The 136,432-nt window shown below is 42.3% G+C and overlaps 1 protein-coding gene across 1 annotated transcript; it reads right to left on the bottom strand.

Moving 5' to 3' along the window:
- Positions 1-28,678: 28,678 nt before the first annotated feature.
- On the bottom strand, positions 28,679-116,473 carry LOC130473750 (rho GTPase-activating protein 39-like). The gene is made up of 10 exons (XM_056845333.1): positions 116,440-116,473; positions 61,758-62,156; positions 42,173-43,487; positions 40,373-40,925; positions 37,211-37,300; positions 34,272-34,345; positions 32,914-33,113; positions 30,610-30,701; positions 29,637-29,806; positions 28,679-29,292 (listed from the first exon to the last, which is right to left on the bottom strand). Exons 1-10 carry the CDS (start codon positions 116,448-116,450, stop codon positions 29,098-29,100), a joined length of 3,099 nt encoding a protein of 1,032 aa, XP_056701311.1. The 5' UTR covers positions 116,451-116,473; the 3' UTR covers positions 28,679-29,097.
- Between the last annotated feature and the right edge of the window lie 19,959 nt (positions 116,474-136,432).

Here is a 136,432-nt window from a genome sequence, read left to right as displayed (position 1 = left end):
CACTTGCCCTATGGAGTGACGAAGGCAATTTCAAGTGGCTTCTATGTAGCAGCTGTATTTTGAAGCAGCCCTCAGTCTAAGAGACCACAAGATTTACAGAATGCCCCTAACAGAGAAGAGTGTGCTGCACAAATGCTAATATTTTACAGATCTATTGTTACCTGATAATCATGCAGTATGCATCACTAGTAGCATACCAGGAAGAGAACTGAGGGATCCAAGTACAGTTTTCAAGCTCTATGAAATCTACGCATAACTAATCTGTAAGTGTCTTTGCTAGCTTTTTTTGGGGGGGGGGGCTTCTAGCTGAAGAGCTAACACAGTGCAGCTTTATTAGTTATTATGAACTGCCTGCAAAACTCAAATCCTTGAACAATAGCTTCCCCCCAAAAAAACTTCTAGATCTTTAGCACATGAGTAAGCTGGGACATAAAATGTTTTTCTCAATTTAGAGGCCCACTGTGAAAGTTCAGTGGCTTGTGTGTTAGTCAATATAATGAAATTCCAGTATCTCCTATATCTAAATGCTAATTTTCTCCAACAGGACAGAAAATAGGTTTAATTGCCTCAACATTTCTTTGTATCATGTGAAATGTTTGTTATGTCAATAAAGGTACCTGAACTGAACTGTATCAGGTTTACAGATTTGTTTTTAGTTTCAGGTGGACTTTATATATGGCTTAACATATATAAAGTAACTTAAAAAAACACAATCTGAACTAAATTACAATTTCCTGTCAAAATCTGAGACTTTACAAATGTAGCATGTGTATATGAAAAAACTGCAATAAACACATTAAGTATACTTTTTAAAAGGAATCCATTAGCAATCAGTATAGTATTAGAAAATATACTGCATAGACATATCAATCTTTCCTTCTTTATGCAACATTGCATTTTCCAACACAACCATGTCAAAAAATAACAATTTATCAAAACTTGCAGTTTTGCAAAGATCAGAATAGTCTCACATCCAGCCAGTTTCAACTATCAGTACTGCTTTGCTAACCATTTTACTAGTTTACATGACTATCACAACAAGGTGATAACAAAACCCTTCCAAAACAACCCACCATCTCTCCAACAAGATCAGTTTGATAAGACACGGTTCTCATACAGCAGAAGACTAACAACGTATAGTCACATCTCAGATAACACAAAGAAACTGTCCTGTTTCACCTTCTCCACAGACCTAAAACCCACTGGTATTCCCGCCCAGGGATACAGCAGGTAGCACCTCATGGGACATTGATAGGCCTGCCACATCAAGTTTTAACCCTACAGAAAGCAGCCTGAAGCTGGCCTGGAACCTGGGTTGAAACAGGTGGAGGTAATAACTGCAGAGGGTACCCTGGGTGGATAGGGATTGTTAATAGCATGAGTTGGCTGTTTTATGTGACTGAGCAATTAAAGTGACATGTAATTCCCTGGTATTGGTTTGTTGGTTCTGAAGAAGAGGGAAAATTGAGATACCTTAATGGGGGAATGGTTCCTGGTTGTGAGGCTTTTACATAATTTGTGATATACATAAAGAGCACAATGTTAAATCCTGTGCTGGTTGTCTACCAACGAACAGCTTCCTCATTATTACAACAGCCAGCCACCCTCATCATGCACTGCCACCCTAATTCAAGTGCTGCTAGCCTTGTGCCTCCCTCCAATCTCCAGCAGACATACATAACCATTCAATAGCACTTCAAGGACATGGAATTTTCTGCATGATACGGGGCTTGAACTGGGGACTGGGACCCACTATAGCCACAAGGTTATTTTGGACATGTTCTGAGACACTCCTAGCACTTATTTATAAACAGTTATGCTCCAAGGTTCCTCTCTCTACATTTGAAGACTGTTCTTTGGCTGGGTATCATGTTTTATGGGTTTTTTTAATTTATTGCAACTTACCCTGGCAATCAGCTTAGGAATGGAAAGATGGGAAATAAATGTTTTTAATAAATGAACACATATTACATAGCCAAGGGCACCCTGACCTTCCATGGAACTCAATAGATGTAGCTGACCAGACCACCACTTCTGAACAGGTTCTCATACCTTGCCTGAGCAACAGAATACTGAGACCATAGACCTCCAACAATCTAGATGAAGAAGGTCCCCTGCTCCTTCCCACATACCAGTATGTGAATCAGGGGAGGGTCTCTGAATAGCTGACATATACTTTCACGCAGAGGGGACTTGCAGGTGCACACTCCAGCCAAAGCCAGCATTTGGAGATGCACAAGTGTATTTGGTAATGAATAACAAAAACTGAGATTAAGGTTTGCATGTACTTTATAAATTTCTTTCAAATGTACTTATGTACTAAATGCAGCTAATCTTGAGTGCGCTAGCAGTCTGTTAGGTGTGTAAAATCTGGACTTCATCGACTAGTGATGTATAGATTTTTATCAGTCTGGCCAGAGAAGTTTTCAGGACCCTGTTGTAGATACATGGGAAGACAAAAGTATGTGTTTTCATGAACTCTGCTGTACACTTTACATAGATATGAAGAGCTCTATAATGAGCTAATATGCCACTCCTTCTCCCTGGTATGTTCTTGAGATATCTGTAAGAAATGTTGGCTCAGCACACATAGATCACTGTGGGAGTATATTCCTATGATAAACAATGAAAATTCAAACTGATAGGGTGTTAAGTTCTAAAATGTGGCCAATGCATCAGTCACTGTAAAATCTATCTTGAAACACAGGCTGTGTACAAAGGCTATGGGAAAAGGTGTGTGTGTGTGTGTGGGGGGGGGTTGCTAGTACTGTTAGAACTCACTAATGATCCCAGGAAGGGTACATGAGAATAGGCGAGGGATGGTCCACATGTTTGAAATTTAGGTGAGTATACAGGGATTTTAATTCTTGGCAAATGTGTTTGTCAGAGGCTTTTGTCCAGAATAGACTGGAGAAATTCCAGTACTTCCTTGTTGTCTGAGTATGGTGACAAATGCTTGTGGCAGCTGCAAAGTCATCTATGCAATTGGTAGAATCAGTTTGTGAGGTTCAACTGGCATCTATGTATTTTCAGTAGTTATTATTCTGTCTCCTGATGGAGAGTCAGAGCTGTGCTGGATCCAGATGGCTAAATGGACTCTTGTGCAGTGGGGCTGTAAGAATCAGCCTTAGTTGCTGGGTGGTCAGCTGTTCTACTACCAGATTATCCTCTGCCTTCACGTTTTTATTCTTCTCAGGACCCTGGCCAGCAGTGATATAGGAAGATGTCTAGCCAATCCCAGGTGAACGTATCAACTCCTTCTGTCCTTTTCAAAATAAATCTGAAAAGTGAATACATCTGAAGAGTCTATTCAACTGCCTGAGTGTTGTCCTCCAGTCCCTATTGTGTTTGAGAATAATAAAAAATACAAAGTAGGCACATCAGGGCTTGTGCATCCAGAAAATGCAGAATGGCTTGAAGCATTACAGCATGTTTATGAGGCAATCTTGATCTCAGGGATGGAACAAGCCTGCTGTGAAACAGGTAGAGGAATTCTATGCACCAGCCTTCCTTGACTTTATCACTCACTGATGTGTGGATATGATCACCCTGGCTTGATGGTGAAGATTGAACTGGTCTCCCACCAATGAGTCGTTGGGTGCTATTCTTTTGCTGACAGATGGTTGAGGTTGCTGCATTTGATACAGCCAGATACAGAGGAACAGAGTCTTAGAGGATAATATACAATAAGACTGGGCAAGAAAGATAGAATTCATCCCCTGGTCATTCCCCTTCATTATCCCTAAAAGGCAAAGCATATACTTCTGGATCTTCAGAAAAACAGATTCTCTTTACAGCTTGGTTGGAAAAAATAGAGAATTGAGAAGACAGCTCTGGCTTCATCTGGAGGAAAAGCTGTGGCCTATAGCTTGCTCTGTAGTGTGGATTGTGGTATGCTGTCTACATGGTTGTGTTTTTTGGGGGGGAGGAGACGGGCAGCAGGGAAGTAGAACAGAAGTCTTACATCTGCAAACTCTGGACTTGCTCATGGCTTTAAGATCTTTCCAATCGACTCCCTGAAAGAGTGGATTATACAGATAAATGCTGCTGTGATAGGCCCTCCAGTGGCTGACCGGGGTAGCTGCAGTTTCTTTCCCTGTAATGAAAGAAGTATTGAAAAGGAAAGTGCTGGCAGATTACCAGGCCTGAGGCCTGTCTAGCAACACCATGGCAGGGGAGGGTTACCTATTTCTGAATGGGTGCCTCCCACACTTAGGAGAATAATGGCAGGGGTTGTTGCAGCGCTGACTCTGTCTTGCCCTGGGGCTACCTCTAACTAACCAGCCCTCGTCAGATCTAGCAGCAGTAAACAGCTCTTGCTGAGAAGCCTCACAGATGGCTGCACTGTGCTGCAGCTCAATCAGCCACTGCACCCTCTCAGTGCTTGAGAGCACCTTTGCCTTGGCAGACCACTGTGGGCAAGTCAGGTGGCTGAGCTGGGCTGGAAGCAGCATCCCCCTTTGGCTATCTGCTGGTTGGCTAATGAGCTACCTGGGCTGTCCTGTGAGGTATGCCACTGAAGTCCCAAGGAGTTGCACCAACTGGACAAATGTGAGGTTAAGCTGCTCCAATCTTCCTGTCCTCACTCTGTCTCTCTTTTTAATAATTTTCTTTAGAGGTGGCTAATGGGCCAAAGAGAGGACAAACTGAGGGCAACTAAGCAGAATCTCCAGAGATAAAAGGAACTAAAAATAAAGCACAAGGTTCTAGAACAATGGTTCCCAAACTTTTTCTGGCTACCACCCTCTTCCATAAACTCATCCCCAGTGTCCCCTACCCTTTAAAAACCATTAATCAGAATCGTGGTTTGCATGACCCATAAGGGAGATAGTAACAATAAAATTCAAAACAGTAACAATTAATTGCATTTTTATTCAAAATCCAATTAAAACTTTTCCGTTTAATTTATTCAGCAAAACTAAAGAACTTGACACTGTGATACCAGCTTTTTAAAGTCTCAGTCATTTAGCAAGAATTTTAGATACCACATTAACTGTTCAGTAAATTCTTCAATGCGATAGACGGGCTTAATGAAGGGACACCAGTTTCCCAATGTCTTGTTTAAAGTTACTTAGTAGGAGTCTTAAATCACTACATTTAGTATTCTGGACTCAATTTCTTTGCTTGGAGAGAAGCTGGATGACCACACTAAAACCATGTTCCACTAAAAATTCCGATAGTTTCCACCAGATTTCAGTGCTATGCAGAGGAATAAAGGAGTGCCATTTGCCAGCATGGTGCCATAGCCTAGTCAATCATAAATAAATGAACAACACAGTTGAAGGGGCCACCTCCAGCACACACACCCCACTGACCCCTTGCCTCTGAGCACCTCCCTAGGTAATCCCACTGTCCCTTTTGGGAGCCACTGTTCTAGAACATCTGGAAAGAAGGCAGTGGAACCTAGCTGCACAGCAGACATGTCAAGAACTGGGATGATCATTTTAAGTTGTTTAGCATATATAATTGTACTGTTGTTTCGCATATTTATGAAATTTTGGAGTATAAATACCTTCATTTTCTATAAGAAAAGTGCAAACTTTTCTCAAGTACTGTACTTGCAACATTGCTGCACACAATGCTACTGCCACATAGGTACCTTTAACTTTTGCCCCCTGAGAGGTAGGAAAAATAAAAGTTGGAAGGTACAAACCAAATTCTGTAGTAACCAAAAGAAAGTATTAATTTGACAGAAATTCTCTCACAGAGTAACAATAGTTCACAGTGGGTAGCCGTGTTAGTCTGTTTGCAGTAGTCAAAAAGGGCAAGAGTCCAGTAGCACCTTAAAGACTAACAAAAATATTTTCTGGTAGGGTATGAGCTTTCACATTCTAGCTGTATCTGAAGAAGTGAGCTGTGGCTCACGAAAGCTCATACCCTACCAGAAAATATTTTTGTTAGTCTTTAAGGTGCTACTGGACTCTTGCCCTTTTTGACTAGAGTAACAATAGGTAGGACTCCCAGCATGTTTGGCTATTAAATTACACTTCACAATACTGAAAACACTGAACTCTTTAATTATGTATGATTATTAAACACATTATAGCATATTAATTGTTGCAAAAATTATTCACATTTAAACAAACGGGGGTGGGGGCTGAAAATGTTGTATATGTCCACATTGCAAGAGTCTCTCTCTCCCCCCCCCCCGGTGCTACCAAAAAAATTTCCGCTGGAAAAAATGAAGGCGTCTTCAGACTTTTTCAAGCTATACATTTTGAGCATGAAAAACTTTGCTTTAAGAAGTATTTTACTCATTCTAAAAGAGAAAATATTTCATGAGGTTTTTTCATTGCTTCCCCAAATTTTCCATTGGAAAAACTGGAAATTGCTCCCCCCATTTTTCTGGGTTTTCATCTCTCTGCACCCAAAAGGAGGCACAAAGTTACATGGAAGGAAAGGCTTCCTGTGGCAGATGGACTCTCCCCCCCCTTCAATCTGGTAGTGTTGAATGCCCTGTGGTGGAGAACTCTGACTTCTTCATTGGATTTCAGGAGTGTCTGCTTCTCCATTGCTTCATCATCCCAATCTGATCTGGAAAATTCAGGAAGAGTTGCTGTTTTACTCTAATGATAGTTCTGGCCCGCTCCTAAATCCACACACGCAGATATCCTCTCCTATTACTCTAATGGTAGTGTTTTATTAACCACAGTGACCAGGTTCTCATGCAGCAGCAGGCTGAATACAACAGCATATGAAAATTGCCGTGCACTCACAAACAGAAAACATTATAGGTGTTGGGTTGGAGGCAAAAAGATAAAGTAAATTCAGATGAATGGAGCAAGAAGTCTGAGAAACAGTGCAGTAAGCAACTCTTAAATCCCTACACACTCAATTTAGTGACTATGTTTCATACCATTATTAACTGCAAGAACAATTAAAACTGCATGCACTTCACCTCTACAACTTTCATGCCCCCAAAGGAATGGTTAATCCAAAGTAGAAGTGGTGACTGTCCATGATCCATGATACAATTATAACCACTTGCAAATTAACAAGTACTACCATGCTGCATTTAAACACATTCATAAGACAAGTAAAGGCAATTACTAAGTAGGATTAAGACACACTATTGCTACTATGATTTCAAATTAATCAATCCTAGAAACATGGTAAAAATAGCATTACTGATGTGGCACTGTTTCTGTGAAAGATCCTTCTTACACTAGATAGGAGTTTGGATCCTACAAACATTAACCTTTCCTGCCTTTCCCCACCAGTCTTCTGAAAGACTGATGCTTAGGGTCACAGGACCCCTGGGAACAAAACACTGTATCAAGGAATAAAGGGGCTACTGTTACCCTACTCCTACTCCTCCTCCTGGCCTTATGACCCACCTGCAAGAGAGTTGGAAGTCACTTTTGTGTCCCAACACACAATCTGAGCACAACAGAATTCAGCCAAAAGACAACTTTTTGCTGTGGCATGTAAGTGGCACATTACCCATTATTGCTATGATGTGTGTGTGTGTGTGCTGTCAAGTCACAGCTGACTTATGGCGACCCCTTGGGGTTTTCAATGCAACAGACATTTGGAGGTGGTTTGCCATTGCCTGCCTCCATGTCATGACCCTGGTATTCTTTGGTGGCCTCCCATCCAAGTAATAACCAGGGCTAACCCTGCTTAGTTTCTGAGATCTAATGAGATCACACTAACCTGGATCTATCCAGGTCAGGAAAATAAGTATATAGACATAAGGAAAGATGGACGCGAGGCTTGAGGGTGCACAGCCTTGCTAGGAGAAAGGGGAGCCTGTTCACTTTTTTTTTTAAGGGAAGGGCAGGTATGTGCTTACAGGGTGCAAGAGAGCACCTTGACCAAAGAGAAGCAGATTTAAAATCAGATAATGTTCTTGAAATAACAATATATAACTGTAAGGGAGTAAGCAGGGAGCCAACCTTGTGGCACTTCCGGGTACCAGAGGAAGAGGGAAAGTATCTCACACATAAGGAATATAACAATTAAACCAGTAAGTATAACAGCACAATTATAAGAAGAATTACACTCTTCTAAATCCACTGGGGGCTTAGGAGGGTCCTTAGGATGGCAGTGTAAGTCTCTTGTAGCATAACTACTCACAGTTCTGGCAGCTAATTTCAGCTTTCGTAGAAGACACCTTGGAGTACAACAAAAAACTGCAGAATTGGTATAACCCGAGACCACTGCAGGATAGACAAGTAAGCCTGCACACAAAATTGGATTCAATGGAAAAGCTCACTAAAGAATTTCGTATCCTTTCTTGCCTTCCTGTTCCCCTGTCTGCTTATTTGTCCAAGAAGCCTCTTTGATATTAAGGGGAACCCTTGTGATGAAAATGCACCACAGTACAGAGGACTGCAGAGAGAAGGGGGGAATTGGATTAGATTGCCTACTTCATCCTTCAACCACTGGTGAAGGAAGAAGGCAGCAGCAACTTAACCTAGAGAATGCAGGTCAGAACTATTCTGTCACCTTCTTCTGCAAGCTCTTCTACTGGATCCTACTCTACAGATAATTACATTCTACAACACAACTATCTACTCTCTGGAAACTTATCTATGCTCTTTGAGACTGCATGGTAATATTTCTCATGTGTTGATGAACTGTATCATGCTACTAATGTTAAGCAATTGCCTTTCCAGTTTGCTTTTTCTTTCTTGTTCTGTCAATGCTTGTCTGTACTTTTTCATTAGGGTGTTATTTCCCCACCCCAACACAAAGCAGATCTTACCCAAATACTAACACAAAAACACGAGACACATTTTTCTGCTGAAAATGAGCAGCTTTGTGTATGCTGCTTGGATGGGAGACTACCTAGGGACCAAGATGAACTACAGAAATGAAATCCCCGTGTAAAAGGCTCAATCTGAGACCAGGCCAAATTTCAGGATTGGTCTGATTGTTACCAGGTATATCTCATGGAAAATATTTGTTTTCCACATCCTAGTTTAAAATGTTCTATCAACATATGCCAAATTGCAGTGAACTAGTTCAGTTTGTTACACAGTCATACTGTGATTGCATAAAAGAAAAGTTGAGCAAATAACAGTTGAGAAAATGAAGAGCAAAACTCTGACAAATGCTACTATATGCAATTAATACTTAGCATCTGCTTGTATGAATGCATGCTCTAGGGTTTTTTAAAAGATATATAATACTGATAACTGGAATCTCTTATAACAAGTAAAAACAAAATTCAATGTAGCTATGCTCTTATTTTCTGAGTTAATTGTGGCACCTCTAAATGTTTTAGCATGAAGTCATCAATATTTCTGGTTTCCCTCTCTCTTATATGTTACATCATCTTTCCTACTCACCTTTTCTTTGCCATTTCAGCATAATATTTTCTTACTGTATCAAGTGCAAGGCACGTGCCTGATCATCCAACTAAAATTATGGGATTGCTTGTATTACGTTGGCATTAGGTTTCAGCAATCAAGCATTTGTGGCAATATAAATCTAATATTTATGCTAATTCAAATTAGCTAGTGGTCATTATTTAGTATATGATCCATAAGCCCAAACATATAAACCAAACGCATGGACGGATACAACGTAGATCAGGGGCTTGAAATGGGGCACAGCTTCACTGTATTTGATTTTTATTTCACTTCATTTATGCCTCAGTGGAGATATGAACCTAGGTCTCCCAAATACTAGTCTTACACTCTAACACAGGAGTGTCAAACATGCAGCCTGCGGGCCGGATCCAGCCCCCGGAGGGCTTTTCTCCAGCCCGCAGAGCCAAGGCAGCTAGTCCCCCTTTCCCCCTCTCCCGACCTTTTCTGGGCTTCCTGGGGCCGGATCCGGCCCTGCGTGTCCAGCTGGAAGCCTTCCCCCCTCCCTCACCGGGCGCACACAGGCCGGAGCGGCCCTGCACGTCCAGCCTGAAGCCTTGACTTTTCCCATGTCTTTTGTAAAGTTTGTATCTCCAGTATCTGGCATTACATTTTATGGTATTTATTTATTTATGTGCACATGGCCCCGCCCGACCAAGTGACATTTATGTTATATCCGGCCCTCCTAACAAATGAGTTTGACATCCCTGTTCTAACCACTACACTAGGTCTCAGTCAAACAATTAAAATGTTATTCTTGCTAAAGGCCTTAACTGAAGAATTTTTTTTTTAAGGAAGGCACAGGGCCTAAGAAGATATCTAGAGAAAACTACATTTTGTATTTTCAGTCAATGATTTCAGCTACTGATTAATTTGAAAGACTTATGCCCTACTGTAACATAAGTAAAAGGTGACAAGTAGAATCAGAAGTCTAAATGCAGCATTCCCACAACCTGCATGTGGAGACAAAGAGAACAATGATAATAACCAGCATAAAAAAATAGAAGAGAACAAGAAAAAAGGAAGAACAAGAGATCTGCTCCACAAGATCCAAGAATTCAAAGTGAAATTTAAAGCATGGTTAGGTATGGTGAAAGATCAACATGGAAAACATTAACTGAACAAGACAAAATAAAGAAAAGATAGGAACAATAAACTAAAGAACCATACAGAAGAGATGAAAGCATGACAGACTCCTTCCAAAAAGAAACTTTTGAAGAAGAACCTACAGTTTTTAGAAAGTGAAGTGAAAACTGCACTGTGAACAACTGGGAGAAACAAATCACCAGGAGTAGATGGGATAGCAATAGAGCTATTTCAAGACACAGAAAAGGAGACCATCAATATCTTAACAAGAATATGCCAACAAATTTGGAAAACAAAACAGTGGCCCACAGACTGGAAACGATCAATTTACATTCCAATTCCAAGAGAGACGTCAAAGACTGCAGCAACTATCAGACCATCATGTTAATTTCTCATGAAAGTAAAGTGACGGTCAAAATCATACAACAAAGACTTTTACCATGTATGGAATGAGAAATGCCAAATGTTCAAACTGGATTCAGAAAAGGAAGAGGCACTAGAGCTCATATTGCAAATATATGTTGATTGCTAGAACATATGAGAGGATTTCAGAAGAAATCAGCTTAGGTTTCATAGATTACAGCAAGCTTTTGACTGTGTGGATCATGAAAAGTTATGGTTGGTTTTAAAAGAAACTGCTGTAACATCTGATTGTTTTGATGTGCAACCTACTTTGGACAAGAGGCTTCTGTTAGGACAGAATATGCAGAAACTGAATAGTCTCCAATTGGCAAGGGTGTTAGACAAGGATGTATTTTATCTCCTTGCGTGGTGTAGTGGTTAAGAGCGGTGGTTTGGAGCAGTGGACTCTGATCTCGAGAACCAGATTTGATTCCCCACTCCTCCACATGAGTTGCGAGGGCTAATCTGGTGAACTGCATTTGTTTCCCCACTCCTACACATGAAGGATGGATGACATTGGGCTAGTCACACTCTCTCAGCCTCACCTACCTCACAGGGTGCCTGTTGTGGGGAGGGGAAGGGAAAGTGATTGTAAGCCAGTTTGATTCTTCCTTCAGTGGTAGAGAAAGTCAGCATATAAAAACTAACTCTTATTCTTCGTATTCAATCTATATGCAGAACGTATCATAAGAAAAGCTGAATTAGATTTAGATCAAGGTGGAGTGAAAACTGATGGAAGGAACATCAACAATTTGAGATATATCACATTACTGGCAGAAAATAGTGAAGACTTGAAACAACTACTGATTAAGTTTGAAGCAGAAAGTGCCAAAACTGGATTACAGCTGAGCATCAAACATAATCACTACCAGGAAATTACAGAACTTTAAGGTTGACAATGAAGAAATTGAAATTGTTCAAGATTCTGTATTCCTTAGCTCCATCATCAACCAAAAGGGAGACCACAATGAAAAAATCAGGAGACTGAGAATGGGAAGGGCAGCCATGAAGGAGCTAAAAAAGATTCTTAAGGGTAAGATTGTGTTGCTGGCAACCAAGATCAAGGTAATTCAAACCATAGTATTACCCATTTCTGTGTATGTGTGTGAAAGTTGGCACAATGAAGAAAGCTGACAGGAAGAAAGTTGATTCACTTGAAATGTGGCATTGGAGGACAGTTTTACAGATACTGTGGACCACCAAAAAGGAAAATCAGTGGGTTCTAGATCAAACCAAGCCTGAACTGTCCCTAGAAGCTAAAATTATTAAAATGAGGCTATCATACTTTGGTCACATTATGAGAAGACCAGAGTCACTGGAAAAAATAAGAACGCTAGGAAAAGTGGAAGGCAGCAGGAATAGAGGAAGAAATGAGGAAGATGGATTGAAGGCCACGGCCTTCAGTTTGTAAAACCTGAGCAAGGCTGTTAAAGATAGGACATTCTGGAAGTCCTTCATAGGATCACCATAAGTTGGAAGTGACCTGATGGCACTTCTCTCTCACTCACACACACACCACTATCTATTTATTCTCTTCCATGTACTTTAAAACTCTTTAGTGGCTTAAAGAATTGAGTATGTGAGCGCATCAATGGAAAGTTACAAACTCTTTGATTTTTAATCACACAAAACACAGGGATTTGCCTAATTATCTTTACAAACTTACCCTTACCTTTACAACTGACTGAGTGATTTAGAAATACCTATACATTAGACCAATATGCAGAATGCACATTACAAGTTGCACAGCAGGTGTTCATAAGGTTTCAGAAGCATTAAATATACACTTCCTGTAACATCAAAACAGAGTTGTCCTCATTAAAATTCCCTTCCCCTTTGTAAAGAACTGATGAAGGCGCTATTATCTGATTTACAAGCTTTGCATTCTACCATGAAACACACACTTGTGCTGATACCTTATCTTCAAAATAAAAGATACCGTTTCAATGGAATAGCATTAACAACTGACAAAAATCTGAAAAAATAAAGATAGTTTATAAGCACATTGTACACAAGTCAACAACTGACTTCTGGCGACCCCTAGGGTTTTCAAGGAAAGAGATGTTCAAAGGTGGTTTGCCACTGCCCGCCTCTGTGTAGCAACCCTGGTATTCCTTGGTGGTCTCCCATCCAAACACCAACCAGGACTGACCCTGCTTAGTTTCCGAGATCAGACTAGCCTGGGTTATCCAGGTCAGGGCATAGCATTAACATGGAAAACTAAAGATAGCGTATACGCACAGTGAACACAGCAAGTCTATTGCCAACACTTTTAAAAGCCCTTCTGAGTCTATGTTCATTCAGTACCTGAAAGGTGTATTTATTCTATTCTATTTCACAGGCAACAAAACTGCCAAAAGTTGTACACATCATTCTATTTGATTTACCTTGCCATATTTAATACATCTAATTCTACTGAAACTAGACAGGATGGAGGTATCCACATAAATGCACACAAGTTCTCTACTACATTCTATTTTCAACTGACATGAACAAAAGAATTAATTCACATGGTGCACAGTATGTATCTTTGGTGAACCAACATTCACCAGAAGGCCCTGCAAACATGATGCCTGTAACCAACATTAAGAGAAGAACTGACCTATTCAGTCCCTACAAGCCCTAAGGGTAAGCCATTAGCAAAAAAAGTTACATAACTACAACCATCTTGCCAGTCAAGAAACTAATATATACTCTCAGATTCCTGCAATTCATCATTACCATTCTTCACTCCTACTGTTTATTGCTACTAGCCAAGGGATAAACAACTTTCAAGCATATCACTATGACATGGCAGTAGTTACCGTCACTCCTGGATTATGTTTTCTGTTTCTCTTTAACCCTGAGACTAACAGAAGTCAGAACATTTAAATCAGTGGTTCCCAAACTTTTTGGGCCACTGCCCCCCTGGTTCCACAAACTCAACCCCAGTGCCCCCTACCCTATCCAACAACACAGTTGAAGGGGCCCACCTCTAGCGCCCCCCTGCTGCCCCCTTGCCTCTTAGTGCCCCCCTATCCCACCGCCCCCAGGGGGTGGTACTGCCCACTTTGGGAACCACTGATTTCAATGAACCAACCCAATTCGGTTGTACGTACAGCCCCTACCTATGCATGTTTACTCGGAAGTAAGTCGCGTGGTCGGCTTACTCCTAGCTATCCTTTTTTGGGGGGGGGGGGAGGCTTGCAACCAAAACATTAACTTCGCGTTATTTCCAGAGGCGGAAGCCTTAATGGCCATTTATGCATGGAAGGTTTTGCCTTGAGTTTGCCGCTCTCTAGATGCACATTTTCTCCATCCAAATTCTCAAAACTCTGCACGGGGGGTTATTGCTGAGTTTTGAGGATTGGGGGGGGGGGGAATGTGCACCTGGAGAGCGGCAAACCCAAGGCGAAGCCCCCCCCCCGTGCATCCATGGCCCATATGGCTGGATCCCAGCCGGACGCCCTCTCCAAAAAGGCCGCGTGGTCAACTTGGCCGGGGCAGAACCTGGGCGCCAAGAGCAAGGTCACGTTATTTGACATCCCTAGCAGAAACGCAGCATCCCTGTCCAGCGTCCCCGCGAGGCGCGCCTGCCCCTCCGCTCCCTGCCGCCGACGGGGGCCGGACCAGCGTCCCCAGCCTCCCGACGGGCGGGGGTGGGGAGGAGAGCCACGAGGGGCCCCGGCGCCGCGCCAAACGTGGGAGCCGAGCACGCGCCCCCACCCCCACCCGAGGCGGCTTTCGGGAGCCCCCGCCCACACCCGCCCCGCCCCCGCCACGGAGGAGCCATACGGACCCACGGGGGGGGGGCGCGCTAGGCCGAGCTCCTGGCGCCAACGCCATGCGGGCCACAGGGCCCGGCGCGCCGAGCGGGGGCCGCGGGGGCGGTTTCAGGGGAGCCCCGCGGCCCCTCGCGGACACAACGGGCTCGGCGCTGAGGGGGGGGAGAGAAGCGCCGCCACCCCCGCCCCGGGACCCTCCCTCACGCAGCCCCGGCCGGTCCCCGCCCCTCTCCGCCTTTGTGAGGAGGCCGCGGCGGTTAGGCTTTCGCGTCCGAGGCCGGGCCGCCCCTCCCGCTTCCTTCAGGGGACCCGCCGCGTTCTTACCGAGGGCTTCGTATTGGGGGCGGGGGAGACACGGGCGAGCGAGGAGCTGCGATTCTCCGCTCCTCGAAGCCCACCCGGCGCCACCAACCGAGCAGCGCCACAAAATGGCCGCCACGACTGCGGTGCCGCTCGCTCGCCCGCCCGCCGCCGACCGCGAGCGGAGGGGGAGGGGGTCCTCCGGGGGGCGTGGCTGGGCCGAGGGGGCGTGACTTCCAGCGAGCAGGGCGGCGGGGGAGCTGCCTCTGGCCAGACGCCCTCGCCCTTCTGCCCGGGGCGAGAGAGAAAAGGATGCTGCTGCTGCCGCCTCTGGGCTCTTGGCCAGCCAGGGATACCTATGCCGGGAAGTCTTAACTCTCAGCGAACCAGAAATCTTGATCCACACGCCACTGCACCGGCTCCAACGCATTTAATATTTCCCAGTGGGTCGCCGTGTGAGTCTGTCTGCAGTAGTAGAAAAGGGCAAGAGTCCAGGAGCACCTTCAAGACGAACAAGAATATTTTCTGGTAGGGTATGAGCTAGCTGTGCTCACGAAAGCTCATACCCTACCAGAAGATATTTTTGTTAGTCTGTAAGGTGCTCCTGGACTCTTGCCCTTTTCTACTACTGCATTTAATATTATCTCCCATAAACTTTTAAGCTCATACCCTACTAGAAAATATTTTTGTTAGTCTGTAAGGTGCTACTGGACTCTTGCCCTTTTCTACGACTGCATTTAATATTATCTCCCATAAACGTTTAAGCTCATACCCTACCAGAAAATATTTTTGTTAGTCTGTAAGGTGCTACTGGACTCTTGCCCTTTTCTGCCACTGCATTTAATATTATCTCCCATAAACTTTTAAGCTCATACCCTACCAGAAAATATTTTTGTTAGTCTTTAAGGTGCTACTGGACTCTTGCCCTTTTCTAAGACTGCATTTAATATTATCTCCCATAAACTTTGAAGCTCACACCCTACCAGAAAATATTTTTGTTAGTCTTTAAGGTGCTACTGGACTCTTGCCCTTTTCTACTACTGCATTTAATATTATCTCCCATAAAACTTTAAGTATACAAACACGTTAGGTTGATAACGGCGTGCGGGTCTCGAAGTCAAATCCGAGAAAGGAGAACGCAATCCGTTTAATGGCTTTTATTAGGACCAGCCAAATGGCTCAGGACAGTTTGCCAGCTAGACCTCTGATGAAGAGTTCTGGAAAACCTGAAAGCGTGCCCACCGTTGGGTGGCATTTAGTTGGTTCTAAGGGGGTGGGCTAGCCGGATCTTGGAAACTAAGCGGGGTCAGCGCTGGCTAGTACTTTGGGTGGGTGATGACCAAGTAAGTCTAGTCCAGGGTTGCTACACAGAGGCAGGCAATGGCAAACTACCCCTGAATGTCTCTTGCCTTGAAAACCCTGCCGGGTTTCCATAAATCAGCTACGACCTCCCTCTTCCATCCTCGGTGTAAGAGTCAGGCAGATCCTTGAAGGATCCACCCTGCCTGCCAGATGCCAACATTAGTGTCTGCTCCTCTCTCCAGAGCAACCACGGGTGGGCGGGTTGGGGTAAAGCAAGAGCCCCCCAACAACAACCACTTCAAAGGGGCGGGGACAAGCCTGGTATTGTACAAACAGGTCTGAGGTGGGGGGAGTAAACAAAGTTCAAGAACAGTTAGCGCTGACAGACAAGCCAGGAAAACCTGCTTTTTCTCAGGGATTGATGCTACTGACAGGTTGTAGTACCTCTCTTCCTGAATTTTTTGTAAATTTAATCATCACCTTATTATTCTTTAGTTTGTTACAATACATTTTGAGGTCCTTCATGTCAGGAAACATATAAATAAATAAATAAATACCTTTCTGCACGCTACCCAAGAAAGTAATGCTCAAAGCAATTAAGAGGGGTTGGCTAGGATCATCAGGAGTGGAAAGCCCATTTAGCCTCTCTGCCAATGATGTCCCTCAGCACCAGTCTATCTCTTCTTCCATGTACATTAACAACTACCATTCATTTAGGGAGGGGCTGTGGCTCAGTGGTGGGGCATCTGCTTTGCATGTAGACCTCCCAGATTCAGTTCCCAGTATCTACTGTTAAAAGGATCAGGTAGCTGGTGATATGAAAGACCTCTGCCTGAGACGCTTCCGAGCTGGTGACTCAGTTTCATGTGTTTATGTGGGCTTAATTCCTACAGGGAGGAATAAAACACTGCATTAAAAAAACAATGTGGGGGGGAGGGATGACCTGCACCATTTGATACATGGTGACCTAGTTACTACTGACAAGAACACCACTATATGAGGGAGATGAACCTCCTTTCCCACATAAATCCTTTCAAAATTGCAGGAAAGGGGAAATGATCACATGATTCACAACACGAACTGGAATGAGGAGGAGGAAAGGAGGCAGTGCAGAGTGCTGAACATATCTAGAACACAGCTCCCAGCTTTAGAAGAGAGGAAAGTGTCCCTTACTGCCTAATCAGGATCTGAAGTTCGGGTAACAAGAGATAAGGCCAAGTTTGGAAAAGGAGTTTTTGTTGCATTCTTGCTCTGTTCATGGCAATGGTCCCACTGGGGAGAAAAAGAGTTCTCTATCCTACTTCCTTGCCAGTCAATTCATTAATTCAGTTACTACTGAAGCTGGCAGAGCAAGTGCTGGATCAGGCCAGCTTCACCACCTGAACAGTGGGTGAGAGCACTATTGGGGAAAGGATGGGGACTGTCCAAACCTACTTTACCTATCATATTTTGACAGGTCTTTAGGTAATACTACAATTGTCACACCATAGTTCACTACCTACCGACACAAACACGGTCACACAGCCCGGATAACCTACAAGAACCAATGAACTCTGACCGTGAAAGCCTTCGACAATATTTTAAAACATACCTTTTTATTTATTATAATTATATCCCATACATAAGATACCCAAGGTCTGATTAGAACCAGACCTACTTAGCTTTGGCACGCTGGCTGCATTATGTGTCCTTAGAGTAGGGATACCTAACAGTGTTGAACCTGTGGGCATATCTGGGACTTTGAGAAACTGAGTGGGTGCCTCTACAAAATGACTGCCATTGGGGAGGGGCTCAGCCAATAGAGTTGCCAGCCTCCAGGTGGTAGCTGGAGACCTCCTGGGGTTACAACTGATTTCCAGGTGACAGAGATCAGTTCACCTGGAGAAAATGGCCACTTTGGAAGGTGGGCTCTATGGCATTATACCCCACCGAAGTCCCTCTGCTCCCAAATCCCGCCCTCCTAAGTCTCCACCTTTCAAATCTCCAGATATTTCCCATCCTGGAGATGGCAACCCTATCAGCCAACCACAACATGACTGTCATGTGGGCTGGGCTTATCCTAAAATATTGGGAGTTTTCAAGCCAAGGGTCCTCATGGGGACACCTGCTTCTGAATGTGCCTTCTCAGCAGACATTAAGGTGATACCTCCTAGGCTCTTGTGAAGTACTTCCTGCTTCAGTGGAGGAAAGTAAAGACTGGCTCTTTGCTTCCGAAAAGAGATGCTTTGGACAAGTGGGTGCCAGGAAACACATCAATGGGTGGCATGGTGCTGGGGGATCACTGCCTCAACCATACCCCTTTCCCACCATTTAACCATGTGATTGTTAATACAGTACAGCAGTTAAAGGGAGGTAGGGGATAATTAATCTATACTAAATAATCTTGATTATGCAGCCTGATTTTGTGGTTTCAGAGGGTAGCTGTGTTGGTCTGTAGTGGAACAGTTACATTCGAGCCCAGTAGCACCTTGAAGACCAACAAGAGTTTCAGGGTGTAAGCTTTCAAGAGTCAAATCTCCCTTCGCCAGACACAAGTAGAAATGGCAGTCTCTGAGTCCTTTTATCCTAATTCGAAGAAGGGAGGGGTGTTGTGAAGAATGCTTGTAAAGGATGCAAAGGTACAATGCATATTGCTCCCAAGCATTTCTCCTCTGCTCTGATTAAACTGAATACAAGGCAGCTTACAGAATACAAAAACAGTGCAATCAGGCAGCATAAAATGTCCAATAAGCAATTCAACAGGACTAGGATTATAGAATTAGAAGCACAGCAGAGTCCATTGATTTCTTAGTTTAGTTTTACCTTACTAAATTGCTAGGTTTTCCTTATTTATCTTCTCATAGATTTATGGATCAAAAATGTGTTTTCTTCCTCATCTGGGTCAGTGGGCAGGTTCAACAGACATGGCTAATGCCTTCTTCCCTGGATCTCTTACCAAGCTCCTCCAGCTCCCGCTGTATTCTGCCAGACCACAGGCATGTCTGTTCAGAATTTTGCTAAGTATTTATCTGTTTAGTGAATTATTATCCCATCCTTCCCCCACAGAGCTCCTTGTGGTAAACTCAGTTATCCCCTCCTCCCATTTAATCCACACAACAACCCTGTGAAGTATATTACGTCATCCAATAAGATTCATGGTAAATGGGGATTTTAGCACAGGTCTTCCCAATTCTAGTCCAACATGGTAATCACTAGACCATGTTGCTATCGTTTTATTTAAGATATGGAAATGGGAAGGGTTTTTATTTTCTTTTAAAATCCAACTACTTAATGTCTGTCAGAGCTTTCTTCAATATTTTTCTCCCTTCCTTATATTTTTCTTAAGAGAGGACAACAGGGTACAATTCTAACTCATGTCCAGTTCTTGGGATCCAGCTTGAGAGAGAGAGAGAAAAAAGTGTGGCTGCATATAAAACCTTTTCTGTCAGAAGAAAGGAATGTGATTATGAGCCACTTTGAGAATCCTTAAGGTAGAGAAAAGCAGGGTATAAAAATCTACTGTTCTTCTTCACCTCGCCTTAACATTGGCTACAAGATCACTGAATCGTACCTGATGCAGAGAGGAGAAAATATGGAGTTGTAAAGCTTGTGCAGTCTCCGTAGATGCAGTGGTCTAAGTTGTTTCTTACTCTGACCACGGAGTGGCAGTATTTCATTGGAACAGACCCTTTGTTTCCATCAAATATCAACAGTGCTATTAACTGAAGACCCTGATTTGGATAGCCTAGACTAGCGTGATCTTGTCAGATCTCAAAAGCCCAGTAGGGTCAGCCCAGTCAGTATTTGGATGGGAGACCATCAAGGAATACGAGTCGCTACATAAAGGCAGGCAATGGCAAACCACATCTGAATGTCTTGGGCAAGTTACAGCTCTGTTAGAGCTCTCTCAGCCCTCCCTACTTCACAGGGTGTCTGTTGTGGGGAGGGGAAGGAAGGTGATTGTAAGCCAGTTTGCATCTCCCCTAAATGGTAGAGAAAGTTGGCATATAAAAACCAACTCTTCTTCTTCTAAGCAGTGCCCATTGCCTTCACAGATCAGCATCAAAGTTTGAGCTTTCTAGAAAGTATACCTCCATTCTGTGTTGTATGTGTCAGTGTGTCGATGATGGACTATGTACATGGGCAGAGAGACCCTCGGCTTTTCTTATCACCTCACAGGTGGGGGGATTGAACAGATAACAGGCCCCATGGGGTTGTGGGTCCAGGATACTTTAGGAGTAAAAGGAACTGCCGGAGAATTTTCCGTGGGGAATAAACTAGCCAAAGGAGGACTAACCATTCTCTTCTGTTCAAAGAGTACCTTGCATTAAGGTCGTTGGAAGTATGAAGAGAAACACTGTGATGTCTGACTGGTGGATTAGGCTTCCTGGTGTTCTCCAGTGTGCCCTCTTGGAACAGTCCCCGTACACTACAATAGGACTGTGTGGACCCTGTTTGAGATTTCCACCATGATCCTTAGTGGCTGCTCTAAGCGACAGTTTGGATGTAGATGTAGTGTGCTGTGACATGCATACCCCTGCATTATTTCTGGGGGATACGTGCAACCTAGTATCGCATTGTGATTCTGAGGCTTTAAAAAAAATGAGGTTAGGTTTCAGATTGCTGGCTCTGTGTATTTACTGTTGGAAGTGAAGGATTTTGTGCTGTCTCTTAACCCCAGACTTCAGAGGGGGACTACAAGAGAGACAGAGAGATAGATAGATCAGGACACTGAACATCCTTCTTTTCTACTGCTCTGTTGCTATCCCTTTGATGTGTAGATTTCTACTCTCAGGGAATCTTCCTTTCTTCCGCCTTTTACACCTTCCCTCCACACTTCTCTCCGTCTTGGCACCATGAGGACAGGACATGCACCCTGCATCTCTGTCCATCCTAGATAGACTAGATTAGAATCCTATCTATACTCTATCCAGTCCAGAATGGAGTTCCGTACACTAAAGCACTCATTAGTTTTGCAAAGATAAGGAGGCTCCGTATGTAACTCTTGTTTCTTAGCAGCTCACACAAACCAGATGGTACTCTGCTGGGTGTATGTGCCTTGAGCACTCTGCTAATCCCAATATTTACACCAGGCTAGGTGTATCCATAACAAACAGAGTATCAGGGGTAGCAATTCCTCCTTAATTTTTGTTGGCTGCTGCTGTGGCCCTCATTTCCATTGCAGGCAACCCTTTGAATTAAAATTTCTGGTGTGACAGACATTATTGAACTGTATGTTAATTTGGAAACCATCTCGATTGCAAGAACATGTCAGCAATTGTCCTATTCGGAACCACAAACCACAGCAGGAGACGAAGTTGTCCAAAGAAGCTGGTTTACTGGTCGCATAGGTTAACAGAGCAAAAGAACCCAAGACAGCAATGGAGCAAACTGGCTTGCACAATAATATATAAAAGCAGTGAAAAAAGCATTCAACAGTACAGTACAGCTACATGAGATTACAGATTACAAATACAGAGGCGCCGCAGTTCTCACGGGTTACTGTCGGCTTCAAAGAGACCAAAAATGCAAAACAATCCTTGAAGGCAAGCTGGTGGGAAAACGAAACTAACAGTCCTGACAGAACAGTCTGTTCACAGTGGCCAACCAAGTGCCTCCAGGAAGCCCACAAACAGGACTACTGCAGAAGCATTATCCTGCCTGTGTTCCAAAGCACCTAATATATAGGCATGCTCCTCTGATCCTGGAGAGAATGGGTACGCATCATGACTAGTATCCATTTTTACTAGCAGCCATGAATACCCCTCTCCTCCATGAACATGTCTACTCCCCTCTTAAAGCCCTCCAAGTTGGCAGCCATCACCACATCCTGGGCCAGGGAGCTCCACAATTTACTATGAATTGTGTGAAGAAATGCTTCCTTTTATGTTTTGAATCTGTCACCCTCCAGCTTCAGCAGATGACTCATGTCCTAGTATTATGAGGAGAAAAGCTTCTCCCTGTCCACTCTCTCCATACCATGCATAATTTTATAGATCTCTATCATATCTCCCCTTAACCATCTTATTTCCAAGCTAAACAGCCCTAAGCATTTTAACTGCTCCTCATGGGGCAGTTGCTCTAGACCCCTGATCATTTTGGTTGCTCTTTTCTGCACCTTCTCAAGCTCTGCAATATCCTTTTTTAGGTGTGGTGACCAGAACTATACACAGTATTCCAACTGTGGTCTCACCATAGATTTGTACAAGGGCAGTATGAGAGCAGCAGTCTTATTCTCTGTTCCTTGTCTAATTATGGCCAGCATGGAATTTGCCTTTTTCACAGCACCCGCACACTGGGTTGACATCTTAATAGAGCAATCCACTACCACCCAAGATCCCTTTCTTGGTCTGTCACTGCCAGAACAGATGCCATCAGTGCATATGTGAAGTTGGGATTTTTTTGCCCCAATATGCATCACTTTACACTTGCTCACATTGAATCTCATTTGCCATGTTAACTCCCATTCTTCCGGTATAATTTTATGTTCTTTGCAAACTTGGCCACTTCATTGTTCACCCTGACTCCATATATTTTTTTCTATCTAGATCTCCTGGCAGTGCAGTAGAGGTGTTGAACCACTGCCTGACTCTGTGGTTAAATGGCCAAGAGAGAACAAATTGAAACTTAATCCTGATAAGATAGAAGTAATGTTAGCTGGGAAAACTGAATTCTGAAGGACATTGTACTTCCCATCTTTGATGGAGTTCAGCTGACCATTGTTGGCTTAGTTAAGAGCCTAGAGTTTATATAGGATGCAGCATTACTTCTGGAAAAGCAAGTTAACGCAGCTGCAAAAAAATATGCTTTCTTTCAACTGAATCAAGCCTGGAAGATGGCCCCCACCTTTACTCAGCCAGTCTAGTAATGCACAGATCCGTGCAATGGTAACATCGAGAGTAGTCTTTTGTAATGCACTCTACATGGCTCTGCCCTTGAAGTTAACCCAGAGACTTTCAGTTGTTACAGAATGGTACAGCTTGGTTATTATCAGGAAGTATACAGGGCATGTACATTACAACTATTCTGCAGTCACTCCATTGACTGACCATCAGCTATTGGGCTCAGTTCAAAGTACCATCAGCTACAAAGCAGTACTGGCCTTGGACCCTCATATCTGAAGGTCTGCCTCTCCTCTTGTGTTACACCACAACAGCTCTGACCATTTGTTCAGGGCCTTCTAAAAGTGCCACTCTGCAAATGGCCAAGATCAACAATCAACCATACTGTGAGCGGTGAGGGCCGTAAAAGGCTGGGGGTGGACATTTGCCCATGTTCTCATCTTTGTTGTTGCCTGCAATAACCAGACTGGGGATGCCAGCCTCCAGGTGAGACCTAAGGATTCCCCGGAATTACAGCTCATGTCCAGACTACAGAGATCAGTTACCCTGGACAAAATGGATGCTTTGGAAGGTGGACTCTGGCTTTGTACCCCGAGATCCCTGTCCTCCCCAGGTTCGATGCCCAAATTCCCAGGAGTTTCCCAACCTGGATCTGGCAACCCTAAACCAGAGGCCACCAGGTGCAGCAGTAGCAGTTTCATTTTAAACTACAGACCACTCTGCCCCGTGGCGCAGAGTGTTAAGCTGCAGTACTGCAGTCAAAAGCTCTGCTCACGACCTGAGTTCGATCCCAACGGAAGTTGGTTTCAGGTAGCCGGCTCAAGGTTGACTCATCCTTCCGAGGTCGGTGAAATGAGTACCCAGCTTGCTGGGGGTAAAGGGAAGATGACTGGGGAAGGCACTGGCAAACCACCCCGCAAACAAAGTCTGCCTTGGAAACGTCGGGATGTGACGTCACCCCATGGGTCAGGAATGACCCGGTGCTTGCACAGGGGACCTTTACCTTTACAGACCACTCTGGTTATAGAGAGACTCTTTCAGCCCAAACATAACAGCTTGCTTGGCTTCCTCTTCCTGGCCTTCCCCTCTGCCACACAACATGCCTCTTTTGTCTGCCAGCTCCATCCCAGGTTTGCAGAAAAATGTGAAATCTTTAAAAAACAAAACAAAAAAACATTGGGGGAGGGGCTGGAGATCACCCAGAATTACAATTGCTCTTCAGATGACAGATGACAGTTTCCCTGGAGAAAATGGTTGCTTTAGAGCAGTGGTTCCCAACCTTTTTTTGACCAGGGACCACTAGGACTTGCAGGGACCCCAAGGTTCAAAATAAAAATTCCGAGAATTTGAAAATAAACTTTAATCATAACTGTTAGTTAAACATTAAACTTAGAATAATATTTGAATATATATTTTTATAATAGAGAACTTTTAATTGAAAATATTAATTTATTTTGGGTTTATAACTTTGTTTCGCGGACCTTAATTTAGTTCTCGCGGACCCCTGGGGGTCCACGGACCCCTGGTTGGGAACCAGTGCTTTAGAGGGTAGACTCTGTGGCGTTATACCTGCTGAGGTTGCTTCCCTCACCAAACCTTGCTTCCCAAATCTCCAGGAATTTCCCAACCTGGAGCTGGCAATCCTAAGGAGAGAAGAAAGCTGGAAAAGGTAGGAGTCTATGGCAGCTTTCAGAAAAGGGAGAGGAAATAGTGGGGGAGGGGGAAATGAGATGCTTCCAGCAAGTCCTTGAGGGTTCCCGCTTGTCAAATCTAATATGCTAAACTCATTAAGATTTCAGTAATTCTAATCGCGGTACATTGTTAATTTGATGTCTCCTCATATTGATTATATGGGTCTACATTGCACTTATTAGAGGTCTCTTCATATGCATTGTTATCAATTTACACTGTGTAATCCGCTTTGAGTCTCATTGAGAAAGGTGGAATACAAATACAGTAAATAAAACAAACAAGCACAAAAGGGACCAAGAAACCCACTATTCGCTTCCCTCCTTTGTGTGAACTGTTCATGCTCTGCTTCCAGTTGTATTACCCCAAGACTTCTGGATTTATGCATAACAATACGGTGAAGAACTCTGTTCAAGGCTTTTTGAGAGTCCGAGTATAAAATGTTCTCCCATATTCTTCTGCTTGTACCATTCTCAGAGTTCTAAAAGGCTGATGATGAACTTACCTTGCCAGAAGCTGGGGTGAATCTTCTTCAGTAAGTAAGCCTTGTTCTTCAAATTTATTAATAATTCTATCTTTAATAACTCTTTTCACTTATTTACCCAAAACAGACTTTAGGCTAAATGGTGTATTATTTCCTGCCTCCACTGCTCTTTTGATGTTATGCTGGCTACTTCCAATTATCTGGTTTAAAAGTTGCTTTTTTTAGAATGTTGGTGGCATTACCATGCAAACAAAAAAACTGTAAGCAGTATTGGGTGGTTAAGTGCCAGCGAAAAAGATTGGTTTTGCTGTTCCCCAAGATGTTCCTGACCAGATCAAGCTGTAGATCTCATAAAACCCATTTCCTCTGCCCTTTTGTCCTGTTGCATCTTTTGGATTTATGTAGACCTTGCAATTACTTACACTGTACATAGCTCCTGGGCCAGTAAGACTTGGAGGGCAAGGACCAATGTTCATACAAACCTTTTGGTATGCGTTTACTATGTTTGTAAAGTAGTAAGGTAAGCGCTGTGTTATAAGCAAACTGCAGCTGAGGGGCCATAGCTCAATGCTAAAGAATTAGGTCTGCATGCAGAAGACCCAGATTAAAAGATAAGGCAGTTGGTGATATGAAAGGCCTCTAGCTGAGATACTGGACAGTTGCAGCCAATCAGAATAAACAATACTGCTCTTGAAAGATCAAGGGTCTGGGGCTCAGTATAAGTTAGCATTATGTGTTCAAAGAACCATAAAATGGTCTAAATTATTAGCAATTCATAATGGAATGGTAAAATATGTCATTTGCCATAACACACTTGGATCCAGACAATTCTGGTTTGGAGAGGTGAAAAAAAGCAACCTCCAGTAAAATCATTTGAGTTATGAGTACACTGGCCTTCACTGGCATAGTTAGCCTAAAACTACATGTTGATTAAACAGATTACAAAAGGATGCTGAAGTGAATGATTAAACCACATTATGCTTAATTATTCTTTAATGACAATAAAGAACAGAATGTTTTGCTGATTCACATTTACAAACATGTTGGCAAAAAGAAAACAATATCCAGTGTTTTTAGCCTATTTTACAGCCCAGGAGGTGGGGGAGAGCATTAATATAAAACCATCTGTTTATGCTTGTGCTATACCTAAGTGCCAAGGGGAATTTTAATCATTACCTATCATATAGTTGGCCATCAAGTTTGAATCTGGGAAAAGTATGCATCCAGAAGACATCCTCAAACAGGTTCAAAAGGACTTTGTTTTATGAGCATGGGTTGTATGGCCTGTTGAATATTGCTCAGCATTTCTTATTATAAAAGGAAATATTCATGCAACATATAGGTCACCCTATTGCTTAGCCACAAACAGGGGCAATTTTCATGTCCACAGTCTACTGAATGGATACTTGCTCTGAGTGAAATAGAGAAAAAGTTATTATATTAGCCTTGTAATAGAAGCAGGACTAAGATATTCCTATTCTAGCAAGGCCAAGGAGATTTTTCAGCTATTTTAACATTTGATCCTATGCACGTTTACTTAGAAACAAGTCCCACTGAGTTTGTAAGGCTGACTCCCAAATAAGTGTGTTTAAGATTGCCTCCATAAGTATCTGGCACAAGGAGAAAGGTCCCATTTCAGATTTTTTTCTAAAGGGCACTGGCCGAATTCTGGCAGAGGAACCTGTTTGGATAGCACCCAGCTCCTCAGAGTAATCATGCTAATCTACTTCATAAAATGCAGCTGTTCCTAAGAAACAGCATAGAGCACCCTGGACATGTCACAGTGAATGCCTGAATCATATTGGCTCAGCTCAGGTGCAAACTACAGGTTTTGCAGAGATGTGCAGTTTCCATTCTTGTCTCCTTGGTAACACGTAGCTGAAAAAACTTTGGGACATAATATCACACAGACGTTTCCCTAGCCCCCATGAGTGGCAACCAGTGAAATGAAGCAGGGGGTAGGGATATGTACACAAAAAAGTCATGTCACACTTTTCAACTCTGGGGAAATGTTCATCTCTACATAACCTGCAGTTTGGGCCTTGGAGAAAGGACTCGCTTGGATATTGGGAATCAGCATTTCCCAGATGATCAAGCGTAGATGTCTTGATAGTTGAATGGAAAAGATGCTTAATCTCAAAGGATAGCTGGGGAAAAGGCACACTATAAGGGTAAAGAGTAATGGGGGCTTTGGCATTACCATCTACACAGAGTTAAAGAACCTGACTTTATAGAACTGGCTCAGACAGGGAAACAGTAGCAAGTCTTTATTCCATATAATGAGATGGTATAGTCTCCTAAGACGTTTCACAGTGTATGGAGGTCAAAGGGAAACACGCATTCCTCTTACCAATAAGAAGACCACATCAACCACTGTTTCAATAGTACTAATTCCAAGATCCATCAAATTGTCACTCACCCAGAAAATGGCTTAGCACTGGCTGGAAGAATGAATAATCTCGACTCCATCTTCCAAGAGATCTGTCTAGGGTCTAGCTAAAGGAGCTATGGCTGCTTGCAAGTGACACAGGAAATGAATGTGGGAGGTTCCTGTTTCAGAAAGGAGCAGCAGAAATGAGGGAGCAACCCCCTCCCATTTAGTCAGCGTGAATCCCACTGACTGAAGACCATGGGGCAAAATGGTCAGAGGAGCGGAACCTCAGTGGGGAAAGAACAACTTGTTAACGAAAGGGTAGAAAGGAGCCCAGAGTCGCACAGTGCATGTTGCTCAGCATCCTTTCCTCATATCAGGAGACCATGACTCCATACCTTTCAGACTCTCCAAATAAGCCTGAACAACAAACAGAAAACCAAACGCAATCTTGAGGTCAAAGAGTCTTTGGAGTGCTCATGCTTGTTCTCAGTAGTTACTCGATACCTGATTTTAACCCTTACTGGAACAATGAGAAAGGCAACAGAAGCACCGACTGCAGTTTACTAAGTAGGAAAGTTCCATTCTGGAAGTTTTCACTATTTACATTGCTGTGACTTAGCTGTAACTCAAAAGGGACACAAAGATCTCTGGCACAAATAACCAACTGGCACACTGGGGTAAAAAGATTTAAACAGAATAGTATAATATGGCAGGAAAGGAAAGGGATACACTGTCTCTTTTCCAAAATGTTTGCTGTCTCCCAAACTCCGGCCCAAGACATTTTTTACCCTTTTATAATATTGATGTTGACCTTGGCCTTCAACTGAGCTGCCTGCTTGGTCCTTTTAATCTGGACTGAGCAGTAAAAGTACTCCAACATGAGGACAGCAAATGAGGATTGCAAACCACAGCCAACCCTGAGCTGCAAAACTGAGCCTTTGGTAAGAGAGGCATCCTTAAAGATGTAAAAGGCAAGTGGAGAAGGATGCAGCCATCCATGTGAATAACAAAGCTGGCTTGTGCAGGTTTGCTCTAAGGCAGGATAGGCGCTACAGTAACCTGCCATTCCTTCTGAGACTGAAGCATAACTGGTTTAGTAACCAACTTTCAGGTGGGGGAGCAAAATCCCAGTACCTGAGAGCAGTTAGTTCTAGGGGTAGGATCCCAATAAATTCCACTTTTAATGTGCAGCGGATTCCCAGTGCATGGCAACACAGCTCAACACTGGTATTTTGTTTAAGCAGGAGCCTATCTGCCTTCGCACTCCATCTTCCCAGGAATATCTCTTGAAAGTCTTTCGGAGTGCCCTCAGAGCATGGGCTGGGAGTTGGCTTGCTGATGCCTCCCTACTCTTTCTGGTATGATCGTTCACTTGCATTCCCGTGGGCCTCCTCTGAAATCATCAGCATGGTTGCTGCAGCCAAGAAATGTCTGTTACAGCAACAGAAACAATCACAGGAGCCTGGAGACTGCAGAGCGGAAGGTCCAAGGTTTACAGAAAGTAATATCGGCAAGAGTTCCTTGCTCCCTTCATACTTCCACGATCGAAGCCAGCCCTTCACACCATGCCTTTGACAAAGTTGGTGTCCAAGTGCACTATTAACATGCGCAAGAAAGACATCTCTTTGCGGGTGTTTTCAAAGATGACTCTGGGGTCGTCAGACTGACATCGTAGGCAGTTGGGGGCCATCACCATGGCCAAATTGTTTACATCCATCTTGGTCTTGCCCACATTGACTGGCTGAGAAAAAATCTGTAAAATAAGGAGGAGGAGCTCAAATAAAGACAATAGAAGATAATGTGAACCCTGAAGGCTTAGTCTCTCCAGCCCCCTCCTCCAAACAGCACATTCTACTGGAGCTGGCTGGCTGCGGACTTTAAAAACAGAACTTCAGACAAGAGACAATGGAGTTGTCCTCAAATACCAACTTGGACACATGCTAGAAGAAATTCAGATTGAAATTTTAGGTCTTTGACATAAACAGCAGCACCACCTGGGGTGGAATGAGAGGTGCCTGAGTGGTCTTACTATACAGGGTCTCTCTTCTGCCCAGTGTCAAGAAATTTAGACGTTGAAAACATCCTCTATCTTCATACCTGTAAGAAGTGGATGAGGTAACACAAGACCAATCTGTTGAGTTCTGGCAGCAGATCCACCACTGCCACAGCGGCATCAGGGTTCTCATAATTGCTAATACACTCTTTGTAGTACTGCTGTGGGATGACAGGCTCTTCTAGCTCTCGGTACCAGAGCTTTAGCAGAGAAGCTGCAAGGATGGACAGAAACCGGAAAGGCACTTTCAACAACAAAAAAGGTATACCAGATAATCTCTCTGGGTTGGACAGTCTGGATCCTTGCTTGATAGGACAGAATCTCATATGTGATTGTTAGTTCTTCATGGTGGATCTTTCTTTCATTTTGGCACAATACCTCCTCCTAATGCTATACTAGGCACTTTACTCTGTCCTTTCTTAGATGAAAGCAGGAGTGAAATTAAGCTGGTGTGGGGTTGGATCCAGACTAAACAGTTTCCACAGATTTCCACTGCAGACCTCTGTCATGTCATTCCCCAGAGTCTCCTGTCCCTCCGGAGCAGTATTTTATGGATATCAGTGGGCGAGGCAGGAAAGTTCTGTTCCACTGATGGAAAATTTAGTGTGGATCCAGCCCATGGGTCAGTATAGAGTACCAGGAAGAATTAAGCCAGAGTGATACCTCCCATCTTCTGCTTCAAGCCACCTGACATAGTGCTGGTAAGAAATTTAGGTTTCTTTCACCCATGAATGAAAGATAAACTCACCAAGTTCTACACTGGAAATCACAGGGCTCAGATCAAGCCCATAGGGGAAATGGCTTACAGTAGCATTTATTCTTATTTATTGATTAAAATACTTATATCTCACTTTTCCTGCTTCTGACCCTGATGCCAAAACCTTTGTAGAAGGTGGAATATAACCAGAGACAGAACACCACAAAACATATAAATACTAATCCAACAGATCTCTCTTGTCAAAATTTCTTTCCCTAAATTTGTGCTAATCTGAACACAGCTATGCAGTTTCTCCATACCTGGTATATTGGGATCACTAAGATCATCAGGGATTTTCCATTGATCCACCTGCAGTTTTAATGCATTGACTTCATCAATGTCACCAGGAATTCTGAAAGCAGAACCCAAGGGAACAATTGTATAGAAGGAATAATTCACATAGGAACAAAAGGCAGCAGTATGAATGAGACTATAAACATTAGCTGGAGCACCTGAGAGGAAGATACAGACATATTTGATAAGAATACCATTGGCCAGACTAGTACAATAGAAATTGTGAGGTAATGGTATATAATGTCTAAAGCACTACCTAAAATAAATTTACCTCCTACAACCTTTCAAGGCAGTGGGCTAAAGTATTTAAAGTTTTACAACCTTTGTACAATGTTTATAGTGATTGTATCTTCTATGAAGGGATGGAAAGCAGCATGGTATAGCCTGATCTTGTCAGATCTCAAAAGCTAAGCAGGATCGGTCCTTGGATGGGAGACCAACAAGGAAGACTCTGCAGAGGAAGGAACTGGCAACCCCACCTCTGTTTCTCATTTCCCTTGAAAGCTCCTTACTGGGGTTGCCATAAGTCTTTTGCAACATGATAGCACGCATGTGCATATCTTCTAATGTACTTTCATTATATACAAATATAGCTCTTTGTTATGCACACTTCAAGATAATGCAGGTTTAAAACCAAAGTAATTATTTTAAAAGAAAAATCCCAGCTTATTACTACCATTCCTGGCCTTCTCATAGCTTCATGCCCGGGACTAAAAAGCCCATGTTTGTGTTATATCTTTCCTCTGAGGGAGAAGAAAAGAGCAAAGGGAAACCATTGGAAACACATGAAAGAAATATGGATGTTTCCTGTTGTTTCCCTTCCCCATCCCAGCTGGCTCCAACAATGGTATAACAAGGTGACATGGTGGAGTAATGGGAAAAAAGGAGAGGAAACTGCAGCAAACATGCAGGCAATGCTGCTGAATATACTGCAATCTCCTTGTCCATCTAGAATATGCCCTTATCTAGTATGGGCTTTTAGTCCCAGCTAGCTCTGCTGGGAGATAGGACCCCAAACCAGTAAGCAGTGAGACAAGGTCTTTGTCCCAGCACTTATTCTTATGACTGGTTTGTTGAGCAACCACTACTTTTCTCCACATTACCTTTTGCATTGGAATGTCCTTGATGAGATGGGTTTGAATCTTAAATCTGTGACAGCTTCACTGCTAATACATGCTTTAAATTTATTTGAAAAGAACTAGGGACAAAGCTATGCAGAGTAAAAAAAAATTAAAAGAAACACTACACTGCCTAATACGTTGGGGAGGAAACCATTAGCACAAGCAATGTCCGCATCATGTAAATACAAAGGGAGAAAGTCCTAATTATGTTACTTTGTGCAAAAGAATCAATGGCTGTTACCACACTAGGTATTCCCAGTGATGTATCAAGAGTTTGGAAATGTTATAAAAAACATCACTTTAAAAGGGTTTTTGGATACTATGGCTAAAAAATGGTTGGAAGACGTCTTCACAGCTAAAGGGGCCAAACAAAGTGCGAACAGTATTTTTTATAACATTTTCAAACTCTTAATACATCGCTGGGAATACAAGTGCGGTAACCCCCTGTTGTGTTTAGAAACTAAGACTTTTCAACTACTTAATGCCGTTGAATAAAACATAAGAGTTTCAAACTCTTAATACATCAGTGGGAATACATAGAAAGTGCGAACAGTATTTTTTATAACATTTCCAAACTCCTAATACATCGCTGGGAATACCTAGTGCGGTAACAGCCAATGTCTGTTCTGGCTTTAAAACATTCCATCTAGATGGAAGAATTTGCCTTAAGCCAAAACAACGCTGCTGGGCACAGAAGCATAATTGAAGGATGCTACGGGCTTATTATTTTTCCATGGCCAAAGGGGGGCAAAGGATGGTGGCTGTTTCACTCCTTGTCATGCAGGATCACTGGGATGCACCCACAGGTCACAATTTCTGAGACTTCAGATAGTAATCTCTGAATTGCTGGAAGTGACAGGCGCTCTCTTGAAGCTGTTTCTTCAGTATCAATCTGCCCTATGGGATGTTTGTAAACACCGGCATAAGGCAACTTATTGTGCAACAACTAATGCTCCATAGACAGGCTTTTGCTGTGGTGTAAATGCTGTTCCCTCTGCTGAAACTGCTTCTACAAATTTGGACTGAGAAGATGTAATTGCATTTTTGCTTGGAGGAATCTTGCGTGCGCCGAACAGTAAGCCAGCTGTACAAAATGCTGATGGAGCCAATCATGATTGATTTTAAGTAGCTCGAGTAAGCTAAGCTCACCTGAATATTCCCTCAGTCTTTTCGCCGCCTAGTTGCAGAACTTGCCGAGACAGCTGTGTTTGTACCCAAGGCAGCTTGTTATCAGGATACATGTCCTGCTGCCGCAACATTATTTCCTCCAGAGAACTGCCAAACAGCGAAGGGGTCACAATAGCATTCTTAGCATGGGTTATCTCTTCAATTGTAGGTTTCCGAAGTCCCTATAAACAGAATCCCCCCCCCCAGTAAGATCAGGATGAGCCAACAGTCATACTGAATATTTCTAGTCTCTGCAAAGTGAAAGCAGTGAGTTAAATGAGAAAGAAAGGAGGAGGCCTCAAAGAAAATAATGTTTTCAGAATCTTGTGAAGGAATCAGTGGTGCTAAAAGAAGGCAGGTATTTTCTGCAAAAAAAATCAAACGTTTAGGGCTATAGTTCTAGAATGTTCTAGACGTTCTACATTCTGCACTGTATTTCATTGCTTTTTCACTTGCTGCTAGTTATCAGCTAGAATTCAAGTCAAAATAAAACTCAAGGGTGTGATACACGTTGGAAACAAGAAAGGAATGTGTGTCAGCTGGCCATTCATGGGGTACAGGAACCTAACACAAGCTTCTTTAGGATCAACCTTCAGAAATATATACCAGCAGAAATTCTGGGCAGGCACTGAGGCGTATTATTCATATTGGGCGTTGCCTTTTTAAGGAGGAGAAACCGAGGAATCAAACATTATAATTCTAAGGTGATTATACCATGGCAGAGAGGCATTGCTCTCTAAACTACATGTCAAAGCATGCATCTCACAGGTTTCTTTCCAGCAACACAGTTTCCTTTGCAGTTCCAGATGGAGGACAAAATATTAGAAGCTGTGAAGTGACAGAGGTTTAAAAATCCATCCACAGACAGCAGTTACTAAAGTAACATGTTATCATTAAAGTAAATATTCTGCTGTACAGGACAGTTATACTTGCCACGTCTGTTTAGCAAATATTCAGGGCTGCTTCACATGTTATAATTTTAATAGACACACATGTTGTGTGCCAGCTAAACCATATAGTCTGAAGCACAGACAAGGCCTATCCCCAAACATTTGCTATATGAATATTGTTAAAAGGTGGTTTTCATTTTAACTTCTGTTCCCCTTTGAATCTTTCTGGGATACTAGCTTAAAAGGATAAAATCCAAAGTAGGCAATATCTGGAGTTCTGTTTCTAGTTTTAGTGCATTGTGTCTTTCTGAATGAATGCCTTCAATTTTCCAATCTTGGATTCTTACCACTGTCACAATAAAGGTAATGCCAGCAAGGTGCCCTAAGGTGAAAGAAATGGGAGAAGGCTTCACTTTAAACAACTAGATTAAAACATGGCAACTGCCTCACCTTTTTGCCTCCAGTGACTGCAACCTTTTGCAGCTTCCGGTAACAGTATCTGGCGTAAGTGCTGATAGGCAGACCTAATAGACAAAAATAAATACATTTGGGCAGAGTGGCATTGGGGAAAACAGCTCCTAGAGCTGCCGAAAGAAGACCTCTCTAGCTTTTCCCTCTCAGCAAATGATAAAATGAATGTTATAGGTCTTACTATTTGCTTTCATGTGCATTAAACATCTTTCCACAAGACAACATTTCTGCTGTGGGCTTGTTTCACTTTCTTAGGGCTAAAAGTTGTTTTCCATCCATGATATTGCATCTATTGCAATTTGGAGTGTTACGAGAAACAGAGTTCCATTAGTGAGAAAAATCATGCTAACTCTCTTGATATCAGTGCCATTTTGTGACCTTATTTTACTTCAATTTTTAAATAACTTTTTAAGCAACTGAGTATTTATCACTGTACCACTCAAGTGCAGAACTCATGTAGCATTTTGCATTGGGAATGATTTCAAGTGAACATATTTCCTCCATAGCAGTGTTCTACATTTGTGAACAGTTTTTCTCTTTTAAAAAAATCATTTTAGGCTTTACATTTCCCCTCTGTAACACTGGGGCACAGCCCCCATCCCCCAGTTAAAACAAAAGCAAAGCAGTGAATATGTATTTCTCCCCTACATTCTGTGGGGACAAGCTGCAATGCTAGCCTTGGTTTCCAGCTACCTTTAAAAAAATCTATTTATGTTGTCCAGAAAAGCTCTCAGGATGAGCTGCTACATATTGACATCTATGGGCAATAGTGCTGAAGAAGTCTAAAAACAACTGCAAGACTTTCATGAAAAACTTTTACGTGTGCAATCCTGTCCTCTAATGAATTACTTATGGGCACAATTCCATTTTGTCCCCAGACATGTGCATCTCACAATCCTGCAGTTAATGTTATTTGGAAATTGGTAAATGTCTCATTTCTTGAGATTATTGATCCTAACTAGAACAACCTCCACTGTTTATCCCTTCACCTCCTACTATTTTCAATGGCATACAAGAATCTTCCTGTGAAGCAGGCTTGAACCCTACTCCTTCAGTAATTAAATTCAGTTCTCCATGGCTCAACAGTCCACTTAAATCTATGCGATGAAGATCAGGAAACACCTCCCATGCATAAGTAATCTGTGCTGAGAGGCTCTCATTGAAGCTGGTTTGTTTTCTGACATGTCTGGAGTCCTGAAGATAAAGTGTGCTATTCTGAGAGTAGCACAAAGACCTAATCTACAGTCTCTCTCAGGAAAATGTATATAATTATTCTGGTGTGGGTTTTTTGGATTTATCATATATATAGAGGGAAGGCAGCCCGGTAAAGCCCGATCTCATCAGATCTCAGAAACTAAGCAGGGTAAGCCCTGCTTAGTATTTGGGATGGGAGAGCACCAAGGAATACCGGAGTTGCTATGCAGAGGAAGGCACTGGCAAACCACCTCTGTTAGTCTCTTGCCTTGAAAACCCCATAAGGGTTCTCCATAAGTTGGCTGCTGCTTGACGGCAGTTTACACGCATGCAGTATCATATATATTAAGGAGCCTCATTAGTACACGTTTCATCTACAAATGGCTCCAACTGTCAAATTACTTCTCCGGCTGACAAATGGTGTTCAAGAAGCACTCACAACATTCTAAAGAAATAGAAGTGCAGTCCTAGGTGAAGTCATACTCTTGTAAGTCCACTTAGGGCTCGCTCTCATGTTGGGTATGGCGAATAAGAAATCTTTTCTAAACAGAAGTACCTTTGCAGAAATAGGTTTGTGAGAAGAACCTAGCTCCTTTGAAATAAAGTGAAGAGCTCGAAGGAAAATAGTCTATCTGCATAATACTTCGAAGTTGGTTCTTGTGGGTTATCCGGGCTGTGTAACCGTGGTCTTGGTATTTTCTTTCCTGACGTTTTGCCAGCAGCTGTGGCAGGCATCTTCAGAGGAGTAACACTGAAGGACAGTGTCTCTCAGTGTCAAGTGTGTAGGAAGAGTAATATATAGTCAGAAAGGCTTCCTGTCCTGAAAACCTCCAGACTAACAAAGACTACAGTCAACAATAGCCATGCAGATTAGCTTTGGATTTCACACATTAACAGATCACTTCAGGATACAATGGTTCCATATTAACATACCACACCCTCATTAGCACATTATCTTGATACTTACAGGACAATGATTAGCACATTACCTTCGATACTTTTTGCAGGACAATGATTCAGCTCAACCCAACCCCTTTCTGACTATATATTACTCTTCCTACACACTTGACACTGAGAGACACTGTCCTTCAGTGTTACTCCTCTGAAGATGCCTGCCACAGCTGCTGGCGAAACGTCAGGAAAGAAAATACCAAGACCACGGTTACACAGCCCGGATAACCCACAAGAACCAATGAACTCTGACCGTGAAAGCCTTCGACAACTTCTGAAGTTTTTTTTTTTAATCAGTTATCACAGACTCGCTTCAGAACTCCCCAACTAAAAGGGAAGGAAAGAAGAAGCCCAGCTACCATAAACACAGAGGAGAAATATAGACAAATTAATATTTTTGCTGGATGTCCCCAACGTTTATAATCAATCACTCTTTCACCTTGATGGAGGGATGTAGATTGCTCCACATAAATGAGGCTGCAATCCTATGCATATTTGGTTGTAAATGTGGCGTATTGAAATCAGTAAATTTAGTTAGGAATGACTGTAAGTTATTCAGTAAAGCACAAACCAATATTGTGTTTAAATTTTACCAGTAGCTATTTTATATTTCTTTTCATCCCTGAACTGCTGGTGTTTGCACAAACCTGGAATCTGATTCTTCTAATAATAAAGTACATACAACTATACTTGAAGTTAATGGTTGAAAAACACAGATCCATAACTGGGTCTTTTCCTTCTTAGCCCCACTCATAACCCAATTTTTGGTTTACCTTCATCCTCTGTGTTTTGCTTCCTCTTTTTCCTGGATTTTGAGTTCTTTTTGTTTTTCAGATCCAGAAGCTCCTTAATGCGCTGGGTAACTGAAAATCAAAAGCACTGTTGATAGTGTGATGACAAAAAAAATCTAATGTTCACTGCCTCTTCCACCTTTACACAGTGAGACCAGGGCTGGAATTTACTGAATTCACCCATCACTAAATCAGCTTTGTGCTTCAATACATTTGCTAGCAAAACATCAGGATCAATAAAATGAGGATTCCCAAATTTCAAATTTTCAAAATTATTTCTCAGATTATTAATTTGACTGAAGATCAGCTGGAACACACATGGGGTTCCCAGTTTCCTGGTAATGGCAGGCAATTGCTCACCGATTCATCGGGCTGCCCGCTGCCCCTCAGCCAGTTGGCGGATGGAAGCAGACCAGAGGAAGGGGGGAGTGATCTACTTGCTTGGTGGGATTACATCACTTCAGGGTTGACCTGGAAGCGCCAGGGGATGCTCTAGCATTATCCCCCAAAAAAACTCTATGGAAACTACAGAGTTTTGGGAGGAGAATGCTAGAGTTTCCCTGGCATGATTCTGGTGCTTCTGCATCAACCTGGAAGTGATATCATTGTGGCAGGCATGCAGATCTCTGCCCCCAGCCCTGCCCCCGTGAAGCTCCTGCCGGTTGCCAGGAGGGACCTGGCAACCCTAAACACACACCATTCTTTGAGACCTGTAAGTAGTAGTAGGACTATGGCTTCTATTCGTTTTTATAAAATGAGATGCTAGGGATAAAAGAGGAGAAGGAAGCCTGCTCTCTGAACCACCTGAAGCCTTATAGTTAATCATTTCCCTTCAAGAAACTTCAGAGTGCCCAGCTACCAGGAAGGAAACACGTTGAAAACCCTCCCCAGCATTTTACTTGTTTTGTGAAGAATTTCTTAGAAGAGCAGAATTCATTCAGCTCTCAAATTTATATTCTTGAAACAGAGCAAGATGAAAACAAATCCAGCAATTTGCTAGATGACCATCTGTCAGCAATGCTGATTTTATGACCTTAGGCGGATCATGAGAGGGAGGGCACCTTGGCCATCTTCTGGGCATGAAGTATGGGTCACTGGGGGTGTTGGAGGGGGGGAGGAAGTTTGGAATTTCCTGCATTGTGCAGGGGGTTGGACTAGATGACCCTGGTGATCCCTTCCAACTCTATGATTCTATTAATTTTACTTGGGTAAGTCTGTCAACTTTGCACTAAAAGTGACATATGTGCAGGTAGTGATTTATATTCTGTTAGGCTTCAATCTATTTGAGTCTATGGATCCTGCCACAGGCTGCAATCCTATGCACACTTCTTTGTTTCAGTGAATACAGTAGGACTTGCATCTGAGTAAATATGCATAAAATTGCACCATCATAGTTCTTACAACTAATTTCTAAAGGGACTTAGGATATGCTGGTACTAGAAGCTTAAAGGAATTTGAGGATAAATGTTTTTACTAATTGAAACCAAAAATCTGCTGTTATGTTCAACTTATTAATATTGTGAAGACTTTTTCTCTTTAGCTGATCATAACGGATCCACAGGTTTGCTTTCACAGAGAAAAGCAGATGGCTTGGGGTCTAAGAAAGTACCTGTTTCTTTGTGCAACTCACAGCCTATTTCAACTTATCTGTTCATTCTGATTTTTCTGGATAGCTTTATCCTCACAGAAGACAATTCAGAAACTTCAGCTGGTCCAAAATGTTTAGGCCCAATGACAAAAGCAATCATTTTGTGCATGTAACACATCTGCTAAAGATGCTGCATTGGTTACCAATTTGTTTCTGGATACATAAGAGCATAAGAAAAGCCATGCTGGATCAGACCAAGTCCCATCAAGTCCAGCAATCTGTTCACACAGTGGCCAACCAGGTGCCTCTGGGAAGCCCCCAAACAAGACGACTGCAGCAGCATCCTGCCTGCGTTTCACAGCACCTAATGGGCATGCTCCTCTGATCCTGGAGAGAATAGGTACGCATCATGACTAGTATTCATTTTGACTAGTAGCCATGGATAGCCCTATCCTCCATGAACATGGCCACTCCCCTCTTAAAGCCTTCCAAGCTGGCATCCATCACCACATCCTGGGGCAGGGAGTTCCACAATTTAACTATGCATTGTGTGAAGAAATACTTCCTTTTATCTGTTTTTAATCTCTCATCCTCCAGCTTCAGCAGATGACCCCGCGTTCTGGTATTATGAGAGAGGGAGAAAAGCTTCTCTCTGTCCACTCTCTCCATACTATGCAGAATTTTATAGACCTCTATTATATCTCCCCTTATTATATCTCTGCCTTCTTTCCAAGCTAAACAGCGCTAAGCATTTCAACCGCTCCTCATAGGGCTCGAGCCTCCTGATACGATTCAAGTTGCTAGCTTGGACTCTATAGCCCCTCACAATCTGGACTATTTCCCCATATGCACCTGTTTAGCTCCTTTGTTCAGCACAACAAGGTCTTTTAGCTGCCCCCTCCCTTCAGGCTGGTTTGGTCTGCCACTACCTGGTCTTGGACTTTGGGGGGGGGGGCTGCCCCATCACTGCCCAACAATCTGCTTGATTTTGTCAGACAAGCCCTCACCCTTTTGACTTTGAGAAAATCCTGCAAAATTGAGCTTTTTAGGTGGACTTTTGAGGGCACTTAAGAGTTTTTAATGTTTGTAAACTGGTTTGGCTGTCTGGTTTAAATTGTGATTCTTATCACACACACACATATATAAGTTGTTTTTGCTGTTTAACGTATAAAGCTGTGATTTGGTTTTAGCTTCTTTTTTTCTGTAAGCCGCTCTGAATCCGTCAAGAAAAAGGCAGAATAAATGTTTATAATTAATCAAATAAATAAATCAAATAAACATTTACTGTCAGAACGTAATGCAATTATTATCCTAGCCATGGCCTATTAAAACTACTCTTCACTTATGAAGCATAGTATTTTACTGTAATAATAAAATTTTCATTGTGAGTAGTCATGCTGGGAGGAAAAATTATTACATTTCTTTTGTCCAGACCAGGAAATGGCAGCAGAACCTAGCCCTGCTAAGCAGGATCTCTGCTAATCTGCATTTGCTATTGTAGCATAATGCATTTCAGGCGTGTAGGAAAAGGAAACCCACAGAAGTGAGGCACTTACTGTTTTCATCATTAACCTGGCTGAGATGGCGATAGATGTAACCTTCCAGGTAAGACTGGAACTTGGGCGATGGAGAGAAAAAGGCCAGACTGATGGCCATGAATTCCCAGCCCCATGCCAGACTTCGATAGCACATATTGTCTGTCGTCTGTCTGATTAGTTGTATGTACAGCTCATCCCGCAAGCCTTGAATGCTCCAGCATTTGGTGACGGCGATCAAGGCCACGTGGTCCCTGTCCATCCTGGCTTGCCGGTCACCCATGTAGATTTGTACCAGTTTAAATAGTTCACAAGCTTCCTTTTTGATGGTGTGGTTGCTGGTGATGAGCATTGGTTTTTTGATGGATCCTCCATTCCAGGAGAGCATGTTGGCAATAGAGAGCCTTCGGCGAAAGATGCCCTGAGTGTGCATATTCAAATTTTTGGAAGCCCAGTCTGCCATGCTGATTTGAGAGATGGGCTTCCGTATGGTGTGGAATGGAAACTGATACCCCATGTTTGTGCCAGACTGGTCATTATTCTCTTGTTGGGAATCTGACTCTGTTGCTCCACTCTGCAATAGAGAACAAAGAGGAAACTGTGGGCGGAAAAAACCTTAGCTGCCCATTTCCCCCCAAAGCAGAACAGCTCACTGACCACCTCCTGTCTTTCCAACAGAGCAAAAGCCTTTATACAAGTACAAACATCAGCACTGACCACTTGGGAAATTCAACCTCTGACTACTTTTTGTTTATCAAAATCCAATACCCATTCCTTGTTCTTGTCCCACTTTTTCTGTAACTCAACCCAAATCAATCCTCCATGCTCTTTTCTAATGGGTTTTCCCCTTAAACTGCGTCTTTCTTACATATCTGTCTCTGTACTAAACGAAACAGTATGAAACCTACACAGTTGTATTAACCATCTTTTATTTCTTCTGCCTTGCTTTCCATGTGGTACAATGGATCTGCGTGGCACAGCTTTGCCACAAAGGGACATCTATAAACAGGTGGGCAACAGCACCAGATTCGGGTTCTGGTATTGTCACAAGGGGAAAGTCCGCCCCTTTGTGTGGATGAAATTATTCTTTTGCTGGGTCCTACTAGTTGCCATCTCAGTGCATCAGGCAATAGGAACAGACCACGAAGAGCCCTCCAGAAATACTGTTGGTCAATATTGCTAGTTTACATTTAAATGATACAAAATTTGTGATTTTTGGGTATTAAATCTGTAGTTTGTCTTTCTTTGCATGTACTTTAGCTGTGAACCTTTATCTAAAATATTGTAGGTATGTTTTTAAAAATAATTTTAAAGTTGGAGAGCTTCCTTTGGTATTATAAAGAGTCATAGTATTATAATAAAAACAATTAGGAAAACTAACAACATTAGTTAATATCGGTTAGCCTGGCTGTCTGGTTTAGAGAGTTCAAACTAAGTTCAGAGGGAGGAGGAGAGAGTCAAAATTTGACAGGGAATTGACAGGAAATTATCAAGAAATTGGCAGGGAATTGACAAGGAACCTTTCCGATCAGTAGATATTGCAATAGAAACAATATGTTTGAAACAATATGGGTGAAATGGCATATAATTCATTGCTGGCTTGTGGAGGGCTTTGTTGATTCTATAAGAGTGCCTTCTTCATACTTCCCAGCTTGTCTCTGCTAATACTTTCCCACAAATTCCAGCTTGAAACGTAATGTTATATTTGCATAGCTCACAAGTAGTTAAACAAAGTTAATAAACATTACCAGATCTGCTGTTTTGTAGAGCATACCCTAAATGCCACACTGAGAATTAGATATCTTGATTATTAGTAAATACCTGGGATAATATTTGTGCTGTGTCCAACGAAGAAAGATTTGTCTGATTGGCCATATTCTTTTCTAAAGAATCTATTTTTTCGTAGGTTCTCTTTTGCCTCACGGTGTCTTGCTGTATTGCCAGATCATTTGAAATGCTTCCCCTACTGTTCATTCTGGGTCTATATAGTGACCTGTTACTAGAGGTCACGTCGTCTCTTGAGCTCCTACTATTGCATTTTTTCAAGCGGTCTGATTGAAACTTAATTTTATTTCCCTCTGGCAGGTTAGAATTTTCCAGCATTTCTGCATCTAGGCTACCTTTGCTCCCTCTGCAAGTAGCAGATCTGTTCACCACAGCGCGCATCTCAGCAATCAGCTTATCATTCAGAGCACTCAGTTCACTGCTGCTGCCCACAGAACCAGGCCTTCCCTGGCCCGGAGCTTGCCGTCTGCCTTTTCTCTTTCTCAGGCTTGGAGAAGGCCCTGTTGAGTAACCAGAATCTTGCTGACTGACAACTGTAGGGTATTCTTGAGTCTGAAGACTGTTCTGCCGATTATGGTGGGCCTCCATATTTTTGAGAACATTAGCTTCCAAGATTTTCCAAGAGTGCTTGAAGCTGTCCCTGGAACTCAGCTGCCCTAGCTGTGGTTTAGCAACACCATCAACTATCGCTCCTGTAGAATGAGGACTTTTGGAAGACTGGTCTATGTTGACCATGTGTTTAATATATTCTCTTCCAACGGGGCTGTATTCTGTTGCAGAAGGATTTCTCACATGTTTTTTTCCAGCTTGGTGCTGCTGCATACTTGGATGTTGTAATAATTTAATTTGTTGGGGCTTCTTATTTAAGCTATTGCTTGGTGTTATTTGTGGATTTGTTCCATTCACATTTACACTGCCAGTGTCCATATCTACAGGGGGCTCATCATAAATTGGCAAGTCGATTGATGGCTCATCATATATCGGTGCTGGAGTAGCATATTTGGGAGATGCAGGCTGTGATGTTCGAGTCTGATTCCCTGAAGGAGCCTGATAAGGGAGCCCATTAGTTAACACTAAACAAAAACCTCCATTCTCTGTCTTCTTAATTTGCATTGACTGCTTTGTTTCTATCGGAGCTGCTGGTTTTTGAGCAGATGGGTTTGGGGCTGTAGACTGAGGCTGGGCATAAAGAACTGGTTTTGGAAGCAGAGATTTCTGGCTGCTGGCTTCTACATTGCCCTGCATCTGAAGAGAATTGCTTGAGGAAGAATTTATTTGTCTCAGACTGTTGACTTTGACTAGCATGGCTGCTTTAGTCCCTGGTAAAGGCTGCCACCGGGTAGGGGTGTCCCTGTAGAAAAAGTAACACAATGTTTAGGAAAAGAATGCAAAAAGGTATTGGAATAAAACAGGAGTCCACTGGCACCTTAGAAGTTTTAACAAAATGTATTCCAGCATAAGCTTTCACGAGTCATAACTCACCTCATCAAATGCAAATGTATTGCTGACTCAAATATAAAATGCAGCAATAACTTTTACTAAAATACTCAGGTGAACTTTCAAGATTCACAGGCTTAGAGATTCTACCAAAGGGGATATTTAGATCTTGGTTTAACAACATTGTGCAAGGAACCCCGCTGTTTCTGTCAGACCTATTATACTTTGTAACTGGAAAATAACCAGTTGCCCTCACAAGAGAAAAATGCTGGTCTCAAGGCGTCTGATCTCAAGGCTTCCCTGTGTAACACTACAGAGCACCAGACAATGATTTTTAAGTTTATAAATAAATAAAGCTTCCATAACTCTAAACCAACTTTTCTTCTGTAAATGAAAAAAAAAAGACCAGAATTTGACCATATGCAGATTTCTGCTTAGAATAAGTAAGGAATGAAATGAATATTTTGATCCCATTCTGCAAAGAACACTTGACTGGTGAGCTTCATTTTCTGGCCATTTTTCCATTTGCCATATGCTCCCCTAATAAACAACAAGGATTTCCAACTGTTTGACATCTGCTTGTTTCCCTATGTACTACTTGTTTTACTAAACCATAGCAACTATTTTTTTTTCTTCTGACATTGTCTGGTAATTAACAATAAAGGTGGGGCCTCCAGCTTTGCAAAGGTGAGTCATAGGCGAAAACAAGATTACAGACAGGAATGAATCTGTCTTTCATATCCAACATGCTAGAAAAGGAGGGATTAGTGGCGACATTATAATGATTTGAGAAAACTAATGATATATAGAGAGAGGGAAAGGAGATTTTCCTCCCATGCCAAATGCTGTAGATTTTCTAAAGTAGTGTGTTGGTGGCAGCCGAAGATGTGGAGGTCAACCTGGGGCCAACTACAGAGATTCTCTTCAAAGCTATCAAACATGTTTGAGCCCAGTAATGTGAATGTGTCATATACCTTTTTGTATCTTCAGCCAGGAAAACATGTCCTCAGGGCCAGCTCAAGATTAGTGTTTGTGAGTGTGTGGGAGGAGGAATCCTTCACGAGATGTTGTCCAAAGGACCTCATCACCTACCTATTAGTTATGTATTGCTACGGCAGAGCATATGATGGTAGAGTTGGCTCCTCTCACAGTCTGTGCAGAGAGCAGGTGGTAGCTCCTGTCACTATCAAATTCATGAAGACATGAAACTGCCTTATAAGGAGTCGGATCAATGGTCTATCAAGGTCAGTATTGTCTATTCTGGCAGGGTCTCCAGCAGAGGTCTTTTACATCATCTGCTACCTAATCCTTTTAACTGAAGATGCCAAGGACTGAACCTGGCCCTTCTGCAAGCAAACCAGATGCCCTGCCACTGAGCCACAACACCACTCATTCATATCATGATATACTCCCTCAATTACAACTGAGCTGTGTACAAGTGAGCCAGGATCATTCTGGCATCTACTCTTCCACCAGCACACCATCAAGGATTTCAGAGTGGGAGGGAAAGTGGTTAACTGTTATCCTGCCTGTGACAAACCTTTCAGCCAAGGGTTGCTGGCATGACTACTTCTCTTGTCCTCTGCCTACCTGGCTTTAAATAGACCAGTGGAGTGCACATGCGCTCAGCACTGAGAATTCTTCTTGCGAGGTGTTTGGGTCTTTTGGTAATGTGGGGCTCTATTGCTTTGATGATGCAGCACAATACGAACTGCTGCATCTCATGCCAAGTCTTCAGCTGTTGCTTTGATAACAGCAGCTCACAGGCCTGACCTTTGAACATGAGCACGCCAATGCCTTCAGTCCCTGCTGGGGAGATGAAGAAAAGGATCCCCGATAGTGCATCTATCAAGGAAGGCAGGTGGCCCAGGAAAGTGGGTCTCACTTGCTTCAGGGGAACCAAATCCACTGTAAACGGTGAGGAGGAGGAGGAGGAAAAGTGTTGGTTTTTATATGCCGATTTTCTCTACCACTTAAGGAAAAATCAAACCAGCTTACAATCACCTTCCCTTCCCCTCCCCACAACAGACACCCTGTGAGGAAGGTGGGGCTGAGAGAGTGTGACTAGCCCAAGGTCACCCAGCTGGCCTCATGTGTAGGAGTGGGGAAACAAATCCGGTTCATCAGATTAGCTTCCGCCACTCATGTGGAGGAGTGGGGAATCAAACCCGGTTCTCCAGATCAGAGTCCACCACTCCAAACCACCACTATTAACCACTACACCATGCAGAGGGTTGGCAACAGGCTCTTTTGGGGTCCTGGAAGCTGCCATATGGTGCCAACTCCAGGCACTAGCCCTGCACATCCTCAACAAGATTTTTTTTGCAAGATTACGGTGTGTTTACGACTCTAGACAGAAATGTTAAAACCAAATAAATGTAATGAAAATAAAGCCTAGCTAGAATAGGAAAAGATTTAGTCTGAAGCCAGACTAATGACAGTGCCAATCCTAGACATCTGAGCAGTCAGGACAGAAGCCTTAAAATTCTGTGCCAGAAGCCACACTACTGCTTCCTCTCCTCTTTCTCTTTGGCCGAAGCTATCTTCACTTCACTTGGACAGCTGGAAATGTCTGGTGAAAGCAAAAAAATGAAATGATGGAGCAGGATTTCCAGAGATCATGATATCTGCATAGCTCAGGGTCCCATGACTAGCAGAAGAAACAACTGAAAAAAATTGTGCAAAAATTTTAAATTTGAAGAGGAAAGGCAGTCTAGAAATATACTAAAACCAATAAATACATTTTCATAATTTACTCCCTCACTGACCTGTATCCAATGACATGTGCACGGAGGGCACTCATAGTTTTCCCATGGTCCTCTTCTTTCCAGTAACCCCTTCTGCCCCCCCCCCAAATAATACCTAAGGGTTCCAAGAACCACATGGCGTAACAGTCACAGATTTGGGGTGCTACGGTGAGGAGAGGGCTGAAACTGCCACCTCCTCTCTCCTGTCAGCAAAGCTGTGTTTGCAGAAGACACAGAAAGAATAATTTCACCTCCTTGCCTCTACTTCCTGCAGCACACTGATCCATGAGGGTATTCTTCCATGTGGCTCCCTTAACTGCAGGAATGATCTTTTGGGCAGTTAGAAGGGACAGCCAGAATGGAGAGGAATGAGAAAAATCAAGGTTTCATGATATAGGCCACTGAATTTGCCTTTATTTGATGCAGTACATGGCTGTACCTAAAGCTGCTTTATAAAGTCCTAAAATAGCATGTGTTCTTTCCAGGGACATAACATTGGGCTAAATTATTCAAGGACTCGGAAAAGGGGGGGGAACACACAAAAAAAAATTGCCTGAAACAACTGCATACCCACCATTCAAATAAACACCGTGGAGGGCTTTAAGAGGGGAGTGGACATATTCATGGAGGAGAGAGGTATTCATGGCTGTTAGTTAGAATGGATACTAGTCATGCTGCTTACCTATTCCCTCTAGTATCAGAGGAGCATGCCTATTATTTTGGGTGCGGTGGAACACAGGCAGGATGGTGCTGCTGTACTCGTCTTGTTAGTGGCTTCCTAGAGGCACCTGGTTGGCCACTGTGCGAACAGACTGCTGGACTTGATGGGCCTTGGTCTGATCCAGCAGGGCCTTTCTTATGTTCTTATGTTCTTATGTTCTCATTTTTAGTGTCTTAACAGGTAATGAAATAGATGCTAGAATTCCATGTGCTTGGCCAGTTAATAGTGGACAATAGGTACAGTGCACGAAAATAACATAAAGAAAAATTTGTGGTTTTATTACAGTACTGGGAAATTTTGAGAGGCAACAGTGAAGAGGAAACAAAACTGCTGGAGAGGATCTGGCTGCTGTCCTGTCACATGGGATATTGTGGATTGTGATTGGTATTTAGAATGGTACAAAAACAGTTGTCTTTCATAGCAAAGACTATTTCCTCTGCCACACCAATCTTGGGATTTAATCCAGGCCCTTACATAAGTTTATACTATCCCTGCTAGCCCCTATGGGCTCCAACAAATCATGAGATGCCACACCAATGCTATTTGCCACTAGTCTGGGATGAAGCATGATAGCACACTGCACTTGCTCACCTTCTCATCATATCCAGAGCACTGCAATACATTTCCCAGGTTCAGAAGACAAAGTGCAGTGTTATGAAAGATACACACTGATTAATTTTGTCTTCCAAAAGAACACAGAAACAGATCAACGGCGGCAGCTAAGCAGAGTCTGGCATTGGGGAACCTTGAGCCAGAGATGGTCAAAGTGGTGGCTCAAGTGTTAAAAGCCAGAAGGTCAGAAGCAGTACTAAATCGAGGGATGCCAGAAAATCAGATGTGAAGACCTTGCCAAATTGTAGAACAGAAGCCAAAGTTATGAGGAAGTCCACAGATCAGAGAGCCAGAAAAGCAGAAGCCAAGACTATGCCAAATGGTGAACGATGAGCTGAGATCATGCGGGAAGCACGGGTCAGTAATCAGGAAAGTAGCAGGAACAAATAAAATACAGGGCACAACAGTGAAAACTGTTGATCAGGCAAAAAGCCTCAGCCTCCCATTAGGTTTTGTAGCTGTTTCCTGCCCCAGTAAACCAATGGGCTGTGTTCATGGTTGAAGCCTCTTTGAGGCTCAGAGCTTGTTATAGCCCCTGGAACTTGCCCTCAACAATCTGCAATATGGGGCAGCAAAGCTCCCAGTCCCAGAGTCACCACTTCAAATCACCAGTTCTTGCCAAAGAGCAAGAGAAGAGACTAGCAGCTAGTGGGGGAACCACAGCAGTGCCAGGGTAGCTTCATATTCTTACACACAACATTGAGCTACGACAGGTGATGGAAAAGCATTTGAACAGGCAAGTAGCAGGGAACGGGCAGCAACATCTGAATACTGATTCAGAAGTTACTCAAATACTTGTTCCTACTTATTCTTGCTAAATAGCAATAAATGCATAGGAGACTGCATGTTTCATGGAATGTCCACATATTCTTTACTTTAAAAAAAATTCAAAAATATAGCAAGATCATTATAATGACAATATGTTTGAACCACAACAGAACTATGTTCAGCATGCCATATCAGCATAAGCAAGGTTTTTTTGTTTTTTGCTGTCAAGTCAGTTGACTTATGGCAACCCCGTAAGGTTTTCAAGGCAAGAGACGTTCAGAGGTGGTTTGATATTGCCTGCCTCTGCCTCAGGACGCTGGTATTCCTTGGAGGTCTTCCATCCAAATACTAGCCAAGGCCAACCCTGCTTAGCTTCTGAGATCTGATGAGATCAGGCTAGCCTGAGGCTATCCAGATCAGGGCAGAAGCAAGATACCCTACTGCAATAATAAAAACTAATACATATTTTTCAAACAAGTGACTAAAGTACCGTAGGAATATTAAATTAAAAGAAAAAAGTACAGAGAGGACATCAGAAAGTGACAAAAACCTGTTATTGATATAATTCACAATGTTGGCCAATTCTGTATGTTTTCATCCATTATGACTGTCACAGATCTTATACAAATACTGCAGAATATACCAACACAATGTCTTTGGAAAAGATCCATACAGGTAGTCTGCAATAGCAGATTTTCATGATTTTCCAAAGCAAGGAAATCAATTCTCCAATGGTGTATGGACGAAAGATATGTAGCTTTTCATGCTTGTAATACTAATTGTTTAGTCTGTGTGTGTGTGTGTGTGCGTGTGTTTGCTACAAATAGCGCACTATGGATCCAATTCTTTTCTGCCTGTCAGTTAATTATGTAGTTATGTTTATGAGTTAAACTCTCTGAATAATCGTCACCACAGGTTAACTAAAACAGGATTCCCCAATCTTTCTGAACCCATGGGTATGTTTGGAATTCTGACACAGGGTGGTGAGTGCAACCACAAAATGGCCAGTGGGAGCCAGAGAGCATCCCCCACACACAGAGAAGAAGCTCTGGAGATTTGTGGATGAATCATGGGTAGGGCGTACCTCAGTGGGGTATAATGCCATAGAATCTACCTTCCAAAGCAACCATTTTCTCCAGGGGAACTGATCACTGTTGTCTGGAGATCAATGGTAATTCCAGGAGATCTCCAGGCCTCACCTGGAGCTTGGCAACCATAGCAGGGGACAAAAGGAATACTTTTTAAGAGTACATTGGGAAAGTGGAGTGAGAGACATAATAAAACCAAGACTGTAGTGATAGCTGCCACCAATTCAATGTTCTTTTAATCTGCATGGCCAATCAGATCTCCAACAGCCAATCAGTCCAGGAAGCAAGGCAGCTCAAGGATCCTTGGTTACAGAGCCTCTACGAGTTCTTTAATGAAATAGCTACACAGTTTAGTTAATGAGAAACAAATTTCTCATGGGAATGGGAATGGAGAGTGGACAAAACAAATGGTCAAGAAAGCCAGAGATATCTCTCCAGTGTTGTTCATTGCAAAAAACAGCAGTGACCATGACACTGAAGGGTTCACTCCCAAGAAGAATTTTAGCTTGTCTTCACAAGAGGAAACATTCTTTATTTCACGAGAAGGGAAATACACGTTGCTGCATCCTGTGTGTGTTGGAATGTAACTGTGTGCAGGAGAGGCAACAAATATCCTTAATGGAAACTGGCACTTACTCTAGCCTACTCAGGAAAGGCATATAGAGATGTAAGATGCTTTGTTTCCAAAACAAAGTTATTATCGTTTTAAGCAGTTTCTATTCAAAAGTGTAGCCGCTTCAAAAGGTGACTGGAGAATACCCAATTAAAGTCACTCTTCTCCATTTCACATTTGGAACATTTCAGGGCCTTCCGTGAACGTGCCATTTACCGGTAATGGTTGTTCATCGAGTTTTCTTCTGTGAAGGCACACACTGGGACTGTGCTTGTGCAAGCCAGACACTGGAGGATTTTCCCAGCATTTTCTTAAGACATTAGAAACACTTCTAATGGAAGCCCCTCCCCCTCGGAGCATGCCAGCGACTGTTTTCCCACTTTTCTCCCTCTCCCATCCAACTGATCAATGGAACAGTTCACTCCGGCAATAAGGCAGGGGTGCTCAGCCTTTTTTTAGTAGTTTTGGAATTCAGGGTGGTAGGCACAACTACAAAATGGCTGCCTCAGGAAGAAGAGTCATACACATAATGGCAGACAAAGTGAGGCTCATTTAAAAAATACACTGGGAAACAGAAGTGAGACAGAATAAAACCAACACTGTGGTGGCAGCTGCAGCGGAAACATTTGTTTTAATCTGCACAGCCAATCAGATCTCCATTGGTCAATCAGTAGACCTCCTTGGTATAGGGTTGCCAACCTCCAGATAGCGGCTCCTGCTATTACAACTGATCTCCAGCCAACAGAGATCAGTTCACCTGGAGAAAATGGCCGCTTTCGCAGTTGGATTCTATGGCATTGAAGTCCCTCCACTCCCCAAACTCCACCCTCCTAAGGCTCCACCCCAAAAACCTCCCACCAGTGGTAAAGAGGGACCTGGCAACCCTACCTTGGTAAGAGCCCTATGTGGCCCCACCACGTAGACAATCCCTCATATGCCCTGGCCCAAGGCAATTCAGAGCCTTAAAGGTCAACACTAGTACTTTGAATTGGGCCCAGAAACAAACTGGAAGCTAATGCAATTGGTATATAACTGGGATAATACATGAGCCCATTAACATTGTTGATGTTGAATTCTGCACCAACTACAGTTTCCAAATTGTTTTCAAATGCAGCCTAACATAAAGGGCATCACAGTAGTCGAATCTGAACATTACCAAAGGATGAAGTATTTCCCCTAACAACCTAGCATTCTATTTCGTAATGTCAAAGCTAAGTGTATCTTGCTGCAAAATCTGGATCTTCAAAGAAATCACCTAAATATGCAAGAGTCACAATTAAACCACAATAAATGAAGGCAACCAACCCAGAGCCCACTATTTTACCTTTCTATTTTAAGCACCACTTTCTTCCTACTCTATGAAATTTGCTCTTTGCGAGCCCCTTCCACCTGCCATGTTGTGGAAACTGGAGAACTTTCCATGTGACGATCTGATAAGTTAGAACAGATGCATCCCAACACCACCAAGGGAAAGGCAGGGCTACCAACTTGTACAGTCCTGTCAGGCCTTGCCAGTTTTCATTTAGCAAAATTGCTGTGTAGGTGCCAACTCTACACATGTGTCAAGATTGCAAAAAGGACATGTGTTTTTTACATGGTTCTTAGACAGGTGTTCTTTCTGTTTTGCACAACTGTCTTTGTTCATATTAAACAGGAGTTAAAAGTGTCACGGGCAGCTGTCCATATGGGATTAGTTGAACTTTGCACATTACAGCTTTATAGCATTTTGTCTGTCCACCTTATCAAAATTCTGAGCCATTAATCTTGTTTGTTTTTCTTCAAACAGCAGCCCCTAGTATTCTCAGGCTCTGTGCTATGTCTGGGAGAAACTGCCAGCCACTTCAAACTCTATCACAGTAGAGAAAGGACTTTTTTTGTATGACAGACAGAGAAAGTGAGAAGACTTCAGCCGTTATGAGAAAGGAGGAGAGAAAAATTTAGAATGCATAACTAGAGGTCATCATTTCTCCTTTTTCGAAGGCAGCACAGATTAACAAGAGGAAGGATAGCAATCCAAGAAGTTACGTTTTACACTACTACCCTGAAATACCCATGAAAAACAGAAGGGGGGGGGAATCCAGATTAAACTTCTAGGTTTAGGTTTAATAAACAAATAGCTTTTCAAATGGAATTTTATAGTTGATTTAAGTCAGCTAGCCATGCTGGATGAGTGGAACAAAAATAAAAGTTAGTGAAGAAGAAGAAGATGCTGTTGAGTCGCAGCCAACTCAGAGCAACCCCTTCCATGGGGGTCCCAGACAGGAGAGGAGGAGCAGAGGTGATTTGCCATTGCCTCCCTCTGTGCAGCAACCCCAGCCTTCCTTGGCAGTCTCCCATTCAAGTACTGCTCTTGGCCAACCCAGTTTAGCTCCCAAGCCTAGTTAGTGGAGTAGTGTCTTTTTAATTAGGATCAGCCAATGTTTAAAATGCACTTTGAAAGTTTTTATTTGCACAGAATTGTTCCTCAGGGTAAGGTTAATACTCCACTTACAATGCAATCCTAAACAGACCAAGTTACACCCTTCTAAACCCATTGAAGTCAATGGGCTTAGAAGGGTGTAACTCTGCTTAGGACTGCACAGTTAGTCATCTCCATTCTGGACAGTGCTGGAGACTTTGCCTATGACTGGTTTTTAGATTTTCAAAAAGGAGCTTTGTCTCTTTCTTCCTAGTCCTAGGTAAAGGTAGTCCCCTGTGCAAGATCCGGGTCATTACTGACCCATGGGGTGATGTCACATCTCAATGTTTACAGGCAGACTATGTTTAAGGAGTGGTTTGCCACTGCCTTCCCCAGTCATCCACACATTACCCCCAGCAACCTGGGTACTCATTTTACTGACCTTGGAAGGATGGAAGGCTGAGTCAACCTTGAGCCAGCTACCTGAAACTGACTTCCGTCAGGATCGAACTCAGGTCATGAGCAGAGCCTTTGACTGCAGTATTGCAGCTTACCACTCTGAGTCATGGGACTCCTCTTCCTAGTCCTAGACCTTTGCATAACAGCGAACTCCAGCACATGGATATGTCTTAATTGAATTCTATTTGAAAGTACATCCTCCTATCTTAGGACTGACCCCTCTCCCACAAATAAGGATAGAGTGGGCATCTTACCCATGCTCAGAAATACCTACTTCCCCCCTTTTTTCCTTGAATATCCAGCCTGAGGGGGGAAAAATCTATATAATGCTTTTGGATCAGCACCTGACCCTAATAAACAGTGCTGTTATACTGTTCTTTTAATTTTTTAATGAACATGTGATTGCTGGACATTATGCTGACCTGAAGTCATTTTAACTGTTTGTTTATACATTTTAACAAACCTGGAAAGAAAAGCAAGCAGCAACAATCAACCAAGAACTGGTCTGATGCTTCTGCATTACAGGATAAGAAACTAGGATTGCCAACTTTTTGGAGTGGGTCTGGGTACCTGTGTTTTCAGCAACCACATTATAGGAAGAAATGTAGCATCAGAACACCTCTTTGGTGTTTCATAGGGTAGCCATGTTGGTCTGCAGTAAAACAGATTCGAGTCTAGTAGCGCCTTAAACCAACTTCTTGTTGGTGTCTAAGGTGCTACTGGACTGAAATCTATGTCTTTGGTGTGGCAGTGCTGCAACAGTAAAAGCTTCATCTGCTGACATCTACCTGTTACAAAGCTCCTCACTTTTGATGGAGTTCAGCTGATCCTTGCTCACTCAGTTAAGAGCCTTGGGGTTATACTGGATCCAACACTGTTACTGGAGAAGCAAGTTAATGCCCCTTAAAAAAAGGCTGTCTTCCAATTCAGCCTAGCCCCAAAGATGGCCCTTTACCTTGATACAGCTGATCTGGCTATCTGGTTCCATGCTATAGTAACATCAAGACTAGACTATTGTAATGTACTTTACATTGGTCTCCTCTCGAAATCAATTCAGATATTTAAGCTGGTGCAGAATGCCATGGCTCGGCTATTATCGGGAGACAGATGGAGCATGCATATTACTCCCATCGTGCAGGGACATCACTGGCTGCCCATCAGTTACAGGGCTCAATTTAAGGCCCTGGCTATCGCATACAAAGCCCTTCATGGCCCTGAACCCTCATATCTGTGAGACTGCCTCTTCTCCTATGCACCGCCACAACAGCTTTGCAAATTTATCGTTTCCTCTCAGCTTAAAAAGAACGGAGGCAGGGGGATTGACCTTCAAGTCCAAGCCGAATTCCCTGTTTACAGCTTAAGGATAGGGTGGAGGGCACACATGACACATGCCATAAGGTGTGATCCTTCAAACTCAATTTCTTCTGCCCACTTTATACTCCAAGATAAAGGTTATGCTTCCTTTTGGCTCGAATCCCAATCCCAGCCACCGGAGAGCTCACATCCTGCAAGCTGAGCTCAGCTGCTAGGGCTCCTTGGCAGCAGGCATATGTCGACTCCAGCCCCCTGATCTTGGGCATTTGGGGAGAGGTGGGTGGTTGTTTCATCCCAACTTTTTTTGCCAGGATATGGAGTCCATACTAGTCTACTCTGCCCTCCCCTTCCCCTGTGTTTGATAAAGTGTCCAAGTGCAACATAATCCACTTTAGCAATATAGGGAGTGACAATTCTCCTTTGTTTGAATTATGACTTCTGGTTATCTGCATTATACCAAATAAAACCCAGACCAGAGGGTGTTCTTTATTTTTCCTGATATTAACATTTGAAAACTAATCATACCCATCGTATCTCAATACTGTAAGTCCAAAATTACTATTAGTATTACTATTAGTATGTGGTATGAATGTGTGTGGAATATAGCTCTACTGGAAAAATTAACTCATCACATTATATTGGCAAAAAAAATCAAGTGAGTGTAGACGCTCTTTATGCTGCTTGGAAGCCATTTATACCTTTTGCTAACCAACACTCAACAACTCTTCTTCCTCTACTCAACACTAGGAATCTATGGAAGGATGTAATTTGACAAATTAAGTAGGCATAATCTGTAGAGGCCCAGCCTAGCCTAATCTCATCAGATCTCAGAAACTAAGCAGGGTCGACCCCGCAGGTATTTGGATGAGACGCCTCCAAGGAATACCACCCCTGTGATGTGGAGGCAGGCAATGACAAACCACCCCTGAACATCTCTTGCCTTGAAAACCCAACCAGGGGTCACCATTAGACAGCAACATAAAAATTGGTGGTGTGAACATCTTGTTAAAGCTGTCAAACAAAATGTATGACAATATTTGTAAATGTTTTATTTTAGTATTTCCTTTTTTCTTAGTTTCTTTGTTGTTTTGCATTTGCCTTTTGGGGTTTTTTTCTTGTTTGCTGTGTTAATGTATGATTATGTGTGATAAAAAAATTAAAAATAGTTATACATGAAAATTCCAGTCTTCTTAGGATATGAAAAGAAGTTTGGAAAAGTACAAATATTCCATTCTTGGGAAGGTGAATGAGAGTTGAGCAAATTTTCTTCTGTACTCCTATGAATTTACAATAGAGACTGGAGAAAACAGTGAAGAATTGTGGATGTGGGTACTATTTATTTATTTAGTAAATTTTTATTCTGCCCTTCCTCTAAGAAGCTCAGGGTGGAATTCACTATTTTCATATGAGAGTGGTTCATTTGCTGGAAGAGACCATCCTGTGAGTGGGTGAGTTTGAAAGAACACCCCTGAAACAGGAAAGGCCACCTACTAAACATCCTTGGTAGTAGAAAATGGAATTTATACATGACAATAACCTAAATGAAACAGAATTTGTTTTTTAAATGTTAGTTCTCAGGATATTCAGGGCCACACCCAGCGGAGGACCAGTAGGGGCCCGGCTCTCTCAGAAATATTTCAAGACCCATTCTTAAATGTTCATCTTTCCTCCTTCCAAAATGTGAGTCTCTAGTTGTTTTACTTATGCAGATATAAACAAAAGTGCGCTGCAGTATTCTATGCAATTGCTCAGCAACTGTGCATTCAAATGTAAATGCAAATCAGAAATGATTCAACAATCTGTGCTGCCCCTCCTTGTCAAGACTTGTTTCAGTTTTGAAAGCACCACATGTACATTATGAAGTGAAATGTACATTCATCTCACCCACCCATTTTTTCTTTCTTTCTTTGTATAAAGTCAATTATAGTTTAGAAAATGCTGAAAAAATGCTTTAGGGATAATAAGAGGAGGTAGGTCAGAAACATCATCAGTTTCCAGACAGTCAGTAGTGAGCACAGCTGGCTTTTGCACTGAACACATAAAACCGGTTTCCCAAGCTCACTCTGTCAGAGACTTACACATCTAAACCAAATGCAGCAAGTGCACTTTCACAGTGGGCTCACCATTCAAACTACGTATGTACACGTTCCGAGACATAAACCTTCTCCCAGTTTCCAGTGTTCCAATCAATGAGCACACGGGCTCATGCTGATCTTGTATCAAAATAAACTGGACTGACCTGACTACATGGGCACTGGTGAGAGTAATAAGCATTTGAATGCTTTGCACTTACCTCTTCTTCTATTATAATGTTTATCAAATGTTTGATGAATTAATAGAGCAGGTAAATTATTCAGAGTACTTGTGTTTAGGTTTATGGCATTCTGGACTCCCCCTTCCTCCTTATACCCAAAATTGATGGCTTTCACAATCATAGAGTTGGAAGGGATCACCAGGGTTATCTAGTCCAAAGCTTCTTAAACTGTGGGTTTAAGACCCATGTGGGGACGCGTAACTGAATGTGGGGGTTATGAAAATTTTGGCAACGGTATACTTTTTTAATGATTTAGTATCAGTAAATGATTGATTTGTATATCTGTTTTATACCTGGGGTCGCATAAAAATTTATTGGATGAAAAGGGGTTGCGAGTGGGAAAAGTTTAAGAAGCCCTGATCTAGTCCAACCCCCTGCACAATGCAGGAAATTCACAACTACCTTCCCTCCACACCCCCAGTGACCCCTACTCCACACCCAGAAGATGGCAAAAAACAAACAAACCCCAAAACCCTCCAGGATCCCTGGCCAATCTGGCCTGGAGAAAATTACTTCCTGACCCCAAAGTGGCAACTGGGACTTTCCCAGGCATGCAAGAAAGGGCCACGAGAGTCAAACATTGATGTAAACCTTCCTGCCCTCCCTCTCATGATCTGCCTAAGGTCACAGAATCAGCATTGCTGAGATGGCCATCTAGTCTCTGCTTAAAATCCTCCAGGGAAGGAGAGCCCACCACTTTCGGAGGAAGCTTGTTCCACTGAGGAACCGTTCTGTTAGAAAGTTCTTCCTATTGTTTAACTGGAAACTCTTTTGATTTAATTTCAACCCGTTGGTTCTGGTCTGACTTTCTGGGGCAACAGAAAACAACTCAGCACCATCATCTATATGACAGCCCTTCAAATACTTGAAGCTGGTTATCATATCCCCTCTCAGTCATCTCCTGTTCAGGCTAAACATACCCAGCTCCTTCAACCTTTCCTCATAGGACTTGGTCTCCAGACCCCTCACCATCTTTGTTGCCCTCCTCTGGACACGTTCCAGCATGTCTATATCCTTCTTAAATTGTGGTGCCCAAAACTGAACACAATACTCTAGGTGAGGTCTAACCAGAGCAGAGCAAAGCGATACATCACTTCACGTGATCTGGACACTATACTTCTGTTGATACAGCCCAAGATCGCATTTGCCTTTTTAGCTACCACATCACACTGCTGACTCATGTTCAGTGGTCTACTAAGACCCCAAGATCATTTTTGCACACACTACTACTAAGACAAATCTCCCCCATCCTATAATTATGCATTTGATTTTTCCTACCTAAATGCAGAACTTTACATTTATCTCTGTTGAAATGCATTTTATTAGTTTTAGCCCAATTCTCCAGCCTGTCAAGATCATCCTGTATCCTTGCTCTATTTCTACCATATTTGCTACCCATCCCAATTAAATTCTGCAAATTTAATAAGCATCCCTTTTATTCCTTCATCCAAATAATTTATAAAGATGAACAACACAGGGCCCAGGACAGATCCCTGACGCACTCCACTAGTCTCTCCTTTCCAAGTGGATGAGGAAGCATTAACAAGCACTCTTGGGGTGTGATCTGTCAACCAATTACAGCCACCTAACAGTAATAGGATGGAAACCACATTTTCTCAATTTGTCAACAAGAATATTATGGGGAACCTTATCAAAAGCCTTACTGAAATCAAGATAAACTATGTCTACAGAATTCCCCTCATCCAGCTGGCTCTTAATAATCAGATCCATCCTTTCTAAATGCTCAAGGATTGACTGTTTGATTATTTGTTCTAAGACTTTTCCAGATATAGACATCAAGCTGATGGGTTGATAGTTACCTGGATCCTCCTTTTTCCCCTTCTTGAAGATGGGGGCAACATTTGCCCACCTCCAATCTTCTGGCACCTCACCTGTTCTCCAAGAATTCTCAAAAATAATGGACAGAGGCTCAGAAATTACATCTGCAAGGAGACTACACCGCAGGAGGGCAGCATTCATACCCCTGTGCAGTCCCACTCCAAACTGACCCTGTGCAGCTTGTCAGAATTCTTAAAACACTGGGAGGATCCAGTCATGGTTCTCTCAGTATCTCAATTCGTTTTACCCTGTGATGATGGGGGAAGAAAGTGGGAATTCAAGCAATTTTAAAATTGCTTTATTTTGTGTACAGTGCCATAGGCAAAAGCACTGAACAAACAGCTCTGCTGAAAGCAATAATTTTATTTTTCTACAGTGATGTGTTTTTCCTACTGAAAGACATGACAGCAACTGGCAGAGATTCCACAAGAAGTACATTCTTGTATTGCTGGAGCAGCTTCTCAGGGAATAGAAGAATGTGAGCTTCTTAAACAAACTAGCATCCAGTTACTGTTTCTTTATTAAGCTGTTGAAAAGTTTACGTCACTACAACTTTAAGCAATTCTGTTTTAGTCAAGAAAACAAAAGAGAGAAAGGCCAGGATTGCAGGATTTTGCCGTGTATGTTATTATAGTCAGCTGGGAAGCCTTGCCTAAGTCAATCTCCCTGTTAAGGAATGTAATCTCACGTTCCAAAACGTGTAACTCCCATAGAACAGAAAGAGAATAGGGTTAACAGGATCTGAGAGTACCAAATGCTTGCAACAAAGGATAGCTGCTGCCCATGTCCTCCTGAGAAGTTTTCCAGAGGCATCTGGATAGCTACTGTTACAAACAGAATGCTGTATTAGATAGTCCTTTGGTCGTATTCAGCAAAGCAGTTTTTAGGTAAACGTTACAGCTCGAATTGTTCGGTCAGTTTATGACAACAGAAGGGCATTTCCAATAGCAATGGTGGGAGGCCATCTCCACTGCTTTACCCTCATTTTACTCCCTCCACAGTTCATTAGGACTTCCTGACCCCCAGGAATAAAACATGTCAGGGAGTTCAATGAACTGCAGCAGGAGGGGGCCACAGATGAAGTCCTGCTCCGCAATCACCTCTCTCCTTGTGGATTTCATAGGATACTAGTGGTGGTAGAAACTGCTATCAAGTTGCAGCTGACTCATTGCAACCCCGTAGCATAGGGTTTTCAAGGCAAGAGATGTTCAGAGATGGTTTGCCATTACCTGCCTCTGTGTAGCATCCCTGGACTTCCTTGGTGGTCTCCCATCCAAGTACCAACCAGGGCCAGCCCTGCTTAGCTTCCAAGGTCTGACTAAATCAGACTAGTCTTGGCCATCCAGGTCAGGGCTTCAGAGCATACTAGTTGACATCTGTTATTGGATTTGCTTCAACTTTTTAAATGTTTTGCAGACTCTTGTACCCTATAACAGTCTTCTTCAGGCAACCTGACTTACAGAAAAAAAAATGAAATTGATTGTATTTTTATTTCTAAGCTCAATCTCTGGCACTTAGGAAAGAAGAGAAATGTCTGGCAAAACATGCAATTTATGGAAAACAGCACCCATTCTCCACACTTGTGGTTATTCCACATATGATTCTGCTTTAATACCAGGGCACACCATTAGTCCACGTTATTCAGTAGTGTCTACTCTGACTGGCAGCAGCTTTAAGGGCTCAAGCAGAGAAAGGTCTTTCCCAATACCTGCTATCTGAAATCCCTGAAGATGTCAGGGATTGAACCTGGGACCTTCTGCATGTAAAGCAGGTACTCCATCACTGAGCACCATTCCTTCCCCATGTGTACTTTGTGTTTGCAATTAAACTGGTAAGCTGGTTCTAAAGTTATCTTAGAACAAAATGTCTTCATTTCACCGAAACATCAATAGTGTATGGAAGCATTCTGACATGCAACTACTTTGGTGCATTCCGCAAGACACCAGCCATAAAAATATGGGTCATTTGGAAAGATGTGCAGATTGCATTCCAGTATTTCACTTGATGGAAACAAAATACTAGCAGTGGTTATTATGTCTTAACTGGCTGTAATTCAGTTTGACCCTGTCCAGACAGAATGATGGCTAAGACATTTGAAGGCTTTCAACAGTACCATAGGAAGGGGAGATTGCTACATTTACATTCAAAGATGACTTTCAAGGCAGAGGTGGGCAGACAAATGGGGTGGGGGAATCAACAGCAGCATACACCAGCCTTGTTATTATATTAGCTGAATTAGAGATATTTTCAAAACTTTTCTTGAGACACCTGAACAGCCAATTTCTAAACATTCTTTAATCAAAAGGATTGTCTTATGAAGTTTACACTCTGCTCTAAATTACAATACTTTACAGATATAAGGATTTGAGAAAGTACAACTCACACGTAGACAGCTTAAGTTTCACACCAACGTAGGGCTCCCTTCTTCAAACAGTCATAAAAAATCTCATGAAGCACAGAACAAAAAGATGCATATTAATGTGTATGTAAAGTGCAGTCAAGTCACAGCCGACTTGTGGTGACCCCAGCAAGGGGCTTTTAAGGCAAGTGAGAAGCAGAAGTGCTTTGCCATTGCCCTCCTCTGCAAAGCCTTCCTTTGTGGTCTCCCTTCCAAGTACTGACCCTGCTTAGCTTCTGAGGTCTGACGAGATCAGGTTATACTATGCCGCCTTCCCTCCCGTGCATATTAATCCCCATTAATAAATATGAGAATAATTTACTTCGTCATATTTTCATATTTTTTAAAAAATTGTTCTTAGAAATCCTTGTACAAGTACTCTCTTTCTCTAACCATTACCTCTCTTCTGAGACCCTTGGCTTTCCTAACATTCAGCAGTACAATGTTCTATCTTCAAGTGATGGTTTGCTATCAGTTATGAAATGCATATTCCACCTTTCCTCCAAGCCTATTTTTCCCTCACAACAATCACATGAAGCAGAATGAATTAAGAGACAGTGACTGCAGTGCCAAATGTTACTCAGAGAGCATCATGGCTAAGTGGCTATTTGAACCCAGATCTCCACAGTCCAAGTCCAACAGGCTGGTTCGCCTTACATTCAGAAGTCCTTGGAATGGCCTATACTATGATTCTGCCAAGTCTACTCCAGAACTTCGGCCCAATTACTTTTGCTCAAGCTTCCTATTTCAGGAACAAACAACAAAACTGCCTATTCTTGTTCCACAGCCAGCAACTAAGTGGAGCTCATTGTTCAGAGCTGTCCCTGCCTGCCTCATGACTTCTCTGAAAGCAGGTAATGTAGTTGGGAACCATTTGTTCATTACAACAGAGAGACATTTGAAGACTATTTACCTTCCAGTCTCTGGTTTCTTCTCCAAGCTGCTGTCCTCTTTGCCCTTCTCCATCTCTTGTAAAAGGGCCACTTGGATGGGAGTGTTTCGTCCATCACTACTTGTGCTACCCCTGTGCTGGGACGTCCTGAAGTCAGGCTGGGAACTGCGTTTTATGGCTTGGAGCTGAGCCAGTGGAACAATGTCACACCCCTGTGGCCTATGCCACACTGTTTGCTGTGTAATGGCATTGTAGTAGTAGAAGCGGTTGTTGTTTTGGTCAAAGAGCTCCCACCACTGGTTTTCATCAGACTGACGAACTCTGAGGTTGGAAGGTGGCTCCCAGCCACACTCACCAGTTGTCAGATTGACATACATTCGCTCCCGAGAACGTGGCTCAATGATCTCTACCCAATCAGAACTGGGGGGAAAAAACACAATGAAAAGTCATGGTTAGTCAGGGCTGAAAGCAGGACCATTTTTGTCAGCACCACAGAAATGACTGACTATGGAACCTCTGACTTCCTTTATACAATATATAGATTCTTTGAATGTACAAGACCTGAATCCAGCCTACTAACCAACATATGTTATAACAAAATCAGAAAAAAGCCTTGTGGCACATTAAAAACTATCACATTTATTGTGGCATAAGATGTTATGTGGCAGCTTTCAGCAGAGTCCAGGTAAAAGCTCTGTCTGCCTCAATGGAAACAGCACAAAAAGAGAGTTTTATGCATAACATGGACCACCAAAAAAGACAAATGAGTGGGTTCTAAATCAAATCAAGTGTGAACATTCTCTAGAAGCTAAAATGACTAAACTGAGGCTATCGTACTTTGGTCACATGATGAAAAGACAAGACTCACTGGAAAAGATGATAGTGCTAGGAAAAGTTGAAGGTAGCAGGAAAAGAAGAGACCCAACATGAGATGGATTGACTCAATAAACGAAGAGGTGGCCTTCAGTTTGCAAGATGTGGGCAAGGCTCACGATGGGTAGCCGTGTTAGTCTGTCAATAGCAGTAGAAAAGAGCAAGAGTCCAGTAGTGCCTTAAAGACTAACAAAATGTCTAGAAGGGTATGAGCTTTCGTGAGCCACAGCAAGGCTGTGAGCAAGGCTGTTAATGATAGGACATTCTGGAGGTCATTAATTCATAGGGTTGCCGTAAGTCGGAACACATTTGATGGCACATAAAACACACACACACACAAGATGTGAAGAAATAGGTTTATTCCACAAAACCTTAAGCATAATAAATGCTACTCAAGATACTGTAATTCAAAATGAGTAGCTGTGTTAGTCTGTAGCAGAAAACTAAAACAAGAGTCCAGTGGCACCAAAAAATGCATCAACCTAATCGACAGTGCATCTGATGAAGTAAGCTCTGATTCACGAAAGCTTATGCGGGAATAAATTTGGTGAATCTTTAAAGTACCACAGTTTATATCAATATAGGAGAGCGTTTATGTTGACTAGGCTGAATGCTTTCCCGTCTAGGGTTACCGAAGGACGCTTTGCAGGCATTCCCTATTCAGATAGAAACTGCGTATGTGGGGATGGCCACATAGAGACCCTGAACATATTTTGCTGTATTGTTGTTGCTGGGATGACTTGAGAAGAAAATATTTAGGGCAACTCCTACTTTATACATTTTATCTCTCCGCGCAGTTTACTTCAATGGTTGTTATTTGGTACTGATAAAAGAATCACATTATTAGTTAGCTAAATTTTTGTGGGCAGTAATTAAATGTAAAAAGGGTTAATTTTAGGGATTATAATAGTGTGATACTGCTTGTGGCCTTTTGGCTGTTTAAGCAATACCATTTAAGTAAGTAAGTAACACAGCTCTCTTGTTTCAAGATACTACAAGACTCTTCTTTTTTTAAAAACGTGCAATTAAAAATCACAATTTACCTAGCTCAGCTCTGTGTTAGAACACTGGGTACTTTCTCATGTCCAGTTCAAACTTGTAAACTGCAGAACGGTTGCTACCTAAAAAGTAGTACAGGAAATATCACATAGCAAGCAAGTTGTGCAAAGCAGTTCCCACACCCTTTGGAAAATACTATGCCCTTTACATGGGAAATCTGCTTCACATAAATTACTTGCCACATGGAACTTTTCTTACACAGTAATCATGCTACAATCTGCGTGTACGAGTAGTACCTCTGGCTGAACAAGGACTATAATACATTTTTTTTACCCAAAATGCCTCCACCCAAAAATAATTAAGAGACACCCAAGTGATGTCTCTATGCTTTAAAAGTAACATTTGAATAGGATAAACTGCATATTTGTTGAGATGACAGAGGATTAGACAGAGCTAGCAGTAAATTGTACTAGCAACCCGAGGTGGGGAGGTGGAGTGGAAAGTGTTATGAGAATTAATGCCTGGGAGCTTTTAAATGCCAAAGCATTATTCTCACAAGTGTAAACAACAGAGGCTCCAACTTTGTGTGACTTGAATGCTACTGCTTTGTCAGGGAAATTCTTAGTCCACGCATAGATTCTGTTTTGTCATATTCAACATGCCACAGAAAGGCACGCACAGCCCCCGCTGAAACTCTGCAAACTGGTCCTTTCTCTACACAGGCAAAGTTAGAGCAGAACAAGAAGTTGATGTAAAAATATTCTGCATAATTACATAAACAAGTCTTGTCTTCTGCATAGCAGCTATGTAGACATTGCTATAATACTCCAATGTTCTTCTAACCTGCTATTCAGTTTGCTGTTCAAGCCTGGGATGTTAACATTACTTTATAAAAATTATAACTTGGACTACTATAAATTGTCAGATTTTCTTAAATGTTCAGCAGAAATTCTAGAACTCACATTTTCAGGGACCCTGACACCTCCTCATTTGGTTCCTAGGCTTAATTCCTTGCACCATCCATAAGTCCATTTCACGTGAAAAGACTCACAATTTCACTAAGTGCACCATTTGCTCATATGTACTTTATGGGGTTCTAATACAGGAGAGTAACAGTGCAATCCTAAACAGGGTTACAACCTTCCAAATCCATCAAAGTCAGTGGTTTTGTAAGGCTGTAACTCTGCTCAGGATGGCATGGCAAGAATACACCTATTTTGCTGGCACCATACCATTGTGTTTTACTTAGAATGTTAATCTGGCAACAACTATAGGAGGGCACTGCCCTGACAACTGCAGTATTTTGGAGAAAGGTGCTACGAGAGAATAAAAATGTTGCCCCCTCCTCTTGCTCCTATCACAAAGCACACCTTTAGAACCCCTAAATATGTTTTCTCTCTGGGGAAAATGTGCATTGAGATATCCATACTCTGGTTTTAGGGTCTCCTGGAGAGTACTGGGCTGATGCAACAGGGTCCCCCACTACTCTCCACTGTGCTCTTATTTGAGTCTTTATCTGTTCATTAAGATGTTAATATTTTGAAAACTCCTCGGCGGGACACACTATCAGGTCTCATGAAAATGGTTTGACGTGGGTTACTTGCTCATCTGTTATGAACTTCCCACTTTCACCAATATGAAATAGGTGCACCTAATTTTTTGTCAGATTTTGGAAGGCAGGTATTCAGCTACAAATAGAAAATTAAAATATTGCTATTAGCATCATTACTGTTTAGTTCTGAAGTATTCAATGATGGAACAGGACAGTATTTTCCAAGCATAAAACCAAATAGTCTAAATAACACCTTTTATCCTCTGAAAATCACACATAAATGAAGCAACCCCTTTCTGGGGGACTGGATGAACTCATTCAGTACATTTGATCTCTGCAGTCTGCATACTTAACAAGTCTTCATTTCACTGGGATCACTGCCTTCCAGCATGACAGACAAAAACAACAGTAGGAGTCAAACTGACAATACATGATGCAGCTCTGTGTTTCGTCATATCTTCTTTTTCAAGGGATTTTTGCACTTATTTTCAGTTGGTACTAAAAAAGGAGTAGCTCCCATGCAGCCAGGTCCTAAGATTTACCTACTTCCTCTAGGGTTGCTAAGGACATATCTATTTTAAATAATTGTCCTTTATGATAGGATGCATAGCACTAAATAAAATCAATAGATATTCAGGAATTCTTGTGCAACACCCATTCAGTTCGAAGGGAACTGTGTAAGTCGTTCAGGAGTTTAATCTAATTCTTCTCAAGTCTCAATGGTCAAGCAGAGTAATTTAGGGAACCTTAATCTTCAAGGTGGTTTGCCATAAAAACTATAAGTCAGGCCATTCTTTTTTTTTTTAAAGTAAACATTTTTATTTTATTTTATTACTTTAAGCATATATTGTCCTTTATAAGCATGAAAAAAATGTAAAATTCTGCAAAAATTCCAAAAAATGAAGCTATACATTCTTAACACCAGCCACCAAATCATAAAAATCTACCTCGCTTACAACAGCTAGCAACCATGGTTTAGTGGGCCTGTGGAAAGTTTACAGGAACAATGCCTGCATTGATACCATTCTGATACAAGCTATCCTTGTGTTCATCAAAGGTTCCACAATAAAAGGAAGTGCTTCTTGGCCTCGAGAGTTTACTTTGGTTAGTATCTGGTTTGTTTTCTTTCTAGAAAGTACTTGATACTATATAGATAACGAAGAACTTCATACATGGGTTTTGGTATGGCTTCAGGTAACTGTAAACCAATATGCAGCAGAAAGATCAGAATTTCGAGAACGGAGACCATGGATTCCTGTCACATGCACCTCAGAAGCCAGTCAAAGACGAAGAAGCCGAACAGAGAACTAGAAGTAGGAGAGATAGCCCTGGCTCACTCTTTGGGGGCACATTTTCCTGTAGTCACTGATACTGTGGTGTATCTTGCTATCAATTTTGTGAATTGTGAGTTAGCAATTTCCCCCCATCAAGTGTATCACAGATTATTCTAATGTAAATCAGGAAAACATCTCACCTCCAAAATAAGGTCCTAGGGAAGGTGGTTTCTTGGCTTGACTCCCAGTGATTCTCTGCCTCGCTAAACAACTGTGTTCATGGTACTGCCCATTCAGCTCTCTGAGCTCTACCAGCAGTACTACTAAAAGCCTATGAACTTCTCAACAATGAAGTAAACAATATACCACTGAGGTCCACGGCATACCTGTGAGTACCATCTCTTTCTGCTTTCTTGCCTATTCTCCCCTGATACTGGCAGAACACAAAAAGCTCCTCAGAGAGTTGCGTTCAAGATTATGTAGAGTTTACACACAAGAGTGGCTACAGACTGAAGACAGCAAGCTGAATCTTGTGGACAACAAAAGTTCATCTGACCTCCGTATTATCTGTGATTTCAGTCCTCCAATTGCCAAATGGTGGGAAAATTGGGACACTTAAAGGGGAGGACTGGTGGATAAGAGGGAGAGAGGCTTAATTTTCCTTGTACCAGTTCTCCTATGCAAATGCCTCTCTTCCCAAGATTGGGGTGTTTGATTGTGTTTTGTGTGTGTGTGGCCTTCTGGGGTTGGCCACGGAACAAGGAGGGGGGCTTTCAAAAATCAATGAGGAGGACATTTACAGGGAAGACCTGGTAGGTAGGAGAAAGGGTTAAACTTCCACCCAGCAAATCCCCCCACCCCGTAAAAGCTCTTATCGGCCCCTACATTAGCTTTAGAAAGAGAACACGGACATGTATCAGGTTTTGTGTTTCTGTTTACATTTCCTATATAATTTTTAAATGCTGTTTGACACACACATACATAGTCTGCAGAATAAATAACTGTGCAAAGAAGAGAAAGTGCAAGCATCTTTGCAGAGTAGCATGACTCAAGGGAAACTAGTGTTATAAGAAAACCCAGAGGTATTTGAAAGCAGCACAGCTGATCAAAGGGCTATTAATAACTGCAATAAGCTCTCCACTCCTCCCCCCAGGGCCTTGTGCCTATATGAACAAGAAACCAACCAATCCAGTGCTCAGCTGTATAGCAAGCTGTGTAATCACATCATGTAGCAATGACCTGGCACCCGGACCTAATATAGGCTCTGATTCTTGGCCTATAAAGGGGTTACTAAGCCTGTGAGTGTAATTCCTGCCCTTTAAACTTCAAGTTCTTACTCATGCTTTGGGAATTTCATATCATTCCGAAGACACTAGAATGCTCATCTAGAAAAACAGAACTGGAACAGACTCTGACCTAGTACCAGGGCTCTTCTACCTAGATTCCTAATAGATGCATGTCCAGCCTCTTCTTGCAAACCTGTAGATTCCCCAAGCTCTATAAGCAGCTTTTCCATAGATGAACTGCTTTTCCAAGGGCCCAATATTTACTCTAAATACAGCAGCAGCATCTGCCAGTCTACTGTTGGTCTGTGGCAAACAGCACCTGCTCCTTCTCTTTCTCTCTCTGGAGAGTTATGCATATTAACAGGCGGGTATGGAACAAGTACTCCCCCATTCTTTTAATCCGAATTCTACTACACTCTAGAAAAGAGAGAAGCGGACCTGGCTCTCAAGGCCTCTTAACAATGAACGTGTGCATATCTTGCATGTCCGCAGCCTGCGTCTGTTTGTAAGGACGAGGCAATGAATGCACACAAATAAAGCCAAGGCCACTTGCCTGAGATAAATGTGGGGTTTAAATCACACATTCAGATATGTAATGTAAGAACTGCTCAGTGCCCATGCAAAGAAAAATCAAGTATATATCCATTTTATTGCTGGATGCTCAAAGAAATATTGCAACCTCTATTACAGATAAAAGAAAGGAATTTACTTAGAGGCAAAAAGTAAAAAAGCACAGGGGAAGTTTTGAATCAGTATCATTCAAATTGGGTTGTCAAAGAGATGCAGGAAAACCAAAGGCAAAGAGAAACAGAATATAGCCCTTAAGTATAGCAAACCTATTATCCAGCAATGGTCAGGGAAACAGATCCAAAGTTATTTGGATTTTGTAGCCTAGTTGTCCCACTGTCGCATTGGCTTGGTTTCTGCAGGAAATTGAGTGATTTGTCCCCTCACCTATTGGTTATGTGGGATTTCATGCCCAATGTAGAGATTCTGGGAACCAATCAAAGATCATTCTCCCTGGATGCGCCATCCACTTATCCGCTGCCAGCCTCCAGGGGTGTGGTGACATACTCAAACCATTTCACTCTAGAAATTTCATTTAAGTGGAAAGAGATTTTAGGAAAGGGTGATGGGCCCTGTCCCCACAGTCTTGGATATATCCCAGACTAGTGTGGTGCTAGACATCATCTAATCAGAGAGCCAGTGTGGCGTAGTAGTTAGAACACTGGACTAAGATCTGGAAGACCCAGGTTTGAATCCCCACTCTGCCATGGAAACTTGCTGGGTGACCTTGGATCAGTCACACACTCTCAGCCTGAACTACCTTATAGGGTTGTTGTCAGGATAAAATGGAAGAATGGAGAACAATGTAAGCTACACAGGGTCCCCATTAGGGAGAAAGGCCTAGGACAAAGAGGTAGTATCCTTTTCCCATTGTTTTCCCTCTCAGTGGCATTCAGCTTCTGAGCATGGAGCATGGAGGTTCCATTTAGCCATCAGGACCATTGACAGATCCATGTTCCATGAATTTATTCAATTCCATTTTAATGCCAATAAATAAGACTGAGCCCTGACCTGGATAGCTCAGGCTAGCCTGATTTCACCATATCTCAGAAGCTAAGAAGGGTTGACTGTGGCTAGTATTGGGATGGGAGACTTCCAAGGAATGCTAGGGTTGTGACGAGGAGGCAGGCAATGGCAAACTACCACTGAATGTCTCTTGCCTTGAAAACTCTACGGGGTCATAAGTCAGCTGTTATTGACAGCAATAAATAAATAAAAACAAGATCCAAGGGACTGTGGTCAGTATGGATGGTGCAGAATACACAGGAAAATGGTGTCTGACATACCACACCCATTCATGTACATGACCTTCCTTTTCTTTTGGTTGCCAGCTCCTGATTGGAAAATTCCTGGAGATTTGGGGGTGCAACCTGGGAAGGGGAGGGACCTCAACAGGATATAATGCCATAGAGTACCCATTTTCTTCAGGGGAACTGATACTTATTATCTGGAGCTGTAATTCCAGGAGATCTCCAGGCAGTAAAATGTTATGGCTTTAAGGAATTTATGAATGTAAACAGCTTTTGCATTGGGTGAGTCAGAATTTTGACTTATAACATACTATACTAGTTTTGGGATTCTAGTTTGGCATGCAAGGTTATTTTATGTTTTAATTGTAGAGAATTGAAAAAGCCAAAAACTTATGGGGGTGTGGTGAAGTGACTGCAACTCAGCTAGCAAAGTTGTCTTCTGTCTCCAATACACAGCCTTTGTGGATATCTTCCTTGCAACAGAGCAGTGGTTCCCAACCTTTTTCGAGTCGCGACCCCCTTTTACAATTGCCAAGTAACCTGCGACCCCCGCCACATTTGCATAAAGCCATAAAATGACATTTTCAATAGGATAAAGAAAACACATTAAAAATATATTTTTCAGAATATAATTCCAACGTAATATTTAATTACATAATATTTAATTAACGTAATATTTAATTAACTAATCAAGGGCCCATAGGGCCCACTTGCCATCGGGCAAACTCACACCCTGGCCACAGTGGCGGACTGGCCAGGGTGTCTGCTTGCCTGATGGCAAGTGGGCCCCCAATGAAGTGGGGGGCCCTTAAACATTAGATAATATTTTAAAAATGTTAATGGCCTTTTAGTGGCCTGAAAACGTAACAGAAGTTCCAATACTATTACTGCATGCAACTGAAATTTTAATTGTACCTTTTTTCCCCTTTTGTATTCTTTGAAATTTTTATTTTTTATAAAAACCAAATGACAGCCTTATAATTGTGGGTGGGGCCCCTTTGTCTCCTGGCAACCAATAGTTTTAGCCCCACTCCGCCACTGGCTACGACATCAGAAGCCTGTTCTGGACTAGCACGAGATGGCGGAGGGGGATGACTCCACGGCGAGGGAAGAGCGCTCTGTACATGCTCAGAAACCCGCGGTCAGCGCTTCCCCTAGAAGACCACGCCTTCACCACCTCGAGCAGCCCACCCCACCCACCCGGTGCTGTCCTGATGGGCGTGATGCGCAACTGGTCCTCCCGCAGCCCCCGCCACGCCCCCGGCAAGAACTCCTTGCACCACAGATAAGCCTTGCGGCGGGTGCGGGGGTCGGGCTGGTCCTCGAGCGGCGGGGAGGGAGGGGTGGGCAGCCGTGGCAGAGTGAGGGGCTGCTGGTCCTGGAGCCCCAGCTCCTTGGCTTCCACCTCGGCGAGGGAGGGAGGCAGCAACGGCGCGGAGGAGGGCGACTGGGCGAGGGCAGGCAGGACGGGGCCTGAGGTGCAGCCCAGCAGGATCCCCAGCGGGGAAGGGTCGGCCTCGCCGCTGTTACAGAACTTGGTCTTCATGGCGGAGGAGTGGGCGAGAAGCAGGAGGAGATGACGGCGGCTGAGGGGAGAGCTGCCACCGGAGCTCCGCAGAGGGTCTGAGGCGCGCACAGCGCCTTCGGGGCTCTTATACTATAACGTGGTGACGACCCCTCAGAAAACACTTTGCGAACCCCTTGGGGGTCACGACCCACAGGTTGGGAACCACTGCAATAGAGATAACAGTATTACAGGAACTCTCAACCACTCACTTTGCATATTGAACTCACAAAGGGCTCATTAGTGAAACTGTTTCTTTTGAAGCCCTCTTTTCCTCATCACTATGAACTTTGTTTGCCTTATTGGATACGTGAAGAAATATATTTGTTAAACAATTGCTGTAATAGTATATTCCCTGTGTGTTAATGTTATAGTAGCATTTGTATTTAGTGTATTTAGTATATTTATTGTATGTTAGTGGCATTTGTATTAGGCTTGTTGAATTGATTTTTGCACTGCTTATTTTGCATGCTGCTAGTTTTGTTTAGGATTTTTACAATGCCAGTCTAAGCAGAGTTATACCTTCCTAATCCCACGAATTTAGATGGGTGTAACTTTGCTTATTATTTATTATTATTAATTAATACCCCATGTTTCTCCCTAATAGGGACCCAAAGTACAACAACCTGTGAGCTATGTTAGGATGAGAGACTGACGGTCCCCGGCAAGCTTCCATGGCAGAATGGGGATTCAAACCAGCTTGTCCCAGATACTCTAACCACTTAGGATGACACTGTCACACTTGCTGGCCTTGCTCAGCTCATATTCTTAACGATGTGCTTATTATCATCAGAAGACACATACCACATCAGGTATGTGTCTTGTGGTGATAATAAGCAAATTTCCTTTTTTTCAAAACTATTTTTCCATTCAGTACATAAAGAGGGGGAGGGAAGGTGGCATGGTTCAGCCCAATCTTAACTAACACACAGTAAAGTACAGCAGTATAATCTCTGTGATGGCATGAACACGGCCCATGAGTCACATCTAGCAACTAATAGGAAGCCGCTGAGTTTTTATAAGGTGCTATTTAAAGTCCAATAAGCAGCTTGAATTACTGACTGGCTCTCGTACATGACTCAGTGCTAAGCTTTCCAATAGTGCTAGTTGGGAGACTCAGCTAACTGTAGTAAGAAGAAAGCAGAACTGGCTGTAATTAGTCCACTAAATCAAGAAAGGAGCTCAAGTCACTTAAGAAGTCTGAGATATGAATGGAAGTCTCATTAGCTACAAGCACCAATGGTAAATCTCTAATTTATGAAGCAAAACGGTAAGAACTGTCATGCTTTTTAAATATTTCCTTTAATCCATTAACATCACGTTCCCTTTATGAAGTCCAAGGGTGTTCATTTGGTCTTCCATTTCAGCAGACCACAAGACTCAGTTGTGTGGCAAAGACACAGTACTGGGTACGCCAGTTTCTCAGCTGGTCAACTCAACCTGGTGGCATGTGGAACTAGGCCAGCCCACACAACCTGAGAGCAGGAACAGCAGCTGTTAGTGTGGGAGAGGAAGCATCTGCACATGGAAGCTGTTTGGGGTCCTGCATATATGGCACTGTGCCAACATGCCTCCCTCCACAAGTTTGTGGGACAGGGAGCAGGTGGCTGGCTGCGCACCCACGTACATGGTGGCTGTGGAAAGTTTCACTTGCTGGCCAACATCCAAGGATCTATGCAACTAGCTTCATGAGACAGAGTACTGTAGTCAGCTGTTCAAAGAATAAAAAACACACACCACATTTCCTTATATAAGCCTAAGCAGCTTTTGGATCTCTGCCCCTGTAGTACCAGATCTGTACCTTGGCTAAGGGTTCCAGACACTGAAAATCAGATGACAGGAAGAAAGGGTTCTAGGTTCGCCTTCTCCATGGCATGCAAGTTTCCTATTTGCAGGGAATTCTTCTATATAGAGGAGTGTTTAATCATGTGGAGCCATAATCTGAAGTGGTACATTTCAAAAACAGTCTTCCCACCCCACCTCAGGTTCCTATTTGCAAGAACTAGACTAAATACTTTCTGGATTAGAGTAATTAAAGCCATAGACTCACTGTGCTAGAAGCACTATTTGAGAGCTCACATGGATTCCATTATCTCTCAAAGTAGCCTCACAGTGGTTCCCCTGGGGATCTGAAATGGGCCAGGAGACAGAGGGGTAGAGCAGGCGCTACTAGATTAGGTGGTGGTGGGGGAAGGATGAGTGCTGACTGGTGGGCAGGGTGTGGCCTGGGATGCTGATGGCAGGGCACAGTGGCTGACACATGCGGCAGCTGCATGAGGGGAAGACGTCCAGTGAGGGCTGAGGGCTGATTGGAGTCAGGGGTCGGGGGGGCTAAACAGGCAGGACAGGGCCAGATATTGGGACAGGTCCTTAAAATGGAGCTGAGAAGTGGCTGGGAAGTGATCATAAGTGGAGAACCCATGTGAATATCCTGGGAGTACTGTGGACTGCCCAGGAGCAACTTGCCAAGTACTGTCTGCAGACGCTGGGAGTCTTTGCCTCTTGATTTCATCATGGAGCCTTGGCTTCTGCCCAGTCTGTTACGGGTCTCCTCCCTGCATATTCCCTGACTGACAACACCCATTCTGAACCCTGCCACACTCATCACGTCTCTTACTGAGCTCCAGATATTGCCAATATAATGAGACACGGCTAACAACATGAGAGAAAAGCTGATTAAATCAGAAAACGCAAAGTCAAAAGGGGAACAATTCACATCTCAAGCTAAATTTTACCAGCCCTTGCTAACAGTAGCACAGAATTAACATACCATGTGGCTGGTTTTCTAGCACAGAATGCTGTTAAGAATTGGGTGGTTAGGGATGGCACAGTAGCAATTCAGCTCCAGTGAAGCAGCAAACGTATATTCTGCTTTCTTCCTGTTTTAGAATATTTTCTGATTCTTCTTGGCAAAGAGTCATACACTTGGATAGCCAAAATTGTCACCACTATATGACCTTTGGGTTATGTTGCTAATGATAATGGTAAAGAGGGATAAAACATTATCCTATTGCCAGGTATAACTAAAGCCAGTGCTTTACTGCATGTAATTGCTTGAATTGTGATAGGAATTAAATGTCTAGCTAGTCAAATTGCACTCTGCATTATGTTTTTGAGCATGAATTACAGAACACTATTATTTAGAAGGCAGGTTAAGGAATCAGGATTAGACCCTACTCTTGAGATTCAGAATTTTCTATATGGTATTTATACTGATGTAAGATTCCAATAATGTTTTTGGGGGAAAGGCCCCCAAGCAGCCCTATAGTTAGTTAGCACACATATCCCACAGAAACTACATACAAAGGGAAAGAGGTACTTCAGTAGGTTATGCTGTGAGTGGGGAGGAGGCAGATTGCTTCTTCTCTTCACCAAGAACAGCCATGATTTCTGTTTGGAAGGTTAGAAGCTATGTGCATCTTGTTTGCTGCTAAAACTGTGTGAGCTGGATACCAGAGAACCCAAATACTACACGAAATTCCACTGGAAAGCTTATATGCTCTCAGTTGTTACCCATAACACACCCATACAGCTGGGGCCTATGACCCACAGAGCTCCCCTCAGTCCTAAGGCCCTATGCTGCCAAAGGTGCAGGGAGACTCCATCTTGTATAAAACCAGTGAATCATGCTCAGGACTATGTGCAATTAAGTGCTTCTCCTGATGACAGAACGAAGGTTCTCATGGGAAAGCTGTCACACATTCTAATCAAGGACTCATCAGGCAGCACTCTGGGATCCCTCATACCCAGACCGTGATGATCAGTGTTTGCAGGACAATAGCGCTGCATTCCAGTCCATTCAGAAATATCTCTCTCACTGCCAACTGGCCCAGAAAACAAAACAAACCTTGATCAGAAGGATAACCTCATCTCTTGCCCTATTAGCATCCCTCTTAGAGTCGTATCAGTACCTAAGCTTTGTTTTCTCACTGTAGTTGAAAGGATGTGAATTTAGGGTATGAAGGAGACGCCTTTGGCCCTGTCATTTTGAACAGGTTTTATTCCCTGGACCTTCTTCCACCACTGACACAAGATTACATTCGCACTTCAAGACAAGCCTACGATGTGGTGAATTCTCTTGTTCTGATTCTCTTCCCCTACCATACCTACCGGTCTTTGCTCTCCCTCAATCACTCTGCAAGTCCCACTCTTCACATCTCTGCTCTCAGCAAACAGGCTTTGTGACACCCCATGCCCTCCCCAGCACCCTTAACTCTGCCTGCCATTCAGACTTCACCCTCTGCCTGCCTCTCCAACCTAAGTCTGTTCTCTTACTGTTCCTTCCTTTTCCTACTCAACCAACTCTTTGCTCTTCCCCATCCCATTTGGGACATACAGGACTTATCCTCCTTCCCCAGGTGGGTTTTCCTGGACTAGCCCTAGGTGGAACACATTTATGGGTAATATGTAAATCCACTGGATAGGGATTTGTGACTAAACATTGCCGCTGTATTTTGAACTGCCTTCTGAAAGCTACTATTGAACTGCTTGGAATTGCCTTGTAAGAACTGCATCTGTACTCAGAACTATTTAAATTTGCATTTAGAATTGCCTGTCTCTCTGCATTTCTATCCTATATCCTTTGCTAAGTCAATAAAGATAAAAAGTGGTTAAGTATATGTCCCCTTCTCTCTCTCTCTCTCTGACTCTCTTCCCCAGAAGGGATATTAAACCTAAGCTATGTCTGTGTTACAAAGACTAAAATAATCTCTTAAACTAGAGTCTGGACCAGCACACATGTGGATGACTATATGTGTACAGCTTGACATGGGTCTCTGACTGGTACCACAACCACCACCACCCCTTCCCACTCTCCCTCTGCTTGAAATCTTCTATCAATGGAATGTAACGTTTCATGCATCTGATGAAGTGGGTTCTGCTCATTCTGTTATGACACAATAAATCTGTTAGCTTTCAGAGTACCTCAAGACTCTTTGCTGTTTTTCATCTTCAGATCATGTCAGAGGAGGGCTGTCATCAGCTTCTGGTTCCCTGGGGAAACTGTTTTTCTGTACCATTGGAATAATAACTGTACAATCAGACAGCAATCATGTGTTTTTATGTTATACAAAAATGTTAAGAAAACTGAGTTTGGGAGAGATTATCTTGGGGAAAGGAAATTGACTAGGAGAAAGAAAAATAAACAGTTATAGGATCTCAAACCTAAGGTATGCTTGGCTTCACAAAATAAAGGAATTCAACAAATGTGGAGAAGGCAGAGAATGGAGGCAGGAGTGCCTGGAGCCAAGAAGGGGAATGAACAAAGAACAAATTCTCAGAGTTTCCTGTGAAACAAATGTTCTGCGCCTCCTTAACTCTAACTAAGGGGGGTAGGAATCTTCTCTCCTAAGCAGAACAGATTTTGAGAATATGGGATCAGGAGACATGAGAGTGATAAAGTATTTTAAATGCTCTGAAGGAATGCAGCTCAGAGAAATAATAAAATAGTGAAAAACATTAAAACACTCCCAGAGACATTCAACACAAGTGAGGGAGACCTGCTTCTGAAAAAGTTAAGATTAAGGGAAGGATGGGTCTACTGCATTTTTTGGCTATTGTGAAATAGACAAAATCTGGGAGGAGGACCAAGCAAAAACTTGTGCTCTGAACAGTAACTGTGTGTGCCTTCAAAAAGGTTGTCTACTCGAGTTCATAGTCTGTGAATGTTGCATCAGAAAATTGGGACATAATCAGACAATCATATGTGGAAAGGACCAAGGAATTTAAACAGCCTCCACTTAAAAGTGAAAAATGGCAAACATACAATGCTTATGTGACACAACATTGTACTCATGCCAGCTTTAGCCAAGAACAGAGTTAACAGAATTTGGCTCTAAAAACAAGGCCTGTCAGTCGAAGTATTGTTATTTCCTGGGAAAGAGGGAGGATGGAATATTTGCAGTTAGGGGGTAAAGCTATAGAAAGCTACTTCAAAAACTATTCCAATGGCATCCATCCATAAGTTTGTTTGCATTGTTGCTAACTATAGCCTGTTTTCTCTCCTAGCTACATTAACCTTTGGACTACAAAGGCACTTTAATACAAAGGTTCAGTTTGCAGGGAATACTTTCTTCATTGTTCACAGGCTGAAAACAATGAGACTTGTAACAAGGGTCATGAAAAGCCATGCTTGATTTTATGTGTTTATTTCAAATAAGTTACACGCATGTAGACAAACACAGAAGGGTACAAGGAACAGGACAGACAGAATGACAGCATGCTCAAAGCACAGCACTGAGACAATCTGAGTTTGAAATGTAAGATCAGAAAATTTGATACTCTATGTTGAACGTGACCATGGAGTCTGGTTCTATGCCTGCTTGGTGAAAGCCCAAGTAATCTTACTTCGGACTGCAGACTCAGACATCGTTCTAACTTGGGGCAGCCCAGCTGACACAAAATATTAAGATTAAACAAAGATTTTTCTGCCAAGAGCTAGAGAAAATGAGAGAACTACCTCAAATCCTAGATACTACAAATTATCAGATAGAATGTAGGAGTCACATAGTTGCTATCTAAATCCTGACTGTCAAAGTATAGTGTGACAAAGTAGAAGGTCTATGGACTTAATATGGTCTTGCTCAGCAATGCTCCCAGGAAATAAATGAGTGGTTCCTTACCCCTATCCATACATAGATTAATGCAAGTGAGGGAGAGGAGAAGACCTCAGGGTGTGACAGTGACGTTCAATGTTACAATTTACACCAATGGTAGTAAACTTACAAGTCCCTTCCATGTTGAAACCACCTTCTATACTTTGGTCTCCTTGAACATTTTGTTTAAATTGTGCATATCTGATGATGGCCCCAACTCTGATCCTATGTAATGTTGCCTCTCCTATGGCTGAAAACTGGCCCAATTCCACTACCCTTCTGAATTAGAATTTTCCTTCCCATCATAATAATGAAGAAAATAATGACTCTCAATATTTCATAGGGCTAGAAGAGTATGGCTCAGATGTTTAGTTTGGAAGAAAAAAATTATTATAGTTGATAAATTATCTGTCTAAGTTTCAGTATTTCTCTATACCAATAATTGCCTAGCATCTTGATACAAAGGTGCCAAATAGCAATATTATTACACTGGTGAAACTTGGATTAAAATATAGGCAAGATAAGGCAACATGTGCAATCAACCTCAAATTACACAGCATCCTATGTATATGTCTTGAGCCTCCTTGCCCAATTAAAATATAGAACTACGAAAAAACTAGAAGATGCTAGTTCTTAGTTCTATGCTTAGTATTTAATAGAACAAACTGTCACATCCCATCTCAACCAGTAACTTAGTAACAGGTTTATCTATTAACCACAAGCTTTGGTTATTGATTAATTTGGTTCCTGAACAAAACTTCAATTACTTCAAATCCTAAATTTTCATTTGCATTCTCTTCTATATTGTTTTATAGATCTCCGGCACTTCCTCTGCATTCATAAATATAAAAATTCTTTCCACCAAGCTACAGCCTGTGAAAATAAACTACAGCTCTGAACTGGCAGGCCTACTACTGTAGAACTTCCTGAAAAAGACCTAATTCGAGTATGTTGACTTTATATGATCCAGCTTTGATGACAGTTGGTCGATATTGTGAAGACTGAGGGCTGATTCAGGTGCTCCTTTAGGGCTCCCTTTTGCATTCACACAAACATGAGGCTGCCTTCTGCTGAATCAGGGCCATAGGTTTATCAAGGTCAGTACTTGTCTACTCAGGCTGGCAGTAGCTCCCCATAGTCTCATTAAGAAGTTTTACACTGCTACCAGGCTTGCTGAACTGGAGATGACTGGCATTAAAGCTGGGACCTTCTGTATGCCAAGCAGATTCACTGGCATGGAGCCATGGCCCCTTCGTAGAAATCCATCCGGTATCTCTTTTTGTCTGAGATATGCAATGTGGGTGAGCCGTAAGTACATTTGGGTCCTCCAAGATCAGCAAAGTTGTTCCAGAGATCCACAAGTTCCAGGATCAAATGTTACGTTATCCAAGTACAAGGAGTTGCAATGTGAACTGCAAAAAAAAAGTCCAGAGGAGCTTCTGAACTAGCTGAGTGTTTCTTTATCTCACCACCAGTAATTGGGGGTCTCAAGTGGGAGTGTTTTTAAAGGCAGGTCACAGACACTCAGAAGATTGAGGCAGGCCTCCATAACTGATATATGTATCTGGTACACATTTTTGATTGACCCAGAAGGCAATATGCTCATTCACCTACCCACCACAATCCAGTCGATTTACTGCATACAACTGTGTTTTCCCCAGTCACAGGACAGTGGCTTTGGGGGTTACTTTGGGCCTCCCAGAAACAGTAAACTTCTGGCCCCAGCCTTGCGGAACGCTCTGTCAAATGAGACCCAGGCCCTGCAGGACCTGAAGCAATTCCGCAGCGCCTGTAAGACTGAGATGTTCCACCAGGCCTATGGTTGAGGAAGCAACAGTTTCCATCGGGCTGGTCTCCCTCCCCCCACTTCTATTATTTACCTATATCCTATTTATTTAATCCCTATCCCTTCCCGAGAATTTTTCACTGTTTTCCCCTTCCCTCCCCCCGAATTGGTTCCCACTATTTTTTTTTATGTTATATGGGTTTTTTGCTGTTGAGGATAACTTTTGAACAGCTGATTGATTAGGAGAAGTAAAGTCTCTGCTTTTTTGTCACTTCCAGCACCCCAGGATGATGAATATTTTATACCAGTCATTCTTACAGTGGTCTGTGGGTGATGCATTCAGGTAGCCTGATGAAAATGAAAAGAAAATGCTGATGTTCCAGATGCTGCTTTGATGTTTTCACTGGAGATACTTGCCCTTCTGAAGAAACGGCTTCCCCAATGCCTGATACAGTGGGGTAATAGTGGTGCTTTTGGTAGCACTGTAACCACGAAATTGCGGGTTCAGAGGGCACGCTGGAATCATGCCTCAGAAACAATAGGGGATGGCCATCAACTATTCCCAGTTCCCTTTATAAAACACATCTATTCTTTTCATTGCAGTACATAGTACAGTTGCATCAGAGAGCAGAATTGTTTCAAGCAGACTTCTAGATTGGAGCAAGTGACACTAAAATATTATTTAGTCTACAAACAAGCTACCAAAACGGTACTTCAAAATACAACAGGGAATGCAGGCATATTTCCAAAATAGTGTACTGTGTAATGAGTACAGTTGTTGGGTGGGGAGGAAGAGGAGGGATTGCACATTCGCATTTGCTTTTTATAAAGAATGTGGGAAAATGCAGTTGCTAAAAAAATACAAAAAGCTAGGTAAGAGAAAGCTTAACATTCAATGTTGGCCTGTTAAATTATACATTTAGCTTTCTCCGTCAGTTCAAGCCTCCCCCGCCAGTAGCTTTGATGAAAAGAAAAGTAGGAAACAAATACAAGGGGAAAAACATTTTTAAAACACATACATACACAAATCTAGACATTGCTATTTTGGATACATTTGCGATTTTTTTTTAGAAATACCAAAGTGGATGAAAATAAAAGGGTGTTTTTTTATTTTTTTTTTGCCAGACAACATAGGTGTTGTACATGGACAGTCTCTACAAATAAACAAGCAACATGAATCACTGATGGACAGTCTCTGAAATACATAAGCAATGTGAATCATTGAGATTCATCTAAGTATTAGCTGATGGCAGAATTTTATGAAATAATACTTTCTTGAGCAATAGACTCCCAGGAATGCGGCTGGTACTCTTCAGATACAGAAATATTTCAGACTGGATAAAATATGAATAAGAACCAATCCAGCATTAGCATTAGTGAACCCTGTATTTGGTAACCAAGGTTCCAATGCTGGTTCGTATGTATGCCATGTATGTATGCCATGTATGCACAGCCCTCACTTCTAACAGACTGACACTGTCCTGAACTGCTTATATTTGGGTCCCTAATCTAGTTCTCTGCACTGTAGTACATGGTGTTCCTATGCTAATGCTCAGTAGACATGAATGTTGATAAAGTATGAGGATTTCGGAAGGAGCAACCAACAGTTCTCCCTGTGATCAGCTCGTCAAAACTTCCTTGGAGAGAGTCTTGGCTATGCCACCTTGACAGCTGCCTTGGTAAGTTTCCAGAGAAAACAAATTCTGTTTCCATCACTGAGATACCCGGTGTCTGGATCTCCTGCCAAATCCAGGAAAAGCTATAATTTTAAACTTAAGAAGCAAGAAATTATATATATGCCCACACTTATCATGCACATTGTCAAGTAAATTACAGAGAAACCATGGTAAATATAACTGAAGCCAGTTTCACAAAACGTCTGTAGTTTTGTAAATAAATACCATGCAAACCCGGCAACATCTGTTTAGTAAAGAGCACACCTTTCTGCTCTGCAAAAATATAGAAAAAATAGTGTCAACTGCAGTTAGAGTTTGTACAATGAAAGACTGAGAGAAAGAGGTCTGTTAAGTCCATTTTTCTTCCTGAAACAGCTTATATCAGTCTCTTCTCTTCCATTTTCTCCTCACAACAACACTGTGAGGTAGGTTAGGCTGTGTGTGTATGACTGGCCCAAAGTCGCCCAGCTAGCTTCCATGGCAGAGCAGGAATTTAAATCTCAGTGACCTACATCCTAGTCTGATACTCTAACCACTTTAGCCCACTGGCTCTCAGTTTTTCCTCCTTCTATGCCCCTTGCAGCCTCTCACTAGGAAAAGTCTTGCCTAGTTGCAAACGTTGTGTGGTGGCTGCCACTGGTACCAGGCAAGTTGTGTGGAATCAAGTCATAGCCACCACAGCACCTGGGTGTGTTGCACAAATTGCATGGTAGCAAGTTGCTTGGTGGTTGCTGTTGGCCTGGCCTTGATGAGTCCTCCATCCAGGACAGCAGGGAGGGGAGCAGGAGTGGCCTGGGAAGTCCAAAAATCCTTGGAAAGAGCCCCTCCCCTCGCCTTTTAATAGCCCTATACACAAGTTACAATAAACACACATACAGTCTGTGAACGGTGTATACCGTATTTTTCGCTCTATAAGACGCACTTTTTTCCTCCTCAAAAGTGAGGGGAAATGTCTGTGCGTCTTATAGAGCGAATGTGCGTACAGAGCCGGCTGGGCGCGCTGGAACAACGCAAGCCGGCTCTGTGTGCCCCGTTCCAGTGCGCCCAGCCGGCTCTGTGCGCCCCGCCCGCCTCCCAGCTGGCCGTCGGAGTGGAGAAAGCCGACTCGCGTCATTCCAGTGTGCCCAGCCAGCTCTGTGCGCCCCGCCCGCCTCCCAGCTGGCCGTCGGGGCGGGGAAAGCCGACTCGCGTCATTCCAGTGTGCCCAGCCGGCTCTGTGCGCCCCGCCCGCCTCCCAGGTGGGAGGCGGGCAGGGCGCACAGAGCAGGCTCGCGTCGTTCCAGCGTGAGCCGGCGTTCCCCCCCCCGACGGCCAGCTGGGGGGGCGTCTTATGGTCCCGACGCGCACGCGCCCAGCCAGCTCTGTGCGGCCCTTCCCACCTCCCAGCTGGCCATTGGGGCGGGGAACACCGGCTCGCGCCGTCCCGACGCGCACGCACCCAGCCGGCATTCGCTCCATAAGACAAGTTTTTAGAGGAGGAAAACAAGATTTTTTCTTGTTTTCCTCCTCTAAAAACTAGGTGCGTCTTATGGAGCAGTGCGTCCTATGGAGCGAAAAATACAGTACTTCATTTTTCTTTAAACACCCATTGAATAATTCTCATGTTACATTCAACAGGATACAGATCAACATGTGACTTAATCTCCATATAGTATCCAGATGCTGATACCCGGTTTTGTCTGTCAAGTGAATGTGCACTGGCTGTTTCTAACAAACAGATGTACACATGTACTTGCAGGATGTACATATGTTTAATATGACATGGGAACAAGGCGAGTAACAAAAACCAAGGGTTTTTTTTAAAATAAATTTTATTGGTTTTTAAAACTATAAATTCTTCATAATTTTAACAATTTAAAACTAATGTCAAAATCACGATTACATCAATTGTTGTCTTGATTACAAGTAAACATAGAACAAATTGACTTCCCCACCACCTCCGTCTACCTCTTAATAAAGTATTACAATCCGTCGTTAATATAGTCTGATCCTAATATTAATCTCATTATAAAGTTTCATGTCATATAAAATTTTACCTTCTGGATCAGAGTAAAGAGTAACCTTCCATTTTTCCCAGATCTTATACATTTTCACAATAATTCATCCAAGCCTCCCATTTTCCCATAAATTATTCATTATCTCTTTGATTTAATGTATCGTATTAATTTCTCCATCTCCACTAGCTCTAACATTTTAATAATCCAATCCCTTTTTTCTGAAACATTCGTCCCTTTCCATTTGGCTGCATAAGATGATCTTCAGCCATTGTAACATAAATTTAAAAATGTCCTTTGAATTTAAATGTCATTCAAAATCATACCAAGTAACATCATCTCCAATATTTTAGGAATATTTTTCTGTATAATCAATCTTATTTCATTGTAAATCATATCCCAAGTCTTTCACCTTATCACAAGTCCACCCCTTATGAGAAAGGAAAAAAGAAAAACCAATGTCCTTATTACATTTCCAACATATTCCTTAAAGTGGTATTCACATTAGTATTGATAATTCAAAAATATATTTATATCTCATCCATAATCTATATAAGGAGGACTTGATTACATAATCCCGAAATGATGTCTAAATCTTCACTCCACTACACCGTCAATAGCCATGCCACCCATCCACACTGTCGAGCCTTCCAAATCCAACAGTCATATTTAAACCAGTCCTTTAGCCATGGTCTAATATTTCCTTCTGCATTTGAAGTAGGTCAGACAGATGTAAAAACAGGGTCTCTTTATTCTCTCTCATCTCTTCAGGCAGGTTGCGTAAACAAAGGTAATTTTCTCTGACCTTCATCTCCATCATGGCTTCAATCTGTTTTTCTTGACCTTCTATCTTTTTCTTTGTTTCCTTACGTCCTTCCATAACTTTTTTAACTGAAAAGTCCATTGCTTGCATGTCTGCTTTCATAGCCACAGGCAGGTTACGTTCTTGATCTTCTATCTTCTTCTTTGTATCCTTGTGTTTTTCCATAACTTTTTTGACAGAAGAATCCATTACTTGCATGTCTGTATTGGTAGTCATCATTTGAGCCTTAACATCTTTTATGTCTTCTGTAACCAGATCCAACTTCTGATTAAATATTTGTGATGATTGGTCAAGAGCAGTCATCATTGAAATCAGTTGAGCCATCTGTGTTGATATCTGTTTTAATTGTTTAACTGTCGCCTCAGATTGTTTGGCTAACATGTCCTGCACTTTTTTTCCATGGTAAAATTCTGTAAAGTTTCCTTTGATTTTGTAAAGGCAGGGCTATGTAGTAAGCCGGAACAGGGACGAGTTCCAGACATTTACATAAGTAACTAAGCTGAAAAATTGATGGTCATCTGGCAGGAGTCCATTACATGTAATTAGTAGAGAGTGTTTCATTGACCAGCTTAAATATTTTTTCGGGTTGAAGAGATTAATATTTAGCCTTAAAATAACTTTTTAAAATTAACAGTACCAATGAGTTTTACCAGACGCTCTAGGTCGGCAAAACCAGGAAGTATTCCGGAAGTTACCTCGTCGCGGACCTTCTATCGTCTCTTCTCTATGGTTGTTACCTTCAGGAATGATTTTAATGTAGCACGAGTAAGACGAATTTCCGGTCCTATGACCTGCTTCCTGTTGATTTGCTTGCCGAACAATAGAGAGGGATAGTGGATGAAGCGCAGAGTCTTCCGGTCTAAGATATCCCCATTGTTATGAAACGTGGCTGGAGGACTCTTTTTACACCGGACAAGTTCTCAAAGGTTTCTCCCTCCCCTTCCTTTAAGAACACGTCGGATTGGCAGATCTTAAGTCAATCATTCAAGCTGGTTGTTTTAGTTTAAGCTGATCAGTTTGATAAGGTTCCTGCTGCTTTATCTGATGGATCTCATACAGCAAAGGCATCCAGTTCAATTAAGGGAGGAACGAGGTTACCAGGAATGTTTTCTTCTATCCCCCTGTTGTTCGATAATGCCAGTGAAGAACGAAAGATTCTTATCTACTCACTTGGGCGTCTGGAGGTGAGGTTCTAATCTTAATGTAGTCCTTATGATGTTTATAAGGTGGTGGAGGGTAGAGTCTAATGCCGAAGTTGTGCTCTGGCGATTTCAATCCCTTCGTGCCCGCGGGACCAGCATCTAAATCTCCGGGGGACTTAATAAAGCTCCCTCGGAGTATTTAGGAGATCAAACCACACAAATGGCTGCAGGGAGTTCCTGCTTCCCAGCCCACTTGCAAGGGCTGGGTTGGGGTGCAGTAAAACACCCCAAATTAAATGCAAACTTGGATTCCCCCCAGGAGCCCCTGGGAGAACGTGGCACTCAGCCCAGCGTCACCACCGGAAGTCCAACAAAAACCAAGGTTTGAAGGCTGGCAATATTATTGTGTTTGCCTAGCAACCCCCACAATGGTTACTGAGATCTCAGAAAGCATTCATTCCTTAAAGGTGAAGATGCTGCTTCTACTATTGGGGGGGGGGTCACTCCCCATGTATTTGTTTTTGTTTATATCTCAGGTTTTTCTATAAACCTGAGGCTTTTTCAGGTTTGTAGAAAGATCTGTCTTGTCTGCTCATAGCCCCAGCCTCTGGATTTAAGCATCCACAGATGGACCATGCTTAGTATTAGATATATTGATGATAATTCCTGTATATACTGTTGATATATACAACATATATATGTCTACATATATGTTTATTGTTTAAATGTGACTAATTTGTTCACAATTAGTGTCACATGGTTCCCACTACAGACAGCAATGAAAATCAGCAACAACTTGCCAGAATGAAAGTAGGTAAATAAGCTGACTTGGGCTTGTGTTCTCATTTCTTATACTACTGAGGCTCCTATTCTCTTTTGGGCTTGTTGCCTCGAGTGGACTGCTCTCCTGGCTCCTGACACTGGTTCTCATTGTCTGTTCCCACCAGACCTCATCCCACAGCTTCCCCACACCCTCCAGTTTGTGGTTCTAACAATCTAGTGTTCCAATCCTGCAAAGAGATAACTCTAGTTCTGACAACTCATTTACTTTGCCCATTCCTGGGGAATGTAATGTAGGACTCTAGAACAATTACAGCAGATCAACCAGAGTTATTTTTATATGGATATGAAGCAAGCTACTCTGCAAGGCTCAGCAAGGAATGAAAGGACAGTGGGCTGATGTCTAGCTGGAGTTGAGAAAGATCTATCAGAATTCCTTTCTAAAAAATCTGGGTAGTGGCCAGGAGCAGTGTGATGTCCTTCCACTGATATCTCACCCTCCCCTGAACTCCTGAAGAATGAACAGGTGCTAAATACCATTTCACCCTACACACCAAACAATATTCTTACTTGAAGGACACAGATGTTCCCAGAATTCTTCAGCAGCATTAAGGAGATTTTAAACAAGGTCTCAGTTGATGGAACCTTAGCAATTGGGGTCCTGTTCGCTGGGATCTGCTCTTTAAGAAGTTTCCCCTTTCCCTTCCCAGTCTCCAATCATGGTGACTGGGATTTCCTTTCTAGACTAAGTGTGGAGAGGCAGACAGCATTGGTGGTTGTTTACTGGCACTACAATCACAGTCCGGCAACTTAGAAAACCCTTAGTTAGCTGCTCAGGTGATTTGGCATCAGGCCTTGTCACTCAGCCCATGAGCTGCAACGTGAATGAGACTGCAAAAGACACAACTGAATTTTATAAATAGGTTTTCTGTGCTGGGCAAGCTGCTTGTGTAATTAGTTTAACCATCCAAGACTCTGCACAGCTGCAAACTATTTTGACCACCAGGGATAGTATTACAATGCAGGGTGTACTTTGCGCAACAACGGAGGCCAAACCCAGAGCTTCAATGCCATCTTCATCAGAAAAATGAGCTAGACCTTGATAGGAAACAACAGGAAACAATAGCTATTGGGATGATCACCAGGAGCCTACTAAATATGAAGACACCTTCCCTTTCAATGAGAAAATTGCACCACAGAGGTTTCTGATATTAGAGACGCTCACTATGTAAAAATTGTTTCTTGAGGGAGGCAAGAGGATTCTGAATGACGTTTAAAGAGAAGGCAAAGAAGATGGATACCTCTGATTCAGTGTTGCTAAAGCAAGGTGACGCACAGTAGGGGATAAAAGATTTACAACCACCTTAGGAATAATAGCATCAGCTCAGGAATATGGGTGTTAGGCTGCTCTCAGGTTTAAGGCAATTTCCTCAGGTCTCAACAAATTTACAACTTGGTGATCCTATCTTTACTCAAAAAGATGCAAATGCATCTTGGAAGAATCATGCACAATATTCCCGTATCAGCACAAACAATGCACTAGTGCAAGGGCCAGGAATTGTGCAGAAGAAGGTAGGAAGAATGACAGGGAACATCTTGTCCACCCACAAATGGCCAGTTCTCCCCTTTGCATTGGGTAACATTGTGTACTGAACACATGAAAATTCTAAACCTCCATATTAATCAGTGCAGTACCTAGGACTGGAAACTCCAGGTTGGGAAATTCTTGGGAGATTTGGGGGTGAAGCTTGGGGAGGGCGAGGTTTGGGAGAAAAGGGACCTCAGTGGGGTATAATGGCATAGTATCCATCCTCCAAAGCTGTCATTTTATCCAGGGCAACTGATTTCTATAGATTCTGTAGAGTTCAGTTGTAATTCTGGATGTCTCTAGGCCCCACCTGAAGGTTGGCAACCCTAGAGAACACAACACAAACTCAAGATATCTCGTTCTCCCTCTTCTTCTCTCTGGCATGTGTGATTACTGTGACCCTAGGTCCCAACCCACAGCTGAAGACCAATTAATTACATAACCTAAGTGTACATATGATAATGCAAAAAGGAGAGCATTTCCCCGGAAGGACTAAGCAGGGGTTTTTTTATTGCATGGTGATGCTGATGCTTAAATCAACTTTACCCTCACAGAGATTTCTTCTACACAGAGCTATTTTTCTTGATGTGGAAAACTTTCTGAGATGTGAAAAAATGACAGCAACCTTTTCTGAACGTGAAATCTCCTTTTAACATTCATTTCTCTCAAATGCCTCTTCCAGTCATGAGATCTACCATGCTTCAGACACTGAATGTCAGCTGTATAACGTGCCACTTGCAAGATGCAAGCAAACTAAGTTCTTACTCTCTTTTCCTCTCCTGATCTTATCCTAGCTTGGAACGTAAAGGAACCCTGCTGGATCAGACAATAGTCCATCTAGTCCAGCATTCTGTTTTGCAGTGACCAACCAGTTGTCCTGGAGGGCCAACAGAGCATAGAGGCCAAGGTCCTGTCTGATGTTGCCTCCTAGCACTGCTTTTCTACTGCCTCTGTATATGGAGATTCCCTTTCTTTACTATGGGTAGTAACCGTTGATAGACCTATCCTCCATGAATCTGTGTAACCCCCTTTTGAAGCCATCTATGCTCGTGGTCATCAGTACTACAACCACTGGCAATGAATACCTGGCAATGAATACCACAATTTCAGTACTTGTTGAGTAAAGCATCTAGCCCAGCTTTAAAGAGTTCAAACAGGCACCAAGGTTATCACTGCGGGAAAATAGTGAGAATGGGCAAATAACTCCTGAAAAAACTACTGATGTGACTAGAAAAAACTATTGATATGACTAGAATAAATCATTAGAGGCACACACCAATTTTCAAAACAAAAATATAAAACAAAACAAACATCTGAGCCATTATATATTAACTGTTAACATAACCAATATAATCTGCTGTATACAATCTGGTGCCTAATTTTGTTGGGAATCTCAGCGTTCGTTTTAAACCTGAAGCTTTGTTTGTGGATATAAATCTGAAAATGCCTGCAAGAATGGCAAAAGCCCCCAATATTTGGGAGGCCCAGCTTCTTTCATGTGCCATCCAGTTAGGACCTCCAGATGTTTCCCTCTCATACACTCTTACTGTCCGACACTTACCCATTCTTTGCCTCCTGCCAAGTTCTGCAGAGATTCAAAGAACTGTTGCAGAATAAGGCATATATACAAACTAAACAAGTTCCATACCACTATTGGCGTAAATCAGAATGAGCTGAGTTCGTTCTGAGTGTAGATTTTCTTGTGCCAGGTCCTGTGCATCAAGAAACAAACTGAACCAAAAGCAGGATCTGTAGTTCAACAGTATAAAGATGGGAGTTTCTTTTCATGCAATGTATGAACTCGGTATGGGCAGTTTTTTTATAACATAGTTCTTCACTTTTTAGAATACCTCTGCCTAATTTGCAGTTGGGCTTTCCAATGGATACTACTGTAGTTTTTCAGCACAAGCGTCCACATGTTGCCTGGATGCCATACTGTCGGTTTTAAGCATCAACTCTGTTTATCAAAGACATCTTCACCCAAAATCATCACTCAGTGCAGTTTGCCCATATAAGTAACTGGGGCTCAGTCTATTACCAGAAAAAAAGCAGTTTCCACATAATATGAATTCTGTACCAGTAGAAGACTTGAATTAAACTTGAACGAATTTCACTCAAAACCACTAAAGAAATCCTGACCTTGAAGTTACATATTTATGTTTCAAAACAAATCAAAATGTTCAAACTACGACAATGCGATTCTGGAGCATATGGCATCAGTAAACCAAAAAGCCTTTTGCTTTTTTCAGGTTTAAAAGTTGCCAGTCCTATACAAGACAAAACACAGAGCTCCTTGAAAACCTACAGAATTCTTGTATAGTTTGGGAAGTAACTGGCTCTTTTTCAAGTGACAAAGTCTACAAGAGACTGATCGCTAAACATATTAAGACAAAGATAATATTGTTTTCATTACAACTTTCTTATGTAGTTTCATTCTCCACCAATTTTTTCAGATTGCAGCTGTCCTTGTCTACATTTGTTTCATTTTTTAACAAAGCCGAACTATGACTGAACATATTAGCTGTCCATGCTTATTAATGTGTGACTCAAATGAATCACTATAACTCTGCGATAGTGTAGCAATTTGGCATCAAGCCAAACCCCAAGGAGGAAGCTACAAGGGTCCAAATTTCTCATTTCTTTCTACTATCATTAGATAAATAGTGAAATCTACAGAAACAGACTAGGCTAGGCACATTCTGATCTTGAAAAGGGAGAGAAAGAGAGGGCCATTGTTTTCTCGAAGATGCTAAACTACAGACAAGAACAAAGAGCCTTGTGGCATTTTAAAAAGCTAACATGTTTACTGAGGAGTAAGATTTGGAAGCCAGAATCTGCGAGCTCTGGCTCTCCAAAGTTTAAGCCACAATAAATGTATTAGATCTATAGTCCATTTGGGCAGGTTACGCAATCAAGACTCTTGGTTTGGCTGCAACAGACCAATAGAGCCACTGCTGAAAGAAAGCCAAGAACGGTTAACCAAGTGAAAAGTTAAAGGTCTGTTTACAAAATATCAGCACATAATGGCATGACATAAATGTCTGTTCTATAAACACAAGAGAGAAGAACCGACTGAAATATAAAAGGCACAAGGAGCAGGTCTGGCAAAACCCATTTAACTGACTGTGTTCTTGTGAATAAACAAAATCAGTCTACCAAACTGCTAAACACAGTTAGTCAATGTTTGTATTTGCAGGACACAAGTAGAACTGCAGCCTTAAAAACTCACATTTTTCAGAGTCCGATTCCACAGTCAGTTTTCTCATAATTTTTTATATTACAAATAGCTTCATTATCAGGTACGAGAATACTTGATCAGGGATTGGGGGGGGGGGCATGTGTAAAGAAGAATAAATCCTTTACCCTAAGCCAGGGAAGTTGTGCTCTGAGTCCAACACAGTTTAGATTCTCTAGAAAAAGGACTTTGTCACTGCTGAACAGAACCGTCTGGGCAATGTGAGCTTCTTAAAGTACTGGAACACACGGCTTCTGTCATTGAGTTGTCTGTGCCAAACCTGCTGCCCTGGGCCCTATTTGCCTAAACGGAAGCACAAGGAATTAATAGGATGGAGCAGCACAGGTGGCACATCCCAACAATTGTTTCCCTAAAAACTCTCGCAGCACTTTCTTTTCTAGGATTTCTTCCATCCCTTATGGTTTAAAGCTTAATCATGCAACCCGCAATATTAGACAGTGCAGTTTAGACAAGGAAGGCTGAAGATTTTTAAGTGTTGTTCCCACTTGCCAACTCAAGAGTTCTAAGCAAGAACGTCTGGTCTGGATAAACACTTTCACAAGATAAAGGAAAGTTTAGGCATAGTTTTGGAAAATTCAATTACAGTATAATTCTGAACTAATAAATCAGATGTAAATGTCTGTGCTTCCTTTCTTCCCATCCACCCCTCCAACCCACACACTCAGTTTACTCCTAATCAAGTATAAACATAGGTAAAGTTGTAAAGAGTTCTGTAGTATAGATTGAAAGAGTAAACAAATTCCATTTCTTTGTATTATTTCTATATAAAGTTGAGTTGTTTACTCTGCTTAATAAATAGCATAAATCAATTTTCCCAAGAATGACCAGAGTCCAGCTGGGCAGTTTATGCAATCAAAAATCCAAGGGATGTTAAGGACAGCATCTGAAGCACCATTTCTCTCCATGACGTGTTTTGAACAAGCCTATCCCAGAAGGAATGGAAACACATTGTCTTGTCTAAAGAGAAAGTTAAAGTGTTAGCAGCAGAAATTACGCTGCATCCGTTAGAATTTCCTGGCTCTGTCTCAATGGCTAGTTGCCAAGACAGTAAACTGTTATATGCCATTGTAGCAATAGCCAGCCAGCTCTGATTCTGGGGAAAGGAAGTATGGCCCTTTCTACATAGTACTAAACAAAAGAGACTGCATTCCTAAAAATATACAGTTTTAGCAGACTTCACCATTTTATCCTACTTTCTGACATGGCTGAGGGAGAAATCAGCTTATCTTTTGTAGTTGTTATTAGATGTATAAGATAAATACAGAGCAGTATGAAGACGTAGAGATGCTTATTCAGCACACTTGAGGGAGGAAGACTTCTCATGGCTAATGTAGCTTTAAATTTAGTAGACATTCTGATGGAAGGACTCTGGATGGACTGACACTAGAAATGAACAAGTAATACCTTGTTATGTACAGACGAGAGTGGGATTTGCTAATCTGTTTAAAAATCTCAGATCATAAATATGTGCACTGGAATGTAAGCTCAGAGACAATTACAGAGGTCACTAGCTTGTTACACATGTTACTTGTCACTAAATAAGCCATTTTACCATTCTTTCAGACTCGCAGCTAACACTACAATCCTAAGAACATTTTCCTGAAGGTAAGCCTCATTGAATAAAATGGCACTTACTTTCAAGTAGACCTATGTTGGATTGCTCCCTTATTTGCTCTAACAGACCAGTTATGCTTGCAGTTTAACATACCTTACAGGGGTGTTGTGAGGATAAAATGCAGGACAGGAGAACTGTGTATGATGCCCTGAGCATCCTGGAAGAAGGGTAGGATTAAAATTTGCTCGACTGAGTGACAGTTAAATAAAAGGTGCTACAGAGGATGTAAGGAATATTGGCAGATCACGAACAAACACGAGTTGACACTTGGGTTGCACTAGAACAGGGTGTCCAAAAGGAAGTCCAAAACTTGTATTTTATATACCGTAAATGTTTTTTCTAATTCATTTGGAGTGATTCATTTGAATTTCTATGGCACTGATTTGGAGAGGTGGGGCAGTAAGTCAGAGGAAAAGTCCATACATAGTTGCTGAGATCAGAAAAAAAGTCTATTGCGGCAATCTGTAATGTTAAAGATATTTCCTATTTTCTACAGTAGGGCAAAGAGCAGGATTCTTCCACGGGGAAGGGGGGCAGGAAGGATCCTTCCAATTAAACTAGATCAGCATTGATATATTAAAATATTTAATTTCAGTGTAGAATGTGTGCAGGGTGATCTGGGTTTCTTACAAACCCCTTTGTTCTATAAATAATCCAAAGAAACACAACTGGATCCTAAAATGTCATTTAATACAGGTCAGGAAATATTTGGCACAATATGATTATCTGTAGAAAACAAACAAAAACCTTGCTCCTGAAACTCAAACAATTTTTTTCAATATGGAAAAACAGAAGTATAAATTTGCATGGCACTTTTCAGCTGCTAGTCCATTTAAATATTCAAATGTTAAAGGAAAGGAAGGACTTTGAAGAGAAGGAAGGCTTCAAATACAGCCAGAACATTTTTTTTCTGAGGATGAAGAAACAGCCCTGTATTGTGCAAGCTGCAACCTTAGGAGACACTCCTGGCCCCTTTAACTTAAGTCTTAAACAGAGGTGGCCTTAACTTGTTCCCTTGGGCCAAAAATCTTATGTGTACCCTATTGTGCTCCCCTTCGTGTTATCTTTAGACATTCACCCAAACCCACAACCAATCTGGGGGAATTAACCTCAGGGTCAAGGGGTAACCTCTTCCTGGCTCTGACTAAATTAAGGGGGCTTCCCAGAAGGGCAACAAAAGGTGATTGCATCTAGGCAGGGGAATATCCTGGGTATCCAAGAGGAATGGCAGAGTGAAGGCTTCTCCCATGCCTAAGGCAGGCCACTACAAGACCTTCAGGCAAGGTCACTAAAAGCAATCAAGCTCACCTGGTGGCTTGATAGTAATTCGATTTTGCACTCAGGAGAACTTGAATTTGCTGACAAAATTATGTTGATTGACTGAGGTGGGTACCCAGACTTGTGAGCCCCTTTGGTGATCGGTATGCATGCAGATCCTCATCATCAATGAAGCAGTCTCCCATCCAAAGTTTTGGCCACTCATTAGCACAGCCTGACTAAGGAGAACTATGTCCTCCCCTTCTCCAAAGTGAAGCACTGCTAGTTCCTACAAGGTGAGTTTAGCCAAGATGGGGTTGGAGCAGACTGTCCACGTCTAGGAAGGGGGTCTTTGGTAACACCATCTCCCTTATTCCCAAAGTGTGTATCTTGCCTTCTCCATAATGGGGAGCTGGAACACAAATCCATGTGGTATGTGTTCAAGATGGTGCTATTAAAAGAAGCAGTATTGCAATACTTGTACCTTGCCTTTCCTCGTGGTCCAAAGCAGCTTACAAATCAAAACTTTCAAACATATACAATGACACAAAGCCCCAAATAAACCCACTCCCCCCTTTAAAAAAAGTCTGCAGCCTAATTAACTGAGTAATTTATTTAGGTTCCACACCTGCTGGTAGTCACTCTGGCTTAACCACTTAACCGATCTGGAGCACACCTTGGACTTGCATGCTCCTTTCCCCCCTCTTAAATTTCTCCTCCCTTGTCTTTCCAGGTCTATTACCATTGTCTGCACTGAACTGATTTCTGAGCACTGCTAATTTGAAGCCTGAGTTTGAAACTATGGTCACTGAGCCTCTGAAATAGTAGTGGTATTCCACTGCACCCCTCCTCTCCCCACAAAAAACAAAACAAAAACCTTCATTTGAATCCAAAGGTGGCTCATCTCACCAACTCTTCCACAACATTCCCACATAAAGTTTTTCATAAACATGTCATTTTTCCCAGTTGACAAAGCTTCAAAACTTCATACATGATGATAATCACAACCACATTTTCCTATTGTCATCATATTTCAAGCTAATTCCCCCCCCCCATTGCCATCTTAATCATGTTAACCTGGGGCTGCATGCCAAACCGGCAAAAAAAAGGGATGAAGCATCCTCAGAATGAACCCTGAGCTTGAAACACATTGGAGCTAAGATAAGTGACATATCGAAGTCATACAGCCATCCTGCAGTGAAAAATTCTTATGGATTTATACACTCCACCCCCATTGCTTTTATACAGCTAAAGTTTTATAATCCAAAATTATTCTATTGTATAGTATAAGACTACACACCCAAGACTGCAACAAAGATGAGTTATTCCATTTAATACCTTTACCGCTGTAGCCCTGTCAACCCAGATCTGGGGTTGTTTGTCCTACGTGGGGTCATGCTCCTCCATAGGGATCAGACTCACAGCTTGGGAACATCCCTGGGTCTAACACTATTGCCGCAATGCAATCATATGCAGAGTTTAAAAGGTAAAGGTCCCCTGTGCAAGCACCGGATCATTCCTGACCCATGGGGTGATGTCACATCCCGACGTTTACTAGGCAGACTTTCTTTAGGGGGGGGGGTTGCCAGTGCCTTCCCCAGTCGTCTCCCCTTTACACCCACCAAGCTGGGTACTCATTTTACCAACCTTGGAAAAATGGAAGGCTGAGTCAACCTTGAGCTGGCTACCTGAAGCCAACTTCTGTTGGGATCGAACTCAGGTCGTGAGCAGAACTTGGACTGCAGTACTGCAGCTTACCACTCTGTGCCACGGGGCTCGTTACTCCAGTCTAAAACCACTTATCTCAATGGGCTTAGACTGGAGTAACCTGGAACACGATTGCTTTGCAGGATGCCTCAGCTGTGATGAGAAGGACCTTTTATCAAGCTTCAGCCATATACCAACTATTCACCTTCCTGGCCATATTTGACCATTCTCTACTAACTTCTTAACAGCCAAAATAATGCACTGTTATGCAGAGTGACTCATAAAGAAAGGCTGGTTCAGAATACAGCAGTCTTTGTCGTGAGTCAGCCTGAACTCTCCTCGGAAGAAGAGGAGGAAGGAGTGGCAGAGCAGGGTGATGCACCGGTGGAAGTCTCACCAGGGCGACTGGACCATAGGTCTGAACCAGCAAAGACGACAGATGCAGAAGAAGGTAGTACATATTGGGAAGAAGCAGAGGAACACAGAAGGTTATCACCTCCAGACCCGCCCAGCCCAGTTAGCCGGCAAAGATCAAAGGTTCGGCTCAGTTGCAGAGCGAGATTGCAGGCAATTGGTCGTAGGTGTTTGCAGGGGCCGACACCAGCGAGTGATGCAGAACAGTTGGCCCGGAAGGGAGTGAGGAGGAACAGCCATAAATCTTGGGCTGGCCAGTCAGTCAGTGTGGGAACAACTTTGCTAATTACTACAAGCTCTGCTGCTCGTGCTGAGATCTTTGCGCATAGTATTATCTTGCTTAGGTACCAGCTACCAGCTCCTGCCCTTCTGGCGTCCCTGCAGAACCTGGGAGGACAGAGCCTAGACCTTGACGCAAAGGAACTCGTACTGGTGAGTGAACCTGTTCCTTGTTTAGAGTCCTGCCTTGGTTATGCACTCAGTCCACCCACACTACCAGGAAGAGTAAACCGCGACAGGCTCTGCTCCCCCCAGTACTCTCCATTGCTGGGAGTGGAGTCAGAGGCCAAGCACCTCAGCCTGGTCCCTGCCTGTACGCAACAGTCTTTTTGCCAGGTGCCAGCCATAAAGATCATATTAGACCTATTCCCTACAAACTTTATTGGTAACCAATTTGTTTCTGAGTTAAATTCAAGGTGCTGGTTTTGACCTTTAAAACTTAAAACAGCCTGGCTCCAGCCTTTGTAAGAATGTTCCTTCTCCCGTATATTCTCACATGAGTTGAGATCTACAGAAAACATACTGCATTGAAAGGCTCCACAATCTACAATTAACATCCACCAGAAACATTTTCAGTGGTGAAATTCTGTTCCCAAGGCAATTTACCAAACTTGCTTCTATTGCAATTTTTAGGAAATCTGGTAAGACCTTCCTGTTCTTGTATCTTGGTTCACAAAAGCGGCTAAAATAAATCCATTATTGTTTACAGCGCCATGAGACTCTTCTTTATTTTGGATGCAGTTACCTCTCTAAAATTTTGTTTTTGCAGAGCAGATATATTTTATTTATTTCCACGTTTTATTTAGTTAATTTGTATGCCGCCTTTCTGTCTCACAGAGACACTCAAAGTAGCTAACAATTAAAAACCAGAGCATACAATTAAGTAACTATTAAAATGTCATTGACACAACTCTTAAGATCTTTGGTCAAAGCAAATACCTTGCCAAAAGCTGTAAACAACTCTTACAACAGAGTTCTATGGCTCTTTTCATTCTTTTTCTATCTTTTTTGGCATACTAGGATTATGCTCAATTTTCTGAATTAGTCTTATCTGCCATTGTGAAATATCTGGCAAGAGAAAAACAACAACAATTCTACTCTGGATCCAATCTCCCTGGTGCCACCTGCCAAGAATGCCTTGATGAATGATCATACTGCTATATTTCACTATGCAAACATTATTTGCTATTGTTCTACTACTGTGGGGCAGGGTGCCATATACAACATTTCACCCACAGTCATTTCCTAGACACACTCCTTGTCACAGCTTTTAGCATCCATGTGAACTGAAAACTGCAGTTGTGAACTTTTACTGATATGCATGACGAAAGAGGTCTTTGTTGGCAAGTCTGTCCCAAACTTAACAAGATTATGTCCCCAGAACAGACCATTCCTCCTAATTGCATCACCATCTAACCTCATCAAACTAATAGCATTAGTTATCTGTTTCTTCTGGAGAGCAACAAACTCCATATAAACAAGCACACACACACACTCCTCTTTTGAATTTACAAATAGACAGACTTTTAAAGTGTACTTGTAGTTGTACAGCAAACCATTGATCAAGTCATTCTGTAAGACTGAGCTACATATAATGAAGATAAAAGTTATTTCGAACTACCACATGCCTTCAATTCCCTGTGCTTGGATATAGCCTGAATTCCATAGGACTAACAGCCAGGAATAAATAGTAAAATCTCTGTGGCTGCTCTAGAAAGGTGGCTTTAAGCAAGATTCCCATGAGTGTCCTTTGGCAGAGGTATCCAGCTGCCTGTTCTTATGTTTCACTGTTTTGTGGTTATTCCTTGAAGATGTGAGAAACAGAGAAGTCTGAAGCTGACAAAGTGCCCCCTTCTTCAAAAATAATCATTTTTACTAATAAAATTCTCAGCTGTGATTTATATTTATAACCCATCTTTCCACAGTCAGGGCCTTCAAGGTGGCTCACAACATAAAACCATAAAAATAATATTTTTATTAAAATAATAATGTTAATAAGCATAAAAGCCAACAAAGAGTGAGAAGTAAAAGGCAGTTTGTGTAAGTACCCCAAACAAAACCAACACATCTTTCTCCAAAGGTATTGCACAACATGAAGGTTTTATAAGACTTCTAAAAGGCCCTACAGATCTGGCCTTCTCTGTGAGAAGGGAATTCCATGGGAAAGTTACCACCAGGAAGAAGAACTTGTTCCTTGTGGTGGTCAACTTGAATTCAGACATATTCAGAGTTGAACTAAGACATATCAAGACATACAAAGGAAGACTTCACCTATGCATATGGGATAAGAGAAGGAGTTTACATTGGAGAAGGCCAGGCTGTTTTGTGTTTCGTAACAAAGACATTCCCCTCCTGTGATTTGACCGTTAGCTCCTGTCTATTATTGCCAGGTGACTTGCCATATTCTTCAACATTACATGTGTCTGTGTAAGAGATTTATGTTTGTTCTATGAGCATAAGACACACTCTGATACTCCACATGGTTTGGGCTCTGCCCCCCAAACCTTACAACTCTGGAGAATGCAACCCCGCTCTGGCGTAGGTGTTGAGTGCTCAAAATACCCGTTTCACAAGGCAAATATTTTAACTCTTGTGTGGAAACAGGCAGACTCATGAGGTGGGGCATTTAAACATGGCAGGGTATGGGTAAAGTACTTACCTGTGCAGGCCCACATATGCCAAATCATGTTTAAATGCCCCACCATGAGTCTGCCTATCTGCGAGTTATATTTGTAAGTTTTTTCCCCAAAACAGCCTGTCAGCCTATACTTCCTGTTCTCAGGATTTAGAGTTTTTGCATTGATCATATCCAGGAAATAGCTACAATGTCCAGTTTATCTTAGGAATCGTCAATGGATTTTGTGCATTTAAACATTATTTGTTATGCCTGCAACACTTACATTGGTAGTACTTCACCCCTGGCTCATGGCACTTATGTTCTAGAAATCCTGGAATTTGCCACACTCACTACACCTGCCTAGATGTGAGCCGAACAGAACAGGGTTTGGGTGGAGTTTTTCCAGTTTTCAATCTGTCCAGACCGGGGGGGGGGGGGTAGATGGGACTGTCAAGAGTTTTGACTGGCAAAAAGCAGCCTGGAGGAACTGCAAGGATATGCTGTTGCTTTGAGGGAACTGGTGCTGCTTTAAGACCAGAATTGCTTGGCATCATCCCACCTGGCCAATCTGAATTTTTAAAGTTTTTTTTTTTTTTAAGATTGGTTTAAATGCTTCCTTATGAGTTGCCCCTAACCATTTCTTACCGGTTCTGCCAAGGGAAACATCCAAATCAGCCTTGATTCACATCTTGTTTTGAACATCTGACAAGGTACAATAAATTCAAATTTTCTCCACACTCTCATTTGGAGCACGCATCTACTTTCAAGATGCAAAAATCCACTCCAATGCAAAAATCTTTCACTGTAACTTAAGTTTCACTGATTTGTATCTAGGGACGTACATGTTGCAACTCTGAAGGCATGCAGAAATGCTGCAGAATTCAGATTATCGAAACCCCCACTTTCATTGTGCTACCAAGTATGGAATGTAACATTTTACAAAATCCTGAAAATAGCAGAGTATGTGCATGTACACGAACGTCTTTTAAAGCAGCAAGTTTCTCACCACCATAGTTGAAGAGAAATACCTGAAGAGTAGTTTCAGAGGCAGCCATGTTGGTGTGCAGTAGAACAGCTAGATTTGAGTCCAATAGCACCTTAGAGACTAAAGATTTTTGAGGCATAAGCTTTCGAGAGTCAAAGCCCCCTTTGTCAGATATTTTCGTCAGAGTAGGACAATCCATCAATTAAAGATTTTATACATTAAATTTCTCAATGTAGATGCCTTTGTGAGATATTAAGATTGTGATAACTCATTCCCCAAACTCTTAGACCTGCTGATTAAATTTGCACTCATGGATTAATCAAGGGAACTTTGACTGAGTGCTAATTTAAACTTGCAGCAATGCTAAAAATGCATTGCTAAGAAGACGTAATTTGGTGCACACTTAATATGATTAACAGTGCAATCCTAAGGAGAGTTGCATCTTTCTAAAACCATGAGTTTAGAAGGGTGTAACTTTCTGTAGGATTGCACTGCTAGTCATCTTCAAGTCAATGACACGTTTAGTTTATTAAAGTATGATTTTGATTACACCACAGAAGAGTAAAGATCTGGCAGCACGAGTTCTCTTAATATGCCACCTTTCTGATCTAACTAAACAGAAGCCAATTGGCATCTTAAAGAGGAACAAAATTTATTCCATCAAAAGCTTGCATGAGTCAGAACTCACTTCAGGTGAATGATCTGTATCAGTCGCAAGAAACAGAAGGGTAAGAATATGGAGAGGTCACAAAGAGAGGCCAGTTTGAAAGAACAACCAACCAAAGAGAAATCAGTGCATTCAGAGCTGATGAAGACCACTCCCAACTGTTGAAGAATGGCTGAGTAGAATTATCTAAGGTGTAGTGTGAAACATGATAAGCAAAACTAATTAACATCTGTAAGGAGTAAGTCATGCTGAGCTATCAGCATCTATATGGTACAGTGTAATCCTAAAATGAGTTACACATTCTAAACCCAGTGACTTCAATGGGCTAAATTTAGGACTGCCCTTATAGTGAACAAGGAAACACAAACCTGGGTGGGGGGAGTTTAAAATCTCTTGATAAATCCTAATTCAGTACTTTTGTGGTGGATTCTCGCTTTAAAGTTATTTTACTAGAGAATGGTGACTTCTAAATCAGGAAAAGCATAAGTTATCAAACTGCAATATTTTCCCACCAGCTTCTGAATACTGACATTGTTTTCATTTCTTCTTTCTGTCCTGTTTGTCCAATGCTGTTTATACCTCTCAACTAGACTTTTACATTCTGCATAAAAGGTATATCTACATAAATTGTAATGCGTGGAAAACATGCAACTGTATATTGGCCCAACTTCTTCCAAATACAACATTTGAGTTCTGTAATGATAGGATATGGTAGACTTTTGTTATTGCAAAATTCTAGAGCCCCTGCCTCTCAGCTCTATGTAAGATTTTGTTGTTTTGAAAATGGAAACTATGACTTCACACTCTTTTTTATGGGAAAGTTATGATGGGAAACAGAACTCAAGAGAAAGAAAGCCAGCTTCCTTCAAAAACCATATTCCAGTCAACGGCTTTTTAAAATAAATAAGTCACTCTGAATTAGTTCTTTCAGGAATTTCTCTCTGTTGTAGTGTGAAGCCCCAAGTGGCACTCCTTTCCAGACTACGTCTCTGAATCTAAGTTGTAGTAAGTCTGAAAAAGATAGCATCTTGCAGGAAAGTTTCTCAAATGAACTATTTGAAACCATTAAATGTTGAAAAGGGTCTAGTAAGCATGCCAAATACCAAGAAAGTGGGCCCAAACTAAACTTACAAACATGGGTCTGAAATCGTTACACAATCAGGTCTCAACACATAGAAAGCAGGGACAGACGCTCTACTTTGAAGAGGGAAAGACGTTGCCTGTACAGTTAACTTCTGCTCTTACTGTGCATATCCAAGGCCAAAGATTCTGGGGGTTACCGCACTTTGTATTCCCAGCGATGTATTAAGAGTTTGAAAACGTTGTAAAAAACATCGCTTTAAAAGGGTTTTTGGATACCACTGCTTATAAATGGTTGGAAGAAGTCTTCACAGCTAAAGGGGCCAAACAAAGTGCGAACAGTATTTTTTATAACGTTTTCAAACTCTTAATACATCGCTGGGAATACAAGTGCGGTAACCCCCTGTTGTGTTCAGAAGCTAAGACTTTTCAACTACTTAATGCAGTTGAATAAAACATAATCTTTTGCCCCTTCTTCCTCAGTATATAGACATGTGGTTCTAAGGAGATAGGTAGAAACTGCTCCAATAAGTTAAGTTTTCAGTTTCCAGTTTCCTACTACCACTATTCAATACTTTACCTAGACAGAAAACACATACAGCAGATAAGGTAGCATCCTCACAATGGCAAAACTGAGAGCTTTGTGTAGTTGCTTAAACGATGGCACATTAATTCTAGTCAGCATTACTGTTTGTATGTTCTAGGGGAGTTATTCCAAATTATTTAATATAGAATAAAGCAGGACTTGGTCAACTCAAGGAGGAGAAAGAATCCTAGGAAAAGCCACTTCAAACATAGAGACCTATGCTTTTTAAATCCCAAGATCCCCCATCTTACTTGTGAAATTTCACAGAGACTTGTTGGTTTTTATACAGAGGGATATGTAACTACACCTATTGATTCTCAGTGAGGAAGGTCTTAGTAGCTTGTTTTCAACAGTAGTTGACTACTACAAAAACATCCTATGTAAGCCTTTTTCTTAGATAAAAAGCAGCTTTTTCAAAGTTATCTTTAGCTCTATTATTGCCTAGAAAGTGAGCATAAGAAGAGCTCCATGTGAAGGCTTAATGACAATTACAATTAGCTAATTAAAAACTTTGTAGTGCTCACAGTAAACTTGCATGAATGCAGATGAAACCAGATCCTCATGTTTACCCTCATTTTAATTTATACTGTAAAGGGTGACATTATAGGCTCTTTCAGCTCAGACTGCCTAGAGGGATTTCCATGTAGACTTCGTGTTATAACAAGACTGTGCCAGCAAGCCAACAAAGACTTAAGACTAAGTGAAGCTAAAGAATAATAAGCACTTGAAAGACTAAAGCATTCTTTTGATAGCTAATTGCAAGTCAGGGCCAAAACAGAATATGGGGTCCACTAAGTGATACACAGAAAAAGGACATGTCAGCAGCAGAGGAGCATTTATTAAAATAACCTTTTGTATTTGGTTTTGAAATCTGCAATTACATTTCAGTGAGAATATTTTTAAGCTCAAGTTGATTAATTTCCCATCGATTTCAATTATCTCAGAGGTCTTCCACATACTCACTACGTGCAGAATCCCACAATTTTAACCTCAAATGCTAGTTATCCAAAACAAACAAAAGATGAGCTGTGCAGATCTGTATCCCAGAATGGGCAGGTCCAACACTTGGGCTGCCAGATCCAATAAGCACCAGGAATATCATGCCCTTAATAATTAGAGAGAAAGAAGAATTGACGAGTGCGGCTTTTCTTAGGATGAGTTGCAACAGCAAGAGAAGCCACCTTACACATTCTCTCCATAACGACTAGTTTCAAAATATATCTTTTTCAGTTGGTGTTTTATGAGCTTATGAGTTCCCAGTATTCTGTTTTTCAAACTGTGCATCAGCAATTTGTCAAGCAGCACCTTGTACCCTGTTCCTTATCAGAAAGGGAAAAGGGATGACTTTGGAAAAGGACAGTAGATTCCAGCCACATCACTGTTTTTATTACTTTCTCCAGCTATCTTTACATAGATGCTTTTTCAAAGGACATTTCATAGGACATTTTCCCACAGGACATTTTATCCTCACAACAAACCTGTGAAGTAGGTTATGCTGAGAGTGTGTGAATGGCCCAAAGTCACCCAGCAAGCTTCCATGGCAGAGTGGAGATTTGAACCTGGGTCTCCCAGATCCTAGTCTGGCATTCTAACCACAACACAACACTGGCTCCCTCTCAAGTCATATTTATTTACTTAATGTATACTCTGCCTTTCTCCACAACGGGAACCTGAAGTGGCTTACATTGTTCTCCTCTTCTCCAATGTCTTCACAACCCTGTGAAGTAGGTTAGGCTAAGAGTATGTGACTCACACAAGGTCACCCGGGAGAGCGGAGATTGGAACCTGGGTCTCTTAGATTCTAGTCCAACAGTTTAACCACCACACTGCACTGGTTCTTATTTTTCTTTCTTGTAATATGTATTCCATACTCTGAGCATTAGTGTAGACACAGAAAATAACACACCCCAATGTCTTGCCAGTTATTTGAGGTGCCCCTGCAACTCCCCCAGTTCTTCCTGTAACGCTCAAGTATCTATATTTGGTACATACCTTTGTATTTGTTTCCATCGTTCACAGGATTCAGTTTAAACCTGTCTTGATCAAGTTTTCTAGGCTTTCTCCAAACACATTCCTCCCAGTCATCATGACATGCATCCCATTTCTTGCCAGTAGTCTTTTGTTAAAGTTTAAGCTGTAGTCCTTAAAATGGAACACCCCTTGACAACATCTCCGTAACCAATACACTCAAAGTATGCTTTTTTTCTCTTTCTTTAATATTCCACTTCTTAAGAAAGTACTGACGAATACCACCTGAGCCTCAAGGCCTTTCACCTTCCTTCCTACAGCTCCTAGACAGTGGTAACATGCTCCCAGCTGTGCTTGGCAACATCATTCATTCCCACCTGGTTGTGCAGGAAGGGATAAAAGATGGACTTGATGAAGTCTCACCATCTTGTCTATCACATCCCAGATACATGCAACAGGGAGACAGTACACATCACAGGCCAACAGGTCTGGACAGCATACGATTGCCTCTGTACCTCTCAATATGAAGTCACCAACCACCATGACCCATCATTTCCTGCAGGTCATGGATGAATCATCTCCGTCCTTGAGGGGCTGTGTTCCTTTTCATAAAGTGTAGCCTGTTGTAGATTTCCTCCATCATGATACTCATAGATTCTTCTTGGAAAGCCCCTGAAAATGGTTTCTTCGTCTGACTGCTTCAGAATGCCTTTTGATCTTCCTGCTCCTGACAGTCGATCTCTTCCATGCAGCTTCATACCCCATACTGGTCCCCTCTTCACCCTTGACAGTGGTCCTTTATGCATGGGTACTTTGTCTCACATTCACCCCCGGACTGTTTCAGTTGTTCCTTGGAGTTATGCATGAGTTTTCCGTCCATTACAGATGACCTTGCGCCCAGCCCTCGCAAATTCTGGGTCTTCCCATTCCTGTTAAAACCCGATTCTTTGATCTCCCCGGAGATCAGCACAGGTGAAATTGTCCTCATCTCCATGCATAAGCCAAAGCGCGGGACAGGGGAGCTGGGGTGGGTTCACAATAAGCACTACAGCCAATTACAAAGCAGCGTTTCAAGGGGAGGGGACACAAATGTTTTCTGATTTTTGTCTTCCAACTGGAGCTCTTTCTGAGCAATTCGTCTCACATAAGAACGGAGCCTTGTTTACTCACCGGAAAGGTTCCTTCCACTCTGAGGTAGAAGGGCATCTTGCAGCTTGGGTTATTCCCACCCACTGCTAGGGGAGCCGGGACTAATTTTCTACTTCCCGTCTCCTTGGTGAGAATAGACTTAGCTTCCAGTTTTCCACTAACAAGCTAATACAGGCAGGAGTAATGCAGATAACAATAATGGTAAATAACAGTAAGAACATGTAACTGAACTGTATGTACAGAAATAACATGTAAAACTGAAGGCATAAACAAGGAGGAGAAAGAAGTGTAAGTAGCCTTGATGTCCTTTTTCCGCAATTGGAGATGGAGAATTAAGGTGTCTGATTGCACTGATGGACTACAGAAAAGTAATACATCCTTTGCTCCAGTTGATGAAGCCACCCTGGTTGTAGCTATTGTTTCTTCTTCGGGTGGGCAAGATGCCCTTCTACCTCAGAGTGGAAGGAACCCTCTTGGTGAGTAAACAAGGTTGTTCCCGCTCTGAAGGAGGGGAATCTTGCAACTTGGGCAGTTCAAGAGCTAAGTTTCCGGGTAGGATTTAATCATCTACTTCTATTGAATGCTGTAGAACTCTTCTGCCAAATGCCACATCGGCAGAAGTAAAAGCATTAATCCGGTAATGCCACACAAAAGCGGCAATCGAGGACCAGCCTTGCAGATTTCCTCAACAGAGCCTTATTTGTTAAAGGCCGCAGTAGTGGCGGCGCTGCGAATGGAATGAGCGGTTAATCCATCTGGGACTGGTAATTTACTAGCTGTGTAGGCCTCTGTAATGCATCGTCTGCAGGCGCGAGTACAACTCAGAGCAAGCCAAGCCATCTTGCGACCCTTATTGAGGTCTGAGATGGAGATAGAGCATCAGAAACTCTGAAGAACGATGTACAATTGATTTAAGTCCCAAGGTGATGTAGGTCCCAAATCACTATTAGAGAGTCCTCACTTTCTATCTTCTTAACTCCTGCTGGTGTTCAAACATCTGTTTCTACTGCTAGAATGGACCTTTGCTTCTTTGTTCTCTTTCCATTTGCTTGAAGGTTGCCTGAAGCTCCTGTGATGTCTTGAAGTGGTGTGAGTTTTCCAGAAAAATTAGAATTCCCTCCCCCCGAAAATTATTCCATGCCCTAAATATATTGTGAGCTGATTTAGCATGTTTATTTTGACTTGATGTATTTCAACAGAATTGAACTTTCTTCCACAGAGGTCATTGGAGCACCTCATTACTTGTAGTACTTGTTAGTTCCATATCAGATTGTGATTACAGTACCCTTCAACCATATGAGAGGGGGCATATACATCAGACTTTTTTAGCACTGGTTTTAATTTAATTTGCACAGCCAATGTGGTGACTTCATAATCCAATGGTTTTAATTCAGATTATATGCATTTGTGGTTTTATTCCATGTAATTTAAAAATTAATTAAAATACGTGTACTCTCTCACACAATTCTTGGGGATAATTGCCTGAGAAACATTAATTACAAGCTTGAAACTGAGAGTCTTATCTAATTTTATATTGGCAATTCATAAATTGTGATTGTTTTAAACCAAACTTTTTCCGTTGCTGAAAAATGTTCAGCCTATCTCTGATGTCTTTAAACAATTTTTAATTAGAAGCAAAGGCATTTGAAGCAACAGTTAATAAATAAAGGAACGGAAACTAGTGTCATAGCTTCTTTACCCTGTTGCTGAACTCACATAGTTGGTCTTCAGTACAACAGCTAGACATGAGTCCATCAGCACATTAAAGACTAACAAGATTTTCAAGGTATGAGCTTTTGAGAGTCAAAGCTTGTCATATCTGATGAAGGGATCTTTGACTCTCAAAAGCTCATACCCTGAAAATCTTATTTTTCTCTAAGAGGCTACTGGACTTGTAACTAGCTGTTGAACTCACACAGATGATCAGATCACTGGCCTCTTAGCTTCTTTAGTTGCTTTGTTGACAGGACTGTGACGCTTCATTACTGGGTACTCTGTCGCTTGCAGAGTCAAGGGCTTGCTTGCACGCTAGTCCTAAATATATTGCCCTGGCAAAAGTGCTAACCTCCTTTTTTCCAGCCAATTACAGTAGAACAAAGCTCATAGTACTTAAATGCTCATGACCCCAAATACTGTCTGTCTTATATGCTGCAGCCATGACAGGTTTTTGTAGACCTGTGGTGGTTGGAACTAGAAGGGCTTTCAATGCGAGCATTCCTTTCTGATTTAGCCTGCCTCTTCACCTTTGCCATATAATTGCCCAGTGCCATCCACAAAAAAAGGGGGTGGGAGAACTGGTGGCAGTTACTGGGCAGATTAGATGCAAAAGGCCTCCTACTATGGTGACTTGTTCTCTGGCCACTGGTATCAAGTCATAATATATGAACTGATGAAAATTATTTCTCCATAGTTCTTATTAAAAGAAAGCAGCTTTTCCTTGAATTAGCTATTTCCTAAAAATAAGCAACCAATTGTATATCATATTCCATAATAGTCAAAAATTGTTAAATATGTATGAAATGTATACCCTGCTGAGTTGTACAAAGACTCTATTCAGAGTTAAATTAATATGTTGTTACAGTTATGGCTACAAACTAGTATATAAATAAACAATTTTCATGTAAATAAATTATTTAATCATTCCACCCTGACTCCTCCTATAAACCATGAGTCTCAAATTATACTCTACAAAGAACAGGGGAAGAAGGGAAGGATTTAATAGCTTCTTCTCTAGTAAACTGTGGTTACAACACTAAAAACACTTTCCTGAGCATGGCTTAGTGGTTAAGAGCGGCAGATCTGGAGAACCAGGTTTGTTTCCCCACTTCTCCACATGAAACCTGCTTGAGTTAGTCACAGTTCTCTCAGAACTCCCTCAGCCCCACCTACCTCACAAGGTGTCTGTTGTGGGGAGAAGAAGGCAATCATAAACTGCTTTGACAATCTTTAACCGGGGATTTCCGCTAGGGACGCTGAGCTGAGCACCACGTCTCTTGGGGGCTCCCAAGGGAACCAAGATTCGTTCGAATCTGGGGTGTAATCTTGCACCCCTACCCGATCCTAAATAGTGGATTGGGAAACAGGATCTCTCCTGCTGTCCATGAAGTGCGGTTTGACCCCCAGTTTTGCCGAGAGAGCCATCGGGCGACTCTTGGAGTCCTGGATGAGGTCCCGTCTGGCCTGAGGGGAAACCATTGCCGTGAACGTCTCTTTGGAATTAGGCTCAGCTCTCCCCTACCTATTACCATCTAAGCAATGATACATAAGCAAGAATACCTAATCTTCTAAAATCTGAGTAAGTAACAAGAACTCTTTCGTTTTACCTGGAATTGGAAGTTCCGAAGGAGTGGAAAAAATATCTGTAGAATCCGTATCTCCCCATCTGAGGATTGGATGACTCTTTGACTTTTAAAAACATTGGATAAGCCAGCAGATTCTTAATCAAATTGATCGGTGGACAGACATAACAATTGGGACTTTTTGGATGACATTATAGCCACCAATCAGAAATCTAGAAGTGTAAAGGGGAGGGACGAGCAGATTCCCCCTCACTTCCGGGAGGAGGCTTTTCTGAGTAAACAAATTCCTAAGCCACATCTTATCCGGAAGTATCAGCAATCGTCTGCCAACGCGAGAATACTACGGGATTTGAGACCGGATGTGTGGCACCACTGTGTAACTGGCAAATACTTCCCAAGTTCCTAGGCAAAAGGAAGGAACAGCAGACATGCGACCTCTTATCCTGCCCCCCCATAATACCATTTTACAACTTACAACGTATACCTGTCCGGATTTTACAAATTAAACTTCAACAAACTACCAGAAGTAGCAACCATGGAAAGTGAGACTAAATTCACGGATCGACTAGTCTCTCTGACAAACAATATCTACGAACTTGTTAATTGGAAATTGGATGTAATTTTGGGAGATCTCAAGGATATAAAAGACCAAATTATGACAATGAGATCTGAGATGAGAGAAGGAAGCTCCCCAAATGATAAACCATTAAAAGAAGAATTAAACTTGGCAAAGGAGATGGAGAGCTACGAAGGACTACTGAAGGATACAAATCTCCAAGAAGAAATTGAACCAACCCAATTGACAAACATGGATATTAATGTAAGAGACTTTGATTTTTGGCTGTATGATTTACCTGATGAACTTTTAAAAGTCAACTGGGAGAATTTAAAAGGGCAAAAAGCTGGAAATACCGGGATTTTTCTTCTCACCTTAGGGATGGAAGAAAACATGTTGCAGATTCACTATCTCCCATCAATTTTCACAGAGGGAATTGCACTAACAACTTCCATGGATGCTCTTCGACGTTTAAAGCTACTGGGAAAAAGAGGAAGATGCTGGAAATTTAAGATAAAGAGACTGGGTCAAAGAGTTTAGTTTTTCCTCAGGATTTAATCAAAAAGGACTGATCCAATGGCTTGGCTTTGATAAAAATAGAATAATTAATGGCATTAACATAACTGATACTTATTAGATATGTGGGAGAAATGGAGGAATTAGAATATTCATTCTTAAAGGAAGTTAAAAATGATACTTATTATCTAATCCATTTTTTATTATAAAAATAATGCTTTTTATATCTGTTCTTTCTTTTTTCTTTTTTCAAATTTCAATATAGGTAAATGAAATAGCAACATTATAAACGTTTGTAACAATATTAGGATTAGAATCTTAAACAAAGGAGATTACAAATAAATGACAAGATTGAGGGAGGTGTAGGGGAAGTCTCTATATTTTATTTTTTATCTATATATGTATGTATTTTCAACAATTATTAACTAGAATTTATACTCTGATGTTTACTTATATTTATTGTTGAATACTTTGTCTAATCAGTATAGAAATATATATATATATATATATATATTTATATGAAGCCTACACATAAAGCCAGCTGGGTGACCTTGGGCTACTCACAGCTCTCATAGAGCTCTCTCAGCCCCACCTACCTCACGGAGTGTCTGTTGTGTGGAGGGGAAGGGAAGGTGATTGTAAGCTAGTTTGATTCTCTCTTAAATGGTAGAGAAAGTCAGCATATAAAAACCAGCTCTTCTTCTTCAAAGGTAGAGAAAAGCACAGTATAAAACCAACTTCTATTCTTGTTATGAGAGCAAATCCTACTGAATAAAATGGGACTTAATTCCAAGTAAATCTGCTTACCACTGCTCCCTGTACCACCTTCAACAGAGAATTCTTAACCATATTAAAATGCATTTAGATGTCTCCCACTAGTCAGAATGCTTAACCAAACACACAAGCCATGTACATTCAAACACAATACCAAATATGAATGTAAAACCCTTCAATATTTATTGTATTTCTACACTATTCTTCCACTGGAATATTCAAAGTGATAAACAAGGACACATTAAGACAACGTATTAGAAATCACAACTGTCACAAAACCCTAGCTAACAACTACGGTAAGTTGATCTAAATCAGAACCTAGAGAAATAAGAGGAATTACAGTCTCAGTATGTATGCTATGAAGTAGAGTTACCAACAGTCTGGAGGGGGAAAAAGTTCTGCCCTTTTAACATAGGTTTACTTGGATATTATTTACCAGGTAATGTTGTTTACCTCCATACCACAAAGAAGCCTCTCCTGCCCATTTTCACATGTCAAGTCTGGGTTAGAGAGATAGGATATTTTTTTTCCTCCAGGTTGCTGGCAACCCTTCTTGGAAGTAAATCCTAATGAGTTCAAGGAAACCTGGTGGTAAAATTGTGATTAGAATTGAAGCCTTACAACGGCGGAATTGATAGTTTAATCTAACCATTTACAAATGTTTAAATGACATTGTTTCATAGGATATTTATGATAAAAGTGTTGGCTCCAAAGTACCATGAACCAACCTATAACATTATTTTGATTTCTGTTGAGTCCGAAAAGCCTTTTTTAAAATATACAATACCAAGTGCATTTTGAAAACCGGCATATAGCTCTCAGAAATTTAAATATGTAAATAGTTCATCTGAAGTCTTCAGCGTGTAATACTGTTTTTCCTGCTGAGCTCAAGTTGTTCAGAAAGCTTTACCACAGATTCTATTTGTTCCCTTTGTTGAGCAAGAGGCTGTAATCCTCCAATTTGCTGATCTGCACAGGTGCACAGGCTGTAGGCTCCACATGGCTGCATACAGACCGGATTAACAAATGGACAATGTTTATAACAACATGTAGGGACTACTGAAAACAGACAGATTAGGCTTTAGGAAGCAGCATGCGTGAGGGCAGACTTATGCAATGACTCTGAAATGCATACAGCTGTCTTATCTGCTTGTCTCAGAATCGGCACAATGGACACAATGGCTTGCTCTTTTATCAATTTTTAAGCATTTCTAATGTTTTACTTTGAACCAAGCAAGGCCTCTTTTCAGTTTTAAAGGGCTGAAATATTGACCCATGTGTCAGTTGACTATGCATGTATCCTTGTAGCACCCGAGCTGTACAAAGAACTCTGCATCCAACAATCTGCAGGTTAAAACTGGTCTTTTAAATAGCAGCAACAGTTATAAACCTCTAGATTATAAAACATCCCCTGGCTTCGTTTAGTTTTTCTTTAGTTTATATTTTTCGTTAGTTTATATATTTACAGAGTATCACAGTGTGTGTTCCAGTTAGACATGCTTATTCTGAATCCAGAAACCATGAAAAGGATTCAAAGAGAAACCTCTCATTTTTCCGCATTTTAGATATCTACAGCTACATCAAATAGTACCATTTTCAAATACCTGGATCCAAAGAATAAGAATCTATTTCTTACCCAAAAAATCCAGTTTGCTAAAAAATAAACTAGGTTAAAAGAAAAAGTATAACTATAAAGGACAGTTAATGACAATCGTTGGTTTGAGTAGGGGAGAACCAGTACAGGTATCAAACCAACTGGATCCAAAGAATAAGAATCCATTTCCTACCAAAAAATCCAGTTTGCTGAAAATAAATGAGTTTGGAAGTACAGTTATCAATATAAATGACAGTTAATGGCAAATTGTTGGTTTGAGTGGGGGAGAATCAGTACAGATATCAATTTGTCCTTTTTATCATCATCATGCAGGAAAAGACCCCAGTGCTTTTGAAGTTGATTTCCTGGTCTATTCTAGTGACTTCACTTTACTGATATCTGAGATTTGATTGGGGGGGGCGGGCAGGGCAGGTTAGAGCACAAGGCTGAAGGGACTGTACTGATAAAGGAAAACATCGAACTTTCCAGTGTTTTTACATGTTTACCACTAGCATAATGATCAGTGAGCATAATTTGCTATTCCCACACAGGAAATTCCCATGATATAGCAGTGATAAGACTTCCTGTTTCAAAATAACACGAGGCTGCTTTCATATTAAAATAAGGAAGAGGTGTCTTGTGTTTGAATACTCTTCAATTTGTTCCCGAGATTATTCACTTCATATGCTGGTCACATCATGAAAAGACAAGACTCAATGGAATGCTAGGAAATGCTGAAAGCAGAAGGAAAACCCTACCATGATATGGACTGACTTAATAAAGAAGGCCACAGCCTTCAGTTTGCAAGACCTGAGCAAGGCTGCTAATGACAGGACATTTTGGTGGTCATTAATACATAGAGTCACCTTAAGTCAGAAGCAACTTGATGGCACATAACTGACACAGTAAAACTAGGGAAACTAGTATCACAACCATTATCACTGGCATAAAATGTTTTAAATTTTAAAAAATAGTTTAAAAATAAATAGTCGTGCCTTTTGAATGCAAGAACTATGAATATATATGGAGTTGATGAATCCCTCTGAAGAATGTTCAGATCTCCTAGCAGAACAAAACCACCGTTCAATTTGTAACATTTTCAAGCAAATGCTTCTATTGAAGTATATTTTGTCTTTGTTTTTGCCATCAAGTCACAGCTGACTTATGGCGACCCCATTGGGTTTTCAAGTCAAGAGACGTCAGAAGGTGGTTTGCCATTCACTGGCGCCGTGTCATGACCCTGGTATTCCTTGGAGGTACTGAAGTATATATTACTTTAATTCACAGTGGGTAGCCGTGTTAGTCTGTTTGCAGTAGTCAAAAAGGGCAAGAGTCCAGTAGCACTTTAAAGACTAACAAAAATATTTTCTAGATTCACATTCTAGCTGTATCTGAAGAAGTGAGCTGTGGCTCACGAAAGCTCATACCCTACCAGAAAATATTTTTGTTAGTCTTTAAGGTGCTACTGGACTCTTGCCCTTTTTGAATATTACTTTAATGTTTGTCTTGTTAGAGATATTTTTGTACATGAAAATAGGCAACATTATAAACAAAGGGAAGTGAAAATCACAAAAGACCACAACATATGAGCCTTTGAACGTGAGAAATCTGGACCAAATGTGTTTAGATCAGGATTCAGGATACAATCAGATGAGATCCATGACCAGGTATCCTAGCAATTGTAATTAAAAGCGGCCATGCCAGGTTGCATATGTACAATACAGAGTGAGGCTGCAGTGCAGGAAGAAGAGTGTTTAACATTTCTCCCCACAAACTCTTGGATCCCTACCCCCCACCAAGCTACTGTTAACTCCTGTAGGGAGAAATACAGGTTCCATACAAGAGTTAACAGCAGTTTTTTGGGGGGCAATTTGGGAAATGTCATGGGGGGAAGGGGATTAAAAAAGAATCTTTGCTACTAGATTAAAATATTATTATCATTCAAATGTTATCATATTTGTAATGGTTTAACTGAATGGTTCTATCAATATTTGTAATCTGCCTTGAGCCCCAGTAAGCAAGGCAGATTATAAATGACAATAAATAACCCCCTTTCCCAACAGGTGGAGCCACAGTCCAATTCTCGGTGCCCCCAGTAAGCAAGAGTGCAGTAAGCAAGGAGCCCCGTGGCACAGAGTGGTGAGCTGCAGTCCAAGCTCTGTTCATTTTTTTAAATATAAATTTTATTGGTTTTTATAATAGAAATTTTCCATAACAATCAAGAACATATAAACATTACACAGAAAAAGAAAAAACAAGGGAAATTTCTCAGACTTCCCCACCACCTCTATCCGCCTCTTAATAAAGTATTGTTATCCCAACGTGATATGTTCTGATCTTAATTGTTCTTAAACCCATTTAAAATTCATTTAACTTTCATATAACATACTCTAGTCCAAGCTCTGCTCATGACCTGAGTTCGATCCCAACAGAAGTTGGTTTCAGGTAGCCGGCTCAAAGTTGACTCAGCCTTCCATCCTTCCAAGGTCGGTAAAATGAGTACCCAGCTTGCTGGGGGTAAAGGGAAGATGACTGGGGAAGGCACTGGCAAACCAACCCATAAAACAAAGTCTGCCTAGTAAACGTCGGGATGTGACATCACCCCATTGGTCAGGAAAGGGGGACCTTTACCTTTTTACCAGTAAGCAAGGCAGATTATAAATGCAAATAATAAATAAACTCTGTTTCCCAACAGGTGGAGCCACAGTCCAATTCTGGGTGCCCCATAGCTGCTTTTAAAATGAAACACTGGGAATCCTAATCACAGTTTGCACCGCATATAATTATGCTCTAAGACTGCAATTATTTGCTAACTTAGGGGGTAAGTCAAATTGAAGGTAGTGGGACTTACTTCTAAGTAAACATGAATCAAGCTGCATGGCTGTCCTAACAGGAATGAATTTCTCAACTAGGCTGGGAGCCAAAGATCTGCAAAGAACTAGTTCTGTGTACCCAAAGGGCAAATTGTGAAAAAACAGACCTCCCCATGTCTAATTGTGTACAGCTGTTTTGATTGAAGCGACTTTGAGTTTGCCGTATGAGCTACTCTTCAAAGTGTCAAATTAAAAAAATGTCAACAATCCTATTGGGCATGCCCAATCCCTTGGGCACACCTGAAGCAGTTTTTTTTTTTTTTTACAATTCCAGCTCTAAGTCATAGAATATTAGTTCCTCATATAGATTGAGTGTGTGTGTGTGTATGTGTGTATAAACAGCTGCTTTGTCTTAAGGGAAGGCATAAATGTGAGCTATTGAAAGGGAATTGCTGTTCTGCTAGTGCGCATGTACAAGTTACATATGAAAATCAAAAAGCAAAGCTCAAAACCAAACACTCTTACGTTAACAGAAGTTCATCTCATTAATAGGTATCAAATTACATATTTTGCATTATTCTCTAGTATCAACATGCAAAGAGTGCCCACGCAAAATAAAAGATCAGTATCTGACCAGCCAAAGGGAAGAGCTTCCTCACTAGATCAGTTAGCTCAAGTAGTGCACCCACACAAGGATCCTACATCAGAAAAGAACACAAAGGATCCTATCCTGGTTGATATGTGGAATAGCTTTACAATGCTGGATTTGTTTGTTTTGGTCACTTATCAGTCCCTGATAAGGGTTAAGCAACACAGCTAAAGAACAAGTAAGCAACCCAATCCTTTACTCATACTATGTTTCAGTTTAGTTGCAAAACCCCATATGCTGTACATACAATTATTCGATTTTTTCTTCCCATTATGCAGATGGCCGCAAGGAAAAATAAAGGGCGTGTTGGGAAAATGACACCCCACTATGCACATTAACCCTGGTGTAGCTGTGCTCCCAAGTAACACCCTGCACAAGTTCCAAAAGTGTACGCTCAAGATCACAACGAAGATAGGTTTAATCACCCTGTCCTATTCATAACCAAGGTAGCAAATTACAGTAAAGGTGGATTCCCCACCCTCTTTCAAGGCACGGAGCAGTCAATCTGCTCCACGTTAGTGGGTGCCAGCATGGTGCCACGGTGCCAGCCATTACCCGCAGCAGGCAAAGGTGTGAGGTTTCAATACCCCGCACAGGATTCAACTGCAACGCTACACCGACCATACCGGAGCAGTCACAGAACACAAACAGTGTCACCACCGCCTAAACACCATTCACACGATCGTCGGCCGAAAGGCGCCTTCCTGCAAGCGAACGACCAGTCGCCTGGGTGAGGACCCCGAGCCAGTTTCTGGAGAGGCTGGGAGTGGGGCTAAGCTTCCTCCCCGCCACCGTCTCCCAAATCCGCTCCTCAACCACAACCCCCATTATCCCCCCCCCCTCCTCCTCACGTCTTTTGTCCCCCTCTCAGTTTTTAAGGCGGCATTCCCCCACTGGGCGAGCCGGTGGCCGACGAAGGAGGATCCCACGAGCAGATCTGTTCTCGTTCAGAGCCCGCCAGGGGCCCGCCGGAAAAGTTTCCCTGCACTTTTCTTCCCCCCCCCCCCCACTGTTTCGCCTTCCTCAGGCGCCAACCCGCCGGCGCGCAATGGCGGCGGAGGCGTCTCGCGACTCCGGGCCCCAGCCCCGCGCCCCACCCGGCCCAACAGGTAGGGAAGGCCTCCCCCCCCCACCCTCTCTGAAGTGACTTGACTGGAGCGGACGACGGCACTCACCTTTCCGCCATGTCCCTGCTGGGCCCGCGCCGCCCGGGCTGCCCTCCTGACGCCCCTCAGGCTGAGCGAAAGCGGCGGCTCCGGAGAGCCACAGGATCAGGATGTGAAACCCGATCCCGGCGGCCGCCGCCGCCGCCCCTCCCGCCTTGGGGTGGAGTGCGCCAGGCGGGACCCGCTCTCCAGGCCCTCTGGCGGGGGAAACGAGCTCGGGCCTGCAAAGGGAGTCAGGGATGAAAAGAGGCTGGAGATGAGGAGCTGGCGAGCGTTGCCGGCGGTTTGGCGTCAACTTCAGGATATGTTGGGGTGTGTGTGTGATATTACTGAGCTGTAAAATTCAATTGGAATCAAGAAGTATAGCGACCGTTCATAGTGAACAAAAGTGAGTGATCACTGCTAGTTCAGAACTAGCAGAAATGGCTAGACGTACTGCTTCCCTACATCAAAAAGACAACGAAGAATTGGTTCTTGTAGGTTATCCGGGCTGTGTGACGGTGGTCTGTGCGACCGTGGTGACGATGGCTGTCTTAATGTCAGCCCTTGCCCTGGTCAGAACCAATAACCACGACAGGAGACACACCGGTCCAAGGAAGATGGTTTACTGGCAGCATGGGTAAACAGAGCATACTGGATCTAAGACAGCAATGGAGGGCACTGGGATACGCTTGCCTATATAAAAGAATAGAAAAAAGCATTCAGCAGCCCAGGACAGGCTCAAGAGATTACTATTTCAAAACAGTCTAGAGATGCCTCCGTTCTCACGGAGTACTGTCTACTTCAAAGAGTCCAAGACTGCAAAACAATCCTTGGGAGCAAGTTGGTGGAAAAGCGAAACTGAGACACAGGCCTGACAGGTATTTTCTTTCCTGACGTTTTGCCAGCAGCTGTGGCAGGCATCTTCAGAGGAGTAACACGGAAGGACAGTGTCTCTCAGTGTCAAGTGTGTAGGAAGAGTAATATATAGTCAGAAAGGGGTTGGGTTTGAGCTCAATCACTGTCCTGCGATGCATTGTCCTCCTCTGAAGATGCCTGCCACAGCTGCTGGCGAAATGTCAGGAAAGAAAATACCAAGACCACGGTCGCACAGCCCGGATAACCTACAAGAACCGATGGACTCTGACCGTGAAAGCCTTCGACAATACAATGAAGAATATGTGAGAGAATGGGAGGCATGGATAACACATTGTGAAAACGAATTAAATATGGGAAATGTTAAAGGCTACGATTTAATCTAATTCAACTGATCAATATTGAAAGGATGAAGTATTCAATAATTAAAGTATATAGGAGGATTATATGTAGTTTATAGAAATGATATAATGAATTAGAATGAATTAGAAAACAAATACAGAGGGGATTATATAGATATTAATTTGATAGAGGAGGGGAGAGTGAAGACAGAAAAGTCAATACTGATTAGGCTGATTAGTTTGAAATTGTTTTATTTTATGTAACTCTGAAGATGACAATATTGAAATTGAATGTGACTTAATAAGAACAAAAATATTAAAAAAAATTAGTGATAACTGGTTAAAATTTATTTTTACTTTTCCCTTCCTTCCCCTCTCCTGCTTTATTCTGTGCCCGAAAAATCCAATAATTTTTTTTCAGAAAATAAACAAATTATCTGGTTAAAACCTGTTAATGGCTGGAAAATGCATTGTCTTTTGGGGAGGGGCACGTGGCTCAGTAGTAGATAGGGATGCCAACCACCAGGAACTAGCTGGAGATCTCCTGCTATTACAACTGATCTCCAGCCCATAGAGATCAGTTCACCTGGAGGAAATGGCCACTTTGGCAATAGGACTCTATGGCATTGAAGTCCCTCCCCTCCCCAAACCCCGTCCTCTTCAGGCTCCGCCCCAAAAACCTCCCACCGGTGGCGAAGAGGGACCTGGCAAAACTAGTAGTAGAGCATCTGCTTTGCAGGCAGAAGGTCCCAGGTTCAATCCCCGGCATCTCCAGTTAAAGGGACTTGGCAGGAGATGTGAAAGACCCCTGCCTGTGACCCTGGAGAGCCGCTGCCAGTTTGAGTAGACAATACTGACTTTGATAGACCACAGGTCTGATTCAGTATAAGGCAGCTTCATGTGTTCGTGTGTCTTTGTTCAAGGCTTGGGAAACAATCACATTTCTTGACAAATGCTAATTCAGTGCTTTTATGCCGAAGTCTCCCTTTGAGGTTATTTTGTTGAAGAATGGTGAGTTTTAGGCCAGCAACAGAGTGGCCTGAGCCGCTACCTGACTGCTGTGGTGGAACGGCTGAAAGCAAATAAACTGAAGCTAAACCCAGATGAGACAGAAGTGATGCTGGTTGGGAAGGCAGATGTGTTGATGGACCTTGTGCTTCCCACTTTCAATGGGGTTCAGCTAGCACTTGCTGACTAAGTTGAGAGAAATGTTCCCAGCCTCTAGGTTGGGCTCCCTGGGAATTACAACTGATCTCTAGACTACAGAGATCAGTTTACCTGGAGAAAATGACTTCTTTGGGTGGGCTCTATGACATTAGTCACTTTGGGTCCCCAATCAGGGATATAAGGTATCTGTTTTGAGGAGAGGAAGGGAAGGAGATTGTAAGCCAGTTTGATTCTCCTTAAAAGGTAGAGAAAATCGGCATATAAAAACCAACTCTTCTTTTCCAGGTAATTATAAGGCATAAAATTCTTGGGAATATGGTTGCCATGGTTGATAGAGTCTAAGGTAAAGAACGTCTGTTATATTCTGTGACTTTCAAGGGTGTTGGAGCAAGGCAAATGTACCATGCAATCCTAAACAGACCTTAGAGTCATCCATTGGAAATAATGGGTTTAGCCAATGGTTTAGAAGGGCGTAACTATGCTCAGGATTGCTCTACTAGTAACTTAATCTATAACTTTGTTCTATAGCAATAAAGAAAATCTGAATTACTAACATTAAGTGACAGTGCTATGTGGATGCCCCAAGGAGAAATGTATTGAGGTTTACTAATTCAGAACAGATTATACCCCAGCCATGGAGGCCAGTATCCTTTTCTCATTAACTAGGCTTTAGTTTTGAACAAAACAATCAACAGTCAACTCTCTCCTTCAGGAAAGTATGCCAGCCAGCTGGTCCCTTTTTTCACTTTTAGTACAATTGCAGCCCCTAGTGGCAGCTCTTCCCAATGAAGTGGCGAGTCTTATCTGTTTGTTCTGCTATCCCTTTTGCGTGTCGGTAAATACTTCAGTCTACTTTAGCATATCTAATTTCAGTTATATACATTCTAATAAACCAATTCTATGAAATGCTCGATCCCCCCACCATTTCGTAAGACTCACCAAGACCACGTTTTGGAACACAATAATACTCGTACAGTGCAATCCTAAAGAGAGTTACTCCATTCATTTCAGTGGGTATAGACTGGCATAACTTTGCATAGGATTGCACTGTTTGTAATACTATTTACTTCAATATAGAGTTTTACAGACTCTCTAGCAGCAAAGATCACATCCCGTGTTCAAAGATATTGGCTCATAAATATATTTTGGCTCAAATCATGCAATTGTAGCATATATATTAGCAACATCATTTAGCAATGTCAGAGTTTACTGATTACATTCTTAGTAATCTGACACAGATATTCTTTCTGATATGAACATCTCTTCTTTTGTTCTTATTTTCAAATTGTGAATGAAGTTAAACGTATATGTCTTCAAGTTCTGGATTTTTTGTTCTAATTGGAAGACTTGCTGCTAATGTAACATCTCTTATTCTGAAACATTGTGGGACTATTGTTTGGACACATGAAGCTGCCTTATATTGAATCAGACTCTTGGTCCATCAAAATCAGTATTGTCTACTCAGACCAGCAGTGGCTCTCCAGGATCTCAGGCAGAGAGTCTTTCACATCACCTTCTTGCCCAGTCCCTTTAACTTGAGCTGCTGGGGATTGAACCTGGGACATTCTGCCTGCCAAGCAGATGCTCCACCACTGAGCCACAGCCCCTCCCCTACATGGTAACTGGGGTGACAGGGAGACTCAGGTTCAAATCTCCACTCAGCAACTAATATCTAAGTACTTTAACATTTTATTTGAGAATCACTTCAATATGTGTCAAAGACTTTTAAAATGATATAGCACATTCTGTAATTTGATTATATGAATTAATAGAATATTATTAGGATTTTGAAAAGGCCGAGTGTCACGAATGATGCAAATTACAAAGTATTTATGCTTAATCTGTTTTGGGTCTGATACTAAAAGAAGAAGTTATAGATCATAGTTTAAACGTTACAAGGTAAAAGTAAGGGCCAGCTATATCTTAACTATCAATTTTTGTGCCATAGACATGCTTCTGATTGGATATAGGTCCAATTCTGCTTCTTCCCAAACCTCTGAACAAGCATAGTGCACATTTTAAAGTATTGCATGGAGATTACAGATGCATAACTCCAATTTTGCATGACAGGCATGAATGCAGCTTGGTCATCATGCCCACATGCCCCTTCCACTTACTTTTTCGGACAGAGCATAAAAACAAGCTCCAGTTGTTTATTGCCAATGGTTTCAAGTGCAGGTGCCTGGGGAAACTGAAGTCCCCCCCCCAGTTGGGATTCTAATATTGATTTTTAAGGAAAAGGCAGAATTGGAGGGAAAACTCAGATTTATATACACAAGATTACTTCAGAGAGATAGCTTAGGTGTTTTCTTCAATCAAGTTCCTTTCGTTCTTAGTTTCAAGCTTAGTTCTGTCCCTCAGAACTGTTACTCAGATTCAGATTCACAGACTTTGTTCCCAGCCTAGCTCACAGGAACTAAGGAAGTCTGAGTTCCTTTCCCTCCTCAGAGAACTCACAGAAGTTTGGGGAAGTATCCAAAATCCCTCTTCCAGTTCTCTCTGACTACTCCACACCAGTGGCTGTAATCCTCCACACCTCTCTGCTACCGGAATAGCTCTACCTCAAAGACTAATTCCCCTTTGTGACATGAGAATGGGCCCTCTCTAACCCAATTCTCACTCCTGTCACTCCCACAGGTTGTGTGTTTCAATAGCTTCACACATGAAGCTGCCTTATACCGAATCAGACCCTTGGTCCATCAAAGTCAGTATTGTCTACTCAGACCGGCAGCGGCTCTCCAGGGTCTCAGGCAGAGGTCTTTCCCATTACCTGCTCGCCTAGTCCCTTTAACTGGAGATGCCGGGGATTGAACCTGGGACCTTCTGCATGCCAAGCAGATGCTCTACCACTGAGCCACAGCCCCTCCCCAAAGCTTTGGCTTTAACAGAACCCCTCAGGTTCACAGAGTACAGTCTGGCTTCCGCTCAGTCTCGCTACCAAGCTCAGAATCTATCACAGTCTTCTCTGGCTGGTTCCAATCTTAGGACTCCTTTCACAGCCTCCTCTCAGGCTGGTTCCCAAGGTCCCAATCTATCACATCCTTCTCCCAGGCTGGGTCCCAAGCTTCGACTTCTCTCACAGCCTTCTCTCAGTCTGGGTCCCAAGCTTCAAATGCTTTCTGTCTCTCAGAGCTTAGAGTGTCAGCTCTCTGACTCCGCCCACTCTTGGTCTGTCAGCTCTTGCTGCAGATTAACCCCTTATCCGTCACACAGGACTCTACCTGACTTGCATGACTCACCTAGGCCTAGCTGTTTGCTGCTGTTTAACAGCAGCCATCCTATGAAAGCCAGTGTGGTGTAGCAGAGCTTCAGAGTAGGGTCTGAGAGACCCAGGTTCAAATCACCAGTTTGCCATGGAAGCTTTCTAGGTGATGTTGGGCTAGTCACACACTTTCATCATAACCTACTTCATAGAATTGTTGTGAGGATCAAAAAGAGGAGAGGAGAATGTGGTAAGCTGCTTCAGTCCCCACCCTGGAGAAATGCAAAGTATAAATGAAGTAAATAAACAATAAATATAGCTGAAGATGGGAGCCAGATAAAAGGTAGGTTGGTGAATGACTGGGAAGGAGACAATGGGCGAACGCTTTAGCCTCCTTTATTCCCTGTTTCAGCCAGGATTTAGCCAGGAACGAACGCACGTTCAGCGAAACTCATGCGTTCGATCCTGGCTGAAACAGGGAATAAAGGAGGCTAAAGCGATCATGAGTTTTCGCCCAATGAGGCAGGGAAAGGAGAGGAAAAGAAAATAGTGTGGGATGGGGGATACGGGGAGTGTGGTGCCCCCTGCAAATCCTTGCAGGTTCCCTACCATGGAACTGGGCCTGGCCCAGAATCTGGCACCACACAACTGGGCCTTAGTTTTCCTAAGTAGAGGCTGCTGGGGGAGGGGGGGGGAGAAGCTGAAAAAAGAGAGGCAGATAAAAGTAGATTGACTGTTGGGTGGGAAGGAGAGAAGGAAATAGGAAAGGGGGAGAGGCTATGGGGGCTTTCAGGAAAGAAGAAATAGTGGGGAAGGGAGAAATGAGTTGCCATTGCACATCCTTGCAGGTTTCCACTTTTATATTCTAACAGCCAAGTCAGCCAAATATGAGGATACTTAAATCCAATGATTGGAGCTGTGAATGAAAAGACAGGTCTTTCTACAAAGCTGAAAAACAGACCAGATTTGCAGAAAAAAATGAAATCTAAAAAATAATAATGGGAGGATTTTTAAAAACCCAAAAGATAAAATTAGCACCTGTAGTGTTATGAAATGGAAGGCCTCAGTGGCTGTTGTTAGGTAACCACAGCATTCTAGGCCTGGTCTCTGTCAGTAAAAGGCAGGGGGAGAGGGCAGGACTCTTTCCAGGGCCGTTTTGGCCCTTGAGGAAAGACTCATCAGTAGGGTTGCCAACCTCCAGACTCATCAGTAGGGTTGCCAACCTCCAGACTCATCAGTAGGGTTGCCAACCTCTCCTGCCATTACAACTGATCTCCAGCCGATAGACTTCAATTCACCTGGAGAAAATGGCCACTTTGGCCATTGGACTCTATAGCGTTGAAGTCCCTCCCCTCCCCAATCCCCGCCCTTCTTAGGCTCCACCCCAAAAACCTCCCGCCGGTGGCAAAGAGAAACCTGGCAACCCTACTCATCAGATCCAGGCCTGGCAGCAACCAGTGAATGACTTGATATCACTTGACTGCATGACTCACCTAGGCCTGGATGCTTGTTAATGTTCCCAACAAAACAGAGGGAGCCATCCCCAAACTGTGAAACTAGGGTTGCCAGGTCTCTCTTCGCCACTGGCGGGAGGTTTTGGGGCGAGTCTGAGGAGGGTGGGGTTTGGGGAGGGGAGGGAATTCAATGCCATAGAGTACAATTGCCAAAGCAGCCATTTTCTCCAGGTGAACTGATCTCTATTGGCTGGAGATCAGTTGTAATAGCAGGATATCTCCAGCTAGTACCTGGAGATTAGGAACCCGATGTGAAACAGGCTAGGAACCTAGAAGGTTGAGCCACAATAATTAAAAATAATATTATAAATATATAGTATTAAGTACAATTGCGCTTTAAAAGAGTTAAAAACTTAAGCTTCAAAAGGCAAATTGCATACATATAAGGAATCACATAAGACAGCTCAGTTGGTTGCACTATAAAAACCACCAAGACGATATGTGTTGTTCTTGGGTCCCTATCCGCCAGCAAAATAGGGACTGTTTTATCTTTTGTTACAGTGGCAGGTAATTTGATTAAAATAGGGGTAATCCATTGATTGCGATAGGAATTATATGGGGGGCATTCCAACATCATATGGGATAATGAATCCACTCTCTTCAGATCACATGGACAAAGCCTATCTGAATAAGGTAAGTTGCCATATCTTCCATTTAACACCGCTGAAGTGGCAGCATTCAAGGGAGCAAGCATTAATGCTCTATGGTAACGAGGGACTATTAAATTGCTAAAATAAGCTGGAGTTCGCAAAGATGGAAGGATACCTAAAAATTGGGTAAAGCATACTCTCCTAGCACATATTATAGAGCAGGAGTGATCTAATTTTTTATATAATATAGATTGACTTTTCACCATACCTAATAAGGTATCCTTAGGCCTAGGATTAATAATTTGTCTATTTCTTGCATCTAATGGGAGCAAAACTGGTCTTTGTTTAGTTTGTAAATCAGGCCATCCTTCTCAGTTGAAAATTTGACCTTTATTTGATGTTTGAAGACTTGTAGCCATACTTTAGCTTCAACAGAACCTTGGCTTAATTCTAACCTTAAACTTACTTCAGCTACACATCTTGGGGCCCCTGTAATTCGCCATAAAAACTGACACAAAGGGAGGTCAATACTCTCATCAACCTGAGGAATCCGTATTGAAGCTCCATGTAAGAGCTGTGGGATAATTTTCTTGTTGAACAGTTGTAATCCCCTGGAATATATTTACCTCAATTATGGAAGAAAAGGTGTTCAATTGCTGCCACCGAAGGTTTTCTTTTTAAAAATTGTTATATATCTGAGATGGGGTTTCCAATTAAGGTCAGAGTTAAAGATCATGCCCAGGTATGGAAATCTGAAAACTTGTTCTACTTGGGTACCACAATATCGTTTCTAAATCAGTAGTGGTAGAGCCTCCATGCAGCCTTCAGATTAGGAGGCAGGTGCACACGGATGTAGATAGAACACGGTGTTATGGGGTAGTGTAGGGAGGCTAGGAGATAACAGACCATTGCTGCCCTCAACTATAGGCCTGGTGGAATAGCTCCGTCTTACAGGCCCTGCGAAATTGTGGTAAGTCCCACAGGGCCCTGGTCTCATTTGAGAGGGAGTTCTGAAGAGCCTGAGTTATGGTATTAAGTCCCAAAGACCATAAAACAGGAAGAGGTTGATAATTTGAAGCAGTTTGTTTATTAAGCTTAATAATACATACCGGGTGGGAGCTTCCTAAATGCGCAGGACAGCTCGCACACTCTAGAACAAAGGATTGCCACCACATTTATAACCTTTGGTCAGGGGTGTTACAATATACGTAATATAGCGCATAGATACACAAAGATCCAATGATGGTCACTTTTTGATTAGCATAGGCCTATCAGTGTGGGTTGAGGCGGGGATTTAGGTGGCTACATGATCTGGAACGGAGAAATGAAGCTTAACATTCTTGGTGTCTTAAATCAAAGCTTTAGGCCCTGTTAAGGTGGCTGGCAGTACCAGGCCTGACAGGATGACCTCACTAGCACCTGATTCATAATGGCTGCTAGTTTATGCTAACTCAGTGCTCACACAGGAGTGAATAGGAACCAAAGAATAATACTTGACCCCTTATGCATGGGGTATTGCCATTATATATATATGTGTGCAGAATATGGTATTGTGCTAGATGCTAACCCTTATACCCCGGCCTTAGCATCTTTTTAAGTGTGAATATGCGGACTGAATATAAAAGCATATATTTCCAATACTAATGAAGATTATAGGCATTACAGTTCTACCAGGCCGGGACCAGAGGGCTCTAGTTGAGGACAGCTGGATGTCTTTTGGGCTAGGGACCACTAATAGGTTGGTGTTCAAAGAGCGCAGAGGTCTTTGAGGGGTCAACACAGAGCTCTAGTACAAGTTGATTATCCCTTATCCAGACTGCTTGGGGACAGAAGTGTTCCGTATTTCGGATCTTTCCATATTTTGGAGTATTTGCATATACATAATGAGATATCTTGGGGATGGGACCCAAGTAAAAACACAAAATTCATTTTATGTTTTATATATACTTTATACACATAGCCTGAATGTAATTTTAAACAATATTTTTACTAATTTCGTGTACATTTGAACCATCAGTGGCACTGCTGAGGGCCCGTGAGTAATGCCTGCATACCGGCTCAAAATGTCTGGTTTTCAGATCAGTCTGGATATTGGATGTCCAGATAAGGGATAGTCAACTTGTAGTTATTTCGTTTTAAAAACAGAAGTAACCAATGTATAAAAACTGCTGAGCCAAAATACCTGGGGCGGGGGTGGGGGTGGGAGGCTGATCGTCATATTTAGTCTTTGCCCTCTCTCTCTCTCTCAGTACATTTTGTTTCCTGGTAAATCATTCATGAGGGCTTAGAGTGGCCTCACTGTGAAATCCTTTGCAATCATTGTATATTCAGCTGTGCTGTTTCTGTCACGAACTGGTTAATAATTTTCTGGGTAAGAGGTTTTTTTTAACCCTTTTGCACTATAGAGGGGAAGGAGAAAAAAAGATTTTCTCTTTAGAGCTGAAAGAAGTATGGTTTACTTTAAACATAAGGGAATTGTGAAACACGGGACAATTTTTATTACATATTGGAATGAAAAGGTTATAGATAAGATATACCCTTTTTTAATTAATTGTTGTAAACACCCTTCCCCTCACTCTTTCCCCCTTCCTTCATGCCAAGTTATTAAATATTGTCAGATTATTTATGGTCCTTGGCCAGATAAAACAAAATACATGGACTAAAATGGTCTAAATTGTCATGTATGCAAAAATTACAATTAGAAAATGAAGTGGGAGAGAGGTGAGTTTCATAAACCCGATTGCCAAACAATTCACTGTTTTCCCTGAATACACTTTAAAAGCTTATGAGTGGAAAAGAGAAAGAATAATCAGTCATTATTAAGGATGCCCATCAAGGTATTCATGACTGAGTTAACTAAGTGAAAAGGCCATTTCCTCCATGTTTGCATAATGAAAACAAATAAAAACAAATAACATCTGTTATTCTTGGGCTCTCTTCCTTATTCTGGTATCTATCTGCCTGGTTTAGAGTTCACAGAGGTTCAAGGGAGGGAGAGAGAAAGGAGAGAGATGTAAGGTAGTGTTTCATCCACCCTTCCCATACTTACTATGTTGCATGCTTGGTCTAGGGCAGGAGTGTGCAGTTTACAAGGGCCAGAATGGCTCTTGACTGGGGCACAGTGGGTCCCACCTTATGCAATGGTCCGCTTGAGTCTGCCCTTTCCTGGATGGCCCAGGCTAGCCTGATCTCGTCAGTTCTCAGAAGCTGAAGCTAAGCAGGGTCAGCCCTGGTTAGTACTTGGATGGGAGACCACCAAGGAATACCAGGGTCGCTATGCAGAGGAAGGCAACGGCAAACCACCTCTGTTAGTCTCTTCCCCTGAAAACGCTACTGGGTTGCCATGAGTCGGCTGGGACTTGATGGCACTTTATACACTCACACATGCTGCTTGAGTCTCTTAGGGAAGTCCCCATTCTTCTATTGTATTGCAAAATGTGCAAAACATAATTGTTCAAGAGGGCATTTTTGGGTTTTCAACAAGGGGGGAATTACCCCCGGGGGGGGGGGAATTTAGGGTTCCGGTGGGGGATTGGGACCACTATTTATCAAAGTGTGATGTCCTGTAGATTATGTACAATCTGTAAAATTGTAGTTTGTTTTTTTGAGTTAGACTATCTTGGGAAGGGGGGAATTATATTCTGAACAATGGTGAAAGTGGGGAATGGAGCAAAAAAGGTTGAGAACCACTGTTTAGAGGGTTTAGAACTATGGTGTAAGGGATCAGCTTGGGAGGTGACCCTTGCCAGGGATAATGTACTTTTTCTCTCAAGTTCTTCAACCCCAGCCCCACTGCATTATGGTGTTTTATTAAGAAGCTTTGCTGTTAGACTAAAATGTTAGCATATTTTGTAATCTGCTTGCCGATTGACTAAATAGTTCTATTGTACTTGAAATTCATCCCGAGTCCTAGTTATATTGGCATACCTCTAAATGAGGAAAAAAAGATACAGTTGAGAGAGAAAAAGCAATTAGGCTACAAGGAGAACATTTATATATAGTAGTATTGCATATAAATACTTGCTATATTCAGTGTAAAGCATTGTGATTTTTGTATGCATGTTTCATATTTTCCACATGCTGTTACTCATAAATGGCCTCTTTATGTTATATTGGCACTCTATTGTGGCAGCTGTTTGTAACAGATCTCATTGCTGACGGAATCCAGAACAGATGGCCCAACAAATGCCTGCTCTTCTTCCCATCTTCCCCGCTTTCACGTTGCTTTCTGTGCATTTAAATGTTCCTATAAGATTTCATTCCCCATTCTTTGTTAGTTCCTAGTCATTTTCTTTATGTGGTTTAGACAAACTGCATCTTCCAGCCAATGGAAGTTAAAATGTAGTTCTGGGACAGTCATTAGTGGAGCAGCTCTGTTCCTCTTAGAATGTTTCAGTTGCTCCCTGGGTACCCTCCACATTCATGATTTATCCTAATGTGATTTATTCTAATGTGATTTATGCCATCACATGCCAGCAATGCCCTTCCACAATCTACATTGGACAAACAGGTCAGTCTCTTAGACAAAGATTAAATGGACATAAGTCTGACATCAGAAACCACAATACTCAAAAACCAGTGGGTGAACATTTCAACCTTCCAGGACATTCTGTTGCAGATTTAAGAGTAGCAGTTCTCTTACAAAGGAATTTTAAAGGGAGATTGGAAAGAGAAACTGCTGAATTACAGTTGATATTCAAACTAAAGTCAATGCATTTACCTGGGCTGAATAAAGACCTTGCATTCATGGCCCATTACCAATGCTGATTTCTCCACACCCATCTCTCCCCTGGACATCACAGACTCTTCTGCATATCACACCTAATCCAATCAAGCCTGCTATTCACGTTTACATACTGTTCCTCTACTTAAAGACCGATGGATTCACATTCTAGCTGTATCTGAAGAAGTGAGCTGTGGCTCACGAAAGCTCATACCCTACCAGAAAATATTTTTGTTAGTCTTTAAGGTGCTACTGGATTCTTGCCCTTTTTGACTACTGCAAACAGACTAACACGGCTACCCACTGTGAATGATTTATCCTGTCTGGGAATAAGCACTTGGAAGAGCAGTGCCAATCGTGGCAAAAAAACAAAACAAAAACACCTCTTAAGCATTCCCCTGCTTACTCAGAACCACATTTCACTGCCACTTGATCTGTCTCCTTTCTTACAAGCCTCTGCTGTATTTAAAGTCATCCTTTCTTCCTACTACCCATTCTCTAAACTTCCCCCCTTTCTTATTTGTTTGAGATACTTATACTCCACTTTTCTCCCCAGCAGGGTCCCAAAGCACCTTAGAACATCATTCTCCCTTCCTCCATTCTATCCACACAACCACCACCCTGTGAAATAGCCTGAGAATGTGTGTCTGGCCCAAGGTCACCCAGTGGGTTTCCATGGCCGAACAGGGATTCTAGCCTGAGTCTCTCAGTGATACCATGCAAGGCTCCTGGAGGACTTTCCATACATTGCAGACAGCAAGGATGAACAGGCAGTCATTCCAGGAAGCAAGAAACCTTTCAGCAGCTTGAGTAGGGAAGGAAGGTTGTGAGTGGTGATTTATTCCAAGGAGGGCTACAACCTTAAGCATTCCTATTTGCAAGTATCAGTGAAATTGATCTGAGTTCATTATGCGTAAACATTAGAATTGGGTGACGAGTTTACATATGGCTTATATGTTCAGTGTCAGGCAGGAGAGCCCAGCTCAGATCACTGAGGGCCTCTTTTTCATTTAATTAACTTAGAAGGTTGCACCTACATATTAATAATGGGAAAGGATTTTTGTCAAGTCTCTAACCCAGTATTTAATTTTGTACTGATTTACATCCTTCTTTGTACTCCATAATTCTTCCATTCTTGTTTGTTCCCTTGCTTTCTGCACCTGTCTCTTAGGTGCAGAAAGCATACTCCACCTATAGGTCTGTCAACCTCCAATTGGGACCTGGGGTTCTCCTGAAATTGCAAAGGCTCTCCAGACAATAGAGATCAGTTCCCCTGGAGAAAATGGCTGCTTTGGAGTGTGGACTCTATGGTATCACATCCCAGCTGAACTTCCTTCCATCCCCAAACTCCACCCTCTCCAGGCACTGCCTCCAAATCTGCTTTTCTGTGATCTTTTCAGGAGGATCAGATTGAAAGTAGATTTTCCCACAGTGGGGGTAGGAAGGTGCAGATTTCTTTTAAAGGATTGGAGAGATAAAGTATTATATTTTGTACAAATGACCAAATTAACTAATAGTCTACAGGAAATGATGTAGAAGAGTTTAAAAGAGACTGGCATAAGGCCTTTGTACACTAGGCTAACGCGGCAAAGATTGATTTTGTGAAGATTATGAAAGTGTTGTAAATAAAATACTGTAGTAAAGGGAAACTAAATATATAGTGGATGATATAAAGTTCAGGGGTACTTCTCCGGAAGTCACAATGGGGGGTGGGTGGGCACATAACACGAGGAAGGGAAGGGGACTTTTACTTTTAATCTATATTATTTTTTTGTTTTTTTTTGTTAACTTGTTTTAACTTTGTTTAAAATCCTTTTTCTTTCCATTTTTTCTGTAATTTATTTTAAAAAATGTTTTCTTTTCCGTCAATAAAAATTCTATTAAAAAAAAAGGATTTGTGAGGCAGTATGTAAGACCTGATCATTCCAGGCACCCTTTCTCAAGTGTCAGACCCCAGGTAGCCCCTTGGTTTACTTAGAGGCTGCAGGCAATGAAAAAGACAAGGGAGACAGCTAGAGCGACAGTGGAGGAACACTCGGGATGAATCCAGTAAGACACGGGCAAAAGCTCATTTTAAAGTGTACTCTGTGGCAGTGACGGCAACAAAGAAAAACACTTTCCCACCACCATTGTATCTGTACAATGTAACTCATCTGTTCCAGGCGGTCAGAGGTCTTTTGGGATCTGGCCTGCAGGAGGAGGTGGCCCACTGTGACCTTTTTGTTCAGCACTTTGCAGATAAAAATCTATCCATTCCAACTCGGTCTCCACATTAGCAGTGACAGGTTCAGATGATGCTCGGGTGCTGACTTGGCCCATTCTTTGTGATACTTTTCAGTTTATGCAGTCTGAGGATGTGGGGGAATTAAACTCAGGGGGAACCTCTTCTCGCTTCCACAGCCTGGCTAACTTGGAAAAGTGACACGCTCACCAATCAACTTCAATATAAACGTTGCTAAGGAAGTCTACGGAGACCATCAAGGAAGACTCTGCAGAAGAAGGTAATGGCAAAAAAATCGCAAGAGAATTATTATCCAAACTCAGTGCCTTTGATTTCATCCCAGGGAAACTTTCTGAGTATTCAGCTGACCAATTAACATTTTAATTATGGTATGCACAGTACTGTTAACCAGACATAGAAAGTTGCTTTAAAGAATGCTGCTATAGCTTATAATGTTTGGCTCATGGTATAATGCAACAAGACAATCTGCTGGGAAACCTGATGCCGATGCAGAAAATAGTCTCAAGGATATGCTCACTTTGGCATTTCTGCAAGCACAACTGAAGAGTTGAGGGACTTTCGTGATTTAATCAAAGCGGAGGGGTGCATTCTAGTGAGGCAGTTGTGACCAGATGGCTTTCTGTACTGCCAGCTATTGATAGACTGTGCAAACCGGTTTTGCATTGGATTCGCCACTCTTCAGATGCACTTCCCCCCATCCATATTCTCAAAACTCAACAATAAGTTGCCATGCAGAGTTTTGAGAATTCAGATGGGGAAAATGTCCATCTAAAGAGTGACAAATCCAATGCAAAACCTTCCATGAATAAATGTGGACGCGGCTTTGGCGCAACGGAGCCAGGCGCCGGGGAAGGAGCAGTGATGTGCGCATGCCCCAGTCACAGAAACAGCGGCAGTTTTCAGGAAGGAGCCTGCCTCGCCCGCCTTCACCAGTTGCTCCCCCCCACCCGCAAGGCCGCTTCTGCTCTCTCATCCCCTCACCGCCTCGAAGGAAGCGGCGGTCTTGCGCTACAAGACACCACGCACGAGCACCGGGGAAGGAGCAAAGGGACGTGCGCGGGCCCTGGCCGTAGAAATAGCAGCGTTTGTCAGGCGGGAGGGAGCGGAAAGGCCCCCTCGCTGGCCATTGCCAGTCGCCCCGCCCCAGGAGGGCCCTCGCGCTCTTGGGCCCTCACCTCCACTGAGGAAGAGTGACGCCACGCGCAGGCGCTGGGCGTCAAAGTGGCGCGCGACCCCCTGCGCTCAGGCGGCGTGCATGCAGGCGCTGAGGAAGGAGCAGGGGATTTGCCTGGGCCCCAGCCGCAGACACAGTGGCATTTTTCAGGGAGGAGAGACACACGCGCACCCGGGGCCTCAATATCACTTGCTGAAGCAACCCCGCTCAACCGTTCAGCGTCACTTTCGGGCAGTCCAAGCACTTCCCTGCTCGTCCATTGTCTCCGCTAGCCTTTACAACAGCCTTGCAAGGTAGGCCAGTGTTATCTCCCTATGGGGTGGGGGAGAGCTGAGAGTGGCTTGCCTAAGGTCAGAGAAGAAGTTGGTGGCAGAGGCAAGAGTTGAATTGCAGTGCTGCTGTATGCATGTGCACCTGCCAGGGAGGAAACTATGAAGCGGGGTTGATTTGACATGCATTGGATCAGCACTCTTAGCCACTCTCAACTCATAGTACATAGTATTTGTAAGTTGCTTACGTGCCCCAAACATTAATAAATTCATTAAAATCTAGTTAAGCTTCTCATAACAAAACCGATTTTGAGGAGATAAAAGGAAATAAAGTAGATTAGGAGAATTTACTGCATGTAAAGAGAGAGAGAGAAGAAGAGTTGGTTTTTATATGCTGACTTTCTCTGCCACTTAAGGGAGACTCAAACCAGCGTACAGTCACCTTCATTTCCCCTCCCCACAACCTACCTGTGAGGTAGGTGGGGCTGAGAAAGCTCTAAGAGAGCTGTGACTAGCCCAAGGTCACCCAGCTGGCTTCGTGTGTAGGAGTGGGAAAACAAATCCAGTTCATCAGATCAGAGTCCTCCGCTGCTCATGTGGAGGAGTGGGGACTCAACCCTGGTTCTCCAGATCAGAGTCCACCACTCCAAACCACCGTTATTAACCACTATACCACACTGGCTCCTAACAAACATGCTTCTTCCTTTCCCCTATACATCACCACCTCCCAAAGTAAATATGAACACATAAAGCTGCCTTATACTGAATCAGACCCTTGATCCATCATAGAATCATAGAGTTGGAAGGGGCCATACAGGCCATCTAGTCCACCCCCTGCTTAATGCAGGATCAGCCTAGAGAATCCCTGACAAGTGCTTGTCCAGCCTCTGCTTAAAGACTGCCAGTGAGGGGGAGCTCACCACCTCCCTAGGTAGCTGATTCCACTGTTGAACAGCTCTTACTGTAAAAAAAATTCTAATATCCAGCTGGAACCTTTCTACCCACAATTTAAACCCATTATTGCGAGTCCTATCCTCTGCTGCCAACAGGAACAGCTCCCTGCCCTCCTCTAAGTGACAGTCCTTCAAATATTTAAAAGGAAACTGACTCAAAGTCAGTATCATTAATTCTGACTCCTGGGTCTCAAGCAGAGGTCTTTACCATTACCTACTGCTACATCCTTTACCTGGAGATGCCAGGAACTGAAGCTGGGACTTTCTGCATACCAAGCAAATGCTCTGCTACTGAGCCATGGCCTCTCCATAGCTCTATAACACATGCATATAAAGCATCATGGCACAGCTGGATTCAGAAAAGGAAGTGGCACTAGAGATCATATTGCAAATTTATATTGGTTACTGGAGCATACAAGAGAACTGCAGAAGAAAATCAGCTTGTGTTTCATAGATTACAGCAAAGCTTTTGACTGTGTGGGTCATGAAAACCAATGGTTGCAGCAGGAAAAGCGGAATACCCCAATATGAGATTGATTGACTCTATAAATGGCAAACCACCTCTGAACGTTTCTTGCCTTGAAAACCCCACCAGGGGTCAATGTGTCAGATGTGAATTGATAGGGGAAAATCATTAATAATGGTCAACACTTTATTGTTTAAAGGAGTTATTGATTATATATGTATATGATATGCATTGGTTATATAAGTACATATAACTGACAAATGTATACAGTATATGAGGGGTATCATTTTGTACTTCCCCCTTCAAAAAAGTCTAGATCAGGCCCTGGAAGTAGCTGAGCTTTACATTTTCTTTCTCGGCAATACTCCATGGACTCTATCAGAGCACTTCCTTGACTCCAAGGATAAAAGAGGCTAGAAATGGTTTAAATAAATAAAATTGAGCCTAACACTGCAATCCTTACAGAGAATCTAAGGCTATTGACATCAATTGGCTTAGAGATTGGAGAAACTCTTGTAAAGGATAAAAAAATAGACATTTAGCATCCCCTTGGTGTATGAGCTGGTGCATGAGACAAATAGGGAGGTGAAGAAAAGGCTTTGGACAAGTTGTTTTGTAATAAGCTGCTTCTATGGGCTCTAGAGTAGTGCCCCCCAACCTTTTTGAGCCTGCGGGCACATCAGGAATTCTGACATGGCATGGTGGGCACAGCAACAAAATGGATGCTACAAAATGGCTGACACAGGAGAAAGAGCCAGCTACAAAATGATTGCCACAGCTTAACTTCAGTAACACAGTAGAAAAGTGCAGGAGTCCAGTAGCACCTTAAAGACTCAAAATTTCTGGCATGGTATGAGCTTTCATAAGCCACAGCTCATTTCTTCAGATACAGCTAAAGTGTGAGTCCATCTATCCTTAAATAGAGAAGAGTGAATTAGACACACAATGTAAATGTCAAAAGCAGGTAAATGACATTAGCAGGCATGATTGGATTAGCTGTGATATGTAGAGAGGTAGCAGGCGGGGAGAAATTAGCATTGGTAATAAAAGAAGCCACAGCCCTCAGTTTGCAAGATCTGAGCAAGGCTGTCAAAGATAAGACATTTTGGAGGACTTTGATTCATAGGGGCGCCATGAGTCGGAAGCCACTTGACCCCACTTAACACACACAAAGTAGACTCCTTTGAAATGTGGTGTTGGAGGAGAGTGTTATGGATACCATGGACTGCCCAAAAAAATCAGTGGGTTATAGATCAAATCAAGCCTGAACTGACCCTAGAAGCTAAAATGACTAAACTGAGGCTATCATATTGTGGTCACATCATGAGACGACAAGAGTCACTGGAAAAGACTGTCATGCTAGGAAAGGTTGAGGGCAGCAGGAAAAGAGGAAGACCCAACAAGAGATGGATGGACTCAATAAAGGAAGCCACAGTCTTCAATTTGCAAGATCTGAGCAAGGTTGTCAAAGATAGGACATTTTGGAGGACTTTCATAGGGTCGCCATGAGTTGGAAGCGACTTGACGGCACTTAACACACACATCACCACACACACAATGTACAGGAATCTCAGATCTCTGTTCAATCCAGGAGAATGCATAGTCTTGAGTTTCATTATTGGTTGTAATTCAGCAGTCTCTCTAATCTCCCTTTAAAATCCCTTTGTAAGAGAACTGCTACTCTTAAATCAGCAACTGAATGTCCTTCAGTATCATAGGATGAGGTGGCAGCTGCTGCCAAAGCAATGTTTTAAAACATCTGCATGGCCAATCAGATCTCCAAAAGTAAATCAGAAGCCTTGCTGGGCAAAAGACTTACCTGTGCCCACCCACTTCCTAAAAACATTGGCAGGCACCAGAAAAGGTGCTGGCAGGTGCCATTGCACCCACAGGCACCATGTTTGGGGACCCCTGCTCTACAGGCATAGTACTAAACACAGGTTTTTTTAAAAAAATTCTGATTTATCCATTTATCAGCATTTATATCTTTGCATTTTCATTGCATGCCATATATTTGCACTTTAATAATCAGAGATAGCACTCTAAATATTAAGATTTTTAAAAGGCACAAGCAATCTGTACATATGAGTAAACAGGTAAAATTTTAGTGCAGTAACCATGTAACAATATTGTGGCATCTTTAGGATGATTTTATTGTGATATACTTTCGTGAGCCCGATACCAGCGTGTCAGACACATGCGCTATAAGAAAGTAAAAAAAAAAATGTTTTCTTAATTAAACTATTAAGGGTGGAAGCAGGCGCCATTTGCTTCTGAAAACAACAATTTTGCCTAGAAGTTACACGACGGAAATGTCACCCTGAATTTGTAAACTTTGACCTTTCTATTGTGACGCGTCATAATCCGAGATTTCTCGCGAGAGCTCTCGCGGTCAGAAATGAGTTCTGGAGAAAACCCCACAAACCTCGGAGACGCTTGCACAACCCATTTGTTGTTATCATGACTTGCTGAACGGCTTGTTCCGAGCCGTATATTCTCGCGGGAA

The sequence above is a fragment of the Euleptes europaea genome, chromosome 2 (genome assembly GCF_029931775.1).
Source record: "Euleptes europaea isolate rEulEur1 chromosome 2, rEulEur1.hap1, whole genome shotgun sequence".
Taxonomy (NCBI): Eukaryota; Metazoa; Chordata; class Lepidosauria; order Squamata; family Sphaerodactylidae; genus Euleptes; species Euleptes europaea.
The sequence above is the reverse complement of the archived record's forward strand: the minus strand, read 5'-3'. Positions and strand labels throughout refer to the sequence as shown.

Excerpts from the sequence above, each read along its gene's own strand:
- LOC130473750 (XM_056845333.1), bottom strand. Across the intron at positions 43,488-61,757 it reads AAGAAACCAGAGACTGGAAG|GGACACCCCTACCCGGTGGC; the intron begins GTAAATAGTCTT and ends CTTTTTCTACAG. Across the intron at positions 29,293-29,636 it reads ACCTCATCCACTTCTTACAG|ATTTTTTCTCAGCCAGTCAA; the intron begins GTATGAAGATAG and ends CTTATTTTACAG.